This window comes from Bombus bifarius, unplaced genomic scaffold (genome assembly GCF_011952205.1).
Source record: "Bombus bifarius isolate JDL3187 unplaced genomic scaffold, Bbif_JDL3187 scf7180000007996, whole genome shotgun sequence".
Taxonomy (NCBI): Eukaryota; Metazoa; Arthropoda; class Insecta; order Hymenoptera; family Apidae; genus Bombus; species Bombus bifarius.
The window spans coordinates 3,490,428-3,627,064 of NW_022884376.1; the positions used below are offsets into that span (position 1 = coordinate 3,490,428).

A 136,637-nucleotide genomic window follows, 5' to 3' on the forward strand; every position below is an offset into this window, starting at 1 on the left:
GTGAGAAAGCGACGGGCGAGCACACGCTTCTTCGATTTACATAAGATTCGCCAGAGCTAACATAGCTTTGAAATTCCTCGAGTACCTACTGGTTCCTGTGGCGCAATGCGCGCGATGTACCACGTGTTCGTGGGGTTTTTCTTCCGGTCACGAGATCACAAATCAACGGAGGGACATCGGACGAGCCGTGTTGGTTGGTGACGTTCGTTTCTACGTCGGCGTACCTCTATGAATCGACACGATGCAAAGGCAGGTCGTAGATTAAGCGTAATGGTGCAAAGTATAGAGGTGCACGTCCGTGGATTCTTCTCCGTGGCCTCCGCCTGTGAAGTGCCTCGAGGCGCCGGGGTTCAGCGACACCGATGTACTCTAGCCCGGCTACACGGTGTCATTAGAGTCGCGTGTAACCAGACTTCGTGATCTCGTTTGACGACACTGCAAGTGATTTCACGGAATGGGGCTCTGCGGAAATGCGAAAAAAGACATTTTCCCGCCTTCGTTAACCGTGAAGGCGTACACAGGATACGAGACTTGATTCATGATAATTGTCAAAGTTGCGATAGGAAGCGTAGATAGAACGCTCGAGAGATGTAACGTCTTCAGGATTTATCGCGTTTGAATTCAGCTGAAATAAATTACTGCGATATATCGGGAGTTCGATAGAAAAGTAGTACAAGTATGTATATATATATATTTTTTTTACTAGAGAATGATTATATACGCACTATATTATCTACCCGCTGAACCCTCGCGTATAGTCGATAAATCGATCAAATCGTCAGTTAGAACCTACAAATAAACAGTCATTTCATAGTAAAATCCGATTATTATGAAACACCATATATATATATATATAGGTACTTACATTTCTGTTTTCTGACGTAACAAGAAATTTGTCACGCGAAGCGTTTAGCAATCACAGAAGGAGAGGTCCACGAACAAGGCAAGAAAGTGCGAAACCACATCTTCGCACGGATCGATGTGCTCCTTCAATAATTACACTGCAAATATTTGCGAACGTTTTAGCCAACGAAATACCAAATGAGCTTTTTTTGCCGATATCCTCGAAGCGATTCAGTCCCCGGTTTTTTAGTCCTTCCTGCCTCCACCGACTATACGTGTGTGCGTGTGTGTGTGTGTACACCTGCATAATACAAGTTGTGTATTAACTGTTGTTCCATGGGCTGGTAGACGATTCCCGGCAAGATCCCCGGATCCCATGGATTTTTCCTTCCGCGGATCGAAGCAACGATCCGTGAGGCACGATGCAATCTTTTAAAGCATCGAGCAACGATCCATGAGATCCCGGTCGAGGGAGATCTCGGCTTCCGTGAATCCAACCAACGATCCTCCCTGTGATATCGAGCGATCTTTTGCCTGATTAAAAAGGGTAAAGCTTTTGTTTTCTCAAGATCGCGTTATTTGTGGTTGCCTCGGTCGAAACAATGTTGCGCAACCTGCCAGCGATTACGTTAACGGTGATTCATGGTTTCACGCAGAGCAATTGAAATTTGCGGGAAAGTAAACCATCTGGTCTTGTTTTTAACCCTTAAATGCTATACGTTATATAGCTACCTCTCACTCGTAATTTTTTCACCAGAAAGACCTTTATTCTACATAATAATATTTCTTCTAACACAGCGCGTACTATTTCGTTTCTGTCGAATCTAAAGTCGAATCGAATGGACGCGATATATGCGCCAATACAATAGCGAATCTATTAAAGGAAATCATGATAATGTTACCGCGCGTGAAATTTCACATCAAAATACATTTTTATTTGTACTTTAAAAGCCAATAATACCAAATTAGATATAATTAAATAATTATGATCGAAGATAAATAGTAAAAAAATTATTGCTTGCGATCGCTACGAATGACAGCTTCAGAACAGAATTCTCATCAGATAAAATCTCAACCTCTAAGGCTTAATCGAACTGCAAATTAAAAAAAAGAAAAGAAAGAACCAAGAGTACAACGTATCGCTTTATCTTTCAAGTAGAATCTCTTGATCTCAGATACACCTTAGAAGCACACCTTGTACTTTATACGATAGGGAGCTCGAGTTCGCCGGGGAATAGTGTGGGTAACGGGTTCGTGGGGGCACACGTTCATTTCGTATTCTTTTCGACGATGCGTCATCCGCCTGGCCAACTGAGGATAAACTTCGACGCCAGACCAGGGAGAGGCGATCGGTTGCTCGATCAAATTTCAAAAGCTCGGCCGTCCGCCACGCAAACCACTTTGTAATTAGTCTCCCTTTGAACATCTTGTACATTTTTACGGACACGCTCACGGCACCCCGTGATGACGAGAATGAATGCTGACACTGTTCCCGGAGTCGACTTCTTCCGTAATAAATACCTGCCCCTTTGAGATCTCTCTTCGCTCCGGTTAAACAGCTCGGCTACTCCTCTCTTGGTAGCGACTAAACGCTCTTTTTTCCCCTTCTTTTTTACTTCCTATAAATAACATCCTTCGTTTAAAATAAATTATCCTGTAATCCTAGTATGGTCTAACTATGCAATGTTTTCTTTCCTATGGATTTCCTCGATTTAACGTTCGATTATCGGTTCTTTTAGCGAAACGAACGTTAATGCACGATAATGGATAATCTTGGTTACAAAAAAAATCTACGTTACTCTGTGGTATTCCGATTTCATGGAAATACCTGTCCTACAGGTTGCCTCGACATGTTCATCCCCCCGTAAAGGTTGAACGTAAGAAGGAAGGATAACGTTCGATTAAAATACCGACCAATATCATCGGTGATCGATGATAATTGACCAATTTGCAAACGAGCCAGGCACGTGTCGCCAACCGACGTGAATGATCCCCTGTTCCATTGAATCATGCGTTACATCACAATGCAATCGCCACACGCTTCGCCGACGACACTCCATAACGCACCGCGCTTTTCCGTCGAGCAACAGGAATTCCTAGATCGGCCGGAGGTCACGATAATCGACGCGTTTACCTCTTTCGCGATCGAACGCCGCGTAAAAGTATCCAGGCTGATTTATAGCGCGTAATTCGCGCCGCGACGAATTGAAATAGCCAATCCTGCTGCTGATTTTCTTAATGAAAGGCACGATTAACAGCACCGCTCATAATTTTCGTTCCTTTGTTCTCGTGACTCGTTATATCTCTGCAAATCATTTACTTGGCTTTATTAAATATCAAGAATATGTTAATAATGTGATGTAATGTTGACTCCTGATCGAGGGTATTTCCACGACAGTGGTTTTTTTTTGGGACAACGATTCTCTCACGGATCTCTTGTTAATATTGCCAATATTATTGCAAAGATGCTTAGTAATATCTATAATTCGTAACTGGTGACTTGCAAAATTTCTCCAATAATATTGATTCAATAATGCAAGATCATCCAGATGTTTCGTTCGTTAAAACGCGTCCACCGTAGCCATAACTTTAAGCATTAAACGAATACTAAAACCAGAACATCGCGTCACGCGATTTTAAACATAATTAAAGAGACTTTTTCATCCGTTGCAAGTTTTAATAAACGTGGTCGTGGCGTTTTCTTCACGCCAACGTCGTCGTACAGATGAAACATGAAGCCCGTTTAAGATCCCTCGAGCAAACGCATCGCTTCTGTCGGCATTGAAATCATCGAAGTTAATCATCGTCGGAGGCGAACGGCCGGTAAGGAACAATTAAACGCATGAAAGTGCATTCAACTCGAACGTCTTTCGCATAGCATCAGCTTTGATGACGATCTTTTAAGCAAGATCTTAAGGGGGGGGGGGGAGTGTTCCAAGGCCACTCTTTAATATTATCGGCCAAACGCAGCGGCGTCTTTATCGCGTTGGTGCATCGATTATCTAACGCAGTAATAACCTTGATTATATAATTATTCGCTTGCTCATATGAGAGGCATCCTCTGCCATTTATTACACTTTTTTTCCAACAGGTAACGATCCACTGTGTTCGCCTCGCGAAAACGGAACCCGCCTCTTCTACTTCGTTGATGATCCCTCGCGAGACGCTACACTGCAATTACGCGGGATACTGATGAAATTCAAGGCCGTTCTTCCTGATTCGTACCTACATGTCAATACAAATAGATATGGTAACTTTGCTGTTTACTTTACATCCACAGTTAATTACACGACCGTGTATATTACTGTGTGAAACATTGTGACGGGGACGCTCTAAACGGTAATCATTGGAACATCTCTTTATCGTTTTTATTATCTACGAATTACCTGTATTTTATAACGGAAAATATTCATTAAACTATTCTCTTTTATTTTCCACGTTATATTCATCATCGTCGATGTAATCTTTTAATCTCGTGTAAGTGTTGTTACCTTCGAACTCGAAGGAAAGAGTTTTCGAAAGCCTTGATATTTCACAGTCGGATGCGTTACCACTAGCCATGTAGGTAGTCCCAATGTTCTCGCAGCCAACGTCCCACGCACTCGCATCCAGGTTTCGCACCAAATTCAGTATCGACGATATCCTGAAAGAAAAAATTCAGGAACCAAAGCATAAAATTCCAAAGGATAATCCTTGTTTCGTAATCTTCCTTTACAAATTCTTCTACGCTTAAAAGAACATATATCCAAGTTCACAAAACATAGAATAAATGTCCAAGCCTAATCGCTATGCAACCAAGGAAGATGGTCAATTGAAAATTGTTTTGATTTTCATGGTGGAATTGCGCGGAATCCGAAGATCTAACGAAGCAGAGTAATTTGTTGAAGACCGCAAGTTAGAGCAGCAGATTAGAACGTTATTGGATCGTGTTGCAGTTTCTAGGGATGCTCGTTTTTAAGGATACTCGGAATCGGAATGGAGATGGGCTGGAACAGGAATAGCAAGGGTGACGTAAGCATCCGATCTGAACGCGACTCGCACACCTAGATCGGACTGAGTATTGGTGACTTCACCGACGATAGTGTCGCGACACATCGGTTCAGTCACCACTGCAAATAACCGAAGAAATCGATGAGAAGTGGGTTCCAGAGTCGAGAGCGTTCTCGTGAAAAACCTATGTCAGACGAAAGAGAAACGCTGCAAGTCGATTTTCATAAATAGACATTAATGAATTGTCGACCTTGACGAGAAACAGAAGTAGTGCTTTTTTTACGCAAGACATGGCGGTTTACCGATTGTTGGAACGGGAAATGATTTATCGAAAGGAAACGTGTTGCACAAGTTTGAACTGATTTACGTAGAAACGATTTATATTGTTTCGTTTCCTCTTGTTTAATTTTCTATAACTTTTTTACGCTCTCCGAAACCAGTCATTTCTTTGTCCTTTATAAGCGATTTAGAAGCACGATTAGTATTGTTAGAGCCTCGGTATTGGTCGTACGGCATTGCAAACGGGGAGGTTCGTGTCTTGAATAGAAATGAAAATCGTCCCGATAATCGATCAGTGAAAATCACGATGATGACCGCATAGAAATCCAACGAATAACAAAGCGGGTGTTTACTTTCACTGTGTGAAAAGCTCGCTACATACTTTTGCTTTTACGATCGTGATGATACAATCGCTAAATAAAATTTTTGAAATTGAATTCAAATATCGCTCACGGCTCTTCGAAATTCTTCCATGAAGATGTGTCCATACTAAAAAAGGAAAGCGCAAAAATTACAAAATTGCAAAATAACAGAAATGGCGAGATACCCACCTATGAGTATCTCGTTCTCGCATCCGATTCCAATGTTCGATTCAAGGTGACTCGCGAACATAGTACGCAAAGTGACCGGATGCATTGATGGTAATTTATCCGCCATTAAATGGATTCGACCTTCAATGCTAATTCGTCTAGCGAAAGTCACGGAAGTAATCAAAGACGCATTAGAGATCGAATGACCGAAACGAACCCGAAATGAAGAGCGTTCCACGATTGAACTGCTCGAGATCAATGCACGACCTTTCGAACAGTGCCATTAACAGAGCAGTGTCGAACGTGCAAAATTTGTTATACATGGTCATTAAATCAAGAGGACCATCGCGATGAATAACTTTCATAAAGACGTACATACACACACATATGGCGCTCGCGATTGCGTAGGCTAGCGTGTGTGGGTAGTCTGGCCTTCAAAGTCCTTCGGTGGAAAAGTAGGGACCAGGATCGTCGGCTACGTGGGCTTCCGGTAAGTGGGAGGACTGGATTGAAGGCATCTCTCCATTACGCATAACTGTACCTACGATTATCGAAAAAGTCATCACGTTCCACGGTGGAATCTTCGTAAATTTATGATCGAAATCATTAATAACATAAAAAACAACAATAATAACATAAAAAAGGATAACAACATATAAAATAACAACATAAAAAAGGAACGTGGTAAGTGATATAAAAAACATGATAAGGTGTAATACTTAATACGGTACATTTAGAAATATGATATATGTAAAACGAAAGTAAATTAAACGTTAAGCTTATATTACTTTTTGTTTTCTTTTTATTCAATTTTATTCAGCAATTTTAGCTTTTTTCTGTTTACGTTCTTCCTTGCGCTTTTGTTTCTCAGCTGTATCATGCAGCCGCCTCTTCTTGCGAAGAAGCCATATTTCCTTGGCTCTCTCTTTACGACCATCCATCATGCTCCTATACAACTTGCGATGTTTCTTTTTGATCATTCGTTCTCGTAATCGGTACTCTTGCCTTTCCTGCCGTTTCTTCTCCCATGGATCCTCTTTCGTCACTTCTCCAGTTTTGACTTTCATTTTCTGTAATTAAAAGTATATACAAAATAAATATATACAAGTATTCGTATAAAAGTATACACAAGGATGTGTTTGGAGATAACCAACCTTTTTCAATCGATTTCGTTGTAGTTCTTTCTCACTTATTCCGTCCGACATTTTACTCGATTCAATTTCCTCTTTCAAATCTTCTTCAGAATCTCTTTCCTCTGTTTCATCTTCTTCCATTTCCTCTTCATTTTCTGTCTCTTCTTCGGATTCATCTTCATCTAATAAATAAGGAAAATTCACTTTTTACTACTTATTGCCTATTAATAATTATTTAATTAGAATACGAATACGCACCATCGTTAAGCTTAAATTCAGGGTCCATAAGAGCACGTTCCTCTGGTGGAATGTAAGTTTGATCATGGCGACTGTCCGAGAATGGCGAAAGATGTGGCGGAAGTACACAACCCATTAAATATTTCTCTACAGGTAACAATTCTCTAGCATTCACTGAATCGAAAACCCATTGTGGTTGTACATAATATCTATAAAAACATCAGCTAATTAAGATATTGATTAAAAACTCGATAATAAAAAAGATATTTCTAAGCATTACCTAGAAATATACTGCTTGGTCATACTAGGTCTATCCACTATATGATGCGTTATTGTTTCGTCGTTTTCATCAAATGTCGCCCCAACAAAGAGTAATTTATCCCAAGATACTTCGGCTCCGAAACAACGTAAAATAAAAACTAAAGGCTCTCTTGGTATTTCTCTATTCAAGAAAACTTTCAAACCTTTAAAAATTGTCTTTAACTTTTTTATTTTTTCTGCTTCTATCATTGCTTCTTCCAGTTTTGTAGCATCATTTTCCTAAAATGAGTAATTATATATGAATGTTAAGAAAAGTAAAATATTCAATTAATTTCTTCATACATTTGCAAATTGATCCATCTCCAATTCTTCATCTTCTGTATTTTGCAATGTAGGATCAAGGTTTACTAACGGTACACTCAATGCAGCTATCCTTTCTGATACATATGCCTCCTCATCCACGAGTATTTTTTCGCTATTATCTACACATCAAATATTTCTATTACGCAACCGTAAAATCGATCACTTACATAAAAATATTTCAGGAAAATCGTCTTACCACTAGTAGTGAGTTTTGGAGGATAATATAAATTAAGGGTATGATACAGCCTAAAGTTCACAAAGCCTAACATCGTAATGTAGAATTCTACAAATATAGACATCATTTTAAAATCAACATCATTTTTTGCTTGGGGCTCAAAACTGAAATGATGAGGCACAATCCAGGTTATTACTTGTCCTTTAATTTCAGCTTGATAATAATATCCTTTAATGGATACAAATACTTTGCGTAAAGCTTTAGCAGCAATTACAGCATGTAAAAATTCAATTGTTAATCTTCTACATAATAAAGACTGGTCTCTTGGTATATGCTTAAGAGATGGAAATGTACTGAACAAGAAACATAAAGTCAAACAATCATCCAGATCTCTAAGTGCATCAATAAATGTAGGATAACGCTCTTTAACAATGTGATCTAATTTCAAAGTAGGATGATTACTTAGATATCTTTTCATATCTGAAAATTCTTTCAAAGCCCTTGCTCTTCCAACTTTCTTATTAAATACCTAAGGAAATATAATTTTTGTAAATATTTGATCTTTGGATTATAGTATTGTAATATTCAAATTAAACATACCTTTAATTCTCTTAATTTCCATATTATTGGTTCATGCATCAAAAATTGAATGTCTTTTTTGTGATATAATGTTTTAATACCAGGTTGTCCCTTCTGCGCCCTTTTACGATTACGTGGTTCTCTGGGATATATGCCCTTTAATATACATAGTCTACGGAAATCTATTAATGTAAGCTGTAACTTTTTCAAGGCAGCTTTCCTTGACATAAATTGTGCTCCCTCCCCAGCCTGATACTACAAATATAAAAGAGATTTTAACAATAAAACAAAAACACTTTTAAAACATAATCAATATGTATATTTTCAAATTTCCTCTATTCTTTATAAGAGAAAATAACCTCAATTACAGTTACATAAATGATTTTCAAGAAAACCATAAATAATCTTAACAAATACCTTTTTCTTTCCTATTACGACCATTTTATATCACGACCTTTATGCAATAAAAATGTAAAACTATATAAACGTGTAAAAAATAATTTACAATAAATCCACGTGCTTCACGAGACAAAATAACAGAAGACTCACTTAAGAACTTAGAAATATAAAACAGCGCCACCATGTGACAAATCCAATAACATATTCTTAAACGTTTAATAAAACGAAAGACAACAGGTGAGAAAAATATAAAACCTGCGACTTTTGTTATTAATATATCTTATTTTATTGTATTTTTGATTGCGCACAGCACAAACATATAGAAAGCTATACGTTGGCGTATTATTTAGACATCTTAATTATCTTCGTCTGAATCGCTTTCACCATCGCTTTCGTCCTCTAATTCTGGCATAGGAAAACGTAGTATAGCTGCTATTCCAGTAAGTTGATCCAATTCTATATGGAACATTAAAAATATTATACAAACATTTTAAAATATCAAAACTTAAACAACTTAGAACTCGCTAACTTACGTTCACCGGATACATGCAAACTCGAAAATATTTTTACATCCCCACCAGAATCTCTCACACTTTCAACCAATTCGACATATTCTTTTCTTATATTAACATCTTGACATCTAAATATAATTATTATAATTATAAATATATGAATATAATATACTATAAAAAAGAAAGATTATTTTACCATTGCTTACCTAAATAGTTTATCTGAAATAAGTAATGTTTCAATAGCTTGAGATTCATTAGCTTTTTCAATGTGCTTCTTCCCATAAAAAGCTCTAGAAGGATCAATTTGTAATATTGTATAAAATGTCTCTAGTGTTTTCACTTCACTTGATGCTTTCGTATCCGAGATTCGTGACATTACTGTAGGCTCAGCTAATATTTCTATTGTAAAAAAAAAGATAATAAGATGTGCATTATTATATTCACTTGATCTGAAGAGTTTAATATACCTTTCAGTGAATGTTTGAAACCAGAACTAGAATGCACAAGTAAGAATTTGCTTTTATTTTCTAATACTATTTTATTATCCGATTTAATGGCCTGTTGTATCATGTAATCCATAAATTGATCTTTGACAAAGCCAGGACTTGCAAGAATAATACATTTCACAATATCAAAATTGATGTGTCTCAAAATTCCTTGCATTATGTTATCATAAAATCTTGTTAAACCCTAAAAAATTTATATAATATGAAAATTTTATTGATGATATTCAACATTAATCTAAACACAAGTTTTATATATATATAACCTTTTCATGCTGTGAAACATTTCCTTTTCTTTTTCTAGGGATAACTTGATCTATTTTTACACGAACAATTGTCATATTGGAAGTTATTAAGCAAATATGTGCTATACCTTCTTGCATTACCACGGCAGCAACATCTGCATTCTAAAATATAATAAAATAAAGTATTCTGTTTCATAAAATTCCAACAGTGATTTTTTTTTATTACTCTTATTATTACAATCTTACTTGTGTAGGATCACATGCAGTATCAACTCTTTCCAAAGAAATAGAATCCCATTTAACTTTGGTAATTGTAAATTTTCTATTTTGTTCTACATCCAGCGTATGATATGCTCCCATCTAAAAATAATTATAAGTCAAATATATTTTTGATAATTTGTTGAATACTTCTAAATTACTTTACCTTAACATATTTATTTTCTTCTACATTTCTACCTTTCAGTCTTAAAACACATGCCTGTGTATCAAAGTCAATACCTTCAACACATATAGTCAAAGTAGTTCTGACTCTATAATTATTAGAACTACCAGTTGCAGATTCCATTTGCACCTTTCTACATATATAATAATATTAAATGAAGTATTAAGATTTATTCCATATACAATTAACATTAAAGTTCCTACCTAATAGTGGAACAACTAACAAAATCTCCTTCAGCGATAAGATTATACGCATGCCACATATCTTCTGTATTTTCTGGGACAAGGGACACACTCCTAATAATTTTTTTCTTTAAATTCTATTGTTCACTTATATTATGATTCATTAAGAACATTAATACTCACCCCTCCCCATCTTTATCAACATTCTTAAACACAAGCTTCATTTTTCACACAAGTTTTTTATTTGCTAAACCTAAAAATTTTTTATATTAAACATTACATCCTCTTTCTATCAGTCTTAAGCAACTTAATTAATAAATATTAAAATACATTTTTTAAACGAATTTTGATACAATGCTTGTGCTAATCTTGTCTTGTCTTACAAGGGTTTCAAAGTTCATTCGACATATTACACAATTAACAACAAGAAGAAGTACAAACACTGAAAAAATTTATTTACGAGACGTTTTTACAAATTATTATACATATTAACTTGAAATCAATGGTATAACAGGTTAAGTTCGTATGATGTCGAAATAATAGTTTTATGATAGCTAACTAAATTACGTAATTACCTTAAGAATAATTATACAAATCTGTATTTAAGAAAATTCGACATTCCATATTTTAAGCTTAATTAGAATAGCGTGAAATAAATGGAACCATATGTCAAACATGATACTTTTCTGTCGGTCGACAGTCATTATTCCTAGAATGAGGTTTACAGATGGCGTAAAGCAAAATTCCAAAAGATGAGATAAAAAATATTATTAACTAAGAGTCATAAAGCATAGATTGGATTTGTATCTCGTCTGAATCATAAAGTTTCCCCTTTTACAATAGGAAAATGTCAATTAATTATATCAATTGATTACATTAATTACATTATATATTGATTAGATAATGTATAACTTTGTAAATACATATATATTTATCATAAATGATATTTTTTATACATTCATTATTTATATCTTACATATTGCTTAAGTGCGTGTATTAATTAATTAATAAAAATATTTTGCTCGTTACACAATACATACATATATACACGTATATACATGCATATATATATATATATTTGTTCATTTATTTATTTATTTATTTTTATCTTTCTATTTATATAATTTAAATAATTTTATATACATTTAACGAAATAGTTTTAATAATTTCTTCTTTTCTATTTGATCGTTTTCTTTAATAGCTGCAGAAAATGCTTGTAACTCCTTTTCAACTGTACTTTGTAATGTAGGATCCAATTCAACAGCTTTTGTTAAATCTTTGATAGCGTTTTCTTTATCCCATGCACCTATATATGCTTTACCTCTCTTATATAATGCTTTTACATTATCTAAGAATAATGTATATTATTAACATATTCAATTTGTTTATATGATCTATAGTAGTTTATATGATCTAAAGTAGCAAACCTGGATCATGTTTAAGTACTGTTGTGCAATGTTCAATAACTGCATAATATTCCTTTTGAATTAATTTGCATTGTGCATAATTTAGAAGCAATGGAGTTTTCAAACGATTTAAAGCTAACCATTCTTCTTCATTTGGTTTTTCACTACAAATAACAATAATAACATATACATATATATGTATATTTCACTACATATAACAATAACAAATATGATATAATAAGAGAAGAAAATAGTAAACATATTTATATACTGACCCAAGCATAACTTGTTCCAATATTCCAATGCCTTTAGCATACATCTCACATGCAAGATCATAATTTTTTTCTTTGTATAATGCATTTCCTTTCTCTTTTATGTCTGGAATACTTTTCAATTTCTCATCTTCAGTCATTTGCCATGTCTCTTTTTCATATTCATCAGGTAAGATTACCTTAACAAGTTCTATAAATATGCATATATTTAGATAAGTTATGGAAAAGCAAAAGATAAAAAAATAATGTTAATTTCATGAGATTGATCGATACCAATTGTAAATTCTAAATCTTGAGGACACTTAATGAGTTCATTCAAATCGTTGTATCCAATTCCATCATTTTGTAGAGCAATACCGCAGCAATGATGGCTACGCTTCTGTGATTGTGGTTTTGCGACTTCCCTCAAAGTTTTAGACACAAAAGGATATGCTGCAACTAACTGGAATAACAGGTAGTATTAAAACATCAGTTTTAAGTATTAGAATATATTTTTATATTATTATAAACATACACTTTTGTCGATTCTAAAGCAAGCCACTTCATTCAGTGCCATTTTCTGTATAATATTCTCCCATACTTCAAGTTTGAATTGTTTTCCTAAGACAAGTTCCATCGGATTTCCCATTGCTTTGCTATCGTCTATTAATGTTTTTCCTGGATCACATTTTGTTGTTTTAAAGTGAAAGAGTACCTAAAAATTAATATATAATTCTAATTACAATTATTAATTTATGCTTATCATAATTAGAATATTAATGTAAATATATGCACTTTAGTTCCAGGTACAAAATTAATAGTTTTGGTTCCTGCATGAATTACAGTTTTTATTATGTATTTCTTGCTTTCCATTTTAATAGTATACAGCAGTTGATAAAACAGAATTTAACAAAAAGTCAACCTAAAATAATTTCGGATTATAATACCAATATTATTACAAAATATTATAACGAATATAATAATTATAACGACCTTATACTTTATATCACTATGTGGATGAATCAGTCTATAAATATTAATAATCACAAGTCATTTCTTCCACGTTACTCTCTTTTGAAGATTGACGTCTTCAGTTGCAACTTTTTAATCGTATCATTGTTAGAATTATTCATCACTTATTAATTTCTTAATAATTCGTATGTTTCTCGTAACAATCTTATGCTTCTTACTAAGCCAATAAACCCATACGAAAGTGTAAAATTATCAATAACTCATATCGTAAGTGAAAGACGGTAGGTACACGAGTAGTTAATATATTTTCCGATATGCTATTACTATAAATAGTTAAATCAAATTACTTAAATATTACTAAACATCAAGTGTGTTATCTAATCATTTAGCTTTTAATACCTAACAAAACTTCCACATTAAAGTGATATTTAACATTTCAAATGTCTGAAGAATATTTTATCAGGTGTGAAATCCTTAAATATAGTCGTCAAAATTATATAATACTAAATATTCGAATTAGTTTCATGTATGTTTGATAATAAAATCAATTTTAGATTATTAATAAAATTTTTTCAAGAACAAGTAGTCTAGGAAATCGTAAATGAAAGAAAATATATATATTTTAAATTTTGAAATTTTTTATATATAATATACAAGTGCACATTTTATATAATTGAGAATGACTTTGCGCTTTTATATCATAAATAGGACAAGTATTAATTTCGTATTTGTTACGAAATTTGCATAAAGTGAGATTTATCGATAAATATATATATAAACAACATAATATCCACTGCAAATTTGAAACAGTAACTAGTATTCTATCATTAACAAAATGAGTACAATTGACAAAGTCTTGACAAAATCTACTCCTACTAAAAATATAAATGGACACAATACCCATAGTAAGTTAACTCATTATTTGTTAATATATTTCTATGTTACAGACTTCTAATTAAGCATTATTACAGTATATCAATAATTTTCAGGCGTTGAAGATATTCAGATACCTGTACCATGGGGCATCATAAGCGGTCAGTAATTCATCTTCTATTTTATTAAATTTTTATTAATCATGAAAAATTGTCACTAACTGATGCTAATAAAAATTAAAAGATATCATAGTACAATAATAATCAATTTAGGAAAATGGTGGGGACCAATTGATCAACAACCGATTGTGGCATTGCATGGATGGCAAGATAATGCTGGAACATTTGATAAATTAATTCCATTACTACCATCAAATGTAGCCATTCTAGCTATAGATTTACCAGGTCATGGTTTATCTTCCCATCTTCCTATTGGACAATTTTATTATATATTTTGGGATGGGCTTATTAATCTACGTAGAGTTGTTAAACATTATAAGTGGAACAAGGTTAGCAAGCGATTAAAAGTTATACAACGATCTTTTATAATTTTGTATTCTTCTTGTACAAAAGTTCAGTTTTACTAAAGTACTACTAAGTATCTTGCAGTTTTTGATGATGTCATAATATATATAAATTCATATATAAATATGATCTTAACTTTATAGTGCAGAAATTGTAACACTATAACGATCATCTTTATAATGATTGAATTAATATCATAAAAGTTATTTGGTACAAGGTTGACTGTTATGTGCTTATGATAAGTTTTTGCATTCTTCATTGTCATTGATATTAATTGCTTCGAATTATATATTATGAACCATGTAGTGTCGTTGTATAACTACAGGACATGTATATATTAAAATGATAACAAACTTTAATTCATCAGCTGCAACTTTGTTTCCTATTAAAATTCTTATTTAAAGATATTTATTTTTAGGAAGTTTGAATGCCGATATATTTATATACTTAAAATAGTTAAATTTTTCTCTCCCTGTTTCTCTTTCTTTTTCTTTAAGTAATTATTTCATTGTGACACAATAATCATTTACCTGTAGGCAAATGGTGGGGTCCCAAAGGGATCCAACCAATAGTGGCATTACATGGACGACAAGACAATGCTGGCAGTTTTGACACTTTGATTCCCCTATTATCTGATGAGATTTCAGTACTCTGTTTGGATATGCCTGGTCATGGTTTATCTTCCCATTATCCAAAGTGTCAGTACTATTATGTTTATTGGGATGGTATTATTCTACTACGTAGAATTGTGAAATATTTCAAGTGGACAAAGGTTAGCGAGTGGATTCAGTCTCACCGCTCCTTAGTTTAAATAACTATTGTTATACATAATGTATAATACCACAAACCTTATTTTATTATTATTGTTATATAAATGTAACAGTCAGCCTTGAAAAATGTATACTAAACTGTATATCTAACTATCTATATGTTGTATTATATAAGATATATGCCTTATAAGATCAAAATGCATGATACGCACATATATATACATATACATATATGCATATATTTTTGTACATACATAATAACTTATGTTAAATCAATATTAATTTCTTGTTTGCTTCTGCTTTATGTATATCTTCATAGATAATCAAATGTCATTTCCATAGGTGAAATTACTTGGACATTCCTTAGGAGGAGCAATATCATTTTTATATGCTGCATCTTTTCCTGATGAAGTAGAATTCATGATAAGTTTAGATATTGCAAGTCCCAGTGTAAAAGATATAACAAAAAGTCCTGATATAATTAGTGATAATATTGACAAATTTCTAAAATACGAATCACTACAATCTGGTGGTATTCCATCCTACGATTATAATGAAGTGCTTGAAATTGTTGAAGATGCTTATAAAGGTTCCATAACTAAAGAAGGCGCAATAATATTAATGAAACGTGGTTTACGACCTGCCGGTGAACCTGAGCGATATTATTTTTCACGTGATCCGCGATTGAAGGTAAAATATCTTACATAAGATATTAAATGTGTTATGTCTTAATTGTATATTAATATTAATATTAATTTTTAGGTTTCTGCATTGGGTACGATATCTTTGGATCTAGTACTTGCATATGCATCTCGAATAAAGTGCGCTTATCTTAATATTCGTGCTGTACCCGGAATGAAATTTGATAATCCAGAATCTTATGAAAAAGTATTAGATAAAATAAAACTAGGTGCTAAAAGATTTGAATACCACAAAGTAGAAGGAACTCATCATGTACATTTAAATAATCCTGAAAGAATTGCACCTATAATTAACAATTTCATAAGTACTTAATGATTAAATATTTTTAACTGTAAACTGTGAAAGTAAGTAGCAGTTGTTAAACTAGTAAAAATTAGTCTTATATGCAAGCTACATTAGCTGCATACATAGGATTTCAAATATTTAATTTAGACATAATTATTTTAATACATATATATAGTATGATATTAGGTTGTTCGAAAAGTTCGTTCCGATTTTTAAGGAAAATTTAAACGCAACACATTTAAATTTCGATATACATTTATTAAATTATATAGATGCCATTTTCTTCCACAACTTTTCCCCATCTTCCATGCAACTTGAATATTCCATCCTTACAGAATCTCTCAGGTTTTTTGGCTAAAAATTTTTCAATATGATTTTTTATGTCGATCGAAGAGTTAAAGTTTTTGCCATTAAGGGAATTTTGTAATGACCTAAATAGGTGAAAAGCTGAGGGTGCAATGTCTGGTGAATACGATGGGTGGGATAACACATCTCAACCAAGCTCCAATAGCTTTTGTCAAGTAGTCAAAGACACATGACGCCGCGCATTGTCCTGATAAAACATGACGTCCTTCCGATTCGCTAGTTCTGGTCATTTCTGTCCAATTGCTGTTTTTAGTTCGTCATATTGCGAGCAATACTTTTCAGACACAGAGCATGACTCTTCGGATGAAGACCGGCTTTTGGGGTGGCTAAAGGTGATTCATTCCGCTTTCCTCAAGATCTTTTCCGCTCAACAGCTTAACAGCACATATCTTGTTTGCTGCTTGTGTGGTATTTTTGCCTTCCTGGTAGAAGAAAAGCATCAACTGCCTATAATGCACTTTGTTTCCTTCCATATTTAAAAGCGTATAAAACTAACAAATATTAACATATATTAATCAAACTTTTTTCTAAAAAATTAAAATTTAGGACATGTACACATGTCATTTGTTTTCAATCAATCTGATATATTCAGACCTGTTCTAATGCCACTTATCGAAAATCGGCAGGAACTTCCAGACAACCCAATATCTAAACAATGAGTATTTCCACAATACTTGTGCTTCAGATCAATGGATTTAATTTATTAAAAGTACAACGATTTCATAAAATATTTGATATATGTATAAATATACACAGAGTTATTTATTAAAATTATACTATATTTTTAAAATAGTAATGAAAGAATAATATATTTTTCATTGCATCAAATTCTTCCATTTTTACAAAATAATAAATTAAGAAATGACTACATATCACAATTTTCGAAAAAATATCATTCCAATTGATATCTTAGTATCAGTAGTACTCTACCAATCACAAATAAAACTACAATTTTTCTTTTTGCAGTTTGTTTAAAAATGAGTCATGAGTTAAAAATATCACAAAAATAATAAATGTTACTAGTTACAAGGCCAATGAACGATGTTTTTATAGTATTTAGTGATATATTATTTTAATGGGTATTATATTTACTAGCCAACGGCGATAACGCATTAAAGTTTTGCTAACGTAGCGCAGCAAACTTATGCCGGTTTATGCTTCTACGCATAACTTAGCGATAAATGACCTCAAAGCGATATACATTATCATTACGTTTTTTCTTGTATTAACTTAATTTCCATAATTTTAACGAAAAGAAAAACGATTTTGGTACTATATGCAAATGTAACTTATTTTTTTTAAATTTTTATTTATAACTTATTTTAATAAATAATTGTGAAAAGTATCCGAAAAAGTTTATTAATTCATTTTTCTCATAAAAATTAGACCGAATTTCAAATTGCAACATTCTTTCAAGTTATTATTGAGAGCTGCGTTATCATTCAGACGAAATTACAAAGAAAACGATGTACGAGAGATAAAGATGCTATTGATACAGATGTTTTTAGGCTACCTACAATGGTCAAACCAAGAAGTTTCAATATCAATTTGTGTACTCAGCTGGTGAGGTAACGCCACGTAGAAATATAAATTTATATATTGAGACCTTATTCGGCACAGCTGTTACATACCAGTTCTTCTTAAATTTTTGTTCAATAAAGAACGATTATAAGAGATAGATTTATAAAGAATGTTTATGTCTTATCAACGAACAGGTAAGCAAGAGTTAATAAAGTATTAATCGATGTTTTAAAACCTCTTATAAATTACAATTTTGAAATATAATGAAAGTATCGTAACCGATCGATAATCATTATAAATGCTTCGATTTATACATGATATTAATTTTAAATAATATTTTATACACAATACTAGCAGTATAATTTTTAAAAGATTTTTATAAAGATTGAAATCTAAAGTTATACTTGTCGGTAGAATTTAACGTTGAAGTATTATATAGCTTTTTGTCGAATTATTGGTTTAGGTCGTTATCAGGTAACTTTTGAAACGAACTTATCCTATCGTACATACACGTTCTGCGTGTCAGTAATTACGAGCGATGATAATGCCGTCACACGTAAAAAATGAACGTGAATATTCCATTTCTACAGGTGAACACCGTTCGTACTTGTCCACGCGTTTTCTTTTCGTATTTCTATAGGAACGATTCGTCTCTATCATAGAATTCATCGTATTAGATCATCGTCGTGCCGTAAGTATATATTTTCTTTATTCTATAAAATTACGTAACTAAAATAATCAAAAATTTTATTTTAACACATTATTAAACAGTATAGATTCTTATATTTAGTTTGTTTTTTTTCGTTAGTTTAATACTATCGTTTTGAATTATCAGTCTGATGCATCGATCCCAACGATCAACAAACTTTTCACTTGAAAGTTTGTTCGTTCGGCTCGAGTTATCAAACTGAATGGATGTACTTCGTTCCCGACATAAAATCGACTTGTTATGGAGCGAAATTTCGTATATACTTCTGGAGATATTTGCGATATTCCGTTGCACGTTGTTGTAATTCTCGATCAGTTGGAGTATACGCAGCGTAAGTTCGCAAACGTGCTTTTGCAAGTTCCAGATCCTATTTATAAATAATTTTTTTTAGTGTAATATATAGTAAGATTCACTGTTACTTTAACTACTGATTACGTAACACAGCATAAAAGATGAAAGATGTTAGGTTCTATTATGAAGTGTCTATAATATACATTTCGTGCTGAATTAATCTTAATAATAACACCAATTACCTTTAAAAATTTTCGATTACGAGCCAATGATTCTTCCGAGTTTACACGAAAAATAGGCGTCAGCAATCGGTCCAAGCACTTTTCATTTTGTTTTTCCAAAGAAGTATTATGCGTAGAATCGTTATCAGACATTATCGATGTCATTATTTACGATCTTCGTATTCATAATTCACCATTTTGTTTAAGTTTTATCATAATCTTTAGTTTTATTAAATTCTTTATTTTAAAGGAATTATTAATATACTGTGCTCGCGCGTATGCAAGACCACAGTGTACATATTTTAAAAAATGTGGTTTCTATAGAAATGTATCTATGGCAACATAAATCAATATCCCTGCGTCAACGAATATGTATCTTGTTGACGGAACCGAATGCGTTTTAAAGGATTAGGGACTTTTGTTTATTATACTTTAAAATAACTTAAATAAATTATATTTAACAAATTGGTACTTATAATCTTATTACTCTTATATAAGAAATCATGTTATATCTAAGAATGTATGGAGAATGTATCTGTAGCTCAATAATATATATTGATAAAAGAACAAAATTCCTTTCTCCTCTGGTATCTGTCTTCTTTATTTGCTATTTTATTTATTCTTCTAGGGTTTGTGAAGTTGGCTGTAAAAAATATATATATAATTTTATAATCTAAACTTTTAGCAAACAATGTAACTACGATACTTACAAGAATATATATATGACTCGGTATTGACCGCTCTACTAACTCCGAAAGCCGCGCTTTGCTTAATTTATGTTCTTCATCTACATGCAACATATAAATAGAACTAAAAATAAAACATAATTCAAGACATTATTAATAAAAATATTTTAACCAATAAAATTATTACCAGCGGGAACTGTTAGAGACAATGATGGAAGTTGTACAAAACCTGCCACCAATGGTCGTAAAATCCATTCAACTTTTCTTTCATTTTTTGGAAGTATGTAAATGTCAATCTAAGAAAGAAAAACGACCAAATTAATAATCATATTATGAGGTATTACAGTTTAAAATGAGTGCTCACTTGTTTTTGTCCAGCAAACATAAAGGCATCACTAGCTTCCATAGTCAGTCGCAATGTAATCATATTATCAGAATGATTTTTTATAAAATATGATATTAGTAATGGTGTACGGACCCAACCATGAGCAGGTATTTTGGCTTCCAAACAAATTACAGCGTCCTCAACTCCTAGAGGTGCTAAAGTAACACTGCTGCTGGTTTCTAATGCATTATCATCATTTGCACTGAAATAGCAACTATTAGTATTATATTATTTAACCATTTTAGAATTTTATATACCTTTGCTTACCGTTTCCATTTAATAGTATAGACTCCTGTACTAATAGGTTGCTCACCACCTGCTTTTGGTATCAAACAATACACATCTGTACCTGTTTCATTTGCAGAAAGTGTAATACCACTTAAAACAGATACTGCCTCATTTCCATTTTCCCTTTCTATTAAATCTCCCTATATAATTATATAATTAACATTATTATGATGTGCAGTAAAAGATTAATAACTAACAGAAATATTATTTACCAATTCTATAGAAGTATTTATAATATTTATAGGCCATGGAGACACACAAACAATGTGAGGCATTATTATAAATGGTTCATTAATGAAGCCTTTCGTCAGTGGTTCAAAAAGAGTGGTATAAAATAATGTCGACACTTCAAATGGCTTTGTAACTGATAATGAATATGTTAATTCTTTTGATCCTTTAATTTGTTTAGATCTTGTGTATTCTACCTGTTATGAAATTGACATTATTTTATTTTACAAAAATTAAGGGGCTAAAAGAGTACAATGTGTACCTTTATATGAATATCTCGATCACCAACTTTGTGAGCCCTTAAGTATACAGTTTGATGAGTAACACAGTCCTTTTCCAAATTATCAATTGGTATTGATATTACCGACTGCTTATTATTCATTGTCAAACTTAATTCCGCTACAATTTAACGAATCGTTATTGACAAATGTGTGTAATGTGTAATAAATGGCAGTATGCACTTTTGTGGTAAGTTACATACGTACTTGACTGTTCATTTGCTCCATCAGACACAAGTGATACATTTAAAAATGCTGATGATATTTTTTCATTAGTAACAACAGATATATTAATAGGTAGCCATTCTCCTAAAAGAGCTGGATTGTTGGATTCAGTACTTATACTCAGAGTAGATTCTTCTTGTTTTATTTCGGTACTGACTAGTGATTGTATTGTTTCAAACTCTCCTCTACTATTGTAAATATAAAATGCATTAGTCTTCTGCATAAATATCTGTCAGTATTTTAAACATACCGAAGCTGTTGTATTTCAGGATATAATCGACTCAAAAAATTCGTTTCTCTCCCTACAGCAGAAAATCTTAAAATAATACAGCACATTTTGTCACTACTCATATATAATGAGATTGTCGTAATACGTATTTCGCTACTCTCATTTTGTTGTGGGGCTTCAAATTGATAAGGAAATTTTCTCATTTCTTTCCCGTGAAAAATAAGATTATTATGTTCAGCATCAGCAACGACGAATTCTGAATTATATCCTGGGCTATTAACCGTTATTGATACTTTAGAAAATTCAACACTATTGCTGTATGAATTTCTGAATAAAACAAAACATTTTATTATACAAGTTGTTTTTTTCTATATATATAAAAATAATGTGAGCTTGTAAAATTACCTAATAATGACTTCCGCAGTAACCATAGAATTGAAAGCATACTTTGGCTGCAAAAATCTTGCTTTAACTTCTATAAACGAACTCATGTTATTATCATCAATTGTAAAGACAATTGGTTCTGACTTATTTAGTTCCACTACCCACTTTTCTACTGCAGGATATCTCACATCATCGGGTAAGTCAGACTCCGGAGTTGGTGGTTTTTTCTGCAATTTAATATTTTACTTAATTGTTTAATTATAAATGATTGTACAAAATTTAAATAAAAGTTACTCACGTGAAGAATATTAATGATGTTATTATAGATAGCATCTTTATAATCCTCTGAAAACGTGGTAGAAGGTCCCAAAGCTTCAAATGCCAAGGTGATGTAGTCTTGAACACTTGTAGAGAGATATGCCGCACGTAAAGCATTCTTTAAGATATTTGTGATTAAGACGGGCCACCGTTCCCCGTGATATTCCCACAACATGTGCATCAATAATCTGGCCAATCAAATTTTATGATTTTGATGTTAAGTTATGAAATATGTCTAGAGGAAATAATGTTAGAGTCAACTTTTGAACTAATGAATACTATAAAATTCTTTTAGTAGCGTCAATAAATTTATATAAATATAATAATATTTAATTTTTGACTTACGTTAGAACTTTCCCATAATCTTTAGAATTATAATATTCTTCAGCCATTTGTACGACTGAAACACAGTTACTATGTATATTATTAAGTAAAAATTTATATAGCTTCTAATTAAATATATCATACCTAATACTCTCCTCATTCTCGGACACCTATATATCTTAAATTGTGAAATTGCATTGCCCAGTAAAGCAATGATTATATTCTGAAAATATAATGTAGTTTTAGATTAGAGTTATTTCTAGTTATAGATAGACATACATTTTTGACTGAGAAAGTATTAAATATATTTCTTACAGAATGGTGAACTGTGTATTTTTCTTTATATTGTAAAGCCTGTATAGCAAGTGCTTTTTTTATGGGATCTATGGGTTCTGCACTGAATTTTCCAGGACACCATGGTCGTTGCCCATAGAATTCAAGTTTTTCTTCGCCTGCTAGTGGGTCTGGATCTGGATAATTAGTAACATTCTAGAACAATACATACAATGTTTACAAATTTTGTATGTAGAAATATCACTTGTATTAAATGTATTAATTTTTATACCTGACAAAGATCTTTGCAAGCTGCTTGCCTTAAGCCTGCATGATGAGCTGCTGATTGAAAATAATATCCAGGGTGCTGAGTTTGGACACCAGGAAGTCCCTGTCGAATAGCATCATCAAATAATTCTGCAAATGTAGAAAACTGACTACACATCCAAGCATGATGTTCAAATATAAGTTCCTTTGGACCAGTCCATATTTTGAATCTGCATTACCAATTTAATATTATTGTAACAGTACTTATTATGTAATATATTCCTTATGTTATTACATATATTTCTGACCTGTCAGTATGAAGTCTAAATTGCGATATAGCATCTTTAGGAACATTTAAGTTGAACATTACTTTACATAACTTATAATTTATAAAACAAGCAATAGTCGTAATTTCCATCACATTTGTGTCTGTTATTGGTATTTCCAATAAGTGATTATATGCTTGAGTATAATGCCTATAAAATAATTTTGTACCTTTTATTTGTACTTAAAATCTTTTCCAATGTTATTACACTTACTTCTGAGCTAAATTTTGATCTTGTCTTAATTCATTTAAAAATGCCATCTTAAATTGATGGCGTACAAATAAATGTTTGTATGCATTTTTTTGCATAGTTTTATTAAGTTGATCTCTATGTCCTTTGACAATACGATATTCATGATGATAAAAGTTTTGTGCTAGATCATATAATGCACTTTCTAGTCTGAAATGCATATAAATATTAATAACTAAAGCATATAATCAAAAGTAGAGATTTACAATTAGTTCATTAATTACCTAGATATATATCCTAGTAAATGATTTCCATGTGGCAAAATGTATAATAACTTTGGAGATAGTTCACATGCTCCACAGACAGCTGTGGCACGTTCAGTTGCAATAGTATCTTCAGAACCAGGTGGGGGTTGTATACAATGTTGTATAAGTACTACAGCTATTTTTGTAGTTCTTCCATCTAAAGCATTTCTAAAAGTGCAAGCAGTCAAAAGTATTGATTACAATATTTTTTAATGAATAATATTAATGATATCTAAAATAATCCGTACCTAAGAGATTGTACTTTAGAAGCACATTCCATCTTTTTCTCGTTCCATTGAGGATCATTCCAATCTAAATTATAAAATACAACAACAACTGCTGGAATTTCATTAAGATATTTATTCATCCAATTACGTTTCAATATTCCTTTGGGCCTATAATATTCATATGAATTCCTCTGAAATATATCAATAAGATTTTAGTAATTCAATAACCACATACATGAATTATGTTATACAATTATATATAGTATAATATACCTTGGGTTTTACTGTAGGGAATTCATGAGTAGGGCTAAGTAATTTAAATTGTATGGCAGAACTTTCTAATCTGCGATTATTACTGAATGCATCCCAAATTGACCGATGTACAGGATTTGCAATGTCTAAACCAGTTAAGCCAATAAGAGCTAATGGCTTAGTAACTAATTCTGGTGGTAACTCACACATAATTAAGAATTAACTGTAAAATTTTCTTATTAATCGTATATATTATACATATAAAGAAAATACATATATTTATAAATTAGATTTAACATGAAATAACTATTTATATATGTTTAAACACATACTCAACTACTTAAACAATGAACTACATTGAAGAAAACACCATTGAACTAAATTTTGTGAACAAGAAATAATATCAGAGATTGATAAATTGATATCTAATACTATTCGACGTGTCTATGTATACTTTGACAGTTTAGGTTATGTGTTATTCTTTGATGATATTGTATATCTGTATGGACATGGGAATATCCATGTGTATCTGCAACTACTAGTGCCCTCTAATATTATTATCATAATGATTGCAAAAGATACTAAAATAATGATTGGATCAAATATTGTGATATTATGAGATAGAAAAAATATATTATAACTGTTAAGATTAATATATTTAAGATATTACTTTATAAAAATATTTTTACAAACAAGTTTTTATTATTTAAATGAAATTATATACAGAAAAAATTAAATTTTATTATACATAACTTCTGCATGACAGAATAAAACAATATTTCATTATATATGTAAATAAATTAATATATCTTATTATATGTAAAATGTTTTATTTATATTATAATCTTTAAACAATATCAGACGCATTTAATACTTCTGATTCTTTATCTTCTTCCATAGGATTCAATTTACTTGCAGAAGCTGGAGAATTTAACTTTGTCTGTTCTGGTGTTAATCGAACTGTTGTTCCATGTCGACTATAATCTTCGATTTCTCCTACTGGTCGTTCAAGATCTTCTTCCACTGTACTTTTCCTACATCTGTTCTATATTTCGAATTTTTTAAATTAAAAAATTCGACTTCAAATTCTTTCACTTTGGTCTGAGTATCTTTTCAAATTTGTATTTACCCGAAGAAGTTTGAAGAATTCTTTCCGAAATTCTCTGCTGCATATAAAGTATATGATAATATGGATAGCAAAATTACAAAGCTCCGTGACAGCAGCAAATGCTCGAAATAAGAGGTAAGCACCATCTGTACTCTTATAATCATAATATACAAATTCAAGTAATATCGATGGGATCATTGTTACTATAAAACATATTGCCATCATCGACATTAATGTAGTTAAATGTTGTTCTTCTCTAAACAAATAATTTTTGTAACAATTAAATTGTATTTATTTATTAATTTATTATTAATAATTATTAATTTAACTTTTATTTGTAGAAAATTCTGAAGGTGCATTATAATCTTTATTTTTTAAACGCTACCTGTATCCTCGATTACGGGTCAATAAAGAAGTTTCAGGGACATTTGCAGTACGAAACTTCTCCGAAACCGACTGAAATTCTCTCTTCCTAGCATTGAGCTGCAAAAATCTTTTGACCACAAAGCTATTCAGTAAAAGAAGAATTATAGTTGGACAGAGTCGTAGCACGACTTCCATGATCCAAATGTATGCATTCCATAAAGCACTTCGGGTGATAGAGGTGTTTTCACGCAGTGTGAAGAGAGTTCCGGTATCTTCTTGCTGTTCATATACTGTTCTCATTCCTGTTAGCGGAGCGCTTACCTATAAAATGATCCTCAGTAAAATTGGAACTTTCATAGGCAGTAATTATTTTTTTACAAAAGAAGTAAAAAGATGATACCGCGAATCCAAGAATAAAAGAGCACAGGATAAAAGAGCGAATATTTTTGCGTGCGTTTCTGCTACGGATGCGAACCGGGAAAAAAATGAAGATATATCGATCGACAATTAAGCAAGTCATAATTGAAATGCTGGCTATAGCGAACGTGTTTACGGCAACCAGTTCTAAATGAGCGTGGTAAAAAACAGACGGGTAATTGTTTCTCGTTCCATATCCTAATCTAATAACTGAAATCATATATTTTTATTTAGAAATTCTAAATTATAATATAATATAACATCTAAATTAAAATATTGTTGATTACCTTATGTTTATTTAAAATATTTTTTATTAAATTGTTAATATTTTTTATATCCATATCGTGATACATACATACAGGTATCCAAGATAGAAGAACCCCGGCGTTTGCTAAAGTTAGTCCTCGGAGATATAGGTACGAAATTCCTCGAAACACCGGAGTAGATAACACCAGGAATATTAAAACATTACCGAAAATGCCGCCAATTACGATCGTAGGAATTACTATCCTATAAAGGACACGTAATACAGAAGCAGTCTCATTGAGAGGATGTCTGTCCGCATTAATTATACTATTCCACGTAGAATTGTCGTCATCGCAACATAAAAGCGTTCTAAAAAAGTTTAAATATATTTGGCGAGGTAATATTACAATGTTTAATAATATTTAATTACTATTAAAATACGAAGTTTAAAAAATTAGAAACTAATGAACATTTTTAATATTTATCGTTACTATAGATTATAGATAAAGTCCGTTCCTATTCAAAGCATACCCTTTAAATATTCCCGTTAACATAGTGGATACGGATGCAAAACTATTTAAACAAATTTAAGACAAAGCACAATTTAAAGATCACGTTGAAAATCTACTAGATTCTATCGTTACTTTAAGCAATTTTCTGTCACTCATTTTACCGCTTTCATTAATAATTTCTTGTGTAAAACCGACGCAACGGATACACGAGTTCTGTGAGATCCATCCCCGTTGAACTCACTACCGTGTTTTCCATGAAAAGTCGATATTGCGCATGCTCTCATAAAGGTTGACTTATTGTTGTAGTCGAAGTATATTTACTTGTACATTATAATTATATTCCAGCGCCCTTCGTCAAGCTAATTTAATTTAAGATCTAATAAAAAAACATGCTTCATGTTCAACTAATAAATTCTCTGCTTCCAATATGCACTTTATCAATGAGGACCAAAAGGAATATTCCAACAGGAAGATGATGATCATAACGCTTAATGCGTTTTAAAAGAGAACTTTGTATTGTCGTAAATATCTTTACTTTTTCTCTGATATTTTCTGGAAACGAACATTTAACTACAATAGATATGCTGCATGTATACTAACAAATATCAAATTCTAAACAAGCCTATATATAAGTTCAAAGCAGAATCGCTCATCTCTGGTTGATTCTTTTATTTTTTAAACGAAATGAAAATCATGAGTTTGAATACGGTACGCAACACCTTTTCTCGTAACAAATAAAGCTCTACGTCACGCGAACTTATTCTTAGCTACGAAACGCGTTCAAAATTAATCGATTATCTCTGTTTAGGGTGATATTATTCATCAGCTTCTGAACCATCACGTCGAAGACTTTGACGTCAGATAATTTTTGCCCCAGTCACCTTTCCAACGAATGCCTGGATGATTTTCAACTCCTTTACAAAAGCATTCAAGTGTTGATATTGTTTTGCAGAAGCGAGCATTTAATTAGATATTGCTCGCTAATTTCGAAACCAATAGAATTTATGTACGACGGCGGATGTTTGCTAATTGTGAATACTGTCCTAGTTCAAAACAAAAGTTGCTACGCAGAGAGAACGTTTCTTTACAATAGGAGGAGCATCGAAGTTCGAAACAATTTCTAAAATCACAAGCAATATCCTTCAGAGTACTTAACAAGGTATCAGCCAATACCTTGTTACCAGGTACCAATACAAATCATCAACTATTCGTTTTTTGCATATGAAATAACATATTCGCCAGTCTGAGACGAAAGAGGTAACACAGGAAGCATCGTTAAATGCAGGAGAACAGGATTTAATTGAGCGACGAGCTTTGAAAGTGCAAGAATATCATGTTCTAAAAAACATAAAAATAAGTGAAAAAACATTATAAAAAAAAGAGAAATTTTCAGTACAATAAAAATTTCTTGAAAGAACGATATTAAGCGAATATCATCATTGTAATGTGAGCTTCAAGTTTTATCTATACTCGAAAGCGTTTCTGAAAAAACGAACAGTTATTTCAAGCAGAAAGCATGATTAGAGGAATCCTTTACACCCGATAGAGTGTCTATTCAAGCGACTAACGAAAATGCAAAGCCGTAGAGTAAACTTGGTAGGTTGCAGGATAGTGTTACACCGATTACAAATTGATCGTACTCGGAAAGCAATAAGGGTATTAAACATATCGTTTGAAATTATATATCTCCTAGCTTAATAATGACTAAAAGTCATTAGGAACTTTTATATTTTTTATACATATACTTAGAATCTGGAAATCTAAGAACGTAAATTAAGATCAAGTCAAAAGCAATGTTTAAAATTTCGGGACAAATAAGGATATTTTGAACTTAGAAAACTGAAAATATTCCGGATTAAAAATAAACATGTAAAACTTTAAATGTGTACAATTACTAAATTCTTTTGTTATCTTCTTTCTATACCTATTTAAATTACTTTGTTATTTTTAGGTGCGCTTTTTCATGGTAAACAATAATAGTAATTTAACACACAAGTGTAAAATGTTATAAATGATTTTTAAAATTATTATCTTTTGCATAATTGGTGGATATAAAAAAGTAATTCAAGAAATACAGAAAAGATCTTGATATTGTCAGAGCTGATATTATTAACTTTCTTTCTATCATAGTCCATAAGGTTGGTATTACTTGAGCGCCTCAATATCGAGAAAATTTCAAATCCAAGTGACTAACGGAAGAACATACTTGATTAAATTTGTGTAAATTTTTTAAGAAACAGTAGTACAATGGCTGAATTTAAGACACCGACAACGAAGAGGTATAAAAGTAGGGTACAAAATAATCCAGAATTGCAAACGCCTATTAAAATACCAGCTTCACCGTTTTTAGAGCAAATAGGTTATGGATGCGGTAAAAAGATATGAACATTTAAATTTGTTACTATTAATATTAATATTTTTTAACATGTAAACATATTAATAGGTGTTAACGTATTTAGCCTGGAACGATCTCCAAAAGTTGGTTTTATCCGATCTCCATGGGCGATAAAAAAACGTAACTGCAAAATTAAGGAAAATAAAAAATATAATGAACGCATTCGATTCGAAGCAGAAGTACTTCGTAAATTAAATCATCCAAACATTGTTGGTTTTCGAGCTTTTACGGAACTTTCAAATGGCGAGCCATGCTTGGCAATGGAAAAATTAGACGCTTCTTTAGGTATAAAAAAATATCTAAAACATGAAGATATGTTTGAAAACTTGAAAATATAGTTTTTGTATTAATATAATTTTTTTAGGTGATAAGATAGAAGAAAGACTCGAAACTGGCGATGATCCATTTCCTGCTAAAGACATTTTAAAAATAACATATGAAATTGTAAAAGGATTAGAATATTTGCATCATACTGCCCATATTTTACATGGTGATATAAAAAGTTATAATGTGTTAGTTTCTGCAGATTATAAAACTGTTAAGCTATGTGATTTTGGCGTGTCTTTGCCACTTACAAATAGTTTAGAAATGTGTACTTCAAATGAAAACTTTACATATGTGGGAACAGATTGTTGGAGTGCACCTGAAATAATATTTGGTTAGTTAATTTTTAACATTCATAAAAATTAACATAACATAAAAAGGGTAATATGAATGATCATAAATTTGACTCTTTAGAGGATGGTCCTGTTACAAATAAAGCAGATATTTGGGCATGTGGTCTTGTAGTTTGGGAGATGATAGCCTTATCATCACCTCATGTAGAATCCTCAGAAATGGATGAATCCTGCTTAGATGACTCAATGTTAGAAATGCATATGAATAGCAATACAAAAACAAATGAACATGATATAAATATAGATGATGATAATAGTTTTCTTAATGAAACATGCAATAAAAACTATGGTAAGTACTTTCACAATATTTTTTAGTAAAATGTGGAGTAATTTTTGACAGGTTATATACCAAATTATAATACCTTGATGGTCACAGGTACTCGTCCTGCATTACCTGCTATTAATCTAGGAAAAGAATATGAGAGAGTACTTGAAGTATTTTTTGCATGCACTACTGCAGACTATAAAGTGAGGCCTAGTGCAAAAGGTCTTGTTAATTATTTTAAAAATTATGTATATAAATAATATATAGGTATATACATTACTGCTTTTAATACTTTTTAAATAAACAATTTTATGAATGTTATAACTTGATATAGCTGTGAAACAGATTAATGACATGTAAAAGCTGTTTTTATTTATCTAAATATACTGATTTTTATTACTTTCATAATAAATATCTTCAATTTCACTTCATTTCAACAAATCTCATTTTTATTTACAAAATTTTATATCTTTTTCGTCTTACAAGAAAATGATGATCATCAACAAAATGATAATTATTGTGCTAATTATGATAGCAAGTTTAATTTTTCTCTAAAAGAAATATTTTTTTATTAAATGATACTGTTGTCTTACTACATACACAATTATTATTTTTAATGCAAATACCTTTCTATGTCTCTGACTTCTTTCCTCTGCTTTTTTAAGGTCAATACGACCAGTGTCAACATCATCTGCTGCCCTTCCAGCAAAATATTCTACACTATTTATTTGTTCTCCCTATTAAGACAAAAAATATAAATTTTTATATGTGTATATTTAAAATTTATATTTAGTTATAAAGCCTATTCATACTTACTTGTCTTTCAATAAGAAATGCCATTTCCGTAAACATATCTCTAACTTCTCCAATAGATTTTTCTATTTTGACTATATCATTATGCCTACTTTGAATATCAGATAATTGTTGCCTTGCAATTCTACTATCTTCTAAAATCTATTTATAAAATAATTCATATATACTCATTTAAATTTTACAAAATTTGGTAATGTAAAAGAATAAATCTGATTTTTACATTATCAACAAATAAGTTGTTTCCTTGAGCATCGAGTAATTTTTCCAATTCTTCGCTCGTAATATGTTTTCGAACTAAAAGATGAGTAAGAATAATGCGCAATAGTATTTAAATGAAAATAATATACAATTTCCACAGAAAACATACTTAACATTTTTTGTTGATGTAAAAGTAAACGACATTTTTCGTGATATCTTATCATAGATATGTTATAATCTTCCATAATTTCAGAGAATAGCTTTATCATCGTTGTATGTTGTATTACTTTAATTCGTAGATGTATAGGACCTTCCCTCGCGCTGGTTAAAGTTAAATCATCAAGACGAGTGATTTCTTTTCCCATTTCTATAAAAATAAGTAAAAGATATTTAACGATTTACAAAGACAAAAACTGAAACCTAATATAAAGTTAGATAATTCGTTAATTTTTTTATCATAAAATTTATCATAATTTTTTATAATTCAATTTTTGTAAAACCATGTGACATACATATTTTTATGCGCGTAAATTATAGTCTTTTATGGTTAAAGTATCTTTTGATTGATTTTGATATATAATCTAATTATACTAATTTATTATATACTGTTAGTTAATTAAAATACTAATTATTTGGTAAAATATGGAATTTTTGTTTACATTATGTAAAAAATGTTCAATAATCTACAGTATGTGAAATCGCTACAATGTCGCATTATTTTACGTTGCACTTCCTAATGAATGTAATTGGTCAGTCGGTTTCCCGCTTTCGAATGGACGCCCAAGTTTATTTTACAGTTCTTTGTAGCTTATACGAAATGTTTTGTGATAAACTACCAATAAAGTTTTCTGTTGGTTCATACCATAATGAAATAATGAAATCGTTATCGATATGTATTCAAAAAATGATAACCTGAGGCCATAACTTTTCTTTATCAAATGATAAGTTAAGGTTATGTTTACATTTATAAGATAGAGAAATGTGATAATAATTGTAGTTCCGTTTAAAATGATCTAAACTGAATACAATTGTTACTATGGAACCTTTAAAAATATTCGATAATTTTAAATTTAGTGAATTAAACGAAGACTGGATTCAATCTGTGTGGGATGGAGAATTTATGATTTATAATGAACCACCTGATGAGTATCAAATGTTTTTAGAGAGTGAGGACATGAGATTGCTTTTAAACGAATCCTGTACTGTTGTAAAAACTTGGCTAGAAAAAGGTGAAGATCAGAATAACTTTGAAAATTATGATTCTGAAATATCTTGGAATACATTGATTTCTATGGGTATAAACATACGTGCTTTATTAGCTGTATTGGGTTATATAATAAAAAATGGTCAAAGCAAAACAGCCAATGAAGAAGCAAGACAATCATGTTTATATGCGACTAATTTATATTTTATACTTTTGGCCATTCCTGGTAGCTGTGCATTCAATGTATTTCATCCTACTTTATATCAACGAGCCATAGAGACAATAAAAATAGGCTCTGAACATTTATTGCCTCCTCTTAAGAAACATAATAAAACAATAAGTTTAGATGATCTAAATATCACTGAACAATCAATGAATGAAACCATTATTCTTTCACAAAGTGAAAAAGAAATTCTCATACAAAATTTAAATATTATAATTTGCAGCTTTATTTTAATGATAAAATCATTCCGGTTTAATGATCATGTACAGTTACTAGATATTACCATTCTTGGATTAATTGAAGTTACAAAGGTAGAGGATAATTACATAATTGGTCAATGTTTTAATAAAAAAGCAGGTGCTTTGAATGTTTCATTGCCACAAAATGCTTATGCAGCTTTGAAAGAATTATGTAATGATAAACATGGACCAGTCAAAATAACTATAACCATCATAGCAAAGTACCTATTACCATGTTTGTTATATAGTCATATGGATGCACAAACAAAAATTATTACAAATATTCGTGAGCATACTATAAATTTTGTAAAAAATTTATTGGATGAATATGAGAAAGAAGCCAAAACTGCAATTTTAACATTGATACAACATATAATGTTGTTCTGTCCAGATCGACTTGAAGCTAGACAAAAACAAGCTAATGTGTTGCTAAAACTGTTTGGAATATGTAACCAGAATATTGCACTAGAAGCCTTTAAGGATTTAATACTATTGTCACATCATTCAAAGATACCTTTTAGATTATTTGCACAAGAAATAATTGGAAAATTATTACTTGAGTCCTTTTTGGTGAATTGCAATATAACTGATTGCTTAAAAGCTAAGGTAAAAAGAGTATTCTTTGCAATTGTATTGACTAGATGTATGGATTGTTCAAGTATGGTAAGAGGAAAAGCCATGGCTATAATTGCTGAATTTACAGAATCAAGCAATGAAACGGACAAAGAAATATTTTTAACTATATTTAAAAAGTCAGATGTAAATAAACAATTTCTTACATTTCATGACATAAAGAATTCTCTATCTGAGGATACTGATTTTTTACCAGGATCAAATGCATTAATAACTATGCTGGCAGATAGAGTAGAGGATGAAAGAGCAATGGTAAGACGAAGCACATTGCAAATCTTAAAAAATTTGATTGTAATGGTTCCATTTCTGATACATGAAATTGTACCTATAATTAGCCTCAGATGTAGAGATCCAGTATTAATCGTGCGACGTTTTGCTGTACAAGTTCTATCTCAACTTTTAGAACAATTTCCAGATAATTCTCAACTCCTAAATGAATGGGTACAAACTGTTATACCACAAATATTTGACATTGAAATTAAAGTACAAGAAAAGGTGCTAAGTTGTTTAGAAGAGTTATTATTAAATAGAATACAAAGTATTTCTACAACTACTGATACTATTGCAGATAATTTGCCATGGAAAATTTTAAATGCTGTAGCAAATATGAAAATGAGAAGACATTTATCAAAAGCCTGTAGCTTATGGGTTAAAAATGGTGTTATTACTAATTCTATAATGAAAAATATACAATCTCATATTGGAACAAATAATAACATAGAAGCTTGGGTCTTTTTGGTTGCATTGGCTGAAAATACCAAGTTACCAAATATGGATAAATATTTTTCAAATTATCAGCAAATTTTTCTAGAAAATAATTTTTACACAAGTTTAGTTTTGCAAGTTTTAAGATGTTCTTGGATGTCTTTAGATTATGAGATTCTAGAAGATCTTCATATTTATCTATATAAATGCCTGCAACAATTCAAGATTAATTTTGGATTAATTAGCATTTGTTTGGATATTATACACAACATAATTCATTATTTAAATCCTGATAAAAATGATAATTTGTTAGAATCAAACATGCTAAATTTAGTAAAGATCTCAGAGATAGAAATTGCAAAAATTTTTGAAGGTGAAAATGAAGATGTAGAGGCACCACCCAATTATTTAAAAGCTATGTTTACATTAGGACATGCAACAATTTTATGCAGCTGCAAAATTTCACCGTTAACACTACGGATTTTGCAAGGAATGTTATTGGAATGGGAAACACTACCAGAAGTTATAAAACCGATAGAAGAACTGCAAGCTTTAGCAGTTGTTATTCTTGGACAGCAAGCAATAAGAGATCGTGAAATTGCTGAAGAAGTAGTCCAAATACTTGGTAAATTAATGAGAGAAGAAACAAATTCGATTGTTCAAACTGCTGTGAAAACAAATGCTGCAAAAGCTTTAGCTGATATTTGTGTTAGGTTCACTGCTTTGGTGGAACCATATTTATCAGATATGTGTGTAAGTATGAAAAATTCAACTCCACAAGTACGAGAGGCTATCGTGGTGATATTTATTCAACTTCTTCTGGAAGATTACATAAAAGTTAAGGGTCCTTTCTTTTTTCATATATTAACAATGTTGTCTGATTCGGACAATATGATACGTGAATTAACAATTTTTCTCATAGAAGAACGGCTTTTAACAAAGAATAAGTCACTAATATCACAACAATTTCTACAGAGCATATATCATTATAATAATTATCAATCCCAACATAAAATTTATCACCATAAAATGTGTGAGAAAGAAAAGAAAGCTTTAACACTTCCTGGAGGAAGAAATGAAAAGAAACGGAGAATAATTTATGATTTCATGCTGGATCATTTAGATCCTCCAGGAAAGATGAAATTGCTTGTAAAAGTAACTAGTCAAATACTTGATGAAACTTGTGCTGATTTGATCGACATTAAAAAAGAAGAAGGATCAGGTGTATTAAAGGATGCATTGTATATAATAAGTCACGAGCGTCTACGACCATCATCTTTTAACAGACAAGGTGATGATGACCAACAAGAGGATGAAGAATGTAGAGCTCAAACAAATGTTCCAACTTCTAATGCTATTAGCATTATTATTGAAGGAATTAAGAAGTATGGTTTAGATGTTCTATTACCTAGATTAATAAAACTTAGAATAAAATTATCTGCTCTAAAATCACCATTAGAAAATGTTGTAAAAAAGATTCTAGTTAAAACATATTCTGAATATAACAAGGACCAACTATTAAACATAGTAACCGAATATCCTGAATTGGAAAAGGAAGTGGAGCAGTTTAAAAAGTATGTTCAAATTTATTTAATCTTATATATTACTTACTGACTTATTAATTTTATATTACTGATTATTAATGTTAATATATTTTAGACAGATGGAAGACATTACAGTTGATGATGAGAATTTTACTGAAGAAGAAAATTTTGCATCAGAAATTAATAATCAAAGTGCGTCCAATAAAAAGTTAGATCTAACGATGTGTAATTTACACCCTAAAATTGTATTAGAGCGTCTTTCGGTTCCGCAATTGTTAAACTCTAATTCACCAATCAGGGCTTTAGATAGTTTGAATTCTCCAACATATTCAAACTCAATTTTATGTTCACCTTCACAACCTGGTCCTAGTACAAGTACACCTACATGTTTTAGTTTTGAATCTAATGGCACTGTAGGTCGTGCCTCAAAAGTTAGAAGACTTTCTAGTTTCTTTCAAAATGAAAGTGAACTATTTGATCACGAAATAAGAGAAAGAAATATTTCCCAGGTTCAAGGTGATAGTGAGTCTGATTAAGATAAGTAAGACAAGTTATTTCTGTTTCTTTATTTTTATTTATGATGCATTGTGTAAAAACGTAGGAAAAATTAAACCTACCTCTTAATTTTCGTTGAATACGAAATGACGTTTGTGAAATAGTATACATTCGACTTTCCAATTCTTTTTGCATATCTGGAATATACAAATTGTTAATTAGTATTTAAGTACAATATTTGGTACTTTGTTCTTACCTTTATTAGTGTATGATAAAACATTATTATGTAAATCCTTTACAATAGCGGTATTGGCAGCAATAAGTTGAATTAAGTCTCGAACTTCCTCAACCTACATTAATATTATTTGTATATCTACTACTAATATAAAAATCTGTGATATTTAAATGATAACTTAAATATTCATATATATTTACATATACGTACTTGATCTAATACTTCCTTCAATTTTTTATTTTGGGACATTTGTATGCGTACATCTTGTAAAAATCCTTTACCAAACATAGTACTACTATTTTGATACTAAAGAGAAGTGGTAAGAAACAGTATATTATATATCAATTTTTTACAGTGAGAGACAATATTTAGAAAGCCGATGACAAATATTATTATAATAGATTTTATTACTTATATTATTTGTTATTAATATAATACTTTACGCGTAATTGTATTCAAATTGTAATGTCATAATGTAAGTGATAAAGTTCAAATTTGAATTTATAGAATGGTAAAACACTAACGGCACGTAACTCCGGCATTCGATCGCGGACCATGATAGATATTGTTTGAGAATCAGCGTATAACTGATAATTTCATAAATTAAACACATAAAATATGTTTTTTATCTATCTTATCAGTGCAGTAGAGATAATTGATAAAATCCGTCGTGCCGTTGACATTACTATTTATAATTGATTGTGTGTAATTTACGAAAATCTGTTAAATATATTTGTAAGTGGTTTTATTTTCTGTACGACTCGACTCGCTTCACAGTTACACTGCATTACTTAGAAGATGCTTTGCATCTGAAATGAAATAGGAAATAGGCACTTAGCATCTGGACTACAAGGACAGCATTGACATGAATTATAAACCTTTGACTTGTTCTTTTATACACTTTTTTGTATGTTATAATAATAGCAATAGTCCTTTTTTAAAGCTACAATGCTTCCTTTGCATAAACAATAGTTGTATTTATATCAAGGAGAAATTGTCACTTGTCAACTATCAATATAATCACACACTATTAAAAGTTATTACTTAAAAATATATTTCGAAAAAATGATTTATGTTTAATTGCAATTTGATAAAAGATACAGTTAGAATGTAAAGTTGAATTTCTGTGATACTAAATGAAGAAAAAGAAAAGTTTAATATTTATGTGTAATTTTATCAGCATGTAATTATAAAGGAAGGATAGTAGTTAACGAAAGTATTTTCTGTATTATTTTAAATTTACGGACTAAACATTTTCTGCTTTTCGTTCAATAAACAGCTATAAATAAACATAACACTTTGGGAAAACAGTAAATGTATTTATTATATTATAAAGTAACATCAAACAAGCAATTATAAATATATTTCATTATATCTAAATAACATAATACATCTAAATAAAATATCTTAATATCACCATAGAGAATAGTTTAAGAACATGAAATATATTTTCTCTCCCTTTTTCTGTGCATACCGCGTTAACACTAATATAATATATAAATAAATCAACAAGAAGAAATAGACATAGTACTAAAGAATCATCAAATTTTACTCTCTTTTTCAAGGCAAATCAATCAGTCTTATAGAACCCTCAATTAGAACAAAATGATTGTATTATTTAAAGGTACATATATATATATTACGTTTATGTAACCACAAGTTCAGTATTAACAAGATATATAGTTTTAGCGCAAAACTAACTCTGTGGGATGTATGCCGTCTACATCGATGAGTGTTTTTTAGAATTTTCAACGTTGTAAAATATTTACAACAAGAGAATACATTAAAATATATTTCACCTATTTTTAAATACTACAGGATGTGTTTTATATTTATCCAAATATATATACACACTGAACAAACAATTTTAAGAAAATGATGGAGTTTTAAACCACAGTCTTATGATTGTAGCATAAATCAACATCTCTCTTATTTTTGAATCTTATTTAACGCTATGCGAAATACGATAAAGATGTAATCACTTGATCATCTTGTATACAAATTATGTCTAAAGTATATATATACATTATATGTATATATATTACATTTTCTTTAGAAATACTGATCTCTTTCACTGGTCTGTATATCCTTCCCTCTTCGTTCTTTCACCTTAATTTCTATTTTAGCACGTAGGTGATAAACGCGTATTTTGCTAAGACGTTCCCGTTCGCGTTCTAACTTTATCCTTTAGATAGTTGGCCACCTGTGTCTGTGAATGCCTAATAGCTAATTGAAGCGGCGTGATACCTTCTTGGTTCACGAGTAAAGGATCCGCTCCTGCACCTACCAGCTGTCTTGTAACAGTCATTTGTCCTGTTAATGCTGCTGCATGCAGTGCACTTTCACCATTCTGAAACAGTAATTATCTTTTGTAATTTTAAATGAACTATAGCAAACAGAACGCATTATCATTAGAATTATTATACCCTGCAGTATCTAACATAGATATATCTTTCATAATTATGTATAAGTTATTTTTGTCATTTTTGTTAAATATTATATATTGGCTGTGATTTTTATAGATTTGTCGAGAATTTTGAGTTTCAGTTTAAGACACTTGTACTTACTGGAAGAATACCAAGAGATGGACGGTACTTGAGTAGCTCGCCTACAACAGCGGTATGGCCCTTGTGAGCCGCCTTGAATAGCGGAGTCGCGCCATCCTACAAAAGAAAACACTCCATATCAACCATTCTTTTGAAAAGTCGATTCCAGCTTCCTCTCTTTGTCCGATTATTCTCGACTTACGTGTCTGGTGGCATCGACCTTCGCACCAGCTTTCAAAAGCCTCCTCACAACGTGATCGTGTCCCATTTGCGCTCCTATCCATAAAGGCGTGGCACCATCGGTTCTTGCCGCGTCCGTTTTTGCCCCATGCTCCAGAAGAACCTCTAGGATACGTAAGTGGCCATTTTGAGCGGCAATGAATAATGCCGTGGCCCCATCCTACAAATATTAAGCAAATTGTTACCTTTTTTTCTTTTTTTAATTCGATAGTCGCTAACTATACGTTAGGAATAATTCTTCTACATTTGATAAACGACATTCTTTATCGTAAAAGTCCAACCAAACCAGCTCACCTTCATGTAAGCGTTCGGATTGGCGCCTCTTTCAATCAGTCCCTCAACAACATCTAGGTGACCGCACTGGCACGCGACAAAAAGTGGGGTACCGCCGTCCTGCAATCGCAACCAGAAATTGTCGAACGTTTCCATTTCACCTGGCTACACGATACTCTTCACTACGGTACAACTTACTATGCTGCAAGAGTCGACAATGGAACCGTGCTCCAACAAAAGGCTGGCGATGTCCATGTAGCCACCTTGAGCGGCGAAGAACAACGCCGTGGTACCCGTCTAAAAATAAAGAGTAATACAGTGTAAAAGATTTGAGTAGGACGTCGAGGCAATTGTATAAAGTGCCAGAAAGCTTCCCGAATTTTATGGCACGGAAAGAAGACATACGATCTATCTAGGATTACTGTTTTGCTACTTCTGTAAACACAGTAGAATACGTTAGAGTAGAATAAAATATAGAAATAACTTGGGTACAAAGTGTTACAATATCATCAACGTTATAATACTAAAGTTTGTTTTGCTGTAATTAAAAATATCTATAAGAATCGACTGTAGGATTCATAAAAGTAAAATCGTAGCTTTGTCTATAAAACTTGACTGAATATATTATTTTTACTGTCTGTAGAATGCTCGGGGGTATTGACAAAAAGAAAAGAGATCAACGATTCCCAAAAAAGTATATCGATATCGATTATCGGAGTACGAAGAGAAAGCTGAAAATAGAGATTGTCGAAGAAACAATGAAACGCTTCTACACTTTCGAAAGTGGCAATAATAATAACTACGTAAATTCCAGAATATCAATGTATTCCAAAAGTGTTTAAAAATCCAATTTTACCTGAAAAAATATTTCAAAATTTCGGTCATTTATTTTGAATGTCAGACATATATATACATATAACTGAATAATTAGTAGCACATTCGGCGTTCGAATGTCACATTCTTCTCAAGTTCCGCATGAATAACCCATGAATTTTTCATTTTATTATCCCCGATGAGACGCACCTTTCTACCTGTATATATTCAGACCGAATTTATTATTACTATCGTCAGCTCCTTCTGTGATGGTGATACCTGCGGATAATTGACAGCGAGAGCGACATCCTGTCGCCTTTGCCGCGACACAGTACCTATTATAATACGCCAGATATGTCCTTCCTGCGTTTATGAAGAATTGATACCTGACTGTTTATTTAATGCCTTCAGAACAATTAATGTACTATCGATTGAACTCTATTCTGATCGTAATAGAATATTTCTATCATTGTAACGTAACAGTCCAATATCCGCTGATGATTTACAAAGAGAATAATTAAAGGATAAATGCCGGATCCGAATAACCGAATAAAAAGAGAGCGATTTCGAATCGAATATCTATCCATTGGTAAAGGAGAGAAAGTACTGGTGTGCGTTTCGAATATCCACGAAAGGAACAGCATGTGTTCAGACCGATGCAAACCGAACCTGTTCAAATGTCAGCTATATGTATATGCACTTTCACTGACGTTGTTTCATTGCCTTAAAGTATCGATAATCGCTGCCGAAAAAACTAGGTATCTCGATCGATTTGTCGTCCGAATTAGGCTGCGTTCCCCTTTTTCGTTGCATGTACATACATGTATTTCGTTTATGGTTCTATGTAGAGAAATTACCTCAGTGTTCTAGGTGCACACTTGCACGCGTTTTACGAAGTTCCAATGTTTCCTCGAGCATATCAATCCAAGAGACATAATACCTATCCATTACAAACCGCAGAAATTCTATAACGACGATCAACCTGTCTCTAGTCACGGTAACAGTCGCCGTCGTGGTTGAATATTTTTTACTCCACTCAACCTGCATTCGATCACGCGTACGTACGTCATAGTCGAGGATCTTGGGAATGATATACTATTCCAGTTCTTAACGACTTGTGATTAAATACTACAGTCGTACTAATCTGACCTCTCGTGCACGATTGAATTAATATTGTTAGTGAAATTTTACGAGTTATCAACACCGATACTCGGTAATAACAGAACCGAAATCGTACATGAAAATTGTATAAATGTTGTTACTTGTAAAATCGCAAATATCGACAACCCATCGTGTAAGAGAATTCTGCTGATGATAAATGTTCAAATAATTTTCAAAATCAAGAACTCCAGGTTTATTTGGTAGAAATTAATCTTTAGCAAGGGTCAAACTTGAAGGTAATTCGGCGCTACCAACGATTCCCGAGAAATACGCTTATCAAACAGCTATCTGGCGCTGATTTCGTAAAACAAGAATCTGCAAGTACAAATACAGATGTAGAAATCCTGCGGTGCAAGTAACGGGCGTAAAGTAGGACGAGATAAAAGGTCAAAGTTATTTTTGATACCAGTTTAAACCTCCTTTGCCCTGTAGTTTAATTAATTTGTTGAATCTACCGCGGGCGAACGCGGTAATTAGTGGCAAATGGTGCATGGTACCTGCGGCGCGTATTGCACCCTGGTCTCCGGTAGATGATGATCGTATCAATGAATGCGTGCCGCTCAAAACGGAGAGGATGCTCGGACGGATGATGGGCATCGCCGATTTATAATGGACTTATTACTTCCTGCGCGCAATTTGCTTTCCAACGCACACTACTTTATCGCGCTTGCCGTATTTATGCGATACAACACGCTTTCGCGTGCTACGAACTTGATAGCTTATTTGAAATTCTTATGAAGCGCCGAAGTTTGAAAAATTTCCGTCAGATCGGTTGTTCGGGAATCTCGAAGAAACGACGAACGTATTGTTGTATCGATAACGTATGTACCGATGATCTTTTCCGTGTGAAAATAAACGCTTCCTGAAAAAACAAATTTTTGAGAATTGAAAACTTTCAATCTCTTTCATCTTCCTAGTAATCTTTCGTTTTCATAAGCAATAAAAATTGAGAGTAATAGTTTCAGGAACTCGTGACTCAGATAATAGGTATTTGGGCCAATATATATGAATAAGATAAGATTACGATAAGTCAACCGTGTTAGATACCAGATCTTTAGTTTCGGAATGCACTCTTAAGTTTAAGCCTTCATAAATTAAGCCAAAAAATAATATTTCGTAGAAGGGAATCTAACTACGGAAATCTCTTCACGGGTGGGACATAACCTTAAATTAAGAAAGAAATATTTCTGCTACTGGATCGAGTTAGTGAAGCCAGCTTGACCAGCATTTGAAAACGAAAACATTGATAGAGGATGCAACGTAGAATGCACGAAACTCGATACTCGAGTAACAAGATATTTGCTGCTAGCCACGAAAAAGATTTGTTTGAACCGGTCGAAAGTCTGTTTCTTGAACGAGGCCAAACTTAAGGGATCAGTGTGTCACGAACGCCCACGCACGATTTTCAAGCTGATACCGGTAATTTGTGCAGAAGCCGCGTTTAGACGCGCTGCACGTGAATCGTTCTACGCGGCTGGTCGCACATTACGGCAGACGTCGCTGCTAAAATGTATTAGAAACACGCGAATTGGCGTATACCCGCGATGCAACCTATCATGCTTCGCTTCAGCAACCTTGAATGTGCTTATACACGGTATAAGTATACATAGGCGTATTTTATATAGGTATCTTATGCGCCAGCAGCAAAGCTATTTACGAGGGAAAAAATCGTCCGTTATATTCAGGTCGCGCTTTTTAGAAACTACAGAACGAGCTATGGTTAATTGACCGACGTTAATGAATTCGCGTTTGAGCTTTCGATGCTATCGGTTTCCTTTGTTGTACATAGTTTTCAACGTTCACTTTTGCTGATTTTTTGCGTTATTGCATATCTCCTTCGATTAAACAAATAATCTTTAAACCGTTCGTCCTTTAACTACAAAATTTCTATAATCGAAATTGAAAATTAATAATAAAGAGAAATCAATCTTGATCAAGTTAGATTTTAGTTTAGTAGTCATCTATATGTCACCACACGTTTGTTATATGCTTTGAAACACGTCAGCATGGTTAAGAGGAACGTGCTCGTCACGAATCACAATGCTTAATTAAAAAATCAGAGATAACCCTATTTTCTAATATGGAAAACGAAATAGTCACGCTGTTTGTTCGATTCGGGAGAAGGCTTTTCCAATCTCTAATATGAATTAGAAACTCGCCTATCGGCCAAATAATCGAGCGACTTAAGATCGCTGACTCGCAGAAATAACCAGAACGACTCGCGATTAATTGCGCCTCTCGCGCATTTATATTCAAGCATCTACTTTTCCTCGGTTGACTCTCCTCTCTCTCTCGATAATTAGAACCGATCAAGAATTCATCTAGATCACCGATAAACCGTTGGAAATCGATATCAATGGCAACCGAGTCTAGTTTTAGGCTACTGACTAAGCAAAGAGAGCTACTAGAGTAGGTGTCAATAAAAATAAATACTGGAAGTGAAACTACGTGACATCGTTTGTGTAACGGGTCAACACGCGTTTAGCTCACATAACGCGCGTTTGCGTAATTCATCCTATACAACATCGTCGCTTGGTCTCGAATACCAAAAAAGGCTTTTTCGACCTCTTTTTCCTTTTTTCGAGGCTACATCTCGAGTCACGTATTTACACGTCGATGTTTTTACACCTAAAGAAAGGAAGGACAGACGGATATTATTTGAATTGTAAGAAATGTGAGAATTCGTACGGATGATAAATAATTTTGAGAATCGAATAAACGTTTATATTAGAGTATCGGTAGGGAGCGAGGAAAGATTCGGAGAATGCACGTGGAAGAGTCGAGAGATTCGTACGAGAATCATCAAGGAGAAAGAAAGTTTTGAGAGTCATCGTTACACTGCGGGTGTTTATGCATTTATGGAAAATATTGAGATGCAAAAATGCACATAAAAAATACACGTTAACGGATGAAATAAGTCACTGCTTAGGTTTCATCTTTTTAATCGTGTTCATCTGTAGCCATTGTTACTATTATGTAGGTACATATTTTTTAATAATTTCTTTTAAACGAAGCCGTTTCTACAACCAAATTCGTTTATACATTACCAAAGAAAGAAGATAATAAATAACCTAATAATCGCAATGACGACAGGTAGCTTGCCTAAATTATCGATGATTTAGTTAATGAATCACGCGTTTAAGTATTTCTTCTAATTGAATGTTAAGCGGACATTCCGTGGCCGAAAATCGCGACAGTGCCCTGTGTTCCATTGGATTTGCATACAATACCGTGATCCTCGATTGCACCGAGAGTATACGTGGGCTCAGCGATAAATCGTCGCGAGCCACTTAAAAAAGGCCACTCGACCGCTTCCTGGTGCCTCGTGTTACAAGTTACAAGCGACGAGCTTTTTATGTCGCACAGACTTTCCAAGCTCTGTGTGAGTAGACCAGAGAAGATCGCGTCTTCTTTCGTTTCTATTTTCGAAAAAGTAGAGACTGTAGGAAGGTTACACACTTGTTTCTCCTTCTAAACCAAGATTATAATTATCGAGAATGTAACGTGATTTGTAAAAATTTGTTTTATTATCGGATACGAGTAGAGCACGGTATCATCGTATGATAGGAATTAAGATAAAAATAGAAACAGTATCAAAGCTAGTTACTTCGACGGAAATGAAATTAAATTGCGGAATACATATTGTAAATTTTAGATTTCAAATTTTCACGATGGTGAGATGCCGTGAAATTGGTTTTTCAGGAGTAATCGTGTTTGCACTTTGCGCTCATATTTTGCTCAAGCCCCAATATCATGGTATACATCGTAAATATTGTTCTATTAGATTGCTTCGTAAGTTCTGTCTGCCAGAATCAGAGATAAATTTAATTTACAACATCCACCTATGTGGATGCCGCTTTTATCAAAATCTTCTGATTTATATTTATATGATTTATCTATTATACGCCATCTGTTGAGGCGGACAGAATTTATGCAGTACCCTAATATTTATAGAGCGCAAAGACAATAATTGTCTTTTTCTAATTTCCAATTATTAAAATTCTCCCTAGAATACTTTAACGAAACGACTTGTAATAATTTCTCCTAATTTATTAAGAAATCTAAAAGTTTAGGAAAAAGATTCACTCGGCTACTAGATCACAAAAGGGTCGAAGAGATCAACTGAAACTATAACTTTCTGTGGTCGCAAAGAGTATTTCCATTCAGTGGGTAACGGGGTTGCCAGGACGTACACGTTCAGCGGGTTTCATTCATTCTTAGTTCATTCATGGGCCGGCTACGTGTACTCAGGACTTACCAGCCGTCTGGCATTAGGATCCGCCCCTTGTTGCAGCAATTCGGTGACCGCTTCGATGTGGCCTCCGGCGGCGGCCAATATTAAAGGAGTCGTTCCATCCTGAAAACAAATTACCTGGTTAATGATCTGTCAGTAACAATCACAATTAGATTGCGGATGTCTGTGCATTTATGACAAATCGTAAAGTACATACATTTAGAAAATAAAACATTCTTTCATTCGAGTTGAAATTCTTTACGTGTACCTATCTGTAAGAATATGAATTTGCATAAAGATCCACAGTTTAATCCTAATAAACCAATACTGAAATATTTAATGTTTTCTCTCCTTTCATTTTTAATCAAATTTATATCACAAAACTTGAATAAACTTAATTCAAGTGGCTATAAATTCATCTGTGCGCAGTCGCGTGCACCTCGATATGATCTCCATAATGAGGACTCCCCTGCATTGCTTTCTAATTGATTTGAACGGAGCAAGTATCGTGATTACTCTTACAAACCAGTATCATTAAACAGGCAATTAAGCGTCGTAAATCTGTCGTGTAACTCCTTCAGTATCTTACGCTTGTTTCAAACTGTCTCTACTTTCTGCACTTCTTTTATATATTTCCGGTGTGTCGAATCACGCGTCGTCGCTGCATCAGTAATTTAGTGCAATAACGCGGCGATTGTTAGTAAGGTTCCTCAATTGATGTAACGACCAATCGAGAAGGCCGATCCTTAATGACGCGATTAATTTAACCGATCGTCTGCAAATTAGTAAAGAAAAATGACTTAAGATATCCTTTAAATGGTGGTGGGCAAACGGAAACGACGCCATGACATTTAAAAGAAGGTTAACGTTAAAACTGTTACTTCTCTTGATCAAATTCCAAATTCCCCCGAATATAGCGGGTTAAATTTGATCGTCTGCCAAAGTGGAACGAATATCCGTGCGTAATCCAATAAGCCACTTTTCAAACTAGGAATAACGTTATTTGAATTCGCTCTTTCAACGAAAGCGTCGTTATTTGCATAATGAAACGACAGATCGTCTCCCGGTAACTGATTTCCTATGGTGTCTATTGGTTCGATGTCGATGATTTCGTAGATGCGTCAATGAGAACGAATATAGCTTTCCTCTCTTGCACAATAAACTCATTATATAATAATATTAGCAAATTGACAAATTACAAATTAATGGATTATAGTTTTCTTCTTTTACAATTTTATAATCCTTCATGAAATAGGATAATACAGATAACTTAGAATTTGTAGGATTTGCTGGTAAGACTTAATTTGTGTTATTACCAAGCTCGTTAATGTTATGCAAAGATATTCTGACTTGCTGATAATTATTACCTGCGATCTGTAAAATTTTCTTAATAATATTACTTCAGTTGCGTAAGATGGTCTTGATTTACCTTATCTTTGCAATCGACATGGACGCGACCAGAATCGAGGAGAACTCGAAGACGCTTCGCATCGCCACGTGCCGCTGCCAAATGTAATTCTACGTCCCAAGGTGATTCTTTCTATAAACAGAGAAAGAAATAAAGATCGTTTTAAAATTGGAGCAAACTTTATTCTATACAACACCGGTCACTTTTTCTGATATTGTTCCTAATTCTATTTCGTTTCGTCTTCACGACTACTTCTACCAAAAGAATATTTTATGGTCTCCTGTCAACCACGTATCGATTAAGCAATCATAATTAGGGACGCTAGATGAACTAAACTTGTTCGACTGTAACTAAAATCGCATCTTACCAAGCTATGCTCTGTGTTTCACAATTTCTCTCTCTGGTTTTCACGTGAAACTTTTTAATATTTTTAGAACGCATACATACACACCTTTCGAATGTTGGTCTCAGCGAGAGCACCTATTAACGGAATTAATCGAAACAGAATGCTCATCCGTCATGTGCGCCATGAAATCACGAAACGTGATCATAATTAAAATGTAAATCGACAGACAGAGTTGGCAAGCAAATATCGAGCAAACAAATTCTGCTCTCAAGAGGTACTAAAAACATTCTGAAAAAGAGCGCGTATTATATTTCATTTAAAAGGCAGTTGTACAAAACAAGTTCTACGTAAATAATTTCTTTATGCAATGGATAAATCATGTAAGTTTATCAAATTGCAATGTTACGTTGTTTAGCATCACTAACTTATGTTTCTAGGTCATCCAGTGTTAAGCGCGACAATCAATGCATAAAAAGATTTCCCGTGGTCTTAATCGATCGCTACAATCTATGATCGTGACTATTTCAAATTATTTATTCATACGCATGTTATATTCAAATATTGTAAAAGCCATAATCGGTGTTTACTCGTTCGTAGAATAAACAGGACAAGGTGTTAGCAACTTATTGCACAGCTAAGAAGTGACATCAGTCCGCCATAAATTTCATCTGATCTCATCTAGTTTTATGTTCTTAAGCGCATACATGCCACGTAAAGGATCACGAGCAAAGTCATTTTTTATTAAACTTTTTTTCATGAAACATATATATTTTAATGGTACGTGATAATTTTCATGAATATGTAAATGGTGAGCATAAAAAATTAATTACGTTTTCCTCGGAGAATGTACATATTATCTTTCTCTGAAACGATGATTTCAATTTAAAATTCTAGAAACAATATTTCAAGCCTAAACTTTTTGCTCGATTATCCAAAGTTGCTTCTTCGAGTATAAAAAAATTGTATACGTGCGATTTAATAGCTGTATCATACAGTATCTTCGAAATTACATTAAAATAGTAATTTCTGTTTATTTCGAATTGCATTCGAAAACGTGGCATGCAATGTTTCATTCAAAACATATAGATATAGTAAAATGCATACATTGGGTAATGAGTGAAATATAATTGAATTTTAACAGAAAAAAGCTCACCTTCATAGACATGTTCGATGAACACGTGTAGCTGGAACTGACGCGATTAATGTTTTGTTGTTATTATGAGAAAAAGTATAAGCGCACTTAACGTAGATGTTGTAATTGCATCGCAGTGCATCGAGCATACTTTCGGCTAGATATCGTGTGTTATCTTTAATTGTAATATGTATATAATAAACGGTACATGTTTTAACATCGGACACTCTTTCGTATCACAGTCTGTTTAAACACGCGCAACAGAACATTAACACACCTCACCGTGTTTACGAAATACAAAGGCACATCATAAAAGGATCATAATTTACCGGATGACTTCAAGTCACCGAATGCCCGATGGAACTGTACGACAGTAATATAGACAAGGAATATTTCCTTCGATGTCCGCTTGGCGGCGATACTTGTCACGCGCAATTTTTTTTGCTCGTTTTTTTTTTTAATTTGAATATAGATATATCCCATTATATATTTAATTTTCCTCATTATAAATATTGCTATTTTTAAAAAATATTTTATTCTTTTATTGCTTTGTAAACAAATATTATGAGTCATTTCATATGTTACTTTATTATATTAATTACATTATATAATCGATTAAATGTTTATATTGTTTACAAATATTATGTTTATATTCATAAAAACTGTAAAATTAATATCAGATTAATATGTATTCATATGGATATATTAGAAATATATTTGAATTTCTAGAAATATAATGGTACTAAAATATCAGCAACATTTTTCCCATTAAAACTTAATTTAACAGAAAGAAGATTACTGATATCATCAAGAATCTCAAACTGAAACATTGTTTTTCCACCTGCAGCAAGTTCTTCAAATATTTTGCAAGCATCTAAAGGACAAGAATTTATACTGTTTGGTTTTTTCATAGTACAACATTTCGATAAAGGAGGGACATTTATAAAAGGTAAAGTTCGTGTTTCGTTTGTAATCGTTATGTTGCCATAATCTATACACAGAACTTCAGTACCTTCTTCAGAATGTGAAAGAATTTTTGGCCTGCGCCATTGACCATTTTCTAAATACTTTGCAGCACAAATAGTACCAATGTCAAATATACTTAATGGAAGGAAACTAGGTGCTGCTTGTAATCTCTCTAACATTATATTTAAGTCTGTAGTGTTGCTTTCTGCTTGAATCCAGAATTCATTAAGTGAATTGATGCAACTAACAAATACATTTGGTGAATTTTCTTTACCCAAGGGAGATAATCGTTTCTCTATGATCGTTTCTCTATGATTCACAGAAGTATATCTGTTACATTTTTACCTTCTATTGTTAATTTTACCAATAATGTTTTACCTTCATCAATTACGTCTAACAAAAATAGAACTGCTCCTTCATCTGCTAATCTTACAAATTCCTCACAAGCTTTTTCTGACCATTTCGTAATCCCTTCTGGCATAATTAAACGACATTTTCTTGCTAGAGGAGGTTCATCTACAAGCCCTAACGGTAGAGCACGTATTTCGGTTGCGGTAGTTGAATTTCCATAATCTATATGTATAACTTGTATAACACTATCACTGTGTGATACAACATGCGCCCTATATCAACATTCATCCTCAGGATATTTAGTGACACACAATAAATTTTCTTTAATTTCATGTACTTTGGGAAACAAATGTGCAAAAAGAAATCTATCATTCATAATATCTAAATTACCAATAGTTTTTTGTTCTTGAATCCAAAACTCATTTGGAGAGTTAATGTGAGATACAAAAACAGGATAGGGATCCAATTTAAGGTCCATTATTTCATCTATTAATTCTTCTTCTGTATCACTATTTTCAAAATAATGATCTTCGACTAACATTTCACTGAACATTTCGCTTTTACCAACAAGTCTACTTGTTTTGAAACACTATTTGCTATTACAATGGCTTCCACAGGCGCATCAACTCTTACTAAACTTTCGAATCTTTTACAAATTGCAGAATCCCAATTTTCTGCTTCTGTAGGAATAACATCTAATCTGCATTTAATTGCATATCCCTTTATTTCTTTCCACTCATCTGACAACTGTTGAATCTTTCCAGATTTATTATTGATGATATGAATTTCTAGAAATATATAGAGACTTATTGTCAATGTTGGTAACCGTGATTTTAGTTTCTGACATATATACGTACTGTTGTCGGAAAAGTTCTTTTGCGTACGGAGCCATTTTACTTTGCACATTTAGCAATCAAAAGTAAGAGTATATCTTAATTTAAAAGCTCCTAGTGTTATAATTCTGTACAAAACATAGTGTATATTATATATTTTAAACTCTGTTACAGATATAAAAATGGAGAACGACAACGGAGTACTTGTTGACTTGTACATACCAAGAAAATGGTATGTGATACACGTGGATTGCTGTTTTTAATAATATAACAATGCCCTTCTTTAAATAAAAAGTGCAAATATAGCTATAAATTAACGTTAAATCGGCTATAAATCTTATATAAATTGTATTTTATAGCTCATCGAGTAATCGTATCATTCATGCCAAGGATCATGCATCTATTCAATTAAGTATTGCTGATGTTGATCCTGAAACTGGACGCATGACTGACTCTCAAAAGATGTATGCAATTTGTGGCGCTATTCGTCGTATGGTACGTTATTTACTGTTGTAGTAATTACTGGTAGAAATTATCATTTTTTTAAAATAGCTGCTTTCTTAATTTTTTCAGGGTGAATCTGATGATTGTTTGGTACGACTTGCAAAAAATGATGGTATATTACCAAAAAATTTTTAATCTATGATAATTATTGTATTCTTTCAATAAAAATATAAAAAAAAACTAATACAGTGTGTATTACTGAATCAAACTACTAACTTAAATTGTACATATAATTTTATGAAAGTTCTATTATATATATCATTTATTATATAATTTGTACATGGAGTTTTACATATGAAATAATGGATCATTATATACATATATATGATACAGAAAGATAAATTTTTAGATATTTCATGCTTGTTACGATGGAATAACTTTTTTCGCTAGTTCCATTTAAAAAATTATGTATGCAATGATTATATAAAAATAAAAATCATTTTAAAAAATATAGTTACATATGTCAAAAAAGTATGATTTCAAATATTAATATTTAACTGTATTTAACAAAAACATTTACAAATGTTTTAAAATATGTATCCGTTCTAAACTTTGTATTATGCATGTAACGCCTTGAATAATAAGAGATAGTATAAATTCTTAAATATTTCGAAGATTTATCTAATATTGTTTTGAGGACGTATATAGTATAAGTATAGTCTTGATCGATTACCATATTGTTTTAAAATATCAATTTATCACACACTAATTATTATTATAATTGTTGGTAATCAAAAATTAGTGTACAATACTTTTTTCATTGTTTTTAATGTTTTGAAATTTTTAATATATTTGCGAGATTAAACAGTACATCTATTAAATGAGTAAAAATATTTCATGATTTTGTGCATATATCCCTCATATCATAATTGGGAAAATATGGAAACTTGTAAGTATTCAATACACTTTAATTCTAAAAAATATTTCTGTTATATTATACTAGTATCATTTATCGGGAACTTTATCTTCAAGCATGAATATTGTTAAAATGTGATGGAACTGATTTGGAACTAATATGTCAGAAATATTACCCTGAGTATATTCTATTGATACCATCTTTCGATTTTGATCAGTATGATTATTATATTGTATGATTAGGCCAATAGATTTATATATATTTAAAGATTAATATTTTTGAAAGAATAATTAATTTTTAATTACATTTGCAGTAAAATTTTATCTTTAAAGTAAATTAGTACATAATATTGCTTACTAAAGAAAGAAAAAGCAATAATATTAAAAATATAAAGGATTAAACGTTTTTTATATCTGTAATTTCGGAACCAATAAAAAATATAAGAGTAATACCAAGTAAAATTTAGATGCTACTTGAATTACTGCATTGAAACATGTTAACTACTATTTTCTTACAAAAATGTATTTTGCACATTACAAACCTATCTTTTAACTAAGATTTATTTATCTAATTGCAATGAATGTAGAAATTTCCTTAGGAAACGAAATTACTGGTCAATTATTCAAGGCAATCTATGACTTTATAAATTTTACATATATCTTACACTATTCTCATAAACAGTTAAACCTGCGTATCAAACATTTAACACAGGAGTATCTGATAAGGAATGAACGCGATTAAACCTACGATTTTTTAAAGTTGTAATCGATTCTGAAAGATCTGCTCTTTTACTAAAAAAATCAACTATAGCTTGACCTGTTAAGGCAGATGCCAAGAACTGTTCGACACTTATTGACCAATCTGGACCAGTAGATGCAACTACATTTGACGGATTTCCATTGCGATCATGTGACTAAAAATCATGTTTTATGTACAATTTATAATATATTCTAAGATTACTTACTTAATATAAATAGTATGTTACCCGTTCTATAGCTGAAGGTGTTTGTTGAACAGCAATAGCTGCCAAAAGTAAACTGTCTTCAGACTCATCTCGACCGACGTAAAACTTTTTACCAACATCGCCTAATTGGAGTAAAAGTGTACCTGTATGTAAAAAAAATGTTTTTTATTTAATATGGATTCAAGCAGTAATAGTACTTTGATATGTGTATAATTTACCTATTGAAGCTATACAATGGTAAGTTTCTTGTTCTTCTGGTTGTGCAGGGAACATGTCATAAAGAGTTTTCCATAATGCAATGAAATGTCTTTGTGACATTTTTGGCACAGTTTTTAGATCCAGTGGGCTGTCTTTGGATGCTATCATAGAGCGTAAGCTTCCCATGCTTTGAACTTCCCATGATTGATCTCCCTGGCTGGTCAAACTTGTCGATCGAGATAAAGTACCGATACTCGGTTCTTCCGCTAAACTAACTGGCATTTCTAAAGAAGCAACGCTTTGTTCCATACTGTCAAAAAAATCTGTAGCTTCTGCTGCTACTTCAGCACCATCTAATATTGATATGTTTAACTTGTCTAAAGTAACAATAAACAGTTTCTTATTATAATGCTTTTAATTATAAAATAATATTTACCCGAATGCGTTGGCGATTCGAAATCAACAGGTGTAAGTAATGGTGGTAAGTGTAGAGTATATAAAAGTTTTAATCTTTGTGTTAAATCTGCAGTTGCGGTCATACCAATCGCTTGTACTAATTCCCGAAAGTTCAGTAGTCCATCACGATTACGATCCATTAACTGATATACAATACTACTTATGAACATTTTCTGTATTTGCTTGATCTTATTCAATAAAACTAACATACACATGGATGTTAATTCTCTAATATTATCTATTATTTTTCAGAATTTTCTTTTTTGTTATAAATAGCTACACTTAAAAGTAGAAAATTATTTTGTAAAATTCGATTAACTTACACGAAATAATCGGGCGGCGAGAGATTCAGCTTGACTACATTTTCCCCATGGAGACAAGCCACCAAATAATATCCTAAATAGTTCAAAATCTACTTTATATGCCTCATAAGGTGGCTGCGTTGGATCATAACGATCAGGTTCAGATTTTCGTTGGCTCATTAATTCTTCTCTTACTAAACTTAACAAATCCTAGATAGTGATATCATTGTTTTTTAAGCATCTGTGTTTTTTGAATGTATACTTTCTTAAATATATCAATACCTGCAGTTCTTCCATTGTCATATATTTGTCAACAACAACACTTCTAATTACATTTTTCTCAATTCCATCTTCCAAACTTTGAACTACCCTAAGCCTATGTTTTAAACGAAGTCTTTCTATTCCACCAATAGTCAAAGATCCATATCTTGAATATGCTTCATATATTAAAGTCTGAACAGATATACTCTAAAATAATAAACACAAATAAAATCATGAATCTCCGTAAATATAACTAATGCATAAAAGCGTTTTTACTCTATTAGGAGTAGCACTATCAACTGGTCTAGGAAGTATAAGTCCTTCATCATTGAATACACCCCCAAGGTAATCTGTTAATAACTGCATTGCTTCACCATCGTCACAGCAATTTAACAATTTATCCTGATTCCACTCCAGTACTGTCAATGCTATCTGACACAGGAAGAAAGACCTGTTTACTTCAAATTTCCTCTGTATGTATTTTATTCTGTATTCATTAGAAAGGATATCAATAAAATTCAATATCTTCACTAATAAAAAATAATTAAGGAGCTAAAAACAAAATATATGTACATAAAATATGTTGTACCTGGAAAATTACTTTCGCTCCATCATAGAAAAAGCAATCCATTATATTTACTGCGCTACTAGTTGGCATAACGCTTAAAAATATGGTTAAGAACCATGAAAGTGATATAACTTTAATGAGACCAAGTTCCTGCAATCTAGCATGTAAAGTTGGTAAATGTTCAGCAGCTAACTCTTCTAAAAGACCTTGGTCAACAAGAGCACCGACTACTCTTCTGTCATAATAATCAGGCAATAACGATTCACATACATTACATAACTGCCAGAAAGCAGATTCTTCTGAACAATAGATCAATAGAACTGAAGCCACTATATTCATGGCCTGACAATAGCCTGTTTTAAGACAATTAAGATTAAATAATTTTTGAAAACTTTATAATGACAAATTTCACGAATAAAATTTTTACCGATTTGTGGATTTTTCCAAGCGTATGCAGAAAGAACTCTTCTTAAAGCACTGATACCAGTGTCAGATTGAAATGCTGGATGCTCGGGTAAAGAACGGTGCAAATCTCGTTCTATTTCTTCATTTGCTTGACAAGACTTACCCAATGATTGGTCAACTAACGATTTATAAAGTCCTGGATTCATTACCATTTCGTTTAACGCACCTAGAAATAAATTGAAACTATGTTATACCATTCAATTATATGGTAATGATTATATTGACTGCATTACCCGAAAAAGTAAGCCAAACTTCTCCTCTAAGAGACTGTGGTATACCCTGAATTATAAGTTTTGCTGTTTCTGTTGTTCTGTACATTGTAATACCTCTACCATACTCTGCAAAATGGAGTTCCCATTGTTTTTCTTTAGCTTCTTGTTTTAGCGTCGCTTCATTGCTTAATGGAGCTTTAAACAGAGTCATTAATGGTGGTTGTGGTTTCCAGTCATTAGCGGTTTTAGTTTCCTCATTGTTGCTATTACTATGTAAACTATTATGAAAAAATGCGTGATCGACGCTCCTATTTGAAAATATATTAATTACTATATAGACATATTACATATTAAATTGTATGATCAAAACTAAAAATATTAAGTGGAAACTTACAAATTTGATAGTTTAGATTTTGCTAATAATTCAGATATTTTCTGAACAACAAAATCTCGATCGTGAATCTGAGCAAATAAAAACGACGATCGAGCAGTTGTTACTAGAATAGATTTGTCTATTCCTGTACTAGTTGACTGATTTTCAGCTGGTTCAATAAGCCTTACTTCTCTTAAAGGTATAACTAAACTTACTAATCCTCTTACCTACAATGAAATGGATATTGAATTACGTCATTAGACATAGAATTTATACATATTTATATTTATTTAAAATAATCAATATATTTACTCTGCTTTCAAAACAAAGATAATTCTGGGAAAGAAATATTTTTCCCCAGACATATCTTTTATTGTACGGTGTCCATAATGTTGCATCAATACTACCATCTAATTTTTCATTTCCTGGTAGTCTGAATTGTAATCTGTAGGCTTCAGAATGTGCTCTTGCATCAAGATCTCGTTTTAAAAAGGATGGTTTTTTAGGTACGTTTTTGCTGAAAATATAATTATCATTATAATCAATGTACACAAATTTTATTCAGAAACCTGTAAGTGACTTCAAATACCTCAGTTTATTTAATAGTTCTCTATCTTCGTTAAAGCCACTTTTTTCATCTATAAGCCTAACAAAAATAAAATAACATTAATTTATGAAGCACATTTTCTATCTATATTCTTACACTCTTATCTATTGTATATAAATAATGTTACCTTTTCATAGCAATATTTGTAAGCTGCTCCATTAACGAATATGTATCTGATTTATGAAGAAACATTGAAAAATAATGCTGTAAATGAAATAAAATATTGAATGCTACAGATAATGTAATAATATAAATAATAAACAATCACAATATTTTATTTACCTCTTTATTGTCTCTAGTTACAACACGTATACTATCTGGAAATAAGATGGAATTAGTTTTGCTTAATTCAGTAATGTCTGCCCATCTTATAATTAATTTTGTTTCTCTTGCCAATATATAGGCATAAAAACACATATGATTTATTGATAAATATAACCACCCCTGTCTAGGCAAACGAGATTTCCAGTAACTAAAAAGATACAACGTTATGAGGTTTTATAAATTTTACTGAAATTTTATATACTTTTAAGTTAATTATACAAGTACCTGCATGAATAATAATTGACCAATTTATCTTCTTTTGGTATATTGAAAAGTTGATGAAATTTAAAAGATACAGTTTTAAATGATTCTGGATCTTCTTCTGTGGATAACATAGACTTCAATAATACTATACAAAAATTTTATTTTTTGATCAATTTCTCATAATAACTTACCGTCAGCAAATTGACAGTCTGGTATATTATTTGCAATAATAGATTGTATTTTACAGCAAACAAATTCAGTTATTTCTTCTTCAGTATCAAATGATGTTAATGTATCCATCAAGTTCGAGTGAAGCCATTCCCAATCTTGTAAAATTTCTTCATGTGTCAAGGAACATGCAACTGCTATAAGTTAAAAAAATTATTTTTAAAAGATTTTTATCTATAATAACAATTTCTTATACCAATATGATATGAAGAAACTATATAAAATATAAGTATTTTATCTTATTAATTTATATTGAAATATTTTACCCCAATAAACTTCTGATGATGGCGTTTGATGTAATATCCTAAATGGTGGAGGTTTAGTGTCAAAAACGCTATCCAATGTCCCTACCAATATAGAAGTAAGGCCTTTTGTTTTTCCATGTCCTTTACGGCGTTGTAAAACAAAATATACAGTTGCTTGTTCTGTTACCCTGCATGACAAAGACAACAAAATTCAAAGACAACATTCCTGTTTGAAAATCACTCTAACACATGAGATAAATTCTGTTTATTTCAAAAAACATAATAAAAAAGCTAGGTGTAATGTCAAAGTATTTTTAAAATACATAAAAGTGAAGTGTTATAAGCTCAATTATATGTTACATAAATCCTTTAAAGTAGAAACGAGTCATAAAAAATACAATAAAGATATGACAAATAAACTTCAGTAGTAAAGACTACAATTTTATTGTGCAAACCACATTACAAAAAAAAGGCAACAACTTTACATAATTTTATATTTACATTTTTGTAAATATCAGTGGTATCTTTCACCTTTTTTCATTTATATTTTATTCATAAATATCACCGAATGAGAATGAATCAATGTCATAGATAATAATTGACGAAATGATTCCAATAGAGCGGATGTCTGTTATCGATAATAAACCATATACATCCTCCGACATATAATGTATTATAATTTATACTCCTACACTGCATGATATATAACGTAAGAAAATACATCTAGCGATGATTTACGGTTTTAACGATAGTAACTCTAACTAACAAGATCTAACGGACACATAACGTTTAATACCGTCAAATATATTTACGATATGTAAGCAAATAATATTATGTTAAATACAAAAATGACAAATCAATTAAAAAAAGATAATTATTTTTCTGTTTAGACTAGCATATACATAAGCTCGTAGAACTCTGGCAAATAAATAAATGCTCAAAAATTACTTAAATCCTTGAGTATACGTCTGTCAGCTGTCTTTGACGTACGATGTAAACAGTAATTGTAACAGAACATTGAACATCGTATACACGTATCAATTTACCAAAGAGCATTTGCCAGTAGAACCTCTTGTGGCTTCACCCACATATTGACCACCGTTCTTCCAGCACATATGGCACTAACGATACGAATTCAAGCACACTTTATCCAAGACACTAGCAAATTCGCCGTCTGGTCAGCAGAAAAAAATACTTGCCAAAGATAAATACTAACATGAACTCCACTACGAGTCGGTCGTTGTCAGTTGCGTCGATTCCTGCAATTTCGCCATATTCTCAATCTGAAATGTTACTAAGTATTCAATATTCTTTTTTTACAAAAAATTTCTTATCTTCTGAGAAACATTTTAACATTTCTTATATATTATACAAATTGAATAAAATATGATTATAAATAATATTATTGCGACATGTAAATCACTATATCAAAATTTATAAATAAATAATTATGTAATTATTAAGTTAATATTATTTTTTACAATAATAATTGTTAACGTATTATGTACGTGTACATTTATAGAGATTTAACAGTATTTGACGAAATATTAGAAAGATAATTTTTGCTTTGCAGTAAATATATTGCAGGTAGATGTCGCCTACAATTTCTAATTTATGTAAAGTAATAACCAACCGTGGTAGTGAAAATTACGATACGGTAGAAGTTGGGGTACGGGAATAAGCTACGTCTTCTTGGGAGATTTTTCATTGCAGAGAAAATGGCGTCTCTCGCAAGAGTTCGTCTTTTAATGAGAAATACCGGTACATTTGGAAATTCGATTAGACAAACGTGCTTACGTAGTGCCATTGCACAACTTCAATTAAATGAACGATTTTTTCACTGTAATAGACAAAATATCATTACCCATGTGCCACAGGTAAACACTGCCTTTTTCCATGTTTTCATAAATTCTTTCTGGTAATTCCTACATTGTACTTCAATTTGAGCATTACATAATCAAAATATCTTGAATTTTAAGAAATCAGTGAATATAAATGTATTCAGAGTATAAGATTCGGAATATATCATTCGTTTATTATGTATGTTAGTTATGAACTAGATTGAATATCCGTAAAGTAATAGAGTCAGTAAAGTTCGATCTTACGACACCAATATTTAAATTTTCTTTCATTAATGTTATCATGTTCGAGAAATATAGAGAGTTGTCATGTTATATACTCAAAATCAATACTTCTCCTATTCGTCTATAATGTCTATTAAAAGCTTTGTAATATATATAATAGAATTATTATAATTGTGTTAGTTGTATATATGTTCTATTTATTTAATGACACGTGAATAATATATGATGATATTGTACATATAGGTAAACATACAATTTGTACGTCTGTGCAGTGCAACACCTAAAACTAAGGAACTTGAAGATCGTGTTTTAAATGTGGTCAAAGCTTTTGATAAAATAACTGATGAAAAGGTTGTACAATTATATATTTTTTTTTACATATTATTATTTTACAGGGCACACGAGTCAAGCAGGTGCGTCATTACAGTCATGCTGCACCATTATCGCTTGATCTTATTCGCCAGCGTGTACTGTTAGTACTCAATCTCTATGATAAAGTTGATCCTCAGAAGGTATCTATTCACAAGATAATATAACATTAAAAAATACTTGCGAAAGTATTGTAAATGATAAAATTTACCAATTTCTGTTGAAAATTGAATTTTTATAAGTTTATTAATCATATTTTATATATATTGTAATATTTAATAGCATTATCATTCATTTTCTATATCTGTTGAAACACCTTGATATAGATAGCTTCTCAGAAAAAAGAAATTATTAATTAATACCTCGCTTGAATCGTAGTGTCTTTGTAATAAATCAATACATATATATATATATACATATATATATATACACATATATGTGTAAATTCAATTATTTACCAATTTTTGAAGCATATTATAATTAAAAAATTAACTTTGTGCAGTTATCTTTGGACTCTCATTTTATCGACGATCTTGGTTTGGACTCCTTAGATCACATAGAAATTATAATGGCCATGGAAGATGAATTTTGCTTCGAAATACCAGATATGGATGCAGAGAAACTTTTACGACCTAGGGATATAGTACGTTACGTTGCCGATAGGGAGGATGTTTACGAATAAATATGCACATAATATAAGTCATCTCATTAGACAAGTTTTTTATTTTTAAAATCATTATATTAGAAAATAAAAGTTAGACTTTACTTATTCTGTATATAATATAAGTGTAATAAAAATAAAATGAATCACTAGATTGAATCTTAAATTATATTGCCTTGTATTTATTCTAATTTAATATCAAATAAAAAAGTATACGTCTATTGCATATTTTTATTTCATATGTAAACATCAAAGTATACATTATTTTTAAATGGAGAACCAAGTGCCACCTAGTTGTAATGGCAGTGATATGGTGTCGCTACCCTCTACTAGGCCGACATTACGACACTCAGATCTTTTTTTTATTTGATTCAATCGAACGTGCACACTAATCGAGTGCAACAACTGGAAAAATGAAGATGGCGGACGGATGTGTATTCTTCAGAAGAAATAGACCCGGAACTACAGCAAAGGTTAATAAAAATGTTAACTTTCATGAGAATTTATTGTTCTCATGTCCTGTAGGCTATCGTTCAATGATGGTTCGATTATGTACAACGTATTTACAGAAATATCCAAACGCGTTTTTGACATATCTTTGGAAAATCAATGAACGCTCTATAAAGAAATTATTGTTTACAAACTAATAATTTATTATATTTCGTTTACATTGTTTTAAATTTTCAGTAACGTACTAATCGTGTCTAAATGCTAATACGCCCATAGTTACATATTTGTAGAAATACATTTTACTGATAAAGATATAGATTTTGATAGATAATATTTAGTACAATATTTACTGTTTTTTAATAATTAAGTAATTATTATAATAGATTGTACACGTAATAAATGAGCCATGTAAGTGACACTGGTTGTTCATTTCTTATTAAACATTCTTAATTTAGGAACCTTCTTTGTTTAGAATTTCTGTAGGTGGCCTGATGAACCCTTTGAAGAAATGGACAGCACGCTGGCCGTGCAACAATATATTCAACAGATGATTAGAAGAGATCCATCTAATGTTGATCTAATATTGAAAATGCCAGAAGCACAAGATGAAGCAGTATGGAAATATGAACATTTAAGACAGTTTTGTATGGAACTCAATGGTTTAACAGTAAGACTGCAAGCAGAATGCCATCCAGAAGCTTGTACTCAAATGACAGCTACTGAACAGTGGATATTTCTGTGTGCTGCACATAAAACACCTAAAGAATGTCCAGCTATTGATTATACACGACATACACTCGATGGTGCAGCTTGTTTGCTTAACAGTAATAAGTATTTTCCTAGCAGGTATATAAAAATAGTATCGAAAGATTATTATAGATAATTAGAATATATAAATATTTTTTATCTATCTCTCTATTTCTTTATGTTTTATTTCAGAGTAAGTATCAAAGAATCTTCAGTAGCAAAACTTGGATCTGTTAGCCGGAGAGTTTACAGAATCTTCTCTCATGCATATTACCATCATAGAACAATATTTGATGAATTTGAGAATGAGACTTTTTTATGCCGCAGGTAGAATGATTAATCATAAAAGCATAGATAGAAATATCAGTATTTTATTAATTCATTTATTTTGATCATTAATCTTTTTTGTTTTAGGTTTACAGCATTTGTGACAAAGTATAATTTGATGTCAAAAGAAAGTTTAATAGTACCAATTATGGAAGAAGAAGGAACGACAGAAAGTGAAGCGTAGAACTTGAATGTTTATTTATATTGTCCAAAATTGATTTGTCAAATTTAAGGTGGTATTGTAGTCTAGAAATTTGAAAAAATCGAAATTTTTTTTTTCATATTTCCAAAGTTCAGACATTCAAGAATATGCCCTTAAAAGGATTTTTCAGAATTTCAATTATTTTATGAGTTACAGCTATTTTTGTGACGCAGCATCTGCTTCGGTCCGACCGGAACAAATGAACAGTAGACGGTAGACGTTGTCCGAGTAAACTTGTCTCAAAACTTTAAACGCGTTTTTCTCGAAATTACTTTTTTTGAGTTGGCGTGCACGATATCTCAATTTCTAATGAACCGATTTATTTTAAATGTGATCTGAATATTCCTTATATACTCCTCTATCGTCCGGACCACGCTCAGCTCAAAATCTTTAATATTACTATTTTTTAAACGTTCGGAATTGTCAAAAAAACGTGCGAAATAAGAAATTTTTTTTTAAATGGCCGTCATTTTGTGAAAAAATGTTGTATTGACTTTTCCAAGATTCAGACGATAGCGGCATCCATACTAATTAAGAATCTGTTCGCTTTTTTTGTTTCAAATGACTAGAAGGGTTGATATGCACGCCACGACACCCCATTTTTTTGGCAGCACCCACTTTGCCAGCTCATAACTTTTTAAATATTGAGTTTTTTTTCAGTGAATTTTTTACGTAATCTCGAAATATCAATAAACAAATGCTAAAAAGGAGGATAGCAAAAATATTTTTTGTTTCGCTTGTACAGAGCTTCAAAAATCGCCCGAAATTCATGCCTCTAGACCAGAATACCCCCTTAACGAAATCATTGGTAATATTGATATATCGCTGAAATATCTCTTGTAGTTCTAATTATTACAAGAGTATTGAAAATTTTTGCTAATCTGTCTAGAAATATATCATTAGAATTTCTTGTTATTAATTGAATTAAGATTCATTTTAATACAGTCTTTGCTAACAGGAATTTATTGTATAAAGTAACTTTTCTTGCTTAAAAATTATATTTATAGTATTTACTTATCATTGAATGTGTAAAGCGTGGAAGGTATAGTTGAAGTTATGATCCAGCCATTACTAAGTCTTTGTATAAAGATGAATTTATTTTAAACAAATGTATTATACCTTCTACACAATACATTAAGTTAAAATAATTCTGTACTAATGAATTTTACATGAGTTTACGTTGTTAATGTAACAAAATAATTTTAAACATTTTTGAAAACATAATTTTACCAAATGGCATTTCATGAAATAATATAACAAGAAATTCAAGAAAATTTAAAGTAAAATTATTCAGTCTTTTACATAGCATATCTTTATATATTTTGTACCTTCTTTTTTGTATAAAAATATTTAATTTTATTGAAACTAATTATAAATTTAGATTTCTTTTTTGTAAGTAACCTTATTACGATGTGTTTGACTAATTCGAAATCTAACATTAAATATCGATATTTTTTTCTTACTTTATTGAGTCATCATAAAAAAATGGATATATTTACTGTAGCAAACGTTATCAATATAACGTAACTATAATCATCGTGCAGTAACCAAATGAAGCAAACACTTATATGCATTATTAGTAATGATAGTAAATGTGTAGTGTTCTTATTTATAACATATTTATCTTATGTGGGATTGAACTTAAAATGTTGACTTTCTTCTCCTGTTACCGGTATAACTCTTAATATCGTATAGTCCGTTTAAAAACGTTACATTTTTATTGTCTGTAAAGTATTAAACATAAGAAGGATGATACAGACCTGTTATATTATCAGGGCACACACGTTTTTAAAAATGAGACTAGAGAATACAAGTGAATATTATTTTTTAGTTTGTTTTATAATCATTTATCTATATTAATTGACATTAATTTTTTACCGATTAATAATTCTGCCAATGAGAAAGTTGAAAGTGTTCTCTAGTTTTCTCGGTAAGAAAAACAATATCAGTGCTGGGAGATTATCCATACTACTGCCGAATACTTAAGCTCCATAATAAGTAGTTTATAGTAGTAATTGACATAATATGAAAATGAAAAAAAGAATTAAGAATACTTTGGAATTTATTGGTTTATTAATGTATCAATCGCGATTAATTCAAACAATGTTTTTTGTAAGCTTATACGAATTTGATACTAAGAATATATTACTACAAAAAAGAAACAGAAATAATTGCAAAAATGTACTCTCTTCCAGTTTCACCAACGGTGAGAAACATAATCATCATGAAAGAATTTTTTAGTAATTTCATTTACTGTTGGTGAAATGTGATGTTTGCTAATCGTCTATTGCGAATAACTTTTTCTAAAACCAAAAGACAGAAGATCTTACAATTAAATTTCTGTAGAAGGCACTGTAATTTTCATAGTGTATGTTATAAGTCTGCAATGTGCATGCATGCTATTGTAACACTGTATATATAATTTGTAAATAAGAAATCTAATAACGATAAGATCAGTTAATAGAGATTGGAATATGAGAAATACACCGAAAGCGCGTGATTATTTCTGTAATAAACATGCATGTACTGACAAGGAATAAACTTTTTACTTAATAAGAACCATTGTATCGCTCTTTCGTGTGCATAAAACAAATATGATAGAATTAAAATTCTTACAAATGTACAAATTTTCGAAGAAAATATGATTTTTTATTTAAAATTAAAAATTTTTGTCTCTGATTATATACGAGTTATTTCAGATAGAATTTTATATACAATACAATTTAATTTCTCTCGCTTGTATTATCGACCATCGTTTGCTCTTTTCCTACTCTTCTTTGGTGGTGCTTCTGTTTGCCCTTTCGTTTGCTCTTTCTTTGGCCTTTTTTGACCAGCCCTCAATCCCATAGCTGCGAATTCCCCAGCATCCGCGCGGGTCACATTACTACCTGCTTCCTGTTTCTTACCTTCGCATTCGTTTTTCATTTCTTGGCCATTTAAGAATTCTCCATTATCACCAGGCGCCTGGTAGCTGCACATTAACGTCAGGAACATGATATAACAATATAGTTATACAATTTTACAAAATAAATATTTACCCAGGCACTGATGTGTCTTTTACTTCTTTTGTAAGCAAAATAAATATTTCCGGGACGTGGTAAATTTGTACATTTTCGGCGGTTTCATTCTCCTTTCTCTTCTCCGACTCCTTCGACCTTTAATAATACATGTACCTCAATTAAGAAACAAACAGAGACTATCATTTCTTTCCGTGTTATATAACTTACTGTATAAAACGTATTTTAGTGATTTGATGAAGATCTTTTTCTTTCATTTTGAAAATTTCCGCACAGGAAATAGCTTTCCCAACAGCTTTCCCTACCGCATTCCAAACAACGTTGTTATAATTTGAGAATTCTTTCAACGCGTAATCGAGAACATTTCTAATTTTCGAGCCACTTTTTACCTGAAAACATTCCCATTAAACAACATGCTATGAAAATGTTAATCTTTTATGAACTTTTATTTCGACACTTACTTGCATTAGAAGAAATTTTTCTGGTAAATCTGGTATAGGAATTCCCGAATCTGTTGGCTCAGGTTCCATATTTTGCATCCATTTCTTTTTATTCAATTTTGGTCGGACCATCTGCAAGAAAATCAATCGTTACTGAATGAATATTTATTGAGATTTTTACGATCTATTAAGATTTCGAAAAAAATATTTCTGCTGATTTTCGTAATCTTAAAGAGAATTATTACGAGGGTAGAATCATGAAAGAGCGGAGGAGACCACGTCTCTCTGCCAGTAGGTCATGAGTCCGCAGGCATCGGTTCTTCGGCGTGCCATTCTTGGAACCATTCATGGAACTTGGAATGACCGAGTACAGTCTTGCACATAAACCTTTCTCGGTTTCATCCTATCTTATCTTCTCTTCTCTCATACAGGAATATTTAAATATCTACAATTCCTTCAAGTTGCTAATCTTGAACTTGGCTTACATCAGATTCGATTATATTTTATATAATAAATAAAAATCAACTTATTTTCATTAGAGGTGTAATCAGTTAAATGTACATTTATTTTTATTCTTATTAAGATAAAATCAATCAGTGTACAGTAAATTTCACTTTCTTCAGTTACTTGTAATTCGACGCCAGGCTAAACGATATGTCGCGTTTCAAGTGGAAAATGACCATCATTGGTCAGACACGGCGCTCCGAAGCCATACCGATACCTTCACTCTGTTAAAAACAATTTAATCCTTTCAAGATACACTTTTTTAACGAATGAACGCGACAGCATAATAGCGTAGAATATAATACACTCAAGTTTGAAAAAGTACCAGCTGATTATAATTTTCTAAGTGACATGTTGGATTACGTTTTGTCGCTTAGCGATATAATAATTTATATTCCTATAGATCTCAGTGGTATCAGAAAACTTATAACTTGTCTCAGTTGTCTTAAAAGTTAAATTCCATTTCTACAATATAAGAAATAAACAAAGACCTATATAGAAGAAATCTTGCATTAACGAATACCATATTCGCTCGTATTCAATCCACTGTCATTCGAAAATGAAATTTCATAGATTCAACGATCGAGATAATTTGACGATCATCGTTTAATATCGATTCTCCTTAGCACGAAACTGAGACATCCTTCGAAAGACGAACAAAGAATCTACCTACGAAATAAACCTCCTACCCTAGAACGTCGATATTTAACTATAACAACCCTTAACCATTCAAAAATCGAGACTTTATATATTCGACAACCAACGTACGATTCGACGATTATCAATTAATATCAATCTTCGCCAGAATGAAACTGGGACGTTTCTCGAAAGTTGGCGTTCAGTGTAATTTCTGGAATTCCGAGGCGAACTTGGAAAAAGCATCGGCGGTCTGAGGGATCCCCTATGGAAACTCCATCAATATTTTCCAATCAGCATTCGATTGCACGGTACATCCCTACCCCTCTGGCTTGTTCGTAGTCGGGGGCAAATACGGAGGGTGTAAGGGGGTCGCAGTGTAGGCGTATATGGTGGTGGTATGCGGCATAGTCGGCATAGCGCCGCGACTCCCCGACGCCATATTGCATTATTAAGCACCCCTATCAGTTTCTCACCCCTGCATTCCAGCATTATGAACGTTTTTATCCCTAAAGGGCGTCGTTTTGCCTATGTGAAACGAAACGGGTGCTTCCACTGGTGGATACTAATTCGATTCTCACGTTATTTCATCAAGATCCTTGATCCTTGAAAAACCTCTGATCGTTTCTTCGCGCGTCAACTTCTTCATCTATGGAAATTATACCGGTACGCGTATCCGGAAGAATTTGTTGGACAGATACCGACGCTTCTTCCGATCGATTACGATTAAAGATTTAGGCACGGAGCGCTTTCGATGTACGTCTAGTTCAGCGTTCGCTACGTCACAAATCATTATTTGTCCTATATCGGATACAGAAACTGTTACGTTAGGCTCGTGCACGTCGATGGCGGCAGATAGATAGTCGACAACATCGCGTTTGCGTCGTTGAATTACGATTTCTATGTTAGTGTGAGACTTTGTAGAGAAGGAAAGTAACTTGTTAAAAGGAACTAATGGTAAACAGAATTTCCAGCGTTTGATCGTTCAATCTATAACGAGGGAATGTGTTTCATCGATGTCGGTGAACTAGTTAGAAACATTGTTTCTTAGCCATCGAGTGTTTCTCGCTATTCGACCCGATATGTTTTGTTCGAGCAACGAAGGAAACTAATTTCGACGTGACGGGAGATCTGACGAGATTCTTCATGTATCAGAGGATTCTCTAAACGAGAGAACGAAAGGTCAAGGAGTTCCGGACCACTTTTGGCGCAGCTGCATCGCTACGACTTTTAAAGGGAGAGAGGACGAGATATTCTGCGTCTGACACCTTTTTAACCATACCTACGCGCTCTTTTCCCACCTTAATAAACCATCGGGCGCTCAGAAGCCTTGCTTCCAATTTATTCGAGTGGCCAACTCTTCTATGGAGAAGACGCTCAACGATTTCATCGCCAATGAACGGCGCAAGCCGTTTTCAGAAGTTTTCCTCCAATACCCCGGAGGAGAACTACGCTCCCTCGAACGATTGTATGAACATTTCCGAGTCAATCGACCTGCAGAATGAAGTTTCCCCGCGCGAAGACCTTCCTATTCCCTATTTCATCGTATGACCTATTACGAAATCAAACAACCATCCAACGATGCCTTCTTAAACAAGTTCGTTAGAACTCGTTGTTTCGTTAAGAAACCGTGCTCCTCTCATTGATAATACACGTAACGATAAACTACGTAATCAGTGAGTGTCACAGATACGACTGTAAATTGTAAAGTCTACCATTACATCACTTTCTGGAATCGTCTATGGAACATCGTCAAGTTCATTATCGTTCAAGGACACCTCTTAGAAGCTTGCCAGATTGCTAGAAGATTGCAGCCAATCAGAAGCACGTGTCACCCTTCGTAAAATTCCGTCCAATCTAACGATCTATATGATCAAAATTATATTCACCGGTAGAGAAGTAAAGAACGAATTTTCAAAGAATACACGATTTTGACTAGGCGCGGCCGTTAAAGTTTCGTAAGAAAGAGCAAGCATGAGGTTACTGATTGAACGAAGGGCAGTCGGTGCCCTTACGTGTCTATTTCAATCTTCCCTTTAACGGAAATTGCGTTCCTAGCCATACATAGATCCACCCATTTCTCCCGCTCGTCCTTTCGAGGATCCGCTAAGAAGATCGCACGGAAGGACGCGTTTGCGCAGGAATTGAAGAATCCTCGCTCCCTGGATCCTCGATATATCCGCGGTGGTAGGCGAAAGTGCGGATTGTTCGGTCGTGGCTCATTCAACGTACACCGGTTGGACCTTACGATCTTCGTCGTCGTCGCTAGCAACAGGTAGGACGGTCTTCCGCGTGGGGACTACGAATTTTCCTTCAAGTCCTTCCGATCGTGACAAAAAGTGAAATTACAAAATATATCCAAACATCTTTCCGCATCGTATAACGAGATACTGCGGTAATTTTTTTTTACGTTTTAAAGGAAGCAAGAGTGTCTGTGTCGAGGGTTGATCCTTCGAGCGAATACGATTCTGCATTCATCAATGTTCTCACCAATTAGTTGTCTTTATTCGACGTGTTGTTCCAGTGAAACTAAGAAAGTTTCTGTAATATCTTTATCGTATCGTTTATCCCTTTGTCGACGACCGACGTATATATACGTTCAGTGCGAAGCATCAACGTAGCCGGCAAATCCATATATTATTCTTTCGACGAGAACGAATGATAAAGACGAAAGACAAAAGTTTGCGCTTTTGACGAGCAAAATATTAAAATTTTCCTTTCGCAAATTGATAGGAAGATTGTAATTTTGAAGTTACTGAAAGTAAGAGTGTCTATGTAATTCCGCGTTTACCAATTTCTTTAATTTCATTGACGAATTAATCGTGTCGCATTTAGTGGCAGATACAGAGTGGAAAAGGGTTCATCCTTATCGAGCTTGTGACAGATATTATTATCGAATTAACTAGAAAGTAGAACAACAAGTAAATTCGTGATAACTGTGATGATAAACGAAATCACGTTCTATCCAAAGGTTTTCAAGGACCAAACAGATCATCATGGACATTCAGGAATTTCGCATGCGTGGCAAGGAGATGGTGGAGTACATTTGCGAATTTATGAGTAATATTCACAACCGGAGAGTAACACCGGACGTTGGCCCCGGATATTTGAGACCCCTCCTACCATCGGAAGCACCGCGGGAACCTGAACCTTGGCAGGACATCATGAGGGACGTCGAATCGAAGATCATGCCCGGAGTAAGTGAAAAGTAGTAGAATCACTTTTCATTCTCTGTGACTTTGACAATGTTTACAAGTGATGAAAGAATTTTAAGATTTTCACAATGAAAAGAAAAACAACGTGTAAATAAAAAGAGATGGATAAAAGGAGGAAAATATTTATAGATAACTCACTGGCAACATCCACGGTTTCACGCGTACTTTCCAGCTGGAAATTCTTTTCCATCGATTCTTGGCGATATGTTGTCGGATGCAATAGGTTGCATTGGGTTTTCATGGGTGAGTTCAATATTTTTTTTTCTTCCTTTCGAGAAAATTACTTAACATCCGCGTTGCGTATGTAACATCTCTATAAATATATGTTACGAATATAACATTTCCGAGGATGCTGAAGTCGCATCGATACACGAAATTCAATTTTCTCGCGAAGATCAGGGTACGAACATGGATTAGAAAGATTTGACGGATCGCTCAAGCCTGTTTGTTCGTTCATTTCTGTATTTCGACGTTTTATTTGTTCTAGGCGGCCAGTCCAGCCTGCACGGAGCTCGAGACGATAGTCTGTGACTGGTTCGGTAATTCAATATTATTCCATTAAATATCAATCGAATTTATATGAAGTATTACAGAACGAATATCATCGGGTATACTAAATTGCAGGCAAAGCTATTGGTCTACCGACGGACTTTCTTTATTTTAGCCCTGGTAGCAAAGGAGGTGGTGTGATACAAGTAAATACTTTGATATTTTACGAGAATTAAACACTTTCTGCTGGATTAATTAAATAACCTAATCGTTATATATAAATCGTAGGCTATGAGATAACAGTTAAACGAATTTTAGGGCTCAGCTTCGGAGTGTGTTTTAGTGTGTATGCTGGCAGCAAGAGCTCAAGCTATTGGTAGATTAAAAGAGTTACCTGCTCACGCACATTTGGACGAAACTGCTCTTTTAGGAAAATTAATGGCTTACTGTAGTCGCGAAAGTCACAGCTGTGTCGAAAAGGACGCGATGATCTGCTTCGTAAAATTAAGGATTTTGGAGCCCGACGACAAGAGCGTTCTTCGTGGTGAAACTTTGCGTCAGGTAGAATTTTTCTTTCCGATTATATTTATATTTAACACGTTCGCTACCACAGAGAATTGGTGATCGAATTGTATTAGAAAATTCTCGTAATCTTCGCTTGTATGATACGTATCGTTGTAAGTTTTAGCAAGTTATATACGCGAAAGTGATATAGCAAACGTGTTGATTTTGATTAAAAGTTCCTTCTTCGTCATCGTGCAATTTTCTTCAGGCAATCGAAGCTGATACAGCCGAAGGATACATCCCCTTCTTCGTTTCAACTACTTTAGGCACAACTGCTTGTTGCTCCTTCGATAATCTCAGAGAAATCGGTCCAGTTTGTAAAAAATATCCAGGCGTAAGAATATTTGCGATTTTCAAGCTACGTTATCGCGTATATTCAGCCCCAAAATTTGTATTATGGCTGTCGATAGGTATGGTTACACGTGGATGCGGCTTACGCAGGCAACTCGTTCATTTGTCCGGAACTAAAGTACCTGATGGCTGGTATCGAATACGCAGATTCTTTCAACACCAACACGAACAAATTCCTATTAACGAACTTCGATTGTTCCTGTCTCTGGGTTCGTGACAGATTCAAGCTGACTGGCGCGCTCGTCGTCGATCCTCTTTACCTGCAGCATACTCACGCGGATACAGCCATCGATTATAGGTACTATCGATTTCATCGACGTTGTTTATTTCATTAAAAAAACAAGCATCGTTTGTTCATTCAACATCCGTTATTTTTAATTTTTTGTTTGCCCAGACACTGGAGCATACCACTGAGCCGACGATTTCGTTCCTTGAAGCTGTGGTTCGTGATGAGAAGCTACGGGATATCCGGTTTGCAGGCCTACATTCGAAATCACGTTCAATTGGCGAAAAGATTCGAGGCGTTGGTGAGGAAGGATTCGAGATTCGAGCTCTGTAACGAAGTTGTGGTGAGCGACTCGCGAAGACAATACGAAGACAGCGGTGAATCAAGGCTTGGAGTCAAGGTTTATCGCGTTACCAAGTTTTATTGTATTAAATGGTTTTCAGTTGGGCCTGGTTTGTTTCCGAGCAAAAGGCACCGACAAGCTAAATCAGAAGCTTCTCAGTGCTATCAATGATTCTGGAAAGCTGCATATGGTGCCAGCCAGAGTGAATCAACGCTTCACGATTCGTTTCGCACTTGCTGCGCCGAATGCCACCGCTTCTGACGTTGGTTAGCAATATCTTGCTTGATAATACCATTCTTACACGTTTCTTTTACTCAATTTTTACTCTATTACTCAATTCTTATTTTTATATCGTAGACATAGCGTGGAGCATAATCACGGATTATCTAGCTGAGTTGTTAGAGTCCAAGGTGAGCGAAATCTCTCCAATTGGAATTTCGTTTCGCTCTTTGAATGTTCTTGCGTATTACGTGTATCTTTATTTTATCTTCAATTGCAGGATGTCATGGACGAGTTGACACAGAGGAAAATGCTCGAGGAGAAGAAGAGGGCCACTTTGGAGCAAAGAAGGTCCTTCTTCGTCCGCATGGTGTCTGATCCTGCGATTCAGCCTGGTTTTACGAAAACGCCAAACAGGACAGGGGGAAAACTCGATACTCAAGCAACCATCGGTGGTATCGGTTCGAATCCTACGAACAGCGCAACGTAAGACTTTGCTGTATCCTTAAAATGGATTACAGAGATTTAACAAAATCACTGATTTAGTATGTCTGACGGTAGACGTTCGTGGATATCGTGGCCACTGGCGTATCTGATGAAGGACGCCGCCGATACTAGCGAACTATCTCTTAGGCACGTTGGAAAATATTCTGCAAATTTCTATTTTATCTTCTCTTCTTCTCTTTAAAACGATATTTCACGTTTTTCTTCTTTCCTATAACGAGATTGAAACTTTGCATTTACATCGAATATTCGAAATCGTCCTTACATCGTGTTTTCTTATTAATCGAAGGAAATAATTTTAGATTTCGTCATCTGGATACCATGGTACGGCTGAAAGCAAGCGGTACCGGAAGTCGTCGCGGAAGCAGCAACGGATGCAGTCCGGATCCATCGCCATCCGCTTCGCCGTCCCGTGGAAGATCGCCAAATGGCAGAGCGTAAAACCTTGCCCGATCCTTCATCGTTTTTTTTTTCTCTAAAGTTTCGAAAGTTTCTCCAGATACATCGACAGGAATGAAACTTATATAACGAAGCAACAACGATTCTCGCAATCGAATCACGTACGGATACTGCCGACGGAATCGTCGATTAAAAAGAAACGGTGCAAGATTCTCAAACAAGAAAATTCCCTTAAAATTGCTCAGCAACAGTCGACGAATGAAAATATGGTCGAAATTGATCGACGACCCTGTTTGATCGTGGCATCGTTTTTCGTCGCCTGTTTAGTCAGCCCTTCGGGACTGTGTGCAGTAGTTGCAAAGTTTCGCGTTCACGGCTCGACCGAAGGAAGCGGCTCGATAGATATAAGTACATCATCTTTACTTGCTTATCGATCTGTTTATATAAGTGTGCTCTCTTTGGATCGCGACAGAATCGTGTACCACGTGAAACACGCTACGTATGTAACATATTATTCTATCCAATATACATTACCTATATGATATATAAAGCGTGCTCTATATAGTAAAATGGATTTCTTCAAGTACAGAAACCATGGTATTTCCAATTATTCACCACATCATCTGCAGTCGTAATTGTTTTCTGTCGTTATAGAGATGTCTGTGAATTGGCCCGGGCATGGAGTTAGAAAGGGGGAGGGTGGGCAGTGGAATAAAAAAACATGAAACGGAAACTCGTATCGCGGGAATATCGAAAAAAGGTCATAAAAAGCTATTCGTTACACGATCGAAAAGGTTGGGGTCACGAGGGTGAACGATGTACCTGGACCGTTTGCTTGGATATCGTTCTCTCTCTCTTTTTCTCTCTTCTAAGTATCCAGTGACATTTATATTCAATTTCGTTTCGATTCCATTTTCGTAGAACTCATTTGCGAAAACGGGATCTTGTTATGAAAACGAAAACGTGGCGCGTGGCTCAGTCATCACCCGCCGAAAGATGCTACGTCAAGCGAAAACGCGTAATCGTAAATTGGTTCACTGGAGAAGGGGAAGCTGTCGATAATGTCGATCATTGGCAGAATATTGGTAATTGAACGAGCGACAAATACTATCCCTTACGTAGGCTGTTGCATATTAACAGAGATCAAAGGATAGTCTCCAATGTCGAAAAATAAACGAGCGTAACTTATTGTAAGAAAAACCTATCACGAGGATACTTCTACCTTTTTTTTCTTCTTTAGTAAAAGATGCAACACCTACAAATTCTAACTAGCTAAATAATTCGATAATAAATAGAAGAAAATATGAAAACAACGGTTCAACGATAGATCGAATATACTTCTCTCCCACCTTATGAAAATTACATTTAATTGTTTTAAACTATGAATTCAATTTACTTCGATCTCCCCGGGAAGCTAACTTTCTAATTGTTTGGGGTATAGCGGTTTTTTGATCGGCAACTTGCCCGAAGCTAACGCGAGTCAAATGGACAATGGCCGGCGGAAAAAAGGGAATCAGCGGTGGAATTAATTAATTCGAACTGAATGGCAATCGTATCGACATCCTCGATCGAGAATCCAATTCGAAAACGTCGGTCGCGAGCAGACCATGCGTGAAGGTAGTGGCGAGAGAGAAAATGGTGTTCGCCATGTGTCTGCTTGTATGTGTTACAAAGATTGAGCGGTGACCTGTCACCGCTTCTACGGGGTGTTGTAAATGTAGGTGAAGAGTAAACGTCTATTTATAAACGGGGGAGGAGGGGGCGAGTTTACTCCCCGTGCATCATCGACAACACGCTGGCTTATTCAAGCAGCGACCCCCTCGATACATCACCATTGATGTCGACCACCCTTCTTACGAATTTTCGTTCAGATTTTTGGCATCGATCCGCGAACACTATCCGCGCGGGTGGCAATCGATTTTCTAATCGTCGAATTAACTCTCTTCGAACGATCGGTACGAAACATGCCAGAAATTTCAATTACTGTTGTTTCCTTTTCTGAGAAAATAATTAAAAACAGTAACGGAGGTATCTTCAGATGAAATAATTTTTAGTGAAATCTTTTAGGTATAAATTGCAAAAAAGCAAGTAAAATTTAGTAAAAAAGAAAAATGTTCGAGCGAGAAAATTGACAATTCTTTAAAAATCGTATCACTTTTTTTTTTTATAAAGAAGGTGTAAGTGTACCGGTGTACACATTTGAGGGAAAGAATGAATTATCACGTCACACGTGGGAGGGAAAAAGCGCTGCTAAATTGGTTGAGTGGAAGTATGACGAATTTTATGGGTTGGAGAGAAATTTCGAAGGGGTGTGATCCCTTTTTTCGAGCAGGCATTTACGTAAGAAGCGTTACAGTAGGCGCCAGTGTCGTAATCCAGAATGAAGCAGGTAAGTTAATATTTTTCACGATAGGCGAAGCTCCGCCTTAATTTTATCTGCGTGAGGCAGGGATGTACGAAGAGGAGGCGCGCATAAAACTGACCGGCGCTATGCCAGGTGCCACCAGTCTCGGTTCCAACACGGGACAAACCTGTTACGCGTTTCTTTCCAAGTGGGATCATGTTCTGAAACAACTCAAACGACCATTTTCAAATTCCTTCTCCAAGAGAAACGTATTGAAACGTTCGAGTGATATATCTTCGAAGTGGATCGGATTTTCTATCCGCCAATCAAAAAGAAAAAGTGAGTGAAAAACGCTTGGATATTTCGAAAAGTCGAAATCGTAGAGTAGCTTGAGAAATAAAACGCAGCAACCGACTCTTTCGGAATCTTTTGGAAAAAGAAAAGTAAAAGCAACAAAGAGAAGTAACGTAAAGAAAAGAGAACACGTAAAGAAGATATTTCATCCCAGGTATTTCTTTGCTTGCGAATGACGTTTATTTCGTCTGTAATCCCGATAAATGGCGGTGAAAAATGTCACGATCACGTACACACGCTTTAGCCGAGAACGTGCTTAATCAAACATGAGTTTCATTGGCACGCACTAGCCCGTCTCTCCTTCGAATTACATTCCAGCCGGCAATTATCATGAACATCGATGAGTTTCAAGTACGTGGCAAGGAGATGATCGAGTATATTTGCGAGTATCTCCGCACCTTGGAGGGAAAGAGGGTGACGGCGAACGTGGATCCAGGGTATCTAAGGCCCCTACTTCCCAAAGAAGCTCCAGCGAAAGGGGAATCATGGGATGCCATAATGAGGGACGTCGACAGCAAAATAATGCCCGGGGTGAGTGTCAACTATGGGCTCGATTATCGATCCCCCTTCGTTGATTCCGACCTCTTTCGATGTTAATAATATTCACGAATACTAAAAAAATAGGAAAAACCTGGTCGATCATAAAACAACACTTTTCATTATCGTTAGATCATCCTATTTCCAATATTTCTTTGCTAATTTAATGTTCGTGTGTTGCGGAGTTTTCAAACTCATACCTCGACATTGAAAAATTCGTATAAAAATTTTTTTTACAAATCTTTACGTCCAATACAAACGTCGATTACTGAGAAAACACGGATGGTTTACAGATCACACACTGGCAGCATCCACGTTTTCACGCGTACTTTCCAGCGGGTAACTCGTTCCCTTCGATCCTCGGGGACATGCTGTCGGACGCAATCGGGTGCATAGGTTTCTCTTGGGCGGCGAGCCCGGCCTGCACGGAACTGGAAACGATCGTACTCGACTGGTACGCAAAAGCGATAGACCTACCAGCGGAGTTCCTAGCTGAACACAAAAGCTCGAAAGGTGGTGGAGTGATACAAGGGTCAGCCTCCGAGTGTATTCTGGTCACCATGCTTGCGGCACGTACCCAAGCGATTCGAACCTTGAAGGAGCAAGACCCGAACACCGAGGACTCGGCCTTTCTGCCACGGTTGGTCGCCTATTGTTCCACAGAAGCTCATTCCTGCGTCGAAAAGGCAGCGATGATCAGTTTGGTGAAGCTTCGAGTTCTTGAACCAGATGAAAAAGGTTCCTTGCGAGGTAAGCGACTGGAATCTGCGATCCGCGAAGACGTGGCAAACGGTTTGGTTCCGTTTTATGTCTCCACCACTCTTGGCACTACCGGATCCTGTGCGTTCGATAATTTAGTCGAAATCGGACCAGTGTGCAAACTGTATCCTAACATGTGGCTCCACGTGGACGGTGCTTACGCTGGGAACGCGTTCATTTGCCCGGAAATGAGGCCGTTGATGACGGGTATCGAGCACGCAGACTCGTTCAACACGAATCCCAACAAGTGGTTGCTCGTTAATTTCGACTGTTCCTGCCTTTGGGTACGGGATCGAGTGAAGCTCACGTCGGCGCTCGTCGTCGATCCATTGTACCTTCAGCACGCTAGATCCGGAGAATCTATCGATTATCGTCACTGGGGAATTCCTTTGAGCAGACGATTCAGAGCGTTGAAATTGTGGTTCGTGATGAGATCGTATGGAATTACAGGATTGCAGAAGTACATAAGGAACCATATCAGGCTGGCGAGACGGTTCGAGACTCTGATGAGAAGGGACAAAAGATTCGAGATCACTAACGATGTGAGAGTTGGTCTGGTCTGCTTCAGACTGAAGGAGAGCGATGAGATCAATCAGGAATTGTTGGCGAATATTAACGCATCCGGCAGACTTCATATGATCCCAGCCAGAGTCATGGGAAAGTATATCTTGAGATTCTGCGTGATCAAGGAAAATGCTACTGACGATGATATCGATTACGCTGTGGACGTGATCGAAGAACACGCGACGGAGGTGATGCTCGCTCATTACGAAGGAACAGAAGACGAATTTAGGGCGAAGGGACCAAAGAGTCCCGCTGCATTGGACAAAAAGCTGGTACGAAAGTTCAGCTTCACCAGGAGCGTGACGAGGGACGTTTACAAAAGATCCATTTCGAAATCGAGTCTCCACGACGGTGCTACGCCCATCATGGTCGTCGATGATAACTCGCAGGTCGATACCATTGAGGAAGACGTGTTCTGCAACAGCAGGTAGACCACACCTCAGCTCACGGTGCCTAAGAGGAGGGACCAACTGCTATCGTTGCCGTGAGCTGCTGACGATGATGATCGGTGTAATGTTTTTTCAGGTCGTGACGATCCCGATGATGATATCCAGATGATTCGTGAATTATGTGATAGGAATGCCTCTCGAAACCGGCCGGTCTTGTTTGGAATATCACAACTCCGTTCATCATATCGTTGTTTTTTAGGGAACGAGCAAATCTTGCGACCGAGATAAGTTTCCTTCGAATTACGATAAACTGGAAATTTCGTCCGATAGAAACGATTCTGAAGGTATTTATCGAGAGTGATCGATGAAGAAAGTCTGAAGGGTGTTGTCGATCTAGTGCATTGCACACTGGTCATCGTTTGAGACATTGATACATTCTGTTTATTGAAGTTTACTGGAAACCATTTTTCGAGATGTTGGTAAATCGTTTGGGAATTTGCCTTTCTACGCACGATTTTATGCAACGTAAGTGCAACTGGAATTTATTTTCATATTTATTCCGCAACCAACCAAAGCAAGAGATTATGTGCTGACGAGAATAATTGTTCGAATAAACTGTACTAGTTTTGCAATTGAGAAACGATATAATAAACGTGCCCGATAAAATAGAAGAGAAATAATTGTTCGTAGTATAAGCAATTTATCGATTCGTGTAACAATTCAGAGCATATTAAAAAGGAAAAAAATGAATATGTAGCTAGGCAGAAATAAGACTCACTGTTAAGTACATCGATTGTCTCTTAGGCTATTAATAGATATAATATTAAATTATTCCATGAACGAATTATGTACGAATAAAGGATAGTTCTCGATTAGATTACTGTAAATTAGATACGAAATGAAGACCTAAATATTTACGGTTGGAATTTTGTCAGTCGACGCTGATCATAGTGTTAGATAATACACACATTACACGTGTTTACTTTGGGTGTTTTACTTCTGAGAAGACCGATTCGAGTTGTAAGTCGCATTGATATTTCAAACGTGTTTGGATTTTTATCCAATCCAATACAATGTAGATTATATTAATGACTATTTATTTCGTATGTAAGTTTAACGGAATAAAATTGAAATTCGTAAAACGATAACTTTTTTTTATTTTTATCGTATCAAGAATTTTTAATCACGGCTTTAGTTCCTCGAAGTTATCAATCCGTCGATCAAGATGCAACTTATTAACTTTTAAGTACAATTAAGCAGGTCTTGATAGGCAATCTCTATTAGTAAGAAATCATAAGATACCTGAAGGCAATGTAAGATGCAGACAGCTCCGAAATAAATCATTACAATCATAATTACCAATTTAGGCTATAATTATAACTTATTGAAATATATTTACTAAAAAAACTATTTAAATATTAGAATGGGAAAAGGTATATGATTGTAAAATAGTACCCTTATTCTGAAGAAATATGTCAAACTTTTTTATAGCATATCTTACATTTAAAAGTATAAAATATAATTAGTTAGCTATTACATTTGTCCGCATTGAGATATCGTCACAGGAATTTTTGGTTTGTTGTTTGGCCCTGTGGGAACATTCTCTACTTTCCTCATAACTAGAAGTCCATCGATAACTCTTCCAAAAACAACGTGTTTACCATCCAAGAAATTACATTTGGCGCAAGTGATGAAAAATTGACAGCCGTTAGTGTCCTTGCCACTGTTGGCCATGGATAACAATCCAGGTGAGTCATGTTTTAATGTAAAATTTTCATCAGGAAATGTTCCACCACCATAGATGCTTATGACTCCAGTACCATCGCCATTCACAAAATCACCGCCTTGGATCATGAAGTCTTTAATGACTCTATGAAATATGGCACCTTTAAAACCTAAAGATACACCGTCTTTTCTGTACTCTCCGGTGCAGAATTGTCGAAAATTCTCCGATGTTTTTGGACAAACATCTTCGAAAAGCTCAAAAATCATTCGTCCGATTTCTGTAGTGCCTACAGATACGTCGAAAAATACCACTGGATTATTCGGATTTCGTAGTTGAGCTTGAATTTGATTCCAAGTTGGCATATTTGTATATTTTGATTAAAAACTTTAAAAAGTTTTCTTGCTATATTCTACTATACTATTATGCTTCAATTAAAATAATGTTGCGGCAACATAACCTCTTCACCTTATGAACACGTTTCTTGTTTTAATGTTTGAGATTGAAAAATCTGGTATCAAAGTGTTTTTTTCCACTTCAATCTAATAAGGCTTAACTAAATTTGTTTTTATGTAATTACAGTACGCTTTTATTTTTATGAATTCTTTTACCTTACGTTTGAAGCACAAGACACAAACACCTTAGGAATGCTTCGTCGAACTGATCACAAACGCGGGAGAAATATATTAATGCTAAATATAGGTTAGAATTTAATGCTAAACAAAATTTAAACTAATATTAGAGAGTATAACGATATATGTCAAAATTAATTATATTTATAGATACGTAACAAAAAAAATCCTTTTATAAAGAATACTATCATACTTTGTAACAAATAAAAACACGTGTATGTGTGTATTTTCTTATTTTTAAAAAATATTAGTACTTACTTTTTTGTCGGTTGCTTTTCTACGGATTTAGTAAAGACTTATTGAAATCACTTAACACGTTACAAAATGATACAAAATGTAATTATGAATTATAACTGTTTCCGTCAGAAAATAATACACACTTGTATTTTGGCCCAACAACACGTGGTGAGTTTGGTTACTAACTTCATACTGGCAAAACGCGCGGTAATACGAATGCGAAGGGTGAAGGATAAATTTACACGATGCGGTATTAAAAAGAAAAGTGTTTTAATATAAAGTAAATGTAGAAAATAAAATGCATTTTATTATCGCACCACACATTCTACATCTTAAGTGTCATTTGACTTAATTATAATTTAGATATCGAAAACTGATATTTAAATTCAAGATCAAACAATTCGTAAATTGCATCAAAGCAGAGATATATAATCTTGAGATTATTTTCTTACGATATGTTTTTTTTTTTAAATCTTTAAGACAATCAGTAATGTGCTTTACATAATATATAATCTTTATCTGTATTTTATTTTAAAAGATACACATTATTTTACCACATGTATAATGTATGATCTAAATGTGCAAAAGCATTTTGAAGAAACAAAACCAAATTAATTAAAAATGTATAAATATCATTGAAATTCCCTGTTTCTTTTTAATATCAGTGCATTTGTAAGACACATAGAAGATTGGTGCTTTACTACTACTATTGGAAACGATATTTAAAGTTATATTTAGTTTTTTTTCCTTTTCAATAACATAAGGAATCCTCAAATTTGTTATTTTCTAGATAGCCACATTAATAGCATGAGAATATCACAAACTTGGATAGTAATAAAGTAACAATAATTATATGTGAATTTTAACGTGTTCCATCAACACATTTTTATCATTAAAATCTTCCCCGCAAATACCACAGACTAATTCTTCTCCATCATCACTGTCTTGCTGATGATATTGTACAACTTGTATTACAGCCGTTTGGGATCCTCCCTCCTGTATTAATGATTCCTGTCCAACTTCACTGTGATTCTTGATATCTTGATTTTGCCTAGTTGAATGGTGAGTTACCATATCCATTGGTAAATCATCATTACTTATTTGTGCAATTTGACTGGAAAAATTTTCATGACTCTGATGATTTGGTAGTGTCAGAACAGGCAACGATTCATTTTGCTTTGATATTAAATGTAAAGTATTTGTTTGCTTTGAAGTCTGTATTAAATGCATTGTAGTTATTTCATTATGACTGCTTGTGGTATGAAGTGCACTTCCTTCTCGTTCTGTAGAAACTATGCGAGTTGTATTTAAAGATTCTCTGTGACTATGATTAGCTTGTGAAATATGAATATTTTCATCTTGTTTTTCATCAACTAATAATTGTACGTCTTCAGATTTAATTTCAGATATTGCAATATAATTTTCATCACGTTTTTCTGTAGTAACTACAAGGAAAGTATTATTTTGTTTATCACTTAAAATTTGTTGGTCATCTGATTTATCTGATTCTGTAATAGACAAAAGTGCTTCAGTTTCCTCTGATTTAGGAATTATAAGATTTCCAGCTCCTTGTTTTCCTTGTAAATATGTATTTGCAGACACTTTTGATTTTTTCTTAACTGGTTTGGTTTTTGGTGCATTATTGTTTGTTTTAGCTTTTGCTTCTGCAATCATTTGATCTGAATGTTTAACAATATGTGCACATAATTCATCCCGATCTTGATTTAAAGCACCACATATAGGACAGGAAAAAGGGGGCCCGGTTACTTCAGTTTCATTTTTTCCTGCTGCATGAACCCATCGAACATGTTCTCTTAAAACAACTTTTTGATTAAATGCTCTTGAACATAGAGGACAAACATGAGGTCTCTCTCCTGTGTGAATACGTTCATGTTTCCTTAAAGTTCCACCATCTCTAAACGCTTTCCAACAAAATTTACAACCATATGGCCTTTCTCCAGTATGAGTTCTATGGTGTATTAAATATCCCTGTCGCGATGAAAATGTTTTGGAACATGTATCACAATGAAAATGTGCAGGACTCCCAGCATGTGTTCTACCATGTTCCCAAAGTCCTTGACGCGATACAAAACTTTTACCACATTCTGTACAAGTAAATGGAGAGTCACCAGGATGAGCTGATAATCTGTGTTCATCCAACTGATTTTGCTTTTCAAATTGAGATCCACATACTTCACAAGAATGTGTTTTCTTTCTATGAATCCACTGATGTCTGAACATTTTTTGTTTGGTTGTAAATTTTTTGCCACATTCAGAACATGCATGTTTACCCCATTTATTATTAGGTGTACCTTGTTCAACATTATTTTGCATTAATTTCTTCGCACAAGTTGTTTGATGAGTTGCTAAGTGATTGCCATCTTGAAACTGTTTATCACAATACTCACATTCAATTGGCATGTTCCAATTTTTAGATGTATGAGTTTTCTCATGGGATACCAATGCTGTTGCGCGAGAAAAACTAATTCCACAATGTCTACAAGTATGCTGTTTTGTACCATTTGTTTCAACTTCTATATAATTCTTTCTATCTTCACTATTATACGATAAAGTTTCAACTTTCACCATTGTATCAGCATTATTAAATGAATTTAATGAAAGATTGTATTGCTGATTGACTTGATTATTTATATTATTTTGTTGAGTATATTCAAACTGTGTTACTTCTCCATTTGGCATTACAGTAAATTCATGTAAAGTGTCTATTTTTTCCTCAGGATTAGATATTGAATTAACTGCTGCCTGCTCACTTTGAAAGTTATAAGATGGAACTGTCCATTGAACTGTATCATAGCTTTGAACCGTTTGTACAGACGAAGATGGCACTTGATTATTTTGGGACTCTGTCATATTTTCAGGCCATTTTCTGAATGTTTCCTCTGACTGTGATACATTATCACTCTGTGACTGCATAATGGCACGTCCAGCAACATATGTATGAATTTTCATATGATTGGATAAACTAGAAGGCCTTTGAAAATCTGCTCCACATATGGTGCATTTATGAGGTTTTTGCACTTGATGCACTTGCAACATATGACATCTTAAATTGTTCTTTGAACGAAACAAGTTGCCACAAGTTCTACAAGCATGTGGGCGATCTACTTGATGACAAACTATATGATTGTTTAAATCTATTTTTCTTTCGAATCTTTCTCCACAAGTAATACATGATAATTTACTAGCAGAACAGGTAGTAAGATGCTTTGTTATCTCAGCTTGTGTGAACATGTTTGCACAACGCGAACATACTTTTTTGTCTTCGAAACAAGGATACATGCCTCCAAGTTGTCGTAGAGCTTCCACAGCCATTGATTCATCATCCCCGGATGTATATTGATGTTGTTCTTCTTCTTTAATATATATAGGATATACTACACGATTTTTATCTTCCTCCTCGGAATGTTTTGCTAATATCTCAACTGCAACCTGTGCTTCTGTGATACTAGAATTAACGTCTGTAACAGATACTTCAGTGAGTCCTTCTTGTAGAACACATTCGTCAACTGGTTCACATATTTCTTCATGAGATATAATATTATCCTGTATACTATCGTGTACCTCTGAAAGGGGAAATGTAACATACTGCTCATTCTCATGAGCTTCCATCGTGCAATATTTTTGCAAAATGCTATCAACTGAAATTTTTGTGGACCTAGTTTCACCTCATGTTAAGTTAGGTCCTGTCACCACTAATAACCAAGCGGTATTTATCAATATACAGAAACGCATTACAAACGATCGTGTTATTCACATTTCACTGTTACGTTTAGTTGTGATGTTATTAAAAATACATAATATGTATTTTTCTCTTTCACACTTTAATTCGATACGATCTATTGCCAAATCTTATCTTTATTGATTACAAATAACGTTTATTGCAATTTTATGGTGTATGTGTTACCCATATAACAGCATGACTAATAATATATTTTACCACCCGTAATTTATTTGTTATATAAATTTGTAAATTCACCATTGGAACAATAGTATAACAAGGTTATTTGGAGGAGTGCAGCAAATCGTGCGCCACCTGAAGTTGACGGCGTTCTTTGCGCAGTGCCAAGTTAAACTTTTTATATTTCAAAAAGGCTGGTGAACCGTGTTTATAAGTATTCAAGTATTTCTTCTGTAATAGAATATTGTACTTGTTTGTGATACAGTTGTTTGTCGGTTTCTTCATAAATAAGCATAATCTTTCTTGACAAATAATCTCGCACGTGGAAATTAATCACAGTGTTATTAATGTGGTATTCGTATTTGGTTAATCTGGAATCTTTGGTTAATCGTGCTTCATATATACAAAGTATGTATGTATACTTTAATTATAACTCTTTATAAATTGATGCTTTTTTGCAACTTACAAAAGATTTAACTATATGTTATGCGTTATAATTGATTTTTCATTATTTAAAAATATATTTTTAATACTGTCACAAAATAAAAAGTAAGGGCTAATATATTATTTAATAGTTAGCTTAAATAATAAATAGATACTTTAACATAATATATACAAAGTGAATCGTATAATAAAGATCGTTAGAAATTCGTATCCCAATCGGAATAGTCCATTGGTGCCGATCTGTAATCTGGAGGATATTTATCGAAATTTCTTAAGTCGAGATGATCCCTTACCTGTGAATGAATTAGATAATGAGATTAGCTGTTTCAAAGGTATATAACATTCTGACAATTTCTTATTTACCTTTGGCACAATAGGGGAAGGCATTGTTTGGCTCTGTAACTCCTGCCATTTAAAGTTATGGAACCATCTGAAATTAATTTATGTTATGTAAATATTAATATTTAAATTAATAAATACAAATATATTCTACAAATTCGTTAATAAATACTTATGGTTATGAATATCAGCAACACCATTTCGTAAATAACCAAGTCTTTTATATGGATCATCTTCCAGTAGTGATTTGATAAAATTCTTTGCCGTGTTTTTAATAATGGGCGGTACAAGTATATCCTTAAAGCCACGAAGAATGTTCTTATACACTTCTATATCACTTACATCTTGGAAAGGTGTTCGATTCGTTAACATCTCGTACGTAAGAATTCCAAGTGCCCAATAATCAACGGCCCTTTATTAATAAAAAATAATCAATCGCTTTAAGAATTAATTTAAGATTTAATAAATATGTAAACTAAACATGAAAATGCGTACTGATTATAAAGTTTACTTTGAATGATTTCCGGAGCCAAATATTCTGGTGTACCCATAAAAGTCTTTGTCTTGTATGGGCCAATTTTTTTACTAGATCCAAAATCAGTCTGTAAAGATAGCTGAGTTAACGAATGAATTTATTATCGATTGTTATTTATTCGAAATAAAAGAACTTGCAAGCTTAGCATAGCCTCGATTATCGATTACGATGTTCTCAGGTTTTAAGTCTCTGTAGATGATGCCCAGTGAATGAAGGTGTTGAAGCCCTTCTACGACACAAGCGGTTACGAATTTAGTTGTTGAATTATCGAATCGGCCGCTTCTGTATAAGGCTGTTCTTAAATCTCCGCCTAAACATACTTCCAGTAGCAGGTATAGATACCTATTGTCCTTGAAGGTTCTGTATAATCTACAAGGAACGTAGAATTATGCTTCGCTTAATATATATCAAGTCGTTATTCGGTGGCAAATATTCTTCAAGTTTTACATTATAAATTCCAATACAAGCATTAATAAATTAAAGAATCATTAGATCGAATCTTTTTCTTTCTTAGCTTTCTTTAATTACGTATACTATATTCTAAAAAAAAAAAAAAAAAAAATTCGTTTTCACGTTAGAGCAGAGTTGTTAATTTACTTGCAGATAAACGGCGAATTACACAATTTCAAACTATTCTTCTCGTTATACATCATTTTTTGGAAGCCACCCTTTGTGATCATATGCTTGACGATCTTTTTCCTGGCGAAACTAAGGTTAGGCATCGAATTGACGACGACCAGTTCCACTCTGCCGTAACCTCCAGCCCCGATCGTCCCTTCAAATACAGTATCAGACAGAGTTAAATTCTTGAATTCGTCACCCCAGTCATCCGACTCATTTACACTGTAATATCCTGACCAATCTCTATTTCTGATCGAGTCTAGTCCACCAAGATAATCTAGGAAAGCTCTATAGCATCACACAAAGACATACTTTGTTAACAAATTTATAAACTTCGTGATAAACTTTTGTTAATTCTTCATCGTGAAATTATCTGAAAACATTTTATACGTTTACCTTTTTTCAATCGTGTAACATTCCAATCCAGGAGCCATTGCGATAGCATTCGCCTGTCGACGAGATTCTTCAGAGTCATATAGCGCTTTTTCACCGAAATAGTCACCCTTCTCAAGAATTGTCATTTCCTCTTCCGTGCCACCTGGTTTATTCTTCGTGATTTTCACGCTACCACCGTTTATAATGTAGAATTTATCTCCTTTGTCGCCCTCTCGAATCACGTACGAATTCGCTGGATAAAATTCCTAAAGCGATACAAAAATAGCGTCTTTTAATTTCGAGTTAGCATTATTGGAACCATTTCACACGCACCACTGTTATAAGGTCGCATATTTTCTGCAGAACCTCCTCCGACAGACCCTTGAATATTTCAATTTGACGAAGAATCTTCAAATTATGCTCCAACGATTCTTCGTTATCTTTTAGCATTACCGTCTGAAACGCCTGTCTTTCCAACACCCATACTTTCGCATTTGTACTCGCTAAAGGAACAAACGAGCGTCTCGACAGTTACAATAAAATATTTTATTAAGTTTGTTAAATGGTTGCTAAAAGATTTCAAGATTTATAGTATAGCTAGTATAATACCATGGATAGAACACAGTCTTTTGGTATTGTACAACAAGGCCAGTTCTCCGAAAGCGACACCAGGACCAAAGCTCTCGTGGCACGTATTGCCTACGTAAACTTCGAAGGTTCCCTCTTCCGAGACGTACATATGCGATCCTGACACAATCGGTTACCATCATTTTTCTAATATTTCACAGATTAATATCTTGTCATTTCGAAAGATGATTACTTACCGACTTCACCTTCGTGAATGATTCGCGTATTGGCTTTCACCTGTTCCGGATACATCACCGATATAAGCTTCTCTATACGCGACTCATCGAGATCTCCGAGGAACTGGTTGTTCAAAATGGCGTTTTTGATCAACTGTTTCGTTCTACAATTGTACATAAAACTTGAATTTATCGTAATTTCGAATCATCGTCGAAAGAATAGTTTAAAGTTGTTTGTTCACTTTTCATTTTTCTTGAAAACGGTGACTGGCAGATTGGAGGATACGTTTATTTCACCGATCACGCCATGTTTTCTTTGAAGGGACAGTTGTCGAAAGTAAGCGTCGGAATTGCGTCGATCGGACCCAGACGCGCCCATACGTACACCAGTACGTTTTCCGAAGCATAGACGCATTCTTAATTTTCCGTTTCTTTCTTTCGCCTAGAAAGTAAAATCTTTGTCCGCAGGTGTTTACGTTCGATCGTAGGTCACTCAGTCAAATGTATATAAACTTAATGTAATTTCAGATTTTTTAAAATAGATGTTAATTCTTGGGAAGTTCACCAATTAGTGTTTAAATGTTCACAAATGAAATGGTTCGAAGAATTAGTGCACAGGATATTGATACTTGACTAATGCTTTGTAGCAACGATAAAGTTGATTGATCTTATCTTGTATGAACGCAGCGATGATCCGCCAGTACTTATGGTCTTAGTAATTTTGTTTGATAAGGCAATTAAAAAATATATTTTTTTCGAAAGTTATCAGAATTTCCTTCGTTCAAATCACTGTATTACCGAATAGCACCTATGTTAATTCAATAAAGCGTGTGTTCTTTCTATTAATTTAATATACCGTTTATAGTTATATGCGTGTCTGTATTAAAATTCGAACGAAATTTCATCAGAAACGAAAAGGAAATAAATTAGTAGCACAGATTAACAACTCATGTACCTATAAATTTATTATCAATTAGTAATATTAAAATTATCATGGTTAAAATTATTATCGATCGCAGAGTATCTTTTTGTTCGCTTTCTACTTCTTTTACAAGAATTATATATATATATATTGCTATTATATATTGCTAATTAATTACAGTTTAGTCATAAGATACAAGATTAGTGTCTTCATACATTAGTGTCTTCGAATGTAAGAAACATACATAGGAAACTACGCATCTGTAATATACGAATCGATTAAAGATAACGATTATCTCTTTGCTATCGGTATGCTTTTATTGTAGGGTATTATTGTAAACATTATTTTCATCCTTCATGTGCACTTTTTGTATCATTTCACGACTCTTATCAAACGTTTAATGGAGAAATCATGTACAGCTTAGATTATCGTGCTATTTTTCCTGCTTAGAAGCTCGCGTCCCATCCAGAGAACTCGTCCGGTGGAACATTACGATCCGGCGGATACTTTTCGAAATTCCTCGTATCGGTCGGATTTCGTATCTAGGATTTTATAAAAGAGAATAAGTGGTGAGTTTATTTAAAAATTAATATATTTGTAATAATACGTAAAATAGATTTTACGTACTGTCGGAACGATTGGCGCTGGTAAGGTTAATCTCTGCAAGGCTTGCCAATTAAATCCATTGAACCATCTATAAAAATGTTATTTCGTTAAAAAAGCTTGTACTTTCTATTCGAAGAAACGCGATAAACGATCTATTTAAAGATCTAGTTCTACGAAACGAGGAAATTCTACTGAAGCGTTTAAATGAACTCTGCTTAAACATATATATTTGCATAAATAGAAACTTCAGTGCGTTTTAATTGAATTTATTTAAAATAAATTATTTAATTGATAAATTTACTTGTGATCTCGAATATCTTGGATGCCATTTCTTTGGTAGCCAAGACGTTCAGAAGGACTTAGACGAAGAAGCTTCTTGATGATACTGCTGGCGTTTCTGCTAATGGAATTAGGTATTCCGACCACTTCGATGCCCTTCAGAATTTTGTTGTAAATGGACATATGATCAGAACCTCGGAATGGTGGCTTACCGATTAGTAGCTCATGAGTTAAAATCCCGAGAGCCCAGTAATCCACCGCCCTTTGAATAAATTAAACTTATCTTAAAGTCACCTTCGTTATTTTATTTGAAACTGGTCCAGCGTATCTTTATAGAATATTTTACGTTTACTATTTGTTAATTATTTACCTATCGTGTCCTTTGTTCAAAATAATTTCTGGCGCCACGTACTCGGGCGTACCAGCGAAAGTCCACGTTTTCGATGGCCCGATCTTTTTACTGAAACCGAAGTCAACCTGGAAAATGTGTACAAAATCGCGTTTTACCTATTTTCTTGTAAACAGAGTCGAGCTATTGACAATCGACTTTCCTCAAACTGTTAACACTTACTAGTGATTATCAGATCGAACTTACTAGTTTCAAGTATCCACGGGCGTCGAGCATAAGATTCTCTGGCTTTAGATCACGATAAATAATGTTCATCGAATGAAGATGATCCAAAGCTTCTACCACGCATCCTACCATGAATTGTGCGGTTGACTCATCGAAGACTCGTCTTCTTTGGAGAGTTGTCCACACGTCTCCACCTAGAGAGACTTCCATCAGGAAATATACGTATTTCCGGTCCTTGTACGTCTGGTAGAGCCTAAATAAAAGGAAGGAAAATTATATTTCTGAATTATTTGATTAATAGAACGCGGATATCTATGCAAATTAATATTTTAGCAAAGATTTGCCTCATCCACCAAATATTACAAAGTAGATAAATTAATATTATAAATTACACATATTATACAATGCTTTACTTTGGATACTATATACATTTTATATTGAACACTCTATATACTATGTGCATCCTTTCATTTTTATAAATCCGCGGTTTATCAATTGATAAGATTCTTTTTAGTACTGACTTGCATATGAATGGAGAATCACAGGCTTGCATAATATGTTTCTCGTTCAGCACGTGTTCCTGTTGCTGTTGCTCGACCATCACCTTCTTCTTCAGTCTCTTGAGAGCAAAACTCTTCTGAGGATCTGACTTTAAAGTGACTAATTCCACTCTGCCGAACCCTCCAACTCCTAGCGTTGCTTTGGTCTCCAAATCGGCCAAAGTGACGTTCGAATACTCGCTAGTCCACTTCTTCAGTGTCAGCGATTGTTTCTGTCTTCCGTATTCCGCTAACCAATCCTTGTTGCGTATTTCGTCGAGGCCACCCAAATAATTCAGGAAGGAACTGGAGTTTAATGTTATTTAAAAGAGCATGAATATTTCCTGAGAACTCACGAGACGAGAAAGTTTATCGTTACTGATTTATGTATAACTCACTGTTGGTCCAAAGTTAAACATTCGACACCAGGCGCCAGTGCAATGACGTTGGCGTGTCGACGATTTTCACCAGTGTCGTCGTAAAGAGCTATTTCTCCAAAGTATTGACCCTTTCCAAGGACCACTAGCTCTTCTTCGTCACCATCCTCGGTGTCTTTTGTTATTCTAACGTTTCCACCGCTGATTATGAAAAATTTGTCACCTTTTTCTCCTTGCGTAACTATTTTTGCTCCAGCAGGATAAAATTCCTATCGGGAAGATATATACTTGTTACTTTCAGAACCAGATTTGCATTCGGATGGTCATTAGTAAATTGCAGATTTTTATGAGATTTTATATTTCTATGAACGTAAATAGAATCTAAACAGACATTTGTTTCATTCGCTACATACTACAGCGAATACTTTGCTTTGAATATTTCAGATACTTTTGCCATATTACGCTCATTCCGCGTATCTTTACACTTTTAAATTTCCTATAAACACATAAACATCCACGATCTAATTATTAGAAATACAAAATATATGTATTTACCACGCGGAGAAGATCGGAAATCTTAGCGAGCACGTGATCCTTTGGCTCGGGCAATTTTTGGAGAACAGAAACTTGTTTAAGGAATCGAATGTTTCCTTCCAGCCTTTTCTGCGTTGTGTCAATCATAACAGTGAGAAACACGGATCGGTCGAGGACCCACACCTTTCCACCTTTCTTTACTGAAAGTTAAACGTGTCTTCTTTCAATAGAAAATACAGTTATTAATTATTTTATAATATAATCTACTATATATTTACCGCTGATGGATCGAAGTCTCTTGGTGTTGTATAACAAAGCAATTTCTCCGAACGCGATGCCAGGACCAAAACTTCTTTGGAAATTGTCACCCTCATAGATATCGAACTCTCCTTCCGCTGACACGTACAGGTGCGATCCTAAATTATACATTAAGAAAGGAATTTAGAAAAGCGATATTAATACTTAACTTATGCAAATATTTCACATTTATTTCGTTCGAAGTTACATTTATTAATCGTGTTATCAATCTATCAAATCGTACGAAGGATCTTTATTTCTTATGTAAATTTATCTATCACTCTATTATGAATTTTTATGCATTTGTTGAAAATTCGAAGAAAAAATTCCCGGAATGCGGATAATATGCAAAAATATGTAAAACATCCGAAGAATAGATTTCATTTTTTTCAAACTGTATCTTTACACAAATATGTATTTGCATAGATGTCTGTAATCTAATTATTCCATAGATAGCTAAGAAAGTTTTTCGCTCTAAAGTGAAATATTCCACGTTCGTGATAAGAATAATTCAGCTATTGTCAGACGACAACTAATATAGAAAAAGAAATATTATAATTTTACCCATATCTCCTTCTCGAATCACTAAGGTGTTCGGTGGTATATGTTTCGGGTACATGGCATCGACTAACGCTTCCACCTGATTTTCCTCAAGGTTACCAAGAAATTCGTTCTCCAAAATGGCCTTTGTAATTTGTTGTTTACTCCTATAGGGAACAAACAAAATATATGTAAAAAATGTATCATTATTTAGAATAGTTCGTTGAATTATTTTTTCTTTAAATTACTTTTCGTCCTTTTCGTAAACAGGAGTTGGCTCAGAGAGTGGCGTTGGAGTTTTGCCGATAATACCGCCTCTGGGATTCGCAGGTTGATCAGAACCATCCGAAGTTCTGACAGGATCTTGTTCGTTCCCATTGTGACTTTGTTGTGGTGGCAATGGTGCCCTACTTTTTCCATGGGACTGTACAGGTGGGCCGATTCCATTAGATATTACCGTAGCAGGTAAGGGTCGTATCTGTATTAGAAATAAAATTTCCTTGTTAAATTAAACATTTTCTATGACTTATCGATTGTTTAAATTGATTTATCGATCAACTCTTTTTAACATTCTGCTATTTTCTAACATGCCTTTTACCTTAATGAAACACAATGAATATTTTGTTACGAATATGATATATAAACATTGGTGATATGTATGTTTATTTTAGAATTGTTAAACTTTTCTACATCTGTCTTTATATTACTGATTCTTATGAAATTTCAATTTGTTAATTAGTACCTGTTAGCTCCCACGAAACTACAATATGTACATACTCTATTTGCCTAATGTCTTCCTAGAGATAAAGAAATCAAAACAGATATATCTATTTAAAGATCTTTACACCTTCGTAAGAATATTTTTGTGTCATTGATTTTTACGAAAATCTTACGCGTCCGTTAATTAGTACCCGTTAATTTACGAAATGATGCACTCTGCTTAATCGGAAAGATATTTTTAAATACTCACAACGCCATGAGTCAGATCTGGTTCACCAGATTCTTTGTAGCTCGTTACCACTGGGCTCTTCACATTTTGGTTCTATAAACGAAGAAACAAAGAAATCAAAAAAATTATTTGCTTCGTACAGAGTGATTCTCTTACTACAGGCCTCAAAGAACAAGCCGATGATTGGCTGTATATACAGTGGCTATTTCGCAGATTTTCTAACGAAGCCTTTTTTTTTTATCAGACTCTACGTTTCATTTTCATAGTGTCCAATTTTTGTAATCGTATGACCCCTAAATTGTGCGAAATTTAACGTAGTTGCACCTAATTAATTAATACGTAAATGCTATGATAAGATACAACGATATTCAAATATCTTTTGTAGCTACTGTATATGATAATTCCTGTGTTGCATATGTGTGATTAGTTCGAAGTTATTCTTATCTTCATAATCTTATTTCCAGTTCCCACATATGCATACGTGCAGCGATCAGGCCAATTGTGGCTGTTTCTTTCGGGACGACCAGCGAGAGAATCATACGGCATAAAACTATGGTGCAGTACATGTTTGGAAAATGTTCAAACTTACTAAGGTCGTACTGTTCACATTGTTCGACTCATTCCCAGACAGAGAGGCAAGATTGATACTGCCCCTCTGTCCCAGGATACTTGGCTTCGGGAAGCACGGGAACTTCATACTTTGTTCATCCACAGCATGACGGAAACACACTCTTTTGACTTCTGAAAGGCAAAGCATCGTTTCAATTTCGCAGTAAATTCGTTTATGTACAAATATTTTGTCGCTGATCGACGCGTTGATCGAGACAATTGTCTTATCTGGTTCCAATTTCTTGCCGATGTTAATTAAGATAACATCACTTATCGTTTCCGTAAGCTCTGATCAAGAGCGATGCGCTTTATTATAACGCTCTTGATTATAAATATTATCTTGTCGCGACTTTTTAAACAAGCTCAAATAGCGATGAAACTACATCTTCGCCTTTTATATCGTTACCATTAAGGACCAAGCAGTAGATAATGTGCAAAAGTTGCGTAAAGTATTTGAAAACATAAATGGCGTAAGTTATTCTTTTATAGAGTTACAAGAATAGTATTAGAATTACGAAAGATTATTACACAAACCGGAGATACAAAAATAACTTTTCTTTCTTTCCTTACAATGTCAATTCGATAGGATTCGATAATGTAAACTGATTAAAAAAAAACGTTAGAAGCAAAGTGTCGCGCCGCGTTAACGTTTATTTTGCTTCTTAATAGTTTAAATAAAAACTTACCAAATATAGTAGGAAAATTTTAGTTAAAACTCAACTATCAACTATCGATAATCACAATTTACAGATGTTTTGCCGAGATCTACTATCGAGATCGTCGACTCCCGTAAAAGTTACCGTCAAACAAAAAGTTTTTACGCCAGACGATCACGAGCACGTGGTTTAGCTGATCACATGCTTATGCTAATGATCTTTGATGCACGATATATCGTATGCTGACGTCACGACATATTAGCACGTTCTCACGATGTGGATATTCTCGTTTCAAGGTACGATCTTTTGGATGGTTTCCATTGTCAACAAATTTTCGCGTTAACTAGAGCATAATCGATCCCCATTTCATTGTCGTCTCGAATACAAATTCGTTGTTTTGAGAGTGTTTTATCGTTCCATCTATCTTTCGATTTGTTACTCGAATGGAATGTTGTCTTATGTAATAAAATTCGATAATTTTCGGACTGTACCTAATCGTACGATACGAGTAATAATACGAGTAATCGTTCAGTCGGAGACTGAAATTTAATAAGTCGATGTTATCGCGATCTTGATGTTCATTTTCGTCGGCCATAGTTCAGCTTAGTCAGCAAGAAAGTTGTACACTTGTGAAAAATTAGGCAAACTCGTTTGTAACTCTAAACGGAACGATTATTCTCCGATATTGTATGAGAAAATTCGAAAAATGAGGGCGGATTAATTGAAGTCTTTGTTTGATCGTATCTTGAAATGCTAACGTAATCTCGTTACAAAGAGCAACGTCGGTTTATACTATATTAAGAGACTGATAAGGGTGTTTGATTAGTCATACGAGGATCTGGCCAAATGTTATTTATGCCGTGTTTGTCGAGCACGTGCTTGTACATCCTTGCTAGTTGTCATACTTTTTCAATAATCTCGGTCGTTTAAAAAATTATTCTCCAAAAAAAAAAGAAGAAAAAAAAAAAGAAAAGAAAATACTCAATTTATAATTTCGAAGTAACAGGTTGATTATTATACATAGATCAGCAGAAATCACGTGTTCGACTGCAGGAAAGACGTCGATCTTCGTAGTAACTTCAACTGCGAGTAAATTTCGTTCTGCGTTGACTTCCTCGTCATAAATCAAAAGTAAGAGATTATCTGGAAGGAACCGTCCAGTTGGCGACTCGGCGAGGGTGAGGATCAGCATAGGAAGCAGGGAAACAAAGCGAAACGAAAGAGATTACCATCGAAAGTTGGCTGGTTCGAGCTCACGCGAGTATACGTAATGCCACGAAACGATCGCCGAAGCAGCGAGGAACTAGAAAATCGTCTCTTTCCGTGGCAGATCCTATCTAACTGCGGCACCAGGTTCGTTTCGCGTAGCATTTCCTGCTTCGTTAGAAGTCGAGCTATTAACTCGAAGAAGCGATCGAAGTCGTTCGTCTTTTTTCCTTTCAGTCGACCATTGTTTCCCTGTTTTGTCTCTTTGTGTCTATTCTTTTTTCTTCTTTTTACGTAATCACGAGGACGTTCCACCACAAGCACGCGCAAGTTGGCGTTTCGCAATTTTTCTTGCACAATGCTCGCGCGAATGTTACTCGTTAAGCCCGTTGGAATGAAAAGCATGCGACCGATGATCGTGATCTACGTTAACAATGAAAATATCACAGGTATTTTTTATTCCTCTGCGATATTATTTTGCCACGATTACGCAAGATTAAATATCTTTCACGTCCAAGCACGTCCGTTGGAATTGTAAACTATTTACAGCTTTTTCTAATTCCTTTTTTCATTGGAAATTGCTATGTGTATGTAGGTGACTTAGATCCGTGACAGTCATGTGCGTAATGTGTAACGTTCATATTAGTAGATGGTAGAGTAGCTGATGCTAATATTGATAGAAATGAGTAAATAATAGCGGAATGAGAAGTGTTAATAATACCGGTTGGATTTCGCGACGTTGGAAATATTGAAAACAACGAGAACTTTTTAAACTTCGTCGTTATCAGTACCTTTAATTCCTGCTCGTTTTCCCATTTCGAGCTAATTACCTTATCTCGTCAATGTCAAGTGATTTTTCCATTGTCAGTAGTAATTGCAACGACATGCGCGTTATTTAGGAAGCGTTTCGTAAAAGCTACAACGAAATAAAGAGAGTGGAACATTTTTCTCTTTCGAGACTGTATTTGGTCAAATTATTGTCAAGCAAAGTTGTCTCTGTCGGTTTACCTACAGATGACAAATATTTTATATTGACCAAATCCTTCGAACATTCCATTCGCAACATCGGTGATATCGTTAACGATATTTTGCAGACTGTTAAAACAAACTCAAACAACGTTACTGTTTTTCGTATTCATCGAGAAACGCAGCTTCGTCGCGTACATGTACATACATACACGGTCTTGTTTAATTCTGTAATTAATGTACACGTTCGCTGATATGATTCGTTAAGTTTCGTTCACGCTCACGAACAAATCTGCGTGCCTATCTCAAAATTGAAGAGGTCTATATTAACGAAATATCGTTGAAGTACTGTTTTAATTGTGTTTCGCGCTTAATCAACCGCTGCGACAAGCACAATTAACTCGAGTGTAATCGTTCCACACGTGCTTCTCAGTGTGTGTTCTCCCTCTTAAGACGTCACCTCTGATTCCGTCTTACACACTTTGTTAAATATTCCACGGTTATTTTTGCACTTCGCCAATATTTTCGTCTCGTTATCGTGTTTGATTTTCTTTTGGTTACCCTGTTTGCTTTGTCATCTCGTGATTCTGTTACGCCCGAATTTATACAAGAACAATGGAATTAGTAAAAGGTGAATCGAAACTTTTCTCCCATTTTAATCTAATCAACGAACTTTAAAGCAATCGTCGATCAATCATTCTTCGATCGTTACTGTTTTTCACTCTCGATTCCTTCACATTTGAATTCAGAGAACGTTATCTCGTATATATGTACGAAAGTTAATATTTAATTGTACAACGAAATTACTTAATCAGATGCAATATTTGTTTTTTACAACGTCATGCGAGACAGAAAGGCAAGAACCTTATCTGTCATCTGACGTTGCTCGCATTATACTGCAATTGATTTAACAGACACTACCGAGTCAATTTTATCTCACGATTAATGTTCCTCTGTCTGATCGATTAGATCTTGAGATAAACTCTTCCAAACAGAAGAGTTCGCCCTTATGAATATATTCATGTAATATGTACATAGTCTCGTCTTTTTGCGATCTTCGTTTCCTATAAAAATTGTCGACGTCTTCGTAACGTGGACGTTGAATGTAGAAACTCACCTTTCAGATTTAACGTGGAAGACGCGACCGAGAGTCGAGAAAACTTTCCAAGAAACGAAAAATCTTGCTAAAAACTAGTTCGTTCAATGGTTAAGAATGTAATTTTGCTCGACGTGTCAAATAACGAAATAAATGATTTTCTGAGGAACGATGAGCTGCACTCCGTGAATTCGCGCATAAAACTGATATCTCAAGTTCGACAAAGACGCAGAAATCTTATCTAGCCGATAACAAAGAGACGCAGTGTCAACAGGCAGGTACACATACGGCCACGTCTTATCTAATGAATTCTATTCTCTTTTCATTAATAAGGCTGGTATGTCCGCTTTTTCTTTTTCAGATGGAGAGGGCATGGTTCAGTACTTTGTAACCATCATCTTTCTGAAACTCCAATAGAAAAAGATTTTTGAGTTCTCTTCCTTGATCATTTTCTGGATCGCGAGAATATCCGTTGTTTTATCTTTCTTTTTCTCTTTCTAATTTCTCTTTAGTTCTTAAGATTCTCAAGCGAATTTTCGAACCGAAAAGAACGAAATTTTTTAAGCTTTCTTCCTGAAACATTTACATTTTTAACATTACATGATTACATTTTGTATCGATTACGAATTGTAAAAAACAGAATTATTTCATTGTATTCGCGATAATATGGGCTCGCTAACGCCGAAAATAATTACATGCATGCAACGAGCGGTTTTAAAGTTTCTGAATTGAATAAAATTAATCGACGATCGATTCTATCGAGGCTACTATTGATAGACTTGAATTTATCTGTCGTTCATAGCTGGCACGATCACCGTATACAAAAATCCGTAATATTTAAAATTCAAAGAAAAAAATGGAAACCGAAAAAAAGAATTAATTACGAAATTAGAAATTAAGAAATTTGTTACGAACGTATTGATCTTTGAAATGAACTCTTTATACAGTTTTCTATGGCCGTGTCCCTGAATATACCGATAGTCACCCGTTTTCTTATTTTATCGTTGAAATGGCCTCTTATCGCTCAGTTCGGTGCCTTTATCGCTTCTCATCTATCGGACGTTCCCTTTTTCCTATTTTCTCGCTTTTTTTCGTGTCACACTTTCTTATACGACCACAACGAACCAAGTGTTTCGACAAGATCTTCGATTCTCCCACCTGCCTTACCTTGTGACGTGTCAAATGAAAATCGCATCATTTGCAAGAACTCGTTCTTGCAAATGATCATGGTAGATCGTAAATTACAAAAACTTGTAAAAGCATCCGGCAGTTATGGAAAAAACTTACGGTACTCGTTCCACGATGAATCATCGGCCAGGTAAAAGCTTTCCTGCTCCATTTCTTCCGCGAGCTCGACGTGACGACAATTATTATTAACAGATATCAGCCTCTATCGAGTAAGTAAATCGTGCTTGTCAACACGAATTTCACGACTCACGTGAACGAGGAATGCTCCGAATCTCCGATCTAATCTCGGCGGAAGAACCCGTTGCACGATCGACAAACACGTAAACAACGTTAATCAAGCATACTCACGTTCAAATACGTCTGCTCCCTTACGGCTTATTCTCCTGCGAAGGTTTACAAAACTGCGGAACACCGGCTGCACTGGCCACTTTCGAGATTCATTGTCCGTTACCAACTACGATCTCGCGCGGATCGATTATTCACGATAATTAGAAAGCCTCTGCTTAGACACGAAACTCAGAGGCGAACGCGCGCTTTCATTTTTCTCACGCGTTAATTTCTACCTCGCGCGATTCTCTTTTTTAAGCTTCAAAAATGAGCAAGATCAAGTGTTTGTCATTGAATTTGAAAAATATGAAAATTTCCGATAGAATATCTAAACGCGTCAAGTTTCGTCGACATTATGATCGAATTAGGACAGAGAAGGGGTTAGTTTCGAGCCGACAGTAGAGGAGAAGTGGAACGAATTCGACCAACTTTCGTTAGCAGACTCGCGGTCTTATCGACAGGCCGCTCTCAATGCCACTAGTTGAAAAATACGCGCTCATTTCCCATCGCTGTCAAACAGTGGGGGTATTGGCAATTATTATCGTTGGCCACCTTATCCGCACGTAATATATGCCGCCAGTGATTATGTATTCGAGTATACGTGAATATGGCATGATTCGAGCGGAAAAACCGATACCACCGAAATAGCCCGTGAAAGTACATTTGCATCAACACGTTCGATCTGATTAGGAGATAGGTGCATTCCATTGATATATGCACGATGGATCGAGCGAATTAATTGGCCTAAGATTCTTTCCTTTGATCGATTCTTTTCTCTTGCTTTCCGATCGACGTTAGAAACATGTACGCGAACGATTTTTCTGGTGATTGAGAAATTTCGGGGATGAGATATTTTTAGAGCGAAGGTATAAAAATATACACAATTGTATGGTAGAATTATTTTTTCATTTTCTTTGTTAATAATATACGGATTCAAAACGAGAAGGTTTTTAAAATATATTATTATGTATTTTATCTGTGAGTGATTTTTATATGCAACGCAGCTTCGTTATCTATGCAATGCGAATAACAGTGAAATGTATTTCAGATCGATCAACGATCATTCGAATGCATCTTCGTATTTACAAAAATATTTCAGAAATTCCTATATCACTACGATACTCTACATTTATCATTCGTATCAAAAATAAATACTTTGTGACGAAACATGGTTAGATACGTTCCTCTGTCCCAGTCTTTCAATGTTATCGACCTTTATCATCGTCCTTTTATGCACGTGTGCTTTTTCAACAATTAGTCGTTTCATTCTCTTCATTGGACTTCAACATATTCGCGAAGAATCCACCTTGCCGTTGCATTAAGTCTGCTGGTAGTCCATCTTCGACGATTTTACCATCGTGGAACACGATTACTCGATCGCAATCCAATAACGCTGACACACGGTGCTGAAAAGTAAAGTATCAAACGTAATTAACAGGGAACGAAGTTGTTACGGTCATTTTCCTTCGTGGATATAAAGGACGTTGAGAGTTAAAGCGAAGTTACCGCGATAGCAATCACTGTTCTGTTCCTGAAAGCAGTTGAAACTGCCTTCAAGAGATTCTTTTCAGTAACGGCGTCGAGAGCGCTGGTTGCTTCGTCGAGGACGACGATCGAAGACTTGCGCAGGATTGCTCGTGCCATACAGAGCAGCTGCAGCTGACCGGAAGAAAAGTTCTCACCTCCTTCTTTCACTTCGAAATCTGTTTCGGGAAATTGTATTCTTATTTATTTTCTAAAGAATAGTATTGTTAAAAATATTTAATGAAAAACTGGACCACTGACTAGAGCTTTAACGTAAATATCGATTTATTAACAGAAGCTTTCATTTTCTCCTTTTATCTTAAAGTCTGTTCGATTTGAAGACTTATATCGTTACGAACGTTGCAATTTTTTGATCATCAGGTACGAGAAAAAGAAATTTATTTAATTTATAAAATTGAACTTTGCGTTTGGAATTAGAAATTCACTTACTAAGACCTTCAGGATGAGAGGCAATAATATCCTTAATTTGTGCTACTTCCAAAGCATTCCACAGTTCCAGATCTTCGTGTTCCGATAGAGGATCCAAATTCTCTCTGGAGGAAATAATATTCGTATTTTATCATCGCTTTCAAAGGACATTCTCTGTTAAAAAAAAAAAAAAAAAAATAAATGTATAAAATACCTAATGGTACCACTGAACATGATCACATCCTGAGGAATCGCTGAGAGTCTCGAACGAAGAATTTCTAGAGGAACTTGACGAACGTCTGTGCCATCGATCGATATACGTCCCTGAGTAATCTCCAATAGTCGAAACAGCGCCATTACTGTGGACGATTTACCACTTCCGGTTCTTCCGCAAATTCCAATCTGCGAGAAATATCTATGAAAACCTAGAATTTTGTAATTCTTTGTAACTTTTACCTTTTGGCCTGGCGTAATCTTCAAGGATAGATTCGAGATCACTGGTTCTCTTTGTGAAACGTATCTCAGAGAAACATTTTCAAAAATAATCTCACCTTTACCTGGCCAACTATCAGATAAGTGGAAGTCTAGAAAATATCGTATAAAATATTCCAGATAACGTAGAAAATATTGAAAATATATTAATAATTCATTTGGTTCTTATAACGAAACAACGATGAAAGATTAAAAAGCATTAAAGTACCATTTTGTTGGTAGTTTTCAATAGGAGCATATCTGTAAGTAGAGATACGTGCAACGCTACCAAGATACATTTCGGTCTCCGCTGTGAATTTCACTACCCAATTTAAGTAAATTGGCACTAAGAGGGTGTAATTAATCGCCAGACCAACTAGAGCAGGTGTAACGCGATCTGGATACAATTCTGCGGAAATTAAGACGGCGAGTGTCGCAGATCCTACTATAACAGCACCCAGATAATCCTAAATATTAAAATTTATGATAAAGTAAGATACAATAGTCGAACTGGAAAACTGTAAAAATAATTCTAGAAGCTTTGCAAGTTTTCTCACTAGAGCAATGCCGAGCCACCGGCTACTGGAATTCAGGAGGAGAAACGCGTTCGTGTTAACGTCTAGGCACTTCATAGCCTGTTCCATGAAGCGATTCTCTTGTTTGGAAGCACGTAATGTTGCTAGACCGCGAAGTGTCTCAGAAAAATGCGTTGTGATTGGCCATCGGGTACTAGAAACGAATAATTGAGATTTTTAGATGAACACAGGATTTAGAAAGGCAAAATTTTTTTTTTAAATTCGCTAAAAAATATTTGATCAATTGGACAAGTATATTTTTGCAAATTGGGTCGTGCAAGTTTATGTTCACAAATACATTTTTTACTAATTGAACTCTCTATAACATTGCACAATCAGTTTTAAAATCAAACGTTTTAAAAGATTTTTCAAGGAAGAATAACGATTCGTCTGGAGCAAATTTGCGGACAGTTTCCTATGTTAATCTATGAAGGTTTAAAAAAGCTAAGGAAAAGTTTATAGAAAATATTCGCAGAAAACCAAATACCACTTACAAAAATATGTACCGTACCTGCCGTCTAATCGTTGCAAATGTTTCGCACTGCATCTATAAAACTTTTGAACGATATAATAAGCTGCACACGTGGGTATAGCAGCAATGAAGAACCACGGTGATACGATGACGTTTACTAGTATCGCTGAACCACAGAGCAAGACGAAGAATGTCAGTCTTTGGATCGACATAGATATTTTCTTAAAAAAAAAAAAAAAACAAAAAGATAAATAACTGTGCATTTCTTTAATAACCACGCATCGACTAATTTTTTTTATCGATTATTCACCTTATCGATGACGCCTGTATCGGCGCTGAATCTGTTCAAAATTTTTCCCACAGGATTACAATCGAAGAACGACATCGGTACTCTAAGAAGTCTGGACACGGCTTCCTCGTGTAATTTTCTTCTCGCTCTGGCTCCTGTCCATTGACCAGTTGCATTGCATACGAAAGACAAGAGTATAAAGACAAGGGAAAGAATGATGTAAACTTTAAAATAGAACACCGTCTGAAATAAAATACAGCACAGTCTGAACGGATTCCTTATCCATTGTAATGTTCAATAATCGAATCGTAAATCACGGACAAAATTATTTTACGCAGTTACATTTCGGTTTTCTTGATTGAAGTTTATATTGTCCTCGTCTGTCCACTGACTCAGCCAGAGATCGATATAAACTCTCAGAACTTGGCAGAAAATTGCTACTCCTATGTAAATTAGGCCTGGTATCCAGCCTCCAGCTTTTGTGTAATCGCAAAGGATCATCCTTGTGACTATTCCACTTCTATCTTCATATTGAAATTCTTCTTCTTGTTCCTCTGTATCACAGTCGTCTAGAGAGAGAAAGAGAAAAAAAAAAGAACTAGCTGTTTTGTACTCTTTTTCGATATTACTTATCAGTAGTAGCTTCTTTATAAAGTGTACTAACTTCCTTCAAGTTCATCGGGTTCATTAGTTCCTGTGGACTCTATCGATAGCAATCGTTTAACGGGAAAATGATCATTCTCCTGTTCTTGATTAATTCTAAATGGATAAAAGCTATTCGTAAAAAGAGATATTGCTGCATATGAGAAATAGTATAAATTCATTTCTTTCGTACTTTTTAACAGTGTATTGTATTTGTCTGTTAGAGTTAGAAGGTATTAATTTTCGTAGCACGCCTCTGTCTCTATTTAATGTCAATTCATCGGGACGTGGACTGATAATTCTACAGAAGATTTCAAAAATAAGATTCATCCATTTCAAATCGTTATAAGAATTTAAAAATAGCTATTCGACTCACGCGCCAGAAAATATTTGCCTGAAAACGCCGTTTCGTTGTCCGTTGTCAAAAGTGTTATTCCTTTTTCTAAAATAAACTGATTTTTATATTTATGTAAGAAAAAAAAAGCAGTCTATCAAAATTTCACTAGCGTACCTAGGAACAGCGTATTGACTTTCGAGAATGGTTGGAGTGCTGCTCTGTCGTAGAACAGGGGGTGGTTGTCTTTGAGGTTGGAGACTGCTCGATCTGACAGCGTTTCGATGGAATTTAAATCTTTTTTTCCCGATGTTCCATTCTTCAGAGGGCACTGGAAGATCTGTCAGATCGTGGGCTAAGTATCTCGATCCGCCAAGGGTAGTTCTTCTCATTCTTAACGGGACGAAAGCTGGAGGATTCTGGTGAAACCAAATTTTTAAGTTCATCGATCAAAACAAGAAAGAGGAAAGAAAAGGGAGGAGAAAACGTGCAACACGACGATAATATAATTATTAATCGCAAAGTCTACCACATGGGCATCTTGATCAGTGGTCCAGGATCCATCGCCAAGTCGTTTGTTCGTCGCACTCACACCGATTCTGGATACTAATTTCATCAAGGCCCACTTGTCTTTCGCAGTTCTATCAGCACGATATCCTTCGTTTTTATTCGTTGCTGTTTTCCTCCACTCGATCGCTAATTCTGGATCAGCATCTTCGATCGCTGATTTCGTGCCCACTACTCGAATACGACATCCGTCCATCACGACAACCTTAATCACACGATCATTTATCTATTGCGCCTTTTCTTGAACAATTTCAGTTTATCATACACTGCTCATAACTTAGTGTAGCATTACCTACATTAACTATTGTTTTGAACAGTGTAAGAGTACATTGCCTGACTGAGACATACTTGATGAGCAGTTGATAACAATTCTAGTCGGTGAGTAACCATAATCACCGTGCGTCCGCTCCTCAGCAACAGCTTCCGGATTCCTTGATCGAAGATCTGCTGTGCAACTTGATGATCCAGCGCGGACAACGGGTCATCCTGCAAATATTAGTATTTGAATCTTTAATTTAAACCTAATTATTTCAACGTACTATTTTTTATTTAAGAAATAAAATGTTTAGTTTAGAAACTAGCTAACCATTATTATAACGTCCGCGTCGTTGTACAGCGCTCTCGCTATAGTTACTCTTTGTTTTTGGCCTCCGCTCAAATTGATCCCTTTCTCACCTATCCGCGTGAAATCGCGACCCGGAAGTATATCGACATCCGGTTGCAGAGCGCAAGCCTTCAATACATTCCTGTACCTTCTCAATTTGTACGGTGATCCAAAAAGAACATTGTCCCTCAAACTGGCGTTCTGGAGCCAGGGTTTCTGAGCCACATATGCAACCTTCACCCCTCTATTTTGCAATAGTTCGTTTACAATTAGAATATAGAAAAATTTGAAATAACAAGGAGATCTCTGACTTACTTAGCCCACTGAATCGATCCTGTTGTCTTCTGGATCTCTCCTAACATTCCTAATAGTAAAGAAGTCTTTCCACTTCCTGTCTTTCCAACAATTATAGTCAGCTGACCTAAAAGTGACAGTAGTACGTGGTTTTTTAGATTTTGCGTAGCTGCAAGTGATCGATAATTGCTACAGTGGATCTGCATCTAATTAACCTTACCACGTGGAAAACTAAGATCAGATACGGATAACAGACTTTCATCGGTGCCCCAAGAAAATCCGCAGCGCTTCATTGTAAGCACCGGAATCTCCGGATCCTTCTCAAACACGGTGTCCACCGATGAATTTATATCCATCGTGTAATCCGCCAAGTCAGAAGATTGTCCATCTTCTTCGTCTTCTTTGATGTTATCCAACGATCCAAAATTGGGAGTGTTGTGCGTTTTCATTGTTTCTATCTGAAGAAATATTTAATTGACACGAATAGAAATTCATATTTTGCAATATTTCGTAGTATCTAGTTCCTAATATTTTATAATATTAAAAATGTAAAGATATTTTGCAATTGGCAGGTTTTCCGGAAACCACGGGACAAAATGACACTGTCGAGGATCTTAGTTTTAGCTGTTTAATATCAACTACGTTTGAATTAGTAACTATAATTTTTCTTAAAGAGTTTTAAGAGAGAAATAAAAATGTCATAGTAGCTTAATTACTCGAATAAAAAATACACTCAGAGCGTCGATATATTTTTCACGGCTTCTCGGTTAGTATATTTCAAGCATATTTCAAGTATTATCGTTGTATTTCATAGATACTTACAGTGCTCTCTTCGATAGAATTGGCCAGCGATGATGTATTTTCGGCTACTTCTGATTTTGCATCGTTAAGATTAGGCAAGACATTGTCGATCTCCGGAAGTTGGAGAAACTCCTCTATTCTGTTTGTTGAAATCTATAGAAATCTTGAATTAAAGTATTTATTAAGAAGAACACAATAACAGTCGAAAGAATTTGCTTACCATAGCGTTAATAATGATAGGTATCATCACAGGAAAAATGAGAAGGGGCACTGTGAGCTGTGAGAATAGAGCTAAGCTTGCAAAAACATTTCCAGCCTCGAGACTTTTCTCTTCCAGCCAGAAATAAGCGGCAAAAGTGAAAAGTGTCGTCAGTACCGATGAAGCATGCGTGAGAAAGTCTAATTATCAACAATCCACGTTTCAATTAACAACGTTATTTCGAAACAAAATTCTTTTCTTTGATCGAGAAGTCGAACTTACTTATAAGGGTCCAATAGAAAGAATCCTTGTCCAGCATTTTTAGCTCATCGTTTCTCGTTTTTCTTATTTTCTCCTCGAAAATATTTTCCCAGGCTCTAAGCTTCACTAATCTTATTCCTTGGAAGATTTCGTTAACCAGACGTAATCTAGCGTCGCTGCTTTTCTAAAGATAAAAATATTGTCGGTTCTAAAACTGTCTTTCCATTATTAGATATTTAAGAGAAATTACAAGTATCGACTTACGGCGACCAATTTAGAATTTTCCGACATTTTCTTGCCAAGCACCAATTGTAGTGGCGTTACTATCAATATGCAGCAGAATGCACCGATAATTGCACTTATTCCCAATTTTGTGTAAAGAAGAAAAACTATAGCGCTGATCTAAAATCGATATTTAAAATTTCAAATCGTTATTAGCTATAGGATATAAATATCTAATTATCGTTAATTATTTATTCTTTCACTTTTAATGGAATTGCCCAGGTATAGTGTCCAATCCAGAAAAAGCTCATCACATTGTAAGCATCCTCAGATATTAGGTTAGTTAAGGTTCCAATATCAGCAGATTGCTGACATTTATTCTGTTCTTTCTCCTTGTCTGTCGGATTATCCTCTTCGTCGATACTCCAAGAGCATAAACGCAAGGCTTTATCGTATAGCAGCGCCTGTAATTTTAATTCAATTCTCTTGATGGTTTTCGATGGTTGCTATTTTCGAGTTTCAAGTGTACCTGAAGTGCGTTCTTCAGGCGGATCCCTTCAACGCAAAGGATATGAGTGGAGGCCTGGCTTAGAGTGCTTTGTAATAAAGAAAAGAAAAACACCAACAGGCATAAAAAATAGCCATTTTGCAAGATTTCAGGAAATGTCATGGCACTCTGAAATATTCCATAGTGTCTTTAATTAATTCTCTGTTTAATCTTTTCAATCGTTGTATTTTATATTTAATTCTTTTAGGTGAAATGTTATCGAACAATGTTAGATACCATAGAGTTTCGATTTATTGTCCCATTTTGAGAAGCAGAGACGTAGTTTAGAATTTTAGAAATAGACATCGGTCCAACAAGGCTTGTAGCGTCCCCCAGTATTTTAAATAATCCCCCAATGGCAAACGGGTACCATATTCTTTTCCAGTAACATCGCCAAAGACGTAGTTTCTCGTTTCTCTCCTACGGAAACAACCAAACACTCCGAATCATCTCGATTTTTATGATTAAATATGAATGTAATATAAATTACAATTTGTAACTCATACTCTGTAGTTAAGATACAAATTTTGCTACTCGTGTCATTTATCCATGAAACTCTTTCAACTAATATTAAAATATTTCATTAAAATTTGGTATCCTGTACCGTTTTTTTTTCTCCGGCCCTACCGATTAGAAAATATTTTTCTTATATTCGAAGAATATAATTACCCTATGTTTCTCGTAAACTTCACGAAACTTGTCAAACTGTCTCCTAGTAGTCTCCTCCTCGGGAAGTTCTCCAAGGTCGTGGTTCTCCAACGGCGTACTGTATCCCTTGCACAGCAGGTCGATCACCCAATGGAAGGTGATTCTATTGAGAAACGGCACGTCCGCGTGTTTGTACGCTGTTCTTCGTCGTTCTCCTCGCTCGATCAAATACCTTTTCTTCCTTCTTGTCTAGACGGAACGAATATCGTAAGTTGACTTATTCGCGGCGGCGCTTTAAGATACCGGGCTATTTGCATGCTTCAACCCGCTTGTTTTTACTGGGTCAAGGAGTCGGCGTGCACACGCGAAATATATTTGGAGCAAACGCAGAGTACCGCCTTACCTGTTATCGGAAGACCACTTACGGCTCAAACGGAACCATTCTTAACGCGACTATAGTTAGACGTGAAATATGTTTTCAATTCTACCGAACGAAGCTTGAGGAAGAGGTTGATGTATAGTGGCATTAGTGGAACTTCAATGATGGATAGTTGCATTACAGCGAATGGAAGTGATTGTATTCTTGTAAAATAGAATGATCCTTCAATTTTCTTTCAATTTTCTTGTCTTTTCCTGGATTTATGTTACTTTTTATTCATTTTGTTCTGTTGTACGAAGCTAGTGCAGCATCAGCGATGGATGGTTGTATTATAAGGAAGAGAACAGAAGAGATTAGAATTTGATTTTATTCCACTGCAAGCGTTATCCTTCTATTGTATTGTTTCTTTATTTATGTTATTTTATTATTCTTTATTTCTGAGATTTGGCTAAGAACTTGCATCGACTCGCAATTAGTTTAGATACAGTTTAACTATTTCTGTACGTCGCAACGTGTACACCGGTTGTCGAAACATTCGCGAACTTTCCGCGAAGCGACATTTTATTTAATTTCCTGGAAATTGAATATCGAATAGACGGGACGGTTCTATTTTTGCGATCTAGTTCGCAGCGTCGAGGAGGAAAAGTTCGCATTACCACTCGATAAGCTCTGCCTCTTCAGGCTGCGATAATAAACATTATTATTCAAACAAGCTGAGTAAATGTAAAACAAATGTTTGCACTTGGTGCCGGGAGTAGCTGGCTCTCTTCGATAAGGTTGTAACGCTGTGTCGCTAATTCGCGATGCTTGCAGTAAGAACTAGCAGGCTTATAAACTACGTATCTAATAGCCGAAGCAGATATATAGTAGTTAAAATAAATCCTCCCTTGATCGCGCAAGAAATCTTGAAACGATAACAACCTAGAATTAATAGTAATTGGATCATTAAGCAACTTACCATAAGATAGAACGTGTAAGAGTCCAAAACGGCTAAGAGCCCACAGGTAATGGCCGTGAACGTTGTGGTTGCGAGTCGAACGTGTATCATGGACAGACCATATCTGTATATATTCGGCAATTATTTCCAAAAAATCGCAAATTCATTAAAAATAATAAAGAGGAATATTTGTTAATTTCAAAATTCTTATTAAATAATAATTTTTCTAATAAATGAATAACAAGTGTAACTGACCTAGACAGACACATAAATTTCCATGCTCGCGATAAGCTAATCGTGACGAAGATTCCAGCAGAGAGGGCAGTACCGCAAGCATCTCTAACCTCGGTCCTCCGATGAATGATCCAACAGTAGAGGATGGCTACGATCATCAGAATCAACGAGAAAGAAATCGACGTGAGCAACGACTCGCAAAGTTCGACAAAAAGCACCGCCAACACTGTCATGCACAACAGTGTTCTAGTTGTATGAAATGGTAGGAGTCCTCTGCAATCTCTAAATAAAAAGAATGTTAAAAAAGAATACATCCTTTACCAGGCATCGGATGGAATTTAAATTTCATTATTTCTTGCTTGATAATGACACGGAGAAATTGTAATATTTTCACTGAAACTCGTGATTCATAGTTATTATCCTACGTTAAAGTACTTAAATATAACTTGCAACTTGCCTACGAGCTTTGAATACATTTATATCGGATCAATCGATCTCCGACAAACCTCCAATTACAAGAAAATGATTCTTCTTTCTAGAAAATAAAGCAGGAAGCACAACCTTCTCCTGTATCGGTCCAATTTCCGTACGAAATCAATCTAAGTCAAGTGGAACGCGAAGAAAATCAAGCATGCGACTAATTACCACGTAATTACCACCTTCGTTAAACGGATATCGTAATTTTTCTCGCATCAGAGCTTCTAGAAGTTTATCGACTTTGCTTCTTCGGCCAATAAAATTACACTCCGCAACTCATCTCTCTATTTCTAGCTTTTCGATCCAACCACCCCGGTGGACTTTCTTTAGAATTTCAGACAATTTCTGCATTAAACATTATTTCGTCTTTCTATAGTTCGACTTTTATTTAAATATACGACTGTTTCAAGATTTTACACCGAAAAATGTTTTTAAAATGTTACGCAAATATTATGCGTCTTTCTCTGACTCTGTCACGAAATGATAACGCTGAAACAAGATTCACACGGAGTGAAATTTGAAGCACGATAGTCCGTAAGGGTTAAGAAGGCAAGGAGGAATTGCTATTGATTTTTCAGCGAACGAACAAGGATAAAAGCCATCTCATTCAGCTGCATTAAGATTCCTGGAACGGGCAACGTGACGCAAACCAGGAAAGAGTGTACACGTAGGTATTCGAAAACCCTGCAACAGCACGTGTTATGAATTATTCTGGTAATTAATCTGGGTCTTCTGTTGATCCATTTAATCCGCGCTTCTCGCTATTCCACGCGGTTAACGACAACTTTGATGTTTTCATTTGGGATTATGACTTGTGTTTTTCGTACGTTCTCCGTCTCTTCTTTGGGTTTTATGCTTTTCGTGAATTTGGTGACCTTTTGAAAGTTATTAATCAATTAAACGAAAGATGTATTTGTATTTGGTAAAACTGATTACGAGTTTTATTACAAGATCATCCGAAAAAATGTTCTATTGTTAATAATCGACGAAAAGTAATTTTTCTAAGCTTAATCTTAATTCCAAAAAAAAAAAGAAGAAAGTATATATTTCTGTTATCTCGTAGCAGAAACATCAGAAATCTTGAGGACAAAGAAACAATTATCTTTCAAATTATTTGACGCTCTTCCTCGTTTTATCATACTGTTAACATGGTTTAGGCAAGTTAGTTGACAAATAAGACATTAAAAGAGATTACTGGATATGTGGTAGCAAGAAATTCCGAAATCTTGTATATCTGTCACATTTTTGATTTATGGAACGAGGAACGCTGGAAGTGACGAGCGTGGCATGGAAAACAGATGAAAGTTTGTGGATGTAAGCTCGTTCCAGGAACGTGGTGGAGTGTTACAGATGTTTGACATGGGCAAATATCCGGCAATATTCTTCAGAAGAGAACCAATTACACAGTAAACCATTCTAATCTTTAAATTTCACCAGTTGTTTTTTTCCAAAGAAGAACTTTTTTAATTACAGCGAATGATCGAGCATCGCCGAAAAAGCAATAAATAAAGCAAGGAATAATTCCACGTAAAAAGGGTCAAGCAAAGGCGAAGAAATTAACAGGCTCGATAAAATTTCACCACATTAATTGAAGCAAATTGTTCGAATGGGAACATGGTCCCATATGAATCATGGGACATCCCAAACGTGAAACATTTCGTTTAATTGAATGTTGCTTCAATTGGTGTGAGCTAAGCTGCAGCTTCTAGCCTCGCCTTTTGAAATTAAACATTCGATACACGTTTTTCTGAAACTAAAGATATCCCGTTTCAACCGAAGCAAATACCATTCCAGCTATGAATAGCCAAATCTTATCGCTCGTGGAGTATCTTTCGATCGTTATTATCAAGCGTTGTATCAGTGACTGTGAAATAATGTACAAATAAACCTTGCTTTCTGTTATCAGACTTCTGTTAAACGATGCAAAGTTACTTTCGAAGCAAGCAAAAGCTTTGAAATGAAAATTTCAACGGACATCACATTCGATCGCCATTGTCCAGCGCTGTACCAGAGACTGTGAAATAACGTACAAATAAACCGTGCCTTCTGTTATCGGACATCCGTTAAACGATGTAAAATTACTTTCGAAGTAAGTGAATTCTGAAACGAACATTTCGAGGCAGGTAACTTTCGAAGAGAAAATTTCGAAGCGAGTGGAACAAAAAGTTTCGAAGGAAGCCTCTTCTTGCTCTCAACTGCTCTCGTTAAATCGAGATAAATCTCAATGATCGAAGCGAATGGATCGTAATTCATCTCTCTATCGTGAAAATGAAATCTCCATCGAGTCTTGTCTTTTCTTTCGTCAACTTACTTTGGCTGTTTCCTGTGTTTACATCTGAGAAAGGTGATCAACGCAAGGATGACCGCGATGGCTGGAACGCAGATATTGACGAGTTCCATGAGGCAATTCTCGATGGAATCATCCTCGTTGGAATCATCCTCGATGAACCGGACGCGCGTACCATTTTCCGTTCGCCAGGACCATTCGACGCGTCTCACGGGTTTTGGTAGGATTTGTAGAAATTTGTAACTCTTGCAAAAGTCCATTTTAATGGTGTTTTAGGAAACGGTATTTGCGTGTGATATCTGGACACATCGTTCTTGATATTCGCCTAAAAATATTATTTTTCTATATTCTTCGAGACATGAAGAAGAATATTCGTTCTTTCTCTACCGTTTCTTTTCCTTCAATTTACAATCTGCTTGAAAACATTGTCGTCGTATAATTTTTTAATTATTTATATCTTTTGATACGCAAACAACGAGTATCTGCTTTCTTTGTACCGTTTTATTTTTTTTTAATTTCGAACGATTTGTGCGTACAAAAATATACGTATACGTAAAGTATATGTGTACGAATCTTTCTTTTTCCGATGAAAGAATATTTTTCACTCTGATAAAAACGCTTGGACGAGCCTTTGTTACGAGATCTTTAATTGTTTAAGCAAAAGTATAAAACAGTTGTTACTTTTTTGTATTAATTTTTATGGCAAAAATATTCTTTTAAAAGTCTTTTACGCTTCGATATTCTCTTCCTGTCGTTATATTTTTCTACGTTGGCACTCTTCCTACGTGGTTTACTTAATTCAGTTTCGTATAATCCGTCTATTTCGTCTTTGGCTACACGTTTTATAGTCAAAAACGGTTTGCGTAACTTCGATTGAATGCATTTTGCAATCACTAAGAATAACATGTTTTCATTATTTCTACTGTGACGCAACGATAAATGGGTTTGCTGGAAACCGTTCTAGCTTCCGGTCCACAGGCTTTCAAACGCGCTTTGTTTTTCGACAGACCTTTATACTCACCGAAAATATCTTACGCTCGGATAACTCTCGATGCGTCCGATAAAAATGCGTTCGAGTCGAGTGCTTCCTCGCGTGAACTCCAGTTAAACTTGTATTTTGAGCCGCTGTGTCTTTTATGAAAATAAAAAGTTGATAAAGCTACCGGAATCTAAAGGAGAATCTAAAAATAATTCTTGATAATTTTGCAATGCTTTGACAAAAGATACACAGTAATTTTATTGCTGTTTTGTAAAATGGATTCCTTACAATGACCCAAACATTTAGTAAGCCAATCCCTTTTTCGTTGACAGTCGAAAGACTTTCCTACATCTGATAACATTTGAATCATCGTATTACGTAATATATCTTTGTGCCATTTGAATTTCCTCAAATTTACATATAGCAAAGTATACAATGTACTAAATTTTATTTTTTACGGTATACGACGATATATCGATAAAATGTATATTTCACCAATTGTGTCTCGATATTTATATCATTTTCCAAGCTCTAATCAGTATGCATCTGCAGCTAAACGATCCCGAGCCATTAAGGGTTAATAAAATTTGGTTGCACTGCAGGAAGATAGCGGAACAAATTCTTTTATTATACTCGTGCCAGAAGATTCTCTAAATTGAATTGCGTTTAACAGTGACCTCACGAAAAGACTTGCCCCTTAATGGTTTAAATTAGTACTTGAAACTTCCGTGGCGTGTTTCGTATTAACGAGAAGCCCATGCAAAGAGACCATTAGTCTCAAGGCGACGCCTCGTCGACCAAAAATTTCAACATCCATTCATGCCACGAGGCAAGAAAAGGAAAAAAAAGAAAAGAAACGTCGATCGCTCGTTACTAATTCGATGAACCGCGAAACGTACAGTTCGTGAGGATTTGTTTCGCCGTGTCTTATCCTTACGAGAAAAATGCAAAAGAGACGCGAAGTGGACTCGCGCTTACAGGTAAAACGTTCTTATCGACGCGTTCATTAAATAAGCGATTAATTGAAATTCACGGATGCCAGTCGGCGATATGCTAAGTTCCAAAGTAAAGTAACAACACTTACGTGTCTCGCAACTGGAATTTTTCGACGCGACTCGTTACCATAATTTATACGGTGACTCCACTACCACGCGTTTTCTGTTATGTTACCGATGATTTACGTTCTGTTACTACGATCGCTTCCGAAACCGAGCCTTCGCTTTAGCCTTCCAATAGAGAACGTTCGTTCGTTCATAGAACGACGATTGTGAATCGCTGTATCGATGAAGATGCATCTTCGGTGAAGATTTGAAAGCTTCGCTTTTCAGATTCACTTTTTCCAGCTGGAATTCTTAGGTGATCGATTTTTGTACCGTGACGATCGACGTACGAAATGCATCGTCTATAAACATCGAGACACTTACTCGTTACGTTCGTTGGAAAATTCTAACGAATTTTATTTCGTTTGATGTTTTATATTACGCGAAACGTATAAATCGAATACCGGTAACGTCAGCTTCGTAATAAGGCAATTAGAAATTAAAGGCGGTGAAAAACATTGAATTTGTTTGAAATATCAGCAGGTACGCTGATACCTGCGGTTACGATTGACAGTGTATGTGCAAATGATTAGTATTCTATCGGATGAATTCGTACGTCATCTGAAGAATCATTCTTGTTATTTCTGTGCCAGAGTTACGTGTTCTTAATATTTCTTCCTCCGCTAGATATTTTTAACGATATTTTTATTTCTCATTCTTTATTGAGAGTTATGTATTCGATAGTTTGGGAACTACGCGTTCGTAATATTCGGCGACTCGTTTATTTTCGTTAGGAGTGAGATTTTCATTATTCAATTTCTCGTGCTAGGCCTTGATTTAACTTTTCCGGGGAAAATTTGCATTCCACGGGGCTATATTTTTATATAGTCTCGTTTATTATGCATAATATCGGACGTTAAAAGTATCGAATGTTGTTCGTGTTACGTAAAACGTTGGTAAAAGTGTGGTTAGATTTTTTCGCGATTAATGAATTCTGTGAATGAAAGAGAGACACAGTCGCTATATCTTTTATTATGATTTTCATGCAATGGAGAAAGAATTGCTATTAATAGAGAAAAATGTTTAGTAGCGAGTGAAATGCAATGACGTGCATGTTGTAAGTTTAGCATACGCTGGAGAACAAATTTCTTCGATATAACTTCCTTATTCACGAACGTAACGATTGGTATTTGAATTATTTTATATTTCCTAAAGCTAAAACGATGTTGCATTAAAGCAACGCGTATAATACTGGTCATTAAGATATATCCGTTACGAAACCTCTGTCAATAAATTTCAATAATCACCTCTTAGTTCCAAGGAACTATTCAAACATTGCAAATATTATGATTGAAAGCCGTTTTTCATGTCGTTTGATTTGTGTCACTTTTTTTTAGTAATTCATATCTATAGCTAACATCTAAGAATAACAATTGGAAGCCAAGTCCAAGAACTTTAATTATATTTATATACGAGTAGCGCTATAGTGCGTCCTCGATTTCGACAATAATCAATTTACAAGTTTTCGACTGGCAACGAGAACAACGAGAAAATCAAATCAAAAATTCCAGGCTTAAGGAGTTCCACACTCTCGCCCTCGAACAGTGGTTTTACAAAATTCTAATATTATTATCTTCTCGTCCAATGTTTAAGAAACCTTTCAAACACGCGATCCTATAATAATCTCACAAGAATATCGAAACGAAAATAAGTGCGAGAATTGCAAGCTTGTGTAAAACTTGATCTTCGATGCGAATAGCGTTAACAAATTATGATATTGATAATCCTTGAACCAATTTGCAAAGATCTTCCAGTTATTCGACTTTTCGTCTCACGATCGAGAATAACATAATAAAAAAATAGAAGAGAAGAACGAGACAAATTAAGAAATCTGTAGCGTATACAGAGCTTAAGGATGCACCTTCGCTCTCAGCGCGAGTATTCATCGAATGCTCGAATCCTAAAGGGCCAGGAACCACTTGTCGGCCTCGAATCGGTATTCCTGGTCACGCACGTGCGCGTTGATCGTTTCTGCAGAGAAGCACGCGTGCTTTCTGGTTGACGGTCCGCGGCTTACTGACAGATCAGAGAGGCGAACGCTGAACACACAGAGCGAATGGTAATTCCATGTGCGCGATGAGTCACTGACGAAAAAAAGATCTCGGCCCCGCAGGCAAACTCGTCTTTCACCGGAAACGTAAGCACGTCCTAGAAAAGCGGATTCTTTCGGACTTGGCTTCTTGGCCCTCTAACTCTGTTCTCATATCGAGACACGTCGCGATGTCGGAACCGTGAGAATTTATCGACAACGAGACACCAACGAACACAAGATTCTAAGAGTATTTTGGAAACAGTAATTCGTTATCTTTCGTGTTTCTGTTCTCTTAATCGAAGATAAATTCTTACGGAAAATTCTGGTTCTTTTTTCTTGTTTTGAGTAAGATAGAACGTTTATACTGTAGTTTACAGGTATCGAATTTTTTCTGCTCTATAAATAGCTAAGGTATAGTGAGTTAACCCTGACGCGTACCTGCAATTTTCACAGCCTGATCTCGATATTTTGTTTGTACAAATAAAAAGAGACGAGTTCTATGCATAAAATTGTGGAACGTGAAATGAAACATGCCAATGACTATTTTATCTTCCTTCTTATCTTCATAGTCGAGAAATTTTTTAACGATAGAGAGATAAAATCGGTGCAAAGAGCGCAACAGGGTTAATGTCAAGGGCGGATGTAACAGAATGGAAGACGGTGAGTTTTATTTGAAAAATATTTAATAATAAACATTGACAATATACAGAGAAAATACGCCATAAGAAGTCGCTATGGGAGTAATAAGAACCTAACAACTGGTCCAGACTTACAAAATATCATCAAATCAGACAATGATAAAGGTGTTCCGTAAGACACCCCGTGTACTCCTATCAGTATTTTGCAACTAAAGTTTTCGAGTTGACCGTATCCTTGTTCTCTCGACATGTTTTTTTTTGTATATATTTTTTTTTGTTACTTCATGTACCTGAAGTTTCGTTATAATTAATTCTTATTTATTTAATTAATTAATTTATTTTTTTTTGCTTTTTTGCTTTCTTTTCCTGCGGATTCATAGATTACTTCCTCGTCGTCGAATTTCCATCGCGTGTAAATGTGTGTTCCGCGGATGCGTGAATATGCTAACGCTCAACTCTTCTGCATTTTTCTTGGCGCAAAAAGTCGTTTACGCTCGTTTTAGCGTTATTCTTTTTATTTCCTCCGGAGTTGGATTCGCAGCCGGAAACCAAATGACGATTCGCACGCGTCTCCCGTTGCGAATCCGTTTACACTGCGAGAAAAGCGAAAAAACAGGTGGCATTTAGCTCTTTTTACGATGTTCTCTAGTTTGTATTCAATTTCATTCTTTCTTTTCTTTTTTTTTTTAATCCACGTTTTCTGTATTTTTTATCTCGTATCCCCGTTTGTCGAAACGTTATCTCTATCGTCCCTCCATTTTGTATATCATCGAATCGCGCGCATTTTCATTCACATTCTACCCTCTAATTAGCTTAATCGCTCAAGTTATTCTCATTTTGTCCCTAGAAACAAATACGTCCGAGAACTCTCTATCGTCTGTTTTTGTCGCGGCGATTCGACGAGGTGCAAAAGCATCATATCACGCTCATTCAGCACACGATACACGGACACATATCGTCTCTTCATAATATCATTCACTCATTCACGACTCTAAGAAGTTAGACTTATTACCGTAATAACGCCCTAATGTCATGGAACATCCCTTACTTGTTAATTTTCTCGTTATCTTCTTTTTCTCACTTGTCATTCTCTTTCTGTCTTTGCCTCGCGATAATTCGAAAAAAGAAGATGGCCATGGGTCGTGCTCGAAATCCTCGAAGGTGCTGGCCTCGAAGGTGTATTCGGCACCACGCGTTTTTCATGTGTCCCCGGCATATCGCGGAAGGACGACACCAGAGAGTTTCCGGAATAAGAGAGCGGAAATGTGCGTTGTCGCGTAGACGAATCGCAAATATCTCGTCAGCCAAGGACCTACGAGGATTTCGAGCTGAACTTGGCCACGACGCCGCCTAGTACGCTAGGATATGTTGCTCGTAAAGATGTGTCGTTTACGTAAGTCCTGTAGTCATCTAGATTCACTTTAAAAATCCCGTTTACGGTACTGCCTTTAATAATAATTAGAGTAGAATCATATATTTATATATGTATAACGTTACGGTGCGTATCGATCGTATTGGATTATTTTACAATGCGATTTACCCGCTAGCACTCGAGAACGTACGCGGATCAACGAAAAAGGAGAACGTAAAAATGAAACGTGGGCACAAATGGGGCGAATTAGTCGACTGTGCTCTTTCCAATTTGAAATTTTGACGTTCTACCTCGCATATTTGGCTTGTCTTCCTCTCTCTTTCTCTCTCTCTCTCTCTCTCTCTCTCTCTCTCTCTCACTTACAATATTTTCTAATTTGAATTTCATAGATTCGTCCAAAGCGTTCGACAATCGAATCGTGCGTGTTAAAATTACAATTATTAGCAGATTCTTTTTTACTTTGTACAATTCACGAAGAGAGGATTCTACGCCGAAGCACGATTTTTTTTTTGTTTGGCGAATATTATAAGTTAGTTTCTAGAAGTATGAAGAAGACTAGTATCTGTGGTTCTATCGTCGAAACAAATGCTCGATTCTTCTAAGAGACTCAGAAACAGATACTATTCTAATCTATTCGTGTTTCTGGCTACCTCTAATTTCATTAAATTTCCCTTTGTACAGCGATTGATTCATTATTCTTTATATAGATAAATTTTCCTATAGATAAATATTTAAGGTGTTCCGCAAAATGTGGCGAATATACGAAGATCGAGTTCAGTACATAGTATCGATAGAACTAGGCTTTCTCGGTGCTCGCGTGATTATTTACAGTCAACCTTTCCTTAAGAACGTCGTGTTCGAATCTAAAATAGTCATCTCGAGTATCTTTCACTAAAACGTATTATCGATCGCGGATCTTTCTATCGTTTCTATGCACTGAACTCGTTCCAATGATTAGTTTCACGAAACACCCCGAGGGACATCGGAGTCGAAGAAACAAACTACTACAACTAAATCGAATCTAAATTAATCGGCTTTACAATTGAATTATATTTATAGAGCACGATCCGTCGATCGCCTGGACGCATTGTTAATTTCGCGAGATGCCCAGGAATACTTGTATCAACGTTTTACAAACAAAGCTAATAAGCAACCGAAGAAAAGAATTACAGTGGAAAGAGAAATGAAATTAATGAAAAATGTAAGCTCAACGACGTGAATCGTGAATATAACGGGAATCGTGTACGGTAGGCCTGCGTACGCAATCGGAGAACACGCTCGAGAAAACGATAAAAGTTCGGAACAAGAGGAGCAATATCGGGGGATGGGAGTTGTGCACTCGTGACGAAGAATAAAGACGCGAAGACGGTGGGTCTCGCCTAGATTTGAGCTTGACTTACGCTAGCCACTAGTTGTAATAGCCTACCGATAAAGGTATCGATTACGAGTAAGTATAAATTGTAATTACAGTGTACAATATACAGGGATAGATCTTTCTTGCTTAGTTGCTCCGCTTTTGGCGCGTGTTCCTCAGCGAACGAACACGATCAAGAGCGTATTCCTTTCTAATATCAATATATCATTTTCGAGCACACAGCATCTCGAGAGCCTTACGTATATGAAAAATGTGTTCGTTCCAAGAGGAACGAGTCGCGATTAAGCGACCAAGGTTCGAAGAGCAAAGAGTCTCTTTTCGATCCTGGGAACGTCTCTTGCCGCTCAAACAGAGAATTCCCGAGAACCTTTCCCCTTTCATTCTCGCTTCTTCGAAGATTATCATACTCGTGCATCACTAGCATATATCTTGTGTTTCCTTTACCATCGTTTATTTCTCGCTCCGTTTCGTTTCTACAGACTCTCCTTTAAAATCTACGCTCGTTAATTTAACGTTACAAGAATCAATGAGTATGTTCTGAATTGTTCGGTTTAGCTCCTAAAACGGGGACGTCCCCCGTTCAATTAATCCTTCCTTTTGTGCTCGACGAAATCGATCACAGTCGATCCCTAATTACGTTATTTACATGTACTGGCGTTCGCACACGCAAAAATAAAAAAAAAGAAAAAAGAAAAAATAAGAATATGTATCTTCTTATTTAGCGGCCAATTTCGGTCCGAGGACCAACTACCGACCATTTTGCCTCTCTTCCTAGCCTAGAGAATTACCCTAACGATAGATTAGAGCTTTAAAATCTACTCGACGACAGTAAACCAACTACGTCGCGTTTAACCACGTCAGTTAGTTTTACTACTGCTGTCGCGTTTTTTATCTACGTAGAAAAAAAAGAACAAAAGACAATAGAAGAAGTAGAAGAAAAAACAAAAAAAAAAAGAGAAAGAAAAGAACATCTTTGTCATATTTGGCTATTTCACACGACTCTTTGTGTCATACCTTGTTCCAACCCCCACCCACCCCACCCTCGTTATCCATCGCGTTTCTTTTCCTTGACCATTTTGTTCCTCACGTTTCGTCGTTTTTTTCTTCCTCATCAGTTTCTTTTTATGTCTCCCTTTCACGCTCAAGTTCATTCACTCGTGGCCACTCGCATTCCTTCTCACTTACGCTCCACGTTGAGTCACGCAACGACTTACCTATATATTTATTTATATATATGTATATATTTATTACGATAAATCTCCACTTAACTAGAACTTTTTTTTTTCTGTTCAACATGGATTATCACTCACTCGGCTCAATGTGCGTACCATTTCCCTATCGCGTTTCTTTTTTCTTTTTACTCTCTGCTTCGGAGTACTCTGTGTTTATGTGTGTCTCTGTGTGTGTGTGAGTCTCTCTCTCTCTCCCTCCCTCTTTTTCGTTTTATAATTCTCTCTCGTTTGCCTTCGTGATTACGTCTAGCAAAAAAAGATTTTTCCGACCGATCGAGAAATCAAATTCTGTGATCGAGAATGCGGTAGAAATTCGAGGAACTTTAAACTTGGACGAATCCATCGTTCATCGTTTGAAATGAAAAATGCAAAAAACAATATGTATACATATAATATGTACACGTATATACATATACGTATGTACACGTATATGTATACATACATACGTGTACATATTATATGTATACATATATCGTATATATATATATATATGTAAATGAGTTTAGTTCTCTACGTAGAACAGTAAAACATATCTTCGATAGCTGTAGTTAATTTCTAGTCGAAAAATAATATTGGAAATATCACATAAGGAATCTGATAGCTTTCTGTGAAAAGCTGTCCAAGAGATTGCATCAAAATTCAAAGAATCAGTCTATCAATTTCAGCGCCCTCGATCACTCGAGCTCCGTTACAATGTGTCTATCTTTTGTAGACGAATATCGTAATTCTCGATGAAAATTGCTATTCGTGCGTGGACACTCAGTCCATCGAGGAATAGGAATCGTTTCGTCGATTGACATCTTACAAACGAATTTCTCGTTTGTACGAATCAAGTGACAATTTCACGTTCAGAGTATTCCAAATCGGAGAGATTCGAATTCGAGACCAAGATTTACTAACACCATAAATTAATTTCTATTCCAATTCCTGCACCAAAAAGTAGTCACAAAAAAAAATAAGAGAGCGTAGAAACCTCGATCGACAAGCTTCAAAATTCACAAAATTCGAACAAAAATTACCATCCTTAAAAGGTAATTTTCATTAACTATATAAGAAAAAAAAAAAAAAAGAGGCTGTCACGTTCCATCTTCCATTGGAGCGTCGACAAGGCCGTGAGTATTAGGAGAAAAGCTGCGTTACATTGTCATAATCTCGATTAGGAACCGGTAGAGACTGATTTGACTAGATTCTGTTTGCCAGAATCTTGCTTTTGTCAGAAGTTATTCAAGGGATTTTCTCTGTCTCTCCCTTCAGCCACATTTACTATTCTACTCTTTACAGCCGCGGTTCGTTTCGCGAATCTACGCACACACACGCGCAACATAGACACACACATATTTGGCATAGAAACCCTACCGGTCACGCGTAACTGCTTCGTCGCTCTCGTCGTTTTCTCTCCTCTAAAATCTTGTCTAGCTACCTAAAGAGGGTCTCGCGTATTTTTCTTCGCTGATTACCGAGCGTGGCGTTTGTCACCGGAAGTCGTGTGTACCTCGTCGACACGAAGGAAGAGTTCCTTTCCGGCAGCCATTAGCGAGAGTTTCCTCTACCTCTTGCACGTCTTATCACGTGTCTGATAATTGGTGTTTCTGATTCATGATTAGGAAAGACCTGTTAACGCAGGCAATTAAACATAAAATTTTGTCCATACGGAGGACAAGGGTAAATAATGGCAATAGTAATAATATTAAAAAAAAGGACACGAAAGAAAACGATCGTTTACTCGTTTCTTTATTTCAGATTTCGTTTTCATATTTTAGCGAATTGTCAATGAATTATGTACAAAATTCTTTCTATATTCATATTTCTCATTGAATGCCTTTTACTCTTTTTGGATCTCAATGAATAACATCGCATTACGATGATGCGTAAACTTTGTAATGTGATCTAAATAGTCCCGGTTTCGTTAGTGATAAAAATTCTTGCCGGGTCGCGTTTTAAAAGTTTCTCCTGAACGATTATAGAAACGTGCACGAGCAACGAATTGCATAATTACAATTGATTTCTAGAGAGATCAATTATCTATATCTATCTACTTATATATATATATACGTATATACACAAATATATATACACGTACACCGTCTAGATTCGACACATTTGCCCCTTTGTCATTCAACTTCGTAAAGTCGGAATGGCTGCCGGGTCCGAACTCCGATACGAACTGATAGTTTAATGACGCGATGCCACGTTCCCTTTACACACGAATTTCGACAGCTTCGGAACGTTTCGATTCTATTTCATCTAACTTGTAACTTTGATCCTTCGCCGGATACCGATATTTTTCTTAAGACGCTCGATACGACCGTTTGTTCGGATGTTTAACATGTTTCCAACAAAACTCAATTTAATCAGTCCCCTTTGTCCGCTAATTCAGTTTACCGATTTCCCTGTCTGCCATATATCTCTGTCCTTCCTCGCAACCCTCTTATTATCGATCAGAGTTTGAAAGTTCGACGACGCTTCGGCAGACCTTTGTCGTCTGGTCGATCAACCCCAATCGAAAACTATCTCCAACTGAGAAGCACGCTTTCAATCTAATTTAAATTCTGAGTGTTCTATATCATCTTCCTACGATCTTTAACCTTCTATCTGTTCGTCTATCGGTCCGCTTAATGCATTCGATCGTCCTTTCGTCTGTAACGATTAAGCAAATTTCTTTCTCTTCCTTTTCTCTACGGGTTTCCTTCTTCTATTTTCCCTCTGATCGACTGTGTGTAAAACTTTAATGTACCCGTTTCGCAAACAATTTTGAAATTTTCGTCCTACTTATACGTGGCACGTTCGTAGTCGACTCGGTAGTTCTGGCTTTATTGGAACGTTGTCCATAATGGCCGGATGATTTCAGGATGAAAGACACGCTTTCGTTCCGCGTCGACGAGAGCCGAAGTCAATGATTTTGTATCGGTGCTACGAAGAAGGCTAGCGTCAGCATGCGCGGAGGGTCCAGGCATCGCTTCGTGGGCTAATCGTGATCGATGACGGATGACGATGATGATTGTGTCGATTTCTTTTTGTTCTGGTCATGTTCAGCTGAGTATAACGGTGTACTTGGAAGGCTCGCGCTCTGATATCTGACGATCCTTAGTATGGCGTGAACCTGTTGTAGCCGCCTCTGTATACGGTTGCCTGTGAAAAAGATTGATTTTCTCCATCAATTGAAATTATATTTTAATTTTATGATCGACGATTCCGCCTGAATATTTACGAATAGAGATATTTGAAATATCTAAAGTACAGTACTTGTTATAAAATTGAACGAGCTAAATAGAAAGAGAATCTTTGCTTAATTTCACGAAATTATACATTTCCATGAACATCTATATACTAGTTATTAATTATTAGTAATAAATTTACGAAAATGTTTAGAAATAAAAGAAATAGCCACGGTTTAGTTATTAATTGTCAACGATAAATTCACAAAAGTATCAGCAATTGAAATTATTCCGTCTATTTATCATTTTGAGAGGTGAAAAATTGCATTTACCCCATAGCCAGCTACTGGTCCAATACCATGTCCAAGGTAGGGATCGGCGTATTCACGCCCGTAACTGTAAACATCAACATTGAAACATATTAAGTATCCATTCTGTAATTGTAAATTAATCGATGCCTGTTAAGGAATAAAGGATAAACAGATAAAAGGAGATACAAACTTAGGGTGTTATCTAAGGATTTTCGATAGGACTATCAGGTTTTTCGGTAAGAGTATCATCAGGTTGTTGACTTTCGACATGTCTGCGACTCCTAAGAGCTCGACCACGACGACGAATTCTTCTGGAAGGAATGGACTCCGACTGTACATCTTTTTCCGTATATCTGAAGTTAGATTTGTAGAATATGATAAATATAGAATTATAATAGATATAGTTTTCTCGATTCATGAACAAATAACAAATAAAAGCAAGATGATATCGTAAGAATCTTCGATCTCTTCCTCAACATTTTATATCGAAGGGTAGGAATCGTTTAAAAAAAATAATCGACCAAAATCAGATTCTAAAATTCTGAGAAATTAATTTCCCCATAATTGCAGCGTTAATTTCTAACAAAATTACCCTTCTCGAAATAACCAAACGAAATTCAATGATATCACAAAAATTCCCAAAGTTCCTGAAAAAAATATCGATTGAAAACCAATTACGAAAACCTCATTGAATTTCCACAATTAGTTTCTTCATAATCACAGTATCAATAGAACGCTACCATTGTCGAAATAATCAAAGCAAATCTCTTATATCGATACTGTTATTATTATACTATTATATTATACTATTAAAATCCTTTAAAAAAACAACCGACCAAAATCCGACTAGAAAATCCTCAAGAATGAATCTCTTTATAATTCGAGTATCGATGCAACTCTACTAAATTAAATAATCAAAGCAAATCTCTTATATCGGAATTGTTAATAAAAGAAATAATAAAAAAAAATTCCCAATATCCGAAGATTCATATCCCTTGAAAGGCAATCGACTAATATCCAATTAACGAAATTCCTGTTAATTTCTCCATAATTACTAGCTGCCGATAAAATTAAAAAAAAGTTCAAATCGCTTAATAATTAAACCGAATCTCTTCGCCGGTCGTGGTAGAAAAGCGCGTCTCGTCTCGAAAGAAGGAAAAAGAAAGGAGATCCCACGCGACGTCGAAGACCGTAAGGGTTATAGTATGTCGCATAAAGGAGGTAGAGAAGATAGGAGAACAGAGCCCGAGGGATAAGGCGAAGCAGGCCTTTCGAAGGGAGTAGTGGTGCGCTTACCCCGCGACTGCGGCATATCCTGCGACCGGTTGTGCCGCAGCTGCAGCTGCGCTGTATGCGCGCGCAGCCACTGCCGTGTAGGTCGCTGCAGCTGCGTAGGTGGCCTGCTGTGCTGTTGAGAGGGGCGTCTTCAGCAACGGTGACGCTGCAGCTGCTGCTGCCGCGGCCTGAAACAGGAACCATGACCCGCCATGCAAGGCTCAAGCAAGCTCCAAGACAGACCAGACAGGATGTCCTAGCGGAGAAACGGTACTAACGCGTCCTCTTCCCGCGTTTACTTCATAAACGTCCCTGCACGCTTCGCAAATATTGGAACTCTCCATCCACAGATTGTTTATGACCTTTACTCCTTAGGGGTTAGGTGTGAGGTAGTAGTTTTGATGAAGGAATTGTTTGATCTTTAGATTGGTTCGTGAAACAAGCGTAAAATGAAATAGGGGTAGTTGGCGGTAAAGAGTATTTAATATTAGAACCATCGGAACACTTGGGATAAGATAATTTCCTATAGGAATTTTGTAGAGATCTACGATATCTTTGGGATTTTTTTTGATAAAATACGTAGATATTCTTTTGCAGAAATAATATGGACAAAAGTTTACATTTCTCCTTGCACTGAATATTTTTCCTACTATATTCTTAATGTTGTTACGAAGATTGTTTAGATTTACGACGATATAATTTTCAGGATTTCAACGGTTCTTCGTAAGACGCGACTGAAAGAGCGCAAATAATCGAAAATATTTTAGAAAAAAAAAAAAAAAAAAGAAAAAACGAAGTATTCTATAGCGCACTTTTAATACAAAATTTTTAGTCTGAAATTTAAAGGGTTGCTGTAAAATGTGTGCAACCCCGGACATAAATACGTCGATGGATGGAACCATTGAACAACGTAATTTACGATCTCGATATATCTATAGATTCCTTGGGTAATTCATGGGTTTTTTAAAATAGGAAATTGCTTTAGGTACTTTATGGTTTTCTGTACAAGGTGTGGAAGGAGTAAAGACATGTTTGTAATCTTTTTAATCACTGGAGAGTTCCATATGTTTGCAGAGTTTTTAACAAAGTAGGGTATTTTTTTTTTTTTTTTTAATTTCTACAACGTGCAACGACTTTTATAGATGCGTTTCTAAAGCATATGGATGAGACAGGCGTGCATCGTTCATTCACGATATTTTTTACGACGTTGTTTACGCAGCCGGGAACTTTTATTTTGAGCGCTGTTTGAACAACGAACGCTGTTTCATCCATATGCCACACGGTGCAGATAGTAAAAAGTTTCGAGCACTCAGCTAAATGTGGTTCTCGAAGCTACTGCTTTCTGTCGATCAAAGCTCAAGGAGGCGTGATTTATGTACAGAGAATGATGCGAAAATGATTACATGTTATTTACTCGTCGAAATCGATTTTTGCGATAATAACGTACCAATGTACTCTTTATCGTTTATTTAACTAATCAAAGGTCTCTTTTAAAGAGGCGGTCAAATAAATTTTTCTTTAACGAAGGAACTAATTTTAGTTTATTTTTCTCACAGGAAGAAACTAGACGTTTTATCGTACGATAATAGAATTCTAAGGGGAACATGAAATGCCAAGAGTGATTCAGTTACGAGATGTTAACTGTCTCGGATAACTTCCGAACGCGGCGAGTATCGATGTTCACGTCGAGATTAAGACATATCCATCGAGTGTACCATTCATTCTCGGGGGAAACGCGAAATCTACATGCATGCATCTAGAATACAAGTGTATCTTCTCTAAAGATATCTTTCTATCACGGGATTTCGCCTGTCAAAACGCTTTTACGCTATTTTCATCTCGCGTCGTCGAATAGCGACGCTCGAGCATAAGAGAATTTTTTCTCGACACGATGAAAAATATATGCAGGTTCGATACTTTGCATATGAAAAAGAAAAAGAAGAAAGTATAAAAAACGTTACTCTCATATTCGATAAAATATAGAAATACGATACAAGAATATAAAAATTTTGTTAAACTTAATTCCATGAATTCCCAAGAGAAATGGATCCTTAGAGTTCCTTTTCATGTAATATTCTGCAATTCTATTTGACGTTCGTAGCGAGAAGTGTATCCACTTCTGGTGATTTTCATGGAATTATCCATTCGACGGATTGAAGCCAGGCTTATTCCGTCACCATCTATGGGAGAGCGCTTAAGTGCACCGAAATTAAATCTCGCCTTTAGTTCTGTTCCGTTTTATTAAACTCTTTTGTCCCGCTTGTAATTCTGCGATCATATTATTCTCTTTCTTAAACGAAATCGTTAGCCGCAAGTCGAGAATTCGTCTACTGGTTCTCCCGCTAATGAAACGCGAACCATTCGCTAGATCAGGGTCTTTTAATTAACTATATGCGTTCCACGAACCTGCAACAAATTGCATATCTTCTTAGGTACACGACTTTTGATTTTCTTCTCTATAAAACATTTGTCACTAATATAAAATATTGTTATCCTTCGGTTATATATTTTCTGGTACAATCTTTCTTTTTACCATGATATTATCTTTTTCTGTCATTGCTTTCTTTAAGCTATGATATTTTACACAGTTTGTCGTTTCTTTTCTGTTTTGAAATGTATCTCCAACTCACAAGCACGATAATGGTAATCAAGTACGAAAATTTTCGTGACAAATTTTATAGGAGATTCGATATTTCAGGTACGAGGAAGATTTTTTTAAATTAAATAGAGAATTTCTACCATACAAGGGGGAATTTAGAGCGCACCTTGCAAACCCCTTCGAGATGGAACGCTCACTTGCCAAATAAGCGGACGTTTTTCAAGACGCGATGATTAATGATGCTTTCCAAGCACGTCGTTTTCTTTCGCAACGTGTGCATCGAGCAAACTCCTCATAAATCATACATCATATGCTTTTTGTGCAATAATTGTACTTGATTTCTCCTCTCACGAGTGTCTAATTTAAGAAACGCTAACGTCACTCAATCTCTTTATACAGAAACAAAATTCACCCCGTTGAAACAAGTCCAAATTCCAAGTAATCTATCTCTTTTCTAAATACTTTAACTTTCTGCTCTCGGATCCCTAACAACAATTCAACGAATAAATGGCAAATGCCAAAGAAACTGAAGAAACAACGACCAGAGGAAAGAAATATTTTTTCAAGATAAAAATATCGTTAACGTTTCGCCAACATCGCCTGAAATACCAGGAATAAGGTTCCCCTACTCATCCTCGATCGTCGCGAAACTTTCGTTAACAATTCTCCTCTCCGGCGAACGAAGAACATCGAGTGAAAGAAGCGGAAACACGGTTTCAACGGCGCCAGGAACTCGTGGAACAGGCCGGTGCGTACTGCGATAGAAGGTCGAGGTTGGAGCGCGACAACGGAAATAAGAATCCGTGGCCGACGTTCCTGGAGACGGGAAAAACTCAGGGGAAAGTTTCTGGGTCGCGGTTCATTTCCAAATGCGAGACACGTTCCTGGTTGCGCGATTTTCGACCGGGATACATCGTGGTATGTGGGTCAAGTGACTCTCGGTTGGTCTGCCCTATTCTGCACACGCTGTTTAGCCAACCGACCACTCCAACCGTGGAAATTATTTAACGTTCCTTGAAATCCTGCAACTTTATTACCTTGCTGCCTTTCACAACAGTCAGTGAGATTCGAAAATGGACCACCGCGATGTACATCGGCCAACAAAAGTATTTCGACATTTATCACAGGAAATTTTTTTGACCGTATTATATGAGCTTGATAAACATTTTGAAATTTCACTAGCTTCGTACGATGCACACAGTACATTTAGAGAATTTTCGAACATGTACTTTTGTGGGCCTATCCGTGTTCATGAAGTAGACTCGTTATAAACTAAACTTAATTCGTGCAGCGAGAAAATAATTTAATAACGTCATTTTCAGAGAGAATTTTCATTAGCAAACAGTGAAAATCCTTTGCGAAAATACTATAGTGCTGTTGCTTCAGTTTTATTTTTGAAGCATCGGAAGCCTGGGATTAACGTCTGACCAATGCGGGGACAATCTACTTTCGCTGTTCATCGAAGTTATGGACAATGAATTCTGATGAAATAGAAAGGCGGAACTTCGAATCTAGTACACGGTTTAGAGGATTCAACGATATTGGCTTCTGAGAGAAGCTTTTAGAATATTGAAAGTCCGTAGCTGATGTCTAATCAATGTCAGTTCTAATAAAATCGAAGAACAACAGTAATAATTCTTAGACAAGTATAACATCTATAACATCGCCAGTTTACTGCTTGGGGAAAAAGCAATGTCTGATCAACGCAAGAAGCATCTACATCAAACCAACGTCCAAGACGTAAATACCGAATCTTAATTAGTTAAATAATGGCGATAATTCTTCGAGAAAATTATACGATATTGCGACTTTACTCCTCTGAGAACGTGAATTTCGGAATGTCGAAAGTATAGAAACGATGTCCGACAAATGCAGAGATTCTACTTTTACTTTCGAATAAAATTACGAATGTTAGAATTCGAACGAAATAGAAGGTCAGATTTTTCACGAGAACATTCCACGATATTAATTTATTCCTCTGGAAACGAAACATTCAGAACGTGCGAGCCCAGCGTTCACGTCTGACCAATGCCGGGCTTATCTACTTCTACTCGAGCAACGTTAAAGTTTGAAAATTTTTTGCATCTCAAAAGACGAAAATATATTTAACGAGATACGAGTTGCGATCTCTGTAGAACATTTCGACACGAAACTGCTCGCGTACGATACTTAATTCCAGCGCGGTTAAAAGGCGCATCGCCGCAGGGTCAATTAACTCTCGGTTATTTTCAAGGGTGGATGCAAAGGTGGCTGGAAACCAGCGTTACAACGTTCATCGCGTAGTTGCCCGCCGATCGTTTTCCTTTTTCCATGTCCGTTTCCGTCTCCCTATTCCTCGCTGAACCTCCGTTCCGTGAAACGACAAAACCGCAACGGGGATATCGCGTTTACGCTGGCCTGGTTCACGGGTCAGATGTTACGTTAACGATCTCCTCTTTTCCCGACATAACGTTTCACCAGTAGCCACGAGAACGTATCTGGATAATTACTCCCTTTTCGTCCTATGCTCGATCCACTTTCACCGCCACGCGGGGCTGATTTTGTTTCAACTAGCCCGGAAATTGGAGTCGATGCGTCCTAATTGGTCGGAAAAATTTCGACGGCCGTACGGAATTTCGTGCAATTTGTCCAACGCTTTGGATACCGAACAACTATATTTTCGTTGTTTGTGAAATAATTGAAACGTTAATTATCGACGTCGGTATCGACTTTCGTTGCAATTTACTTTATTAGGCTGTCTATAGATACGTAAACATTGAAAATTTAATGTCGATATAAACGAAGCTTTAAACAGCTAGTATCGGACAATTGCGATTGCTTTTAATTGGAACAAGTGTTTTTAAAAAATTCTTTATTTCGAAATTGCAGGAATCAGAACGATATTCAGTTCCCTGTCAATTCTCATAAGAAACGAATAATTGAAATATGATTATAACTATGAAAATAATGTTCTGCGTTTATCATCATAAAGAGTTCATTATATTTTTCCAGTTCGTCAAACCGTGTTACGTTTAAGAACGAAATTGTAACTTAATTAATCACGGAACTAAAAGGATGACACGTTTAAAAGTTAAAATAGCTGATTATACAGGGTGGTTGATAACTGATGATACGAATAAAAAATTTTTTCTTAATTTTCTTTTTTTTTTTTAATTTTTCCATCGAGACAACGATCTACAGTGAGATCCGTTATAACGTACCGCACGCGTACCGAACGAAAATTCACAGTCGATTTTCTCGAAAACAAAGCCTCAAACGACAAATTTTTATTCTATATTTTCGACTTCTTTTTTCGCGTAGAATCACCCCCTTTCCGCTTGTACCACCAGTTACCAACCACCCTGTATATAAATTCTCAGAACTTCGCAGACTCACGCAACTGTAATTTCCAGTGCAATTGGTACCGGTATCGACTATTGTCGTAATTTATCCCCCTAAGCTCTCGATTCTCCCAACAAAAATACTAAATCCTCAATTTCTTTTTTCCACCGAATAATAATTATCGTATTTAACAGGGCAGCTTGGAAGACGGAAGCTCAGCGAAATAGCCGGAATGAAGCTGTCGGACGCACGAAATGACGCGACGTTGATTTATGAAGAGAGAAGAGGCAGGCTTCCACGCGGACCACTGGCTCTCTTCCTGAAAAGCTCGTAAATCCTGGCCGACAACCAGGATCCCTCGTGGCCGGTTCCGTGAGGCGAATAAAGACGAACCGGTACGCCGGTACCATCAGAAAGAAATCGAATCGTTGGCGCGGTCCCGAGCAGGAAATTAGCCGCGGAAAATTCTGTGGCCGCGATTCGACGCACGCGTGTCTCTCGCAAATTTACGACGCTGCATTCTTTCGCTTCTCGATTTACTTGGTCGATCGTTCGTGCTCCATTTACATTTCATCCCACGGAGAACCGGTTTGCAACCCCCTCTCTGCTCTTTTACGTTTTTTTTTTCCTTAACCCTAACCGTTCGACGTGAAATTTGTTCGATCACCAGTTTGTTTGTACAGCCGTTGCTCCTAATCGAAGACCGTTTTTGTTTTTGCTGCAATTTCGGTTCTAGTTCATTTTTGCACGAACAGCGGACGGTTTTCAAGTGGACGAACAACGTTAGGCTTTCGAAATTTCTAGACCGAAATTAAAGATAAATTTCTCGAGTATACACGTTGCTGTATACTCTGTACGGTATAATTTTGTTCTTTAACTATCGTACGAACGGTGGGAAATTTGAGGCACCGAATCTCAGATCTTTTCAATTTATAATTTCCGATTAAATTTCTGAAATTAGATCGAGTACATTAGACGGAGCGTACATTAGCGTGTTGTGCTTTGAAAGGAACGATTCTAAAATGAATTAATGCTACAAACTGGCTTTATCAAATAGTTCTGACAAAGCTATCCTTGATTCAAGAATCAAAACGTTTCTCCTAATGTATTTCAGGAATATAATGAGATTCTATGTTCGCTAAAGACTCTCCGATAATTGCGTCTAATATTCCTAAGGGAAAGAGACATGCCTCCTATGTATACGCAAAGAAAACGTTTACGTTCAGCTCTACGAAGACATGGGGCGGTGAAATTTCCACGAGATTGTGATGATCCCTTCGAAAACTCGATCACCGATTCCAGCAAGCTACGTACCTAATGTACATGACGCGTGCGATGAACGCAACTATGATGAAACGTATCTCACGTGGAAAGTTTCTCGCTGTGAAAATCGATATGCTCGACAGAAATACATCGATCGCGTAATAAAATCACCGGGACTTGAGAATAAACGATTTAACGAGTAATTATTTCTTCATCTTGCGAAATTTACTAAGGTTTCGTTCGAATAAACGGAGTCTACGTAAACAGAATTCTACGGTAGATTACTCGTTCTAATTTCTAGCAGTTGAAACACAAATCACTGTTCAGACTGTCCGTTTGAATTTGCATAAAGATTACAGTTCATGTACAACCGATACGATCGCAACTAAAGCATAAACGTTGAAACGCCAACGAAACACAACAGACGGAAGATATTAAGCTCTATCAAATTGCAAATGATCTTGCAGGATTCTCAGTCATCCCTCGAAAGCTTCGAGCTTGATATCCGTAGATGGGTTCGAACTATCGACTTGACGTTTCGAGAATCGAGTGCACGAGACGGGGCGAGGTTCGACGATGCTCGACGACGCCTCGAGTGCCTCGTCGAGCATCTCGAATTCCAGCAGTCACTACATCCACGACGGTTTCCGTCAAAAGCTTTAGAGGAACCACCCCGTTGCGCGACAACTCGGCTTCTCTAACACGTTCTCGATTAAGTCGCCGGGCAGAGAACTAATTTCAAGGGGCTGAATCTGTCGCCATGGGGTGTGTCGGTTTGTTGTGGGATGGGTGAACTCGGAGCAACTCTAAACTAGCTAAACAACTCTTTCTAAGATACTCGCCGGGTCCGCGGAGTGCTCACCAATTGCAGCCGTTGCTTGCAGCTCAGACGTGTCTCATCTTCGTATTATTAATGGAGGGGGAGGATGCAGAAACAAAGGAAATTTCGAACTTGCCGGATAATTGGCCTATTTTATACTTCTTTTTACTTTCACGTATATTCCGACTGGAAAGCTCGCTGCGCTTTTTGCCGTTTCAACGAAATTCATTTTTCCAGACACTTTTCTGGCTACTTAACGAGTTGATGATTACGCATACTATCGTAAAAAGTTGATTCTCCGAGTTATGAAAGTGTATCACGTTGGCGAACAAAGTTAGAAGCTAATTAATTTTCAAACTAAAATTTAAAATACACGCTTGAATTCCAATTCTCGTGATTCTACAGCGCTATGACGTCGCTTGTGTAAATTATTATGTAAATCAATAAATGTAAAATTTGTTAAAGATTGCCAGTAAATTGTATCGAATACCCGTATGTAGCTAGCAGCGTATGTGGAAGGGAAAAACAACGAAGGGTGGAAAAGGAAATAGCGAATTTTTGTCGATATTTCTGCATCGCTTTGAAGGATGATGTTAGAGCTATTCAAAAACAGTAATCGACGATTGTCTTCGATAATCGTGGAAGAAAGTTGCAGTTGTCGTGTCGGCGAGGAACTTTTTTCTCCGTTTGAAAATTATGATACACACATTACTTCCTATATACTCTAGTATTCTCAACGTACAATATCGCGTGTATGTCTACGTAAAAGCGACAAACCCATGGAAGAGAATAAAAGTATCACTTTCTAACAACAAAGAACAGAGGGTAGGAGCAAAAATAATAATAACGAAAAAAAGAAAAGAAAAACAAAAACTACCAATCACATGCATTACATTGATACAGAAGAAGGAATAAGAGGGAGATATAGATAATAAACATTCGGGGAAGATGCACAGAACAGAGGGAGAAGCTTAAAGAACCGCAACGACAGAGACAGACTGTGTTTATAATACTTGGGATCGTAAAACAGAAAGGAAGAATAAAAAAAAAAATAAATAAATCGTTGTTTGTATTAAACGGAGAAAGTAAAGTGTGATACAGATGTGAGACGTTGGTACGACGATCGGTGAGCACTCCTGATCGGCCAGGTCCAAACGAGAGAAACCACCAAGAAGACAGGACAGGAGAGAAGAAAAAAAAGGGACAAATAGTTAAAAAAATAATGAAAAAAAAAAACAGGAAGAAGATAATAATAGACAAACAACGGGCGAAGAAAGATCACTCAGGGCGGACCCTTAAAATTCCTACCTCCAGAGCGGGCGCTTTAGCCTGAAACACAAACGGCAAACCTGAAAAGAAATTCCGGCCAGATTCGGGTGGATTTTAATATGGCGTCGCGTTTAACGAGGGATCGTTGTCGTTGGTGTGGTCGTTGCTTAATATTATTATTATCATTATTATCATCGTCAGTGTGATAGAACCTAGAAACGAATCTATACATGTTCGTTTAGTGTCTGTGTGAATAGCATTCGAATGATAAAATCGATTTCGTGTCCACGGTGTTTCGTATATTTTGATACTTCGAGTAAATGTGAAGAGAGAATGAATGAAAAAGAAGGGGTGGAAAATGAGTGGATGAAGAGAGATCAGGCGACAAAATGCAACAAGATGCTGCACGATCTTGCGACGCGATGTGGTGCAATGGTCGAATCGCAAGAGACGCTTTCCAAGAGTTTTGATTTATCGTATTTATTGATATCGTATTATTGATATTTGATCTATCGATATTTCATCGTTGTGAAATGTATTTACTTAGCAATAACGAGAGCAGATAAATAAAATGAGAAATATAATCTTTTTGAAATGTAAAATTCGAAAACGTCTCTTGTTAA

At 34.8% G+C, this 136,637-nt stretch overlaps 24 protein-coding genes and 1 long non-coding RNA gene across 42 annotated transcripts in view; 10 read left to right on the top strand and 15 right to left on the bottom strand.

Moving 5' to 3' along the window:
* Positions 1-6,355: 6,355 nt before the first annotated feature.
* On the bottom strand, positions 6,356-8,961 carry LOC117206042 (pescadillo homolog). The gene is made up of 8 exons (XM_033445021.1): positions 8,808-8,961; positions 8,412-8,645; positions 7,833-8,340; positions 7,616-7,755; positions 7,293-7,552; positions 7,034-7,221; positions 6,797-6,957; positions 6,356-6,712 (listed from the first exon to the last, which is right to left on the bottom strand). Exons 1-8 carry the CDS (start codon positions 8,829-8,831, stop codon positions 6,455-6,457), a joined length of 1,773 nt encoding a protein of 590 aa, XP_033300912.1. The 5' UTR covers positions 8,832-8,961; the 3' UTR covers positions 6,356-6,454.
* A 90-nt stretch (positions 8,962-9,051) lies between these two features.
* On the bottom strand, positions 9,052-13,466 carry LOC117206050 (protein pelota). The gene is given in 13 exon segments (XM_033445037.1): positions 9,052-9,245; positions 9,323-9,429; positions 9,508-9,700; positions 9,769-9,991; positions 10,071-10,211; positions 10,296-10,409; positions 10,474-10,624; positions 10,695-10,787; positions 10,857-10,920; positions 12,625-12,793; positions 12,866-13,045; positions 13,126-13,252; positions 13,324-13,466. Coding segments are annotated over 12 exon segments (1,614 nt in total). The 5' UTR covers positions 13,204-13,252; positions 13,324-13,466; the 3' UTR covers positions 9,052-9,144.
* LOC117206047 (probable serine hydrolase) lies at positions 12,681-18,120 on the top strand. 6 transcript variants are annotated; one of them, XM_033445034.1, is made up of 8 exons: positions 13,448-13,583; positions 14,011-14,207; positions 14,292-14,336; positions 14,448-14,651; positions 15,236-15,471; positions 15,812-16,159; positions 16,232-16,515; positions 17,789-18,120. In XM_033445034.1, the coding sequence occupies exons 2-7, from the start codon at positions 14,138-14,140 to the stop codon at positions 16,481-16,483; spliced, it is 1,155 nt and encodes a 384-aa protein (XP_033300925.1). In that variant the 5' UTR covers positions 13,448-13,583; positions 14,011-14,137; the 3' UTR covers positions 16,484-16,515; positions 17,789-18,120. The 6 variants fall into 6 exon arrangements, with proteins under 6 accessions (XP_033300921.1, XP_033300923.1, XP_033300924.1 ...); XM_033445030.1 differs by lacking the exons at positions 13,448-13,583; positions 15,236-15,471 and adding an exon at positions 12,681-12,805 and having other exon boundaries at positions 14,448-14,683; XM_033445028.1 differs by lacking the exon at positions 15,236-15,471 and having other exon boundaries at positions 14,448-14,683.
* A 65-nt stretch (positions 18,121-18,185) lies between these two features.
* On the bottom strand, positions 18,186-19,827 carry LOC117206049. The gene is made up of 2 exons (XM_033445036.1): positions 19,586-19,827; positions 18,186-19,419 (listed from the first exon to the last, which is right to left on the bottom strand). Exons 1-2 carry the CDS (start codon positions 19,727-19,729, stop codon positions 19,291-19,293), a joined length of 273 nt encoding a protein of 90 aa, XP_033300927.1. The 5' UTR covers positions 19,730-19,827; the 3' UTR covers positions 18,186-19,290.
* A 175-nt stretch (positions 19,828-20,002) lies between these two features.
* Positions 20,003-35,163, bottom strand: LOC117206041 (trafficking protein particle complex subunit 11). 4 transcript variants are annotated; one of them, XM_033445018.1, is made up of 21 exons: positions 35,150-35,163; positions 24,770-24,971; positions 24,518-24,687; positions 24,249-24,437; positions 23,989-24,174; positions 23,758-23,925; positions 23,475-23,679; positions 23,225-23,398; positions 23,054-23,132; positions 22,931-22,985; positions 22,566-22,773; positions 22,289-22,494; positions 21,905-22,210; positions 21,637-21,842; positions 21,414-21,550; positions 21,136-21,348; positions 20,903-21,063; positions 20,615-20,837; positions 20,438-20,546; positions 20,275-20,351; positions 20,181-20,207 (listed from the first exon to the last, which is right to left on the bottom strand). In XM_033445018.1, the coding sequence occupies exons 2-21, from the start codon at positions 24,956-24,958 to the stop codon at positions 20,181-20,183; spliced, it is 3,288 nt and encodes a 1,095-aa protein (XP_033300909.1). In that variant the 5' UTR covers positions 24,959-24,971; positions 35,150-35,163. The 4 variants fall into 4 exon arrangements, with proteins under 4 accessions (XP_033300910.1, XP_033300908.1, XP_033300909.1 ...); XM_033445019.1 differs by lacking the exon at positions 35,150-35,163 and having other exon boundaries at positions 20,003-20,207; positions 21,637-21,839; positions 24,770-24,958; XM_033445017.1 differs by lacking the exon at positions 35,150-35,163 and having other exon boundaries at positions 20,003-20,207; positions 24,770-24,958.
* Positions 25,431-27,908, bottom strand: LOC117206043 (probable G-protein coupled receptor B0563.6). The gene is made up of 6 exons (XM_033445022.1): positions 27,417-27,908; positions 26,995-27,254; positions 26,623-26,849; positions 26,242-26,543; positions 25,878-26,112; positions 25,431-25,793 (listed from the first exon to the last, which is right to left on the bottom strand). The coding sequence occupies exons 1-6, from the start codon at positions 27,437-27,439 to the stop codon at positions 25,596-25,598; spliced, it is 1,245 nt and encodes a 414-aa protein (XP_033300913.1). The 5' UTR covers positions 27,440-27,908; the 3' UTR covers positions 25,431-25,595.
* LOC117206044 (lymphokine-activated killer T-cell-originated protein kinase) lies at positions 29,415-31,023 on the top strand. Its single transcript, XM_033445023.1, has 6 exons — positions 29,415-29,535; positions 29,632-29,768; positions 29,841-30,077; positions 30,157-30,450; positions 30,531-30,758; positions 30,846-31,023. The coding sequence occupies exons 2-6, from the start codon at positions 29,645-29,647 to the stop codon at positions 30,992-30,994; spliced, it is 1,032 nt and encodes a 343-aa protein (XP_033300914.1). The 5' UTR covers positions 29,415-29,535; positions 29,632-29,644; the 3' UTR covers positions 30,995-31,023.
* LOC117206048 (syntaxin-like) lies at positions 31,162-37,580 on the bottom strand. Its single transcript, XM_033445035.1, has 9 exons — positions 37,548-37,580; positions 37,234-37,329; positions 37,045-37,138; positions 36,911-36,985; positions 31,915-32,112; positions 31,768-31,841; positions 31,551-31,688; positions 31,361-31,471; positions 31,162-31,285 (listed from the first exon to the last, which is right to left on the bottom strand). Exons 1-9 carry the CDS (start codon positions 37,578-37,580, stop codon positions 31,214-31,216), a joined length of 891 nt encoding a protein of 296 aa, XP_033300926.1. The 3' UTR covers positions 31,162-31,213.
* LOC117206040 (condensin-2 complex subunit D3-like) lies at positions 32,477-38,338 on the top strand. 2 transcript variants are annotated; one of them, XM_033445014.1, is made up of 2 exons: positions 32,477-36,323; positions 36,413-36,654. In XM_033445014.1, exons 1-2 carry the CDS (start codon positions 32,782-32,784, stop codon positions 36,504-36,506), a joined length of 3,636 nt encoding a protein of 1,211 aa, XP_033300905.1. In that variant the 5' UTR covers positions 32,477-32,781; the 3' UTR covers positions 36,507-36,654. The 2 variants fall into 2 exon arrangements, with proteins under 2 accessions (XP_033300905.1, XP_033300904.1); XM_033445013.1 differs by having other exon boundaries at positions 32,498-36,323; positions 36,409-38,338.
* Positions 38,339-38,496: 158 nt separating this feature from the next.
* Positions 38,497-49,544, bottom strand: LOC117206045 (ankyrin repeat domain-containing protein 29). Of its 4 annotated transcripts, XM_033445027.1 has the most exons (9): positions 47,957-48,065; positions 47,720-47,830; positions 46,817-47,664; positions 46,315-46,413; positions 40,281-40,379; positions 40,104-40,202; positions 39,772-39,969; positions 39,591-39,686; positions 38,497-39,373 (listed from the first exon to the last, which is right to left on the bottom strand). In XM_033445027.1, exons 3-9 carry the CDS (start codon positions 46,823-46,825, stop codon positions 39,176-39,178), a joined length of 798 nt encoding a protein of 265 aa, XP_033300918.1. In that variant the 5' UTR covers positions 46,826-47,664; positions 47,720-47,830; positions 47,957-48,065; the 3' UTR covers positions 38,497-39,175. The 4 variants fall into 4 exon arrangements, with proteins under 4 accessions (XP_033300918.1, XP_033300916.1, XP_033300915.1 ...); XM_033445025.1 differs by lacking the exons at positions 46,817-47,664; positions 47,957-48,065 and adding an exon at positions 49,198-49,544; XM_033445024.1 differs by lacking the exons at positions 46,817-47,664; positions 47,957-48,065 and adding an exon at positions 48,150-48,312.
* A 299-nt stretch (positions 49,545-49,843) lies between these two features.
* Positions 49,844-50,748, bottom strand: LOC117206088. The gene is made up of 2 exons (XM_033445090.1): positions 50,521-50,748; positions 49,844-50,451 (listed from the first exon to the last, which is right to left on the bottom strand). The coding sequence occupies exon 2, from the start codon at positions 50,319-50,321 to the stop codon at positions 49,902-49,904; it is 420 nt and encodes a 139-aa protein (XP_033300981.1). The 5' UTR covers positions 50,322-50,451; positions 50,521-50,748; the 3' UTR covers positions 49,844-49,901.
* Positions 50,749-51,305: 557 nt separating this feature from the next.
* On the top strand, positions 51,306-52,009 carry LOC117206089 (40S ribosomal protein S21). The gene is made up of 4 exons (XM_033445091.1): positions 51,306-51,412; positions 51,501-51,558; positions 51,686-51,821; positions 51,900-52,009. Exons 2-4 carry the CDS (start codon positions 51,509-51,511, stop codon positions 51,963-51,965), a joined length of 252 nt encoding a protein of 83 aa, XP_033300982.1. The 5' UTR covers positions 51,306-51,412; positions 51,501-51,508; the 3' UTR covers positions 51,966-52,009.
* A 580-nt stretch (positions 52,010-52,589) lies between these two features.
* On the bottom strand, positions 52,590-59,404 carry LOC117206078 (TBC1 domain family member 9). Of its 2 annotated transcripts, none has more exons than XM_033445077.1 (19): positions 59,310-59,404; positions 58,115-58,281; positions 57,812-57,985; positions 57,642-57,738; positions 57,375-57,564; positions 57,220-57,296; positions 57,075-57,131; positions 56,798-57,002; positions 56,507-56,712; positions 56,134-56,420; positions 55,863-56,066; positions 55,457-55,788; positions 55,144-55,299; positions 54,889-55,074; positions 54,628-54,816; positions 54,285-54,447; positions 53,869-54,201; positions 53,672-53,793; positions 52,590-53,599 (listed from the first exon to the last, which is right to left on the bottom strand). In XM_033445077.1, coding segments are annotated over exons 1-19 (3,366 nt in total). In that variant the 5' UTR covers positions 59,312-59,404; the 3' UTR covers positions 52,590-53,380. The 2 variants fall into 2 exon arrangements, with proteins under 2 accessions (XP_033300968.1, XP_033300967.1); XM_033445076.1 differs by lacking the exon at positions 59,310-59,404 and adding an exon at positions 59,140-59,303 and having other exon boundaries at positions 55,863-56,068; positions 56,136-56,420.
* LOC117206090 lies at positions 58,761-59,271 on the top strand. Its single transcript, XR_004487333.1, has 2 exons — positions 58,761-58,910; positions 58,984-59,271. It is a non-coding gene; the product is annotated as an uncharacterized LOC117206090 (long non-coding RNA).
* Positions 59,405-59,697: 293 nt separating the features above from the next.
* On the top strand, positions 59,698-61,378 carry LOC117206087 (acyl carrier protein, mitochondrial). Of its 2 annotated transcripts, none has more exons than XM_033445089.1 (3): positions 59,698-59,970; positions 60,421-60,528; positions 61,049-61,378. In XM_033445089.1, exons 1-3 carry the CDS (start codon positions 59,812-59,814, stop codon positions 61,226-61,228), a joined length of 447 nt encoding a protein of 148 aa, XP_033300980.1. In that variant the 5' UTR covers positions 59,698-59,811; the 3' UTR covers positions 61,229-61,378. The 2 variants fall into 2 exon arrangements, with proteins under 2 accessions (XP_033300980.1, XP_033300978.1); XM_033445087.1 differs by lacking the exon at positions 60,421-60,528 and adding an exon at positions 60,573-60,689.
* A 146-nt stretch (positions 61,379-61,524) lies between these two features.
* Positions 61,525-64,207, top strand: LOC117206083 (MOB kinase activator-like 4). Its single transcript, XM_033445084.1, has 5 exons — positions 61,525-61,680; positions 62,130-62,503; positions 62,597-62,731; positions 62,819-62,959; positions 63,727-64,207. The coding sequence occupies exons 1-4, from the start codon at positions 61,621-61,623 to the stop codon at positions 62,913-62,915; spliced, it is 666 nt and encodes a 221-aa protein (XP_033300975.1). The 5' UTR covers positions 61,525-61,620; the 3' UTR covers positions 62,916-62,959; positions 63,727-64,207.
* Positions 64,208-64,548: 341 nt separating this feature from the next.
* Positions 64,549-81,556, bottom strand: LOC117206085 (ribonuclease P protein subunit p25-like protein). The gene is made up of 5 exons (XM_033445085.1): positions 81,401-81,556; positions 66,412-66,522; positions 66,161-66,339; positions 65,972-66,088; positions 64,549-65,904 (listed from the first exon to the last, which is right to left on the bottom strand). The coding sequence occupies exons 2-5, from the start codon at positions 66,520-66,522 to the stop codon at positions 65,676-65,678; spliced, it is 636 nt and encodes a 211-aa protein (XP_033300976.1). The 5' UTR covers positions 81,401-81,556; the 3' UTR covers positions 64,549-65,675.
* On the top strand, positions 69,333-74,211 carry LOC117206081 (aromatic-L-amino-acid decarboxylase). 2 transcript variants are annotated; one of them, XM_033445080.1, is made up of 14 exons: positions 69,333-69,805; positions 70,502-70,727; positions 70,875-70,988; positions 71,233-71,284; positions 71,370-71,440; positions 71,553-71,795; positions 72,007-72,132; positions 72,209-72,447; positions 72,544-72,718; positions 72,819-72,984; positions 73,076-73,128; positions 73,218-73,423; positions 73,484-73,570; positions 73,744-74,211. In XM_033445080.1, exons 2-14 carry the CDS (start codon positions 70,527-70,529, stop codon positions 73,880-73,882), a joined length of 1,872 nt encoding a protein of 623 aa, XP_033300971.1. In that variant the 5' UTR covers positions 69,333-69,805; positions 70,502-70,526; the 3' UTR covers positions 73,883-74,211. The 2 variants fall into 2 exon arrangements, with proteins under 2 accessions (XP_033300971.1, XP_033300972.1); XM_033445081.1 differs by having other exon boundaries at positions 69,335-69,805; positions 73,499-73,570.
* On the top strand, positions 76,033-76,531 carry LOC117206072. Its single transcript, XM_033445071.1, has 2 exons — positions 76,033-76,229; positions 76,290-76,531. Exons 1-2 carry the CDS (start codon positions 76,052-76,054, stop codon positions 76,529-76,531), a joined length of 420 nt encoding a protein of 139 aa, XP_033300962.1. The 5' UTR covers positions 76,033-76,051.
* LOC117206082 (tyrosine decarboxylase-like) lies at positions 76,401-79,932 on the top strand. 2 transcript variants are annotated; one of them, XM_033445083.1, is made up of 4 exons: positions 76,401-76,523; positions 76,857-77,069; positions 77,369-78,825; positions 78,924-79,932. In XM_033445083.1, the coding sequence occupies exons 2-4, from the start codon at positions 76,869-76,871 to the stop codon at positions 78,928-78,930; spliced, it is 1,665 nt and encodes a 554-aa protein (XP_033300974.1). In that variant the 5' UTR covers positions 76,401-76,523; positions 76,857-76,868; the 3' UTR covers positions 78,931-79,932. The 2 variants fall into 2 exon arrangements, with proteins under 2 accessions (XP_033300974.1, XP_033300973.1); XM_033445082.1 differs by lacking the exon at positions 76,401-76,523 and adding an exon at positions 76,612-76,692.
* Positions 80,245-81,175, bottom strand: LOC117206086 (peptidyl-prolyl cis-trans isomerase H). Its single transcript, XM_033445086.1, has 2 exons — positions 81,122-81,175; positions 80,245-81,066 (listed from the first exon to the last, which is right to left on the bottom strand). Exon 2 carries the CDS (start codon positions 80,873-80,875, stop codon positions 80,321-80,323), a length of 555 nt encoding a protein of 184 aa, XP_033300977.1. The 5' UTR covers positions 80,876-81,066; positions 81,122-81,175; the 3' UTR covers positions 80,245-80,320.
* A 108-nt stretch (positions 81,557-81,664) lies between the features above and the next one.
* LOC117206079 (gastrula zinc finger protein xFG20-1-like) lies at positions 81,665-85,043 on the bottom strand. The gene has a single exon (XM_033445078.1). It carries the CDS (start codon positions 85,007-85,009, stop codon positions 82,229-82,231), a length of 2,781 nt encoding a protein of 926 aa, XP_033300969.1. The 5' UTR covers positions 85,010-85,043; the 3' UTR covers positions 81,665-82,228.
* On the bottom strand, positions 84,819-89,077 carry LOC117206080 (cGMP-dependent protein kinase 1-like). Its single transcript, XM_033445079.1, has 12 exons — positions 88,658-89,077; positions 88,437-88,579; positions 88,222-88,359; positions 87,946-88,115; positions 87,634-87,878; positions 87,214-87,525; positions 86,754-86,985; positions 86,577-86,683; positions 86,254-86,493; positions 86,106-86,172; positions 84,962-86,035; positions 84,819-84,858 (listed from the first exon to the last, which is right to left on the bottom strand). The coding sequence occupies exons 1-11, from the start codon at positions 88,828-88,830 to the stop codon at positions 85,940-85,942; spliced, it is 1,923 nt and encodes a 640-aa protein (XP_033300970.1). The 5' UTR covers positions 88,831-89,077; the 3' UTR covers positions 84,819-84,858; positions 84,962-85,939.
* Positions 89,078-89,479: 402 nt separating this feature from the next.
* LOC117205983 (ATP-binding cassette sub-family C member Sur-like) lies at positions 89,480-117,381 on the bottom strand. Its single transcript, XM_033444878.1, is given in 44 exon segments — positions 89,480-89,879; positions 89,965-90,031; positions 90,245-90,484; positions 90,593-90,699; positions 90,818-91,049; positions 91,318-91,641; positions 91,734-91,981; positions 92,268-92,446; positions 92,525-92,662; positions 93,108-93,250; positions 93,332-93,561; positions 94,054-94,125; positions 94,622-94,773; positions 101,333-101,486; positions 101,587-101,783; positions 102,055-102,158; positions 102,248-102,435; positions 102,490-102,617; positions 102,734-102,971; positions 103,062-103,233; positions 103,591-103,772; positions 103,862-104,083; positions 104,183-104,409; positions 104,505-104,599; positions 104,676-104,783; positions 104,859-104,924; positions 104,994-105,235; positions 105,346-105,588; positions 105,732-105,869; positions 105,970-106,231; positions 106,303-106,408; positions 106,502-106,739; positions 107,104-107,235; positions 107,303-107,481; positions 107,564-107,726; positions 107,807-107,944; positions 108,028-108,228; positions 108,294-108,440; positions 108,549-108,731; positions 108,981-109,208; positions 110,297-110,399; positions 110,531-110,791; positions 113,298-113,598; positions 117,214-117,381. Coding segments are annotated over 43 exon segments (7,509 nt in total). The 5' UTR covers positions 113,534-113,598; positions 117,214-117,381; the 3' UTR covers positions 89,480-89,783.
* A 5,766-nt stretch (positions 117,382-123,147) lies between these two features.
* The window catches only part of LOC117205981 (RNA binding protein fox-1 homolog 2-like), a 346,747-nt gene continuing 333,257 nt past the window's right edge, over positions 123,148-136,637 (bottom strand). Inside the window, exons 13-15 of one of the 2 annotated variants that reach the window (XM_033444875.1) lie at positions 126,764-126,930; positions 125,489-125,552; positions 123,148-125,130 (exon numbers count right to left, since the gene is read on the bottom strand). In XM_033444875.1, coding sequence (XP_033300766.1) covers positions 125,086-125,130; positions 125,489-125,552; positions 126,764-126,930 — 276 coding nt within the window. In that variant the 3' untranslated portion in view covers positions 123,148-125,085. The remainder of the gene's footprint in view (positions 125,131-125,488; positions 125,553-126,763; positions 126,931-136,637) is intronic. The other variant, XM_033444876.1, reaches the window with a different exon arrangement.

Coding starts and splice junctions, on each gene's coding strand:
- LOC117206042 (XM_033445021.1), bottom strand. CDS start 8,831: ATGGTCGTAATAGGAAAGAAAAAG. Junction 8,646..8,807: donor TCGTAATAGGAAAGAAAAAG/GTATTTGTTAAG, acceptor TTATATTTGTAG/TATCAGGCTGGGGAGGGAGC. Junction 7,756..7,832: donor TCCAAAACTCACTACTAGTG/GTAAGACGATTT, acceptor TTTGATGTGTAG/ATAATAGCGAAAAAATACTC.
- LOC117206047 (XM_033445034.1), top strand. CDS start 14,138: ATGAGTACAATTGACAAAGTCTTGACAAAATCTACTCCTACTAAAAAT. Junction 14,208..14,291: donor AAATGGACACAATACCCATA/GTAAGTTAACTC, acceptor AATAATTTTCAG/GCGTTGAAGATATTCAGATA. Junction 16,160..16,231: donor CACGTGATCCGCGATTGAAG/GTAAAATATCTT, acceptor ATTAATTTTTAG/GTTTCTGCATTGGGTACGAT.
- LOC117206049 (XM_033445036.1), bottom strand. CDS start 19,729: ATGACATCGATAATGTCTGATAACGATTCTACGCATAATACTTCTTTG. Junction 19,420..19,585: donor GTAATCGAAAATTTTTAAAG/GTAATTGGTGTT, acceptor ATTTATAAATAG/GATCTGGAACTTGCAAAAGC.
- LOC117206041 (XM_033445017.1), bottom strand. CDS start 24,958: ATGTGTGAGTTACCACCAGAATTAGTTACTAAGCCATTAGCTCTTATT. Junction 20,838..20,902: donor TATACTATTAAATGGAAACG/GTAAGCAAAGGT, acceptor TTGCTATTTCAG/TGCAAATGATGATAATGCAT. Junction 20,208..20,274: donor CGAGTCATATATATATTCTT/GTAAGTATCGTA, acceptor TATTTTTTACAG/CCAACTTCACAAACCCTAGA.
- LOC117206043 (XM_033445022.1), bottom strand. CDS start 27,439: ATGTTAACGGGAATATTTAAAGG. Junction 26,544..26,622: donor CTTTTATTCTTGGATTCGCG/GTATCATCTTTT, acceptor ATCATTTTATAG/GTAAGCGCTCCGCTAACAGG. Junction 26,113..26,241: donor ACCCGTAATCGAGGATACAG/GTAGCGTTTAAA, acceptor TTATTTGTTTAG/AGAAGAACAACATTTAACTA.
- LOC117206044 (XM_033445023.1), top strand. CDS start 29,645: ATGGCTGAATTTAAGACACCGACAACGAAGAGGTATAAAAGTAGGGTA. Junction 29,769..29,840: donor GCAAATAGGTTATGGATGCG/GTAAAAAGATAT, acceptor ACATATTAATAG/GTGTTAACGTATTTAGCCTG. Junction 30,759..30,845: donor AACATGCAATAAAAACTATG/GTAAGTACTTTC, acceptor TGATGGTCACAG/GTACTCGTCCTGCATTACCT.
- LOC117206040 (XM_033445013.1), top strand. CDS start 32,782: ATGGAACCTTTAAAAATATTCGATAATTTTAAATTTAGTGAATTAAAC. Junction 36,324..36,408: donor GAAGTGGAGCAGTTTAAAAA/GTATGTTCAAAT, acceptor AATATATTTTAG/ACAGATGGAAGACATTACAG.
- LOC117206048 (XM_033445035.1), bottom strand. CDS start 37,580: ATGGTCCGCGATCGAATGCCGGAGTTACGTGCC. Junction 32,113..36,910: donor TATTCAACGAAAATTAAGAG/GTAGGTTTAATT, acceptor TTATTTTTATAG/AAATGGGAAAAGAAATCACT. Junction 31,689..31,767: donor ACAACTTATTTGTTGATAAT/GTAAAAATCAGA, acceptor TTTTATAAATAG/ATTTTAGAAGATAGTAGAAT.
- LOC117206045 (XM_033445024.1), bottom strand. CDS start 48,212: ATGAGCATTCTGTTTCGATTAATTCCGTTAATAGGTGCTCTCGCTGAG. Junction 40,203..40,280: donor TTGTCGACTCTTGCAGCATA/GTAAGTTGTACC, acceptor TTGCGATTGCAG/GACGGCGGTACCCCACTTTT. Junction 39,687..39,771: donor AGGTCGATGCCACCAGACAC/GTAAGTCGAGAA, acceptor TTTCTTTTGTAG/GATGGCGCGACTCCGCTATT.
- LOC117206088 (XM_033445090.1), bottom strand. CDS start 50,321: ATGTTAGAGAGATTACAAGCAGCACCTAGTTTCCTTCCATTAAGTATA.
- LOC117206089 (XM_033445091.1), top strand. CDS start 51,509: ATGGAGAACGACAACGGAGTACTTGTTGACTTGTACATACCAAGAAAA. Junction 51,559..51,685: donor TTGTACATACCAAGAAAATG/GTATGTGATACA, acceptor TGTATTTTATAG/CTCATCGAGTAATCGTATCA. Junction 51,822..51,899: donor GTGGCGCTATTCGTCGTATG/GTACGTTATTTA, acceptor TAATTTTTTCAG/GGTGAATCTGATGATTGTTT.
- LOC117206078 (XM_033445076.1), bottom strand. CDS start 59,183: ATGTGGGTGAAGCCACAAGAGGTTCTACTGGCAAATGCTCTTTG. Junction 57,565..57,641: donor GTCAATTATTATTCATGCAG/GTACTTGTATAA, acceptor GTATCTTTTTAG/TTACTGGAAATCTCGTTTGC. Junction 56,421..56,506: donor AAATCTAAACTATCAAATTT/GTAAGTTTCCAC, acceptor ATTTTCAAATAG/GAGCGTCGATCACGCATTTT.
- LOC117206087 (XM_033445087.1), top strand. CDS start 59,812: ATGGCGTCTCTCGCAAGAGTTCGTCTTTTAATGAGAAATACCGGTACA. Junction 59,971..60,572: donor TCATTACCCATGTGCCACAG/GTAAACACTGCC, acceptor ATTATTTTACAG/GGCACACGAGTCAAGCAGGT. Junction 60,690..61,048: donor ATAAAGTTGATCCTCAGAAG/GTATCTATTCAC, acceptor AACTTTGTGCAG/TTATCTTTGGACTCTCATTT.
- LOC117206083 (XM_033445084.1), top strand. CDS start 61,621: ATGAAGATGGCGGACGGATGTGTATTCTTCAGAAGAAATAGACCCGGA. Junction 61,681..62,129: donor GACCCGGAACTACAGCAAAG/GTTAATAAAAAT, acceptor TTCTTTGTTTAG/AATTTCTGTAGGTGGCCTGA. Junction 62,504..62,596: donor AATAAGTATTTTCCTAGCAG/GTATATAAAAAT, acceptor GTTTTATTTCAG/AGTAAGTATCAAAGAATCTT.
- LOC117206085 (XM_033445085.1), bottom strand. CDS start 66,522: ATGGTCCGACCAAAATTGAATAAAAAGAAATGGATGCAAAATATGGAA. Junction 66,340..66,411: donor AAAAATTTCTTCTAATGCAA/GTAAGTGTCGAA, acceptor GAATGTTTTCAG/GTAAAAAGTGGCTCGAAAAT. Junction 66,089..66,160: donor ACTAAAATACGTTTTATACA/GTAAGTTATATA, acceptor GTATTATTAAAG/GTCGAAGGAGTCGGAGAAGA.
- LOC117206081 (XM_033445080.1), top strand. CDS start 70,527: ATGGACATTCAGGAATTTCGCATGCGTGGCAAGGAGATGGTGGAGTAC. Junction 71,285..71,369: donor GATAGTCTGTGACTGGTTCG/GTAATTCAATAT, acceptor ACTAAATTGCAG/GCAAAGCTATTGGTCTACCG. Junction 73,424..73,483: donor AATCCTACGAACAGCGCAAC/GTAAGACTTTGC, acceptor TCACTGATTTAG/TATGTCTGACGGTAGACGTT.
- LOC117206072 (XM_033445071.1), top strand. CDS start 76,052: ATGAATTATCACGTCACACGTGGGAGGGAAAAAGCGCTGCTAAATTGG. Junction 76,230..76,289: donor CGTAATCCAGAATGAAGCAG/GTAAGTTAATAT, acceptor TGCGTGAGGCAG/GGATGTACGAAGAGGAGGCG.
- LOC117206082 (XM_033445083.1), top strand. CDS start 76,869: ATGAACATCGATGAGTTTCAAGTACGTGGCAAGGAGATGATCGAGTAT. Junction 77,070..77,368: donor ACAGCAAAATAATGCCCGGG/GTGAGTGTCAAC, acceptor GATGGTTTACAG/ATCACACACTGGCAGCATCC.
- LOC117206086 (XM_033445086.1), bottom strand. CDS start 80,875: ATGCCAACTTGGAATCAAATTCAAGCTCAACTACGAAATCCGAATAAT.
- LOC117206079 (XM_033445078.1), bottom strand. CDS start 85,009: ATGGAAGCTCATGAGAATGAGCAGTATGTTACATTTCCCCTTTCAGAG.
- LOC117206080 (XM_033445079.1), bottom strand. CDS start 88,830: ATGCGTCTATGCTTCGGAAAACGTACTGGTGTACGTATGGGCGCGTCT. Junction 88,116..88,221: donor AAGACTGTGTTCTATCCATG/GTATTATACTAG, acceptor TTGTTCCTTTAG/CGAGTACAAATGCGAAAGTA. Junction 86,036..86,105: donor CTTCCCCTATTGTGCCAAAG/GTAAATAAGAAA, acceptor ATTCATTCACAG/GTAAGGGATCATCTCGACTT.